Below are 121,896 nucleotides of genomic sequence, written 5' to 3'. Positions count from 1 at the left end.
TTTATTTTTGGTTTTGTTTGCATATGATTCAATACCAGTATTTATGGAAGGGTTTTAAAAATGGGATGAGCTTAAACCATATACCACAGGTTATGTCTGAACTGGAAGAGGTGAAAACTGCTTACATAACTGCTCCTGCATTTTTAGAGGCCCCTGAGCAAACAGTCTCCATCCTCTCAGCATCAGAGGTGGAGCCAACACTTTCCTAGGGAAGACTTAGCAAAAAAGAGTGGAAAGTCGCGCAGATTAGAATCTGGCATGGGAGGGACTGGAGAGCTCTCATGAAGCAAAGCTGCTTGTGGGCAGCAATCCTGGCGAGTAACATTACTCCCTTTCTTGCACCACCTCACTTCTATAAAGTTAGGTGGGTTTAAGAACCCTCTCTTCTTTTGAGACAAAATTCTACCTTTTTGACCTTTACAGTATCCAAAAGAGTGCAGCTGTCTGCTCTGCCATCATGGAGTGTTTCACCCATAGAAGACCATAAAGGAATTGGTTCCTTCTCAACCTCTTTCAGTGTTGGTGCTTTCTGAGGTGCTAGAGATTTCACAATTAAACTGGGGAAAGGAAACTTACCTATGAAGTCCAAGATTGCTGGTGAAAGGGTGCTGAGTGACATTTACTGCAACTATGTTGTTAATGAAGGCATAGCAGAGATGTGTTCTGCTGTTCAGGTACACCATAAGTAAAACTGAAGGAAGTGTGTCAATGACTCCTACGTACATGATGTGCTGAACAAGAAGCATTTATTTATGTGAGCAATACGTTAACAAGTAGCAAAGTTATACACTAAATTTATGTAGAAATATATTTCCCCCACCTCCAGGACACCAGTCAACTGAATCAGGGCAAGACCTCTCCAAATAATTATTAAAACCAGCTATAGCATTCCATGCATTAAAACAAACTTGTTTACTGAACCATTCTGGAGTTTCCTTCACTGGAGATACTCAAGAACCACTATGGCAAACCTGTGCAATGTAGTCTAAGACCCTGCTTAAGCACAGAGGTTGGACCAGAAGACCCCATTCATGGTCCCTTTCAACCTTAACCAATTCTGTGATTCTGTGTTTCATTCATTTACCTTTAGTCTGCTAAAGAACTTTCAGTCTGCAATGTAAACCGGACAATGTTTTTTCTCTCAAGTTGAAGAATTCAATTGCATAGCACCAGCTGTGTCTAATTGCTCAATGAGAGGAGCTCACCAACACTGTGTTCCATTTTCTTAATAAAAATTACTCTCTGTGAAGACTTTGAGCACTCCATCACCAGTCCATCAACTGACACAGAGTATGGTGTGGACCACTTCTGGTGCAGAATTGTTTTGGATTTGTTCTAACCTACAAATTAAAGAAGCTTCTTATGCATGTAGGGAGCTATGATTTATACCACTGTTTACATATATACAAAATAAATTTAACTCTTGTCATTAGGGATTCAGGCCCATCTGAGGATTCTGTAGAACTTGTCCAATTTCCACTAAAGCTTGAAACGCAGTCCTACTACTAGACAAGTCACAGATATCAGGGATATTATTTTCTTTTTAGCAAAAAAGTAGACTAGTAACTGTATAGTAGGTAAAAAGCAGTCCTTAAAAAAAATATACAGAAATTACACAAAAGGCTGTAGTAAAGTGCCTAGCAAGAATATAAAGGACAGGAGAATCAGTGTAAGCAGACAAAATAACATTGCATCCTTGCTCCCCTGACCTCTTCACAAATTCTCCTGTGTGCATTTTAACACTGACAATGCTCAATATGTCATAAAGAGCATTTTCACTTTGTTATAGAAAGTATTAGAGAGCTTAAAGCCAAGAACATAGTCATATCATCAGAAATTACACTTCGGAGCATGATTAGCTCACTTTTGTCCATATCTACACAGACAGGAACCCTCAAAAGCCTGCTGACAGTGCTCTTCATGGAGACAACTCATACCCATCCAGAGAGCAGATATGGCGACAACCCTCTGGCTCAGATCTGCTCAATGTTTACCTCTGAGCTATCATCCTTTCTCTTTCCACTTCTCCTCCCTTCATCAACATCTGTTTCCCATGCCTCCATCAGTTTTCCACTAGGGGGACAGCCTCTGGCTGCATGGAAGCTGCAGATTACTTAGGGCTATTGTGCTTTCCAAGTGTGACTTCTGAGACACGGAGAAGCCAGGCATTTCTTGATCCCTTATCCCTGGTCTTTCTCTACACTGATCCCCAGCCTTACTGAGAGCTCTCAGAGAGACTGACCTCTGTATTAGAGAGATCCATTTCCTTGATGTGTTTTGCTGGGGAAGAAATCTTTCGTCTTTACATAAAAATATGGAGCAAGTTACACTGAAGCTGAATTTCAACTCTTTACTCGGTATTTTTAAATGCATGCTCCGTGACAAACCACCCTGTGACTAACTGCGTAAAAAACAAGACTCTACAGATATAGAGAACCTGAAGTGTTAAAAAATATATTCTCCCTCTTCCCCCTTATCCCTTAACAAGTTCACCTTTAAACAAACATAAATACGAGGTAAGCTGACAGAACAATACTGAATAAATAGCTGCAAAAAATCTTTTGGTTGCTAGACCTCTGCAGGCATCATGTAAACTGTATGCTACCTTCATGCTAGTTCAGAAAAAGTGTTCTACATCAAGGGATCCACATTCTGGCACTTCTGGCAAGAAACAGATGTTTTCAGGCTGGTAAAATATTGAGATTAAAAAAAAAAAAGTAAAATAAATACATTTTTCCTCACTAGAAAAAAAAAGCCACATTTGTGCTCCACTAGCTATCACTACAGTTGTAAACCCAAGAAAGAAAAATTTTAAAGTTACCTGCCTGTAGAAGAGTTAATGATAGTATTCTTTGCTTTAAGAATTATGTCACTTAGTCCTGCTGCCAGTTTTCTAAACAAACAACTGGCATCTTTACACTGTGAACCAACCTGCTAAGAGACTCAGGTTTGACAACAGAAGCACTTTTCTGTTTCAACTGAGCTGAGCTTAGTCTGAGAGGTTTTCACTTTTTTTTTTGAATAGTCCTTTTATCTAGCCACCTAGAAAGCATAACTAAGTTTCTCCTAAAGTTGTTTTCAGAATAACAATTTGCATTTAAATGTAAACACTCATACTATAAATGTAGTGTATACAAAAGGCACAAGACAGTTAGATTTGTGTTGCTGAAACTTCCTTGACTTTGAAAACTGATAATGTGTCTTTTATTACCTGGCCAGTAACCTCTGATGCTAAGAAAGCTGCTAGCTCCTAACTTTATTGAAGGGGATTTCCTACGTGCAGCAGCTTGGCTTTTTGGTATTGCAATCAAAAGTCTGTTGTCCTGTAAATGCAAATATCACAAGTCATTGTGATAAGTCTCCTTGATTGTACATGATATCCATTAAATTATACAGTAAGAAAGGCAGTGTCTTGAAGAAAAAGAAAAAAGAAATCTGACACAAATATCGATAATAAGAAACTAGAAGCTTGAAAGACAGAGGCCCTCAGGAACACAGGTTGGTAAAAAGCCTTTTGAAATAAAGTTCAGTGCCAACATTCACTTCCCAAAGCAGTTAAGAGCTCCAAATGGGACAATAAAATCCCCATTTCATAGCACTATCCTGTGCAGCTCCCATCAAAATCCCCAGCTGGCTAGTTTCATTTATGTACTACCCATCTGAATACAGGCTTTTTATCACAGCACTGAGCAATGACCCACTGTAGCATTCAATTAACAAAGAATTTTTTTCCCCTCTATAACTTCTCAAACTATTGGTAGTGCAGATCTGAGGGGAAACGGAGCTTTTGCAATAATGTTTTCCAAAAAAATGTTCCAAAAATAGACATTTCACTTGGGTCTTCTTATCTTCAAAAACTGCTTATCAAACACTCAAAAGAAAATACAGTCCACCAAGCCACTAAATTATTCATAATCCACACTGGGTGTTCTCCCAATTCATAAGGAATTCATAAGGGCAGTAGTGCAAAAATTTGATTTTAAAGTCAACTACTTACAACAATTTGAATTAAAAAGTGAAACCAAGGCAAGAACATGGACTGATAAGTAAGAAGGTCACATTTTTCTTGTGCTGAATATCAAAGTAAAACCAGCCATTTGTAAACTCAGCCTCCTATTTTTTTCATTTCCTAATATTCACTCATCCTTCACCACTCAAACACAGTAATTTTAAGTTGAAAAATTCTTTGTCTGGTTCAGAAGTAGTATGTCTAGTTTTGTATTTCAAGCACTGACACAGAGACAGTTAATCATCTGTTGGTTTGTTTTCTGAGCACATCCATACAGGAGCAGACAGGAACAGCTGACCAACAGGGCTGAATTTGGAAGAATCCATCTTCCTTCCAATGACGGCTTGTTCTTAAACTGGAACAAAACATTAATTACAAAATACATTATTACAATCAAAGAACACTTAAAAATTAAGTTATTGCTACAGGTATCATCAACTTGAAGGGGAAAGTGACCAACAAGCATGAAAATTATGAAGAGGAACACCGTAAGACTGTTCACAGTTGTGTTACTCATGTTATGTTATTAATCTACTTCAGGATGACAGTGATTAAGTACTGACTACACAGCAAGCAGGCCACCAGTTTATAAAGTGAAGTGAGCTATTTTTACAGTATTTCCAGGTAACAGCATCATTAAAGAACAATTCTCTATTACATTACCGTAAACCACATCTGGCATTCTCAGTAATTAGTCCTCTAATGAACTATGAAGGATTATAGAACACAGGTTATTGAACAAATCCTTAGTTGGGACAGAAATTCTAACTCTAACACACTGGCGGGGCTGTGGGCTGTATTTTTCATGTCAAAGATGAAATTACTTGGTTTTTTGTGGTGACTTCAGCAGCTCTATTCTGTTCACTCACTAGGAACAAATATAACTCAAATACTGACAATAAAGCAATGAAGTTAAATGCAAAGTAGTTAAAAAAATTTGTTATATAAGGGCTCTTATTCCAGCAACTGTAAGTCATATATATATACAAATTGGCTTTTTTATTACTTTTCCATTAAAGTCTTTTAAGTGCCAAATAGAACCAAACCATGCCAAAGAATTAGCAGTCCTTAAGATATTACCCTTCTGAAATGTGCAGGAGCCCCTTTATGTGGTTTTACACTTACTCTTTGGAACATAACCTCCACCAAAAGTGGTACCTCTTTTAAAAGCCTCATTTCATAATGGATGCTCACAAAAAGAAAAAACAAAAAAGCTCCAAACAAACAAACAAAGCCCACAAACCCCAGGAGTGAGTTAATCAGACTGCAAACATATATCTAATGATTACTTTCTCAGACTGGACTAAAAGAAAAAAAACAATTAAAAAAGAGATGAGTTGTTTATCAAGCTGAACAGCAGGGAAAACCCCCCCACTATTAACATCTCCAGAACAGTCACAGACCATGTCTGATATTCAGAATAATCTGAATGACTGAGTTCCAGTAAAATGTACAACTCTTCAAAGAAAGATTAAAGTTTAAAAGCTATAACTTAAGTAAATAAAAGTGTTAGGACTTTAGAAAGTAGAACTCCAACCCAATAAAACTAGTTGCAATTAATGGTATTTCTGTAACATAATCCAAAAATCTGTTTCTTTAAAGTCTGTCTCCAATGTTTTACTCTTGATCAGTGATGACACGTAAGACATCAAACTAACTGAAGTTGAGTAATTTATTCTTTCCCAGTAGCTGCTCTTTTGTTAAAAAAAAAGATGGATTAAACAAGGCAGAAATAAAGCATTTTCCATTTTGAACAAAGGTTTAGAAATTAGGTTTTTATATTCTATTCAAATAACATACACAAAGCAGTCAAAATTGCAGACACCGTCTTAAATTTCCTTTGCTCGTCTCTTTAACTTTGCTCATCTGACACCCACATTTTCAACACTTCTAACACTTCACATCATCATCAAGTTTGCAGATGTACCTATATCTGGAACTGTCTTCATCACTGAACACAAAACCAGAATGTAAGGGTCAAGAATTTTTTTAGTTTCTCTTATGAATCAAACTGAACTTTCTGGTACAAGCTATGGTATGTGCCATATATTGCCATATATGCAATACCATCTATTGGCATGTGCACACCTACCATTTTTATAATCTGCTTTGACAGTGCAATACCATTTCTGATGGATCTAGTAACAATCACTGCAGTTCCCTGATGGCTTTCTATGCCTTCCACTTTCTCCATGAGGTACCATGACAGCATGTCCAGGAGTCATGTCGCACACAAATGCAGCATATCCACTCAAGACACTTTTTCAGGATGACTGGAAAGGTTACTTCCAACAGTAGAGACAGAACTGACCTTGCTGTCATACCAACTATTGCTCCATACCAACTATTTGGTATACAGAAACTCTTAGGGTTAGGGTCAAATTTTTTATACAGTTTTAAATACAAAATAGTTTAATTCTAGAAGCTTTGGTGGACTTAGCAATATTCAAATACCAAACTGAATATGATGATTGATCGTGTTCATTCCCCAAAACCCAATTATTAAGGTCTCCTTATGTACCCAACAGAATCTACTAGCTGCTTCTCAAACCTGCTTTCTGGGAACTCTATGTTGCAAGATATCAATGCAAGAAATCAAAAAAATCTCAGCTGTTTTTGACAATTGCTGATTAAATGTTCAGGAAGTCATACAAACACTTTTTGTCTTCAGTAGGCAGCACATTTTTACTATCAGAAAGGATCCAGCTCAGTACCTGACACAGAACAAGACATGAATAGCTTATATATTAGATTAAATCCTTTTTCCTTCATCATTTGATAGACCTTTACCTGCATTACCATACCAAGCTGTGATCTTGGCATTCATTGTTAAGAACTAACTTAATTTTCAAACTCAGCTTTACAAATATGGGCTGAAAAGTTTGAATAGCCACAATTTCATTGTCTTTCTAAAGAAAGGGAATAATAAGATATTGGAACATTACCTAAAACTAATAGGTATAAAGATTGAACTATTTTGCAAATATGATACACCAAGAAATAGGAGGTTTAGTTTAAAACTATGAATTCATGTGCTACTACTCATGGTAAAAAAATTAATTGAAGAAAAGAAAACATATAGGAATTGTTTTAGTAATTTTCTTTTGTGCGTTCCTCAAGTGACAAGGAATCATGGAATAACATATTAAGTACAGAGAATATTAACATACCTTTTCCTTACATATTCAGATGCTTCTTTTAAGAGAAATTAGGTTTCATTTTCCATGGTTAATGCAGGATTGTTCATACCTTTAAAGACAAAGAATGGTACTTCCACAAGAAAAGGTGTCATGTCTACTTCAGCAAATAATACAACCTTTAATTAACAATCATTTTAATGCCACTACACTATTACCAAGTCTATTCTTGTCCTGTGTCTATCACACAGCTTTTCACTAGTTGCAACTAGGTGTTATCATACTCTTTTATAAGCAATTTCTTGGCAAAAGTACTATCAGGCTTAGCTTAAAAGATAATTAGCACCTGCTGGTGTCAGTGTCCTCAGTACCTCAGTCAGATTTAACTAGGAAGGGCACAGCAGCTTTGACACATGGAACTTCCTATAAGCATGCATTTAGAAGAAGCTTCATGAATTTTGGTTCATGAATACAAATCGAGTGACCTTCCAAAACTAGTTTATACAACACGAATCATTGCAGCATAAATCAATTCCTTACCAACTTTGCCCTTTTCAGCCTTTACACTAGTTTCTGACCAAGAAGGTGTATCCGTAAGTAGGTGGCTCTGGGAATCACGCAGTGGCTTTGCAGGAAACAGATGGTTCTCACTGTAGTGCCAATAAAAAGAGCATTAGTGAACTGCAGTAATTTTTCATTATCTTACCACACATTACAAACACTTCGTCATATGCAGTACTTTTCCTACCTTACCTTGTTGCTTTTCTGATGAATCACTACTCTTTTATCATTACACATATTACAGTGCAGTTGTCACAGATGCAAGTGCAATCTAAAAAGCAACTCCCTAGCACAGAACAGGGAAACATTCTGATTTTTAACTTGACAGCTATTATATATTAATACATGTATGTACTTCAGCTCCAAAGGCACTCTTACCTATAATCTTTCCCACTACAACAAGCTTGACATGATAAATAGTGGAGAGAACATCTCAAAAATCTCTTGCCTAACATAAGCTATGGAATGCTGGGGTAAGATAAAACCTCAGTAAGCAGCTAGCTGAAATATAATATATTTCTACTATGAATAAAAGATTGTCAATATGATTCCATTATAATTTCTTAGCCACGTATTCAAATTTACTATACTTTTCACACTTTTCATTACATAAATGTTGCAAAAAAGATATGAAATACTAAGCTATTATATTTATTTAAAAGAGCATCTGCATACTTTTCACACTTTAAAGATGTCATGTTCATTAAGTTTAAGAATTAATAAAATATGTTCTATTATCAGCAGAAACAACACTTAATATTTAGCTTCCTGTGCTTTGGCACAAGTGCCATAAGGGATTCCCTCATGTGAAGCAGCTTTCACCAGACACGAAAAAGCAGGCCTCCCCCAAAAGCTGTGCAAGGTAATGGATTTGTATCATAGGCAGACCAACTAATCAGCTCACATGTATGCAGAACAGAATGCAGTTGATACTGAATGTCAGGGAGGGGTGGAAAACTCAGGTCCTGGGATTCCACTGAACCAAGACAAAGTACATCGGGGGAAAAAAACCCCACCCCATCTCACTTCCATAATGTAAAAATAAATCTGAGAATTAGCTGGTTTGCTTAGCTGTTTAAAATCTGACTTGGATTTATTAACAGGGTACATAAAAGTGGTAAGCAAATGAAGAGTATCTTATACATGGTTCTGTTTATGTGCGCACAAGAAAAAAAAAAATCAACTATTTAGAATGCGTAACAAAAAGCAGATTACTTTTTGGATGTTGAATTAAGACCACCAGGTGTGGAAGCTTGCTCAGGATCCTGATTAACAAGGCAAGTTGGGAAGGAGCAACCATCCCCTAAACTGAAAAATTCAGAATTAGTGTCATACATACAAAAATCCAACAACTTTGAAGAACTTTTTTATTAAAGTATTACTGCATCTTATTTCAAAAACTAACCACCCCCAAATCCTCTGGATCCTGATTATTCAACAGTTTCAAGAAATGAAGCATTAAGAACAGCATACCTTGAAAACACAGGCAGCAACCAGTATTTCTTCTCATCACCAAACACCTGCCTTAGGTTTTTGCTGAAGCCCAAGCTAAAGCCATTCTTGTCTGTTCTGTGACGAAATATGGGAGCTCTGAATACCTCTTAAAAGAAAATGATTAATTAGATTTCTTCACAAGTTACAATGTTTACGTTTCACACCAGTATATAGGCAATTGCACCAATGAGGAAAGGCTGTACTGCCCAAACGACTGAGAAAGCTGAAGTCAGTCCTGCACACTCGCTGTGTGTGCAGAGGAATGAATTCCAATGGCTCAGGAAGGGTGGAAGTCTCCTTCACTCTCCTCCCTAATCAAGGCAAGGGAGAGTGAGGAACTCACTTTTTAAGAAGGCATGATAGGTTTATATGAAGATTGCAGCATGTGACTGTACCACAGAGAGCGTTCAAGAAAGAAAAACCTAAACGAAGGGTTTAAGACAGAAAGAGCAATGGAAAAGCAGAAAAGCTTAACCTACTTTAGTAGTAAGACTAGCCTTTCACACCCTGGGGTATGAAAATATTGTGTGTTTTTACAGCTGCATAAAGAAACGACTTTGCTCACAGACCCAGATTATTTCCCATGGAAATGCAAACTAAATTTCTGGAGAAGAGAGCTAAATATACTTTAAGTGTTGCAAAGTGCCTGAAGCACAAAATTCATTCACTTTCCACTAAGTAACTGATAGCCATTTAATTCCCTTAATTGGCTATATATAGTAGGCAAACTACATACTGATGACCTGACAGTACAGCTCCCAGAAACCATGTCAGAATCCTGCTGAGACTGTCCTTCTGCAGTAAAACCTTAGCTATGAACTGCTGGAAATGACCCTCCACATGCAGTATGCATTAGTTACCATGGGTTTTAAAGAAAGGGGAAGGGAAAACTGGGACACCCTTTCAGATGCCCATGTTAAGCCAGGAAAACACCTCCTAGGATGATTTAATCACAGTCACACTTAAAGCTATCATGGCTTCATTACCAAATTATTGCATGTTGAGGGTTTCACATATTGAGCAATTTCCCAAAGTAAAGTAGGAAGAAGAGACAAACAGATCCCTTTGAGTAGCCTAAGCATGCACAAACCATGTTAATTACCTGTATTGAATTCTGTTAGTTTTGAAAATGAAAAGTTGAATTCAAAGTGTAATGTATAATGGTTACCTCTGAACAATTTTTTTTGCACTAAAATTGTAAGACCAGTTTATAAATAGAATACTTAATTACTGCCATTCATTTAAGCATCTTTAATAAAACTTTTCTCCTTATAACTAGACTGAACAATTTTTTTCCAATACTAATTTCTAAGTCAATGATTTGTCAGAATATTGGAGAAACCCACAAACACTAGAGAAATCTTGACGTAAACAAGCTGTCTTCCATTGATATAGATATCTATTCTCAAAGTTTTTCATTAGTCACCTACATATTAGTAAATCCAAAGAGAACTGGAAAAAACAGATCAATTCACTGGCTTACTCTAATTCAGCTTGTATCAACAGAAAAGCATTTAAAGACTTAGAACTTTAATGGCTATATTGCAAATTGGCATTATTACAGTCCAGGATATAGCACTGAACAGGCACTCAAATCTTCTGCACCTTCTTTTATTTATTAAGATTTGTAATCAGAAACACATGTATTTAAGTGGAGGAAAATCCTGGTTTAAGGCTGATATTCAGTGCAGTTATATATACTGCCATATGGTAGAGGAACAGGCCATCTTCTTTGAGGTTTTAAAAATTAATTCATAACACAGAGTCCTTTCTATGTATCTATAATTATGTGGCAGACAGCTCTCACAACTGTGAAACTGCCTTTAGGATCTCCATTGTTCACTTACTACTAAATAGAGAAGCACTGCCTGTTCTTCTTTAACAGGTCATTCTCTGACAGAACTTTGGTTCTGCAGGGGGTAAGGGTGGGCATGAAGTGCTGGAGACACTGCCCTTACTGAGACACCATATCAGAGGACTATGACCTTTGGGCTGAGAATGCCAAACAACAACCACATGAGCATGCAGTACTGCATCTAACATTTATCAGAAAATCATCTCAATTTTATTTTCAGTTTTTTAGTTTATTCAGTTTCTGTTAACAAGCTGTGGATGGAAAGTAGTGAGAGGAAGAGCATAAGTTTGTTAATAACTCAGCCCTTTGGGACAAGAAGGAAAGAGAATTTCCAGGGAGCAGCAGAACTGGGGAGTCAGGACTGGACAGTGCCAGATCTGGGCAATTTTAACCAGGGTCCAAGGAACCTGTGTAGAATTGTCCACTTTTTCCATTACACCCATACATATAATATACATTTATTAATTATTTTTTGCTGTCAAACACAGAAGCATTAAATCTACTTACCTAATGTGGATTTATTCTTGCTGACAAGCCAACAGTGATACCCAAAGAGAGAAGACAAACTGACAGAAAACATAGCTGCAGCAAAGAATAAAAACATGATGTGGAACTTGGCTTGAGTATCAGGAAGGCCATTCTAAGAATAAAAAAAATGATGCCATTAGAACTGGGGAAATAGCTGTTTAATTTGATTATTAATAATCCTCTATTCAGCAAAATCAAATTGAGCACAGAGACAAATGTACCACACAAGAATATGAATAAATGAATTATACACCTCCAGTGTACAGACAGCCATGCAACTAGGTTGGTGACAGCACCTAAGTTAAAGAAACAAGCCCTTTCTTGAGAAACTATAAATACTGAGAGCAAGAATCTGAAATTTGGATCTAACTTTGAAGTGTTTTTTAGTGAAGCATAATTTGTCTTTACAAAAATTGTGTTGTTTTATTAGCCTTTTCAAAATACTTATAGCATAAATCAACTTCAAAATAATTAAGAAATGAGTGAAATTTCATGACCTGTGATAAGAGAAAAAAAATGAGGGCTGTGGTTATTAGATCTTTTGTACTTTTGTACATGATATTAAGAGATACTAGATTACAATGTAATGCCTTGGAATCACAGAATGCCTTGGCTTGGAAGGGAAAAATGCCAGCAAAACCTCAACTCCGGACATGAGGAGAGCAGACTTCAGGCTGCTCAGGAAATTAGTTAGTAAGGTACTCTGGGAAAATGTTTTTGCAGATGCTGGGGTCCATCAGTGCTGGTCACTTTTTAAATACCACCTCCTAAGGGCACAGGAGCAGGCAATTTCCAAATGCTGGAAGTAAAGCAGGCAAGGCAGAAGGCTGGCTTGGCTGAACAGGGATCTTCTCTCAGAGACGAGGCAAAAAAGGAAGGTGTCTGCCCAGTGGAAACAAGGTCAAGTAAAATGGGAAGAATTCAGAGATGTTGCTTGCCACTGCAGGGAGAAAATGTGTGTGACCAAAGCTCAGCTGGAGTTGAAGCTGCCAGAAATGTGGGTGACAATAAAAAGAGATTTTTCAAATACATTAATGGCAATAGACAGTACAGAAATATCATCAGCCTGTTACAAGATGGGGATGGTCACTTCACAAACAGGGACAGAGACAAGGCAGGGGTGTTTAATACTTTCTTTGCCTCTGTCTTCAACTCAGATGACGGACCAAGGGGGTCTCAGTGCCCTGAGCTGGAGGACCACGACTGTGAGAATGATCAACTCCCAGTTGACCCTGAAATTGTGTGGGATCTGCTGCTCCAGCTGGATACCTACAAATCTGTGGGGCCTGATGGGATTCATCCCAGAATCCTCAAAGAGCTGGCTGATGTCATCACAAAACCTCTCTCGATTTTTTGAGTGGTCTTGGGAATCTGGAGAGGTCCCAGCCAACTGGAAGCTTGGGCAAACCTTGTCCTGATTTTCAAGAAGGGCAAGAAGGAGGATCCTGGAAACTACAGGCCTCTCAGTCTCGCTTCCGTGCCTGGTAAAGTTATGGAGAAGATTATTCTGGGAGGTATTGAAAAACACCTGAAAGACAACGCAGTCATTGGTCACAGCCAGCACAACTTCATGAGGGGAAAGTCCTGTTTATCAAACCTTATTTCCTTCAATGATAAGGTAACCCACCTAGTTGATCAAGGGAAGCCAGTTGATGTCATCTTTTTGGATTTCACTGAAGCTTTTGATACTGTCTCTCACAGGATCCTTCTGGACAAAATGTCCAACACAGCTGGATAAACACATCATGTGGTGGGTGAGCAATTGGCTCACAGGTCGAGCACAGAGGGTGGTAGTGAATGGGGTAACATCAGACTTGTGACCTGTCACTAGTGGAGTTCCACAGGGCTCCATCTTGGGTCCTGTGCTCTTCAACATCTTCATAAATGACTTGGATGCACGACTGGAAGGGATACTAAGCAAGTTTGCAGATGACACAAAACTGGGAGGAGCTGTTGACTCCTTTGAAGACAGGGAGGCCCTGCAGAGAGACCTCGACAAATTAGAGGGCTGGGCAATCACCAGCCATATGAAGCTCAACAAGGCAAAGTGTCGGATTCTGGACATGGGATGGGGCAACCCTGCATGTACATACAGACCGGGGAATGAGATGCTGGAAAGCAGTGCCACAGAAAGGGACCTGGGGGTCCCAGTCGATGGCAAGCTGAATATGAGTCAGCGGTGCCCCGGCAGCCAGGAGGGCCAACCGTGTCCTGGGGGGCATCAGGCAAAGCATCACCAGCCAGTTGAGGGAGGGGATTGTCCTGCTCTGCTCTGCACTGGGGTGGCCTCACCTTGAATGTTGTGTGCAGTTTTGGGCACCACAATATAGGAAAGATATTAAGCTCTTAGAGAGTGTCCAAAGGAGGGCAACTAAGATGGTGAAGGGCTTTGAGGAGAAGCCATATGAGGAGCAGCTGGTCTGTTCAGCCTGGAGAAGAGGAGACTGAGGGGAGACCTCATTGCAGTTTAGAACTTTCTCGTGAGGGGAAGAGGTGGAGCAGACACTGATCTCTTCTCTGTGGTGAGCAGTGACAGGACCCGATGGAATGGTCTGAAATTGTGTCAGGGAAGGTTTAGGTTGGATAATAGAAAAAGGTTCTTCACCCAGAGGGTGGCTGGGTACTGGAACAGGCTCCCCAGGGAAGTGGTCACATCATCAAGTCTGATACAGTTCAAAAAGCATTTGGATGATAGTCTCAGACACATGGTGTAACTCCTGGGGATGGTCCCATGCAGGGCTAAGGGCTGGACTCGATGATCCTTATAGGTCCCTTCAAACTCAGCATATTCTGTGATTCTGTGATCTAGTTCCAAGCCCCCTGCCATGGATAGGGACAGCTTCCACTAGAGCAGGTTGCTCCAAGCCCCATCTGACCTGGCCTTGAACACTTCCAGAAATGGAGCATCCACAATTTCTCTAGGCAAACTCACCATCCTCACAGTAAAGATTTTTTTCCTAATATCTAATCTTAATCTGTCCTCTTTCAGCTTAAAACCATTACCCCTTGTCCTAACACTACATGCCCTTGTAAGAAAGTCCCCCTCCAGCTTTTTTGTAGGCCCCCTTAGAATCTTATACTTCTGGCACAGCAGTAACTTCATACACTTCAAGACAGTATGTAGATTGGGGTACTTACTGTCCAAAACTTGATAAAGTACTGTAAATCTGTTGCAGCAATGAAAAGGCAATACACTAGCGAGTAAGCCAAGAAGAGAAGAAAAAATTTGTAATTGGAGAATCCTACACAGTTGTTCACCCTGATTAAAAAAAAAGTAGAAGTAAAAATGAAATGTCATGAAAGTTATTTTCTTTTGCTTTCATCCAATTTAAATTATTTACTCTAAAAAAAGTTAATATCAGCATGTAAACCAAGTTTTGCATCCTATCTCTGCTGCCCCAAGCTACTGAAATGGATTAAGTTTCAATTCTCAAATTAATGTAAGTAATTCTAACCCAAAGCAAAATAACACCAACACCAGAAAAAGCCCAAAGAACTTTACCAGGTAACACTGCTTGCAACAGCTTACTGAATTAAATTTCCTCTTATCGTATGAAATCTGTTCCCAGCACATCTGATGTAAATGTGATTGCAGTTAGAGCTACTTTTTTAGTTTGCAGGCAAGTATCCATGTTATACCATTAGGCATACTGCATGTCAGCTGGGACAGTAACAAGCCAAGAATCTGAATCTCGACTGAGTTTTGTGAGAATAAAAGCAGTCTCACTTAATCCACATCCTCCTTCATTCATTACACTACATATTAAAACTTCTTAGTGTTATTCTCAAACTTAGGAGCATTCATAGGTAATTCCTAAAAATATTTACATTTACATAAAAAAATGAGAGAAATACTAGTCTTAAATAGACAGAAAACATTTCATATCAGTGACAACATGACAGGAAATAAAAGACATTAGAAATATGCAAATACACATCCAAATGTTAAAATAAATCTCATTTTATCATTTTTGCTTATGGGATCTAAGTTCACCTGTCTCCCATTTGTGAAGATTTTATAAACAATAATGAGCAACTAGTATACACTATGATGATGAGCTTACATTTAGTACCATGGCAGCTTCCCAAAAGAGACAACATATTAAGTATTATGAATTTCAGAGCTCTATTAAACATGCAATGATATTACATCCACCAAATGAAAAAATATCAGAGTGCTGCCCACAGGCAGCCTATTGGCAAACCACTTCCTCTTTTATTTGGTTGCATTAAGAAGCTGATCGAAGTTATCTTTGTACTAACTTTGACAAAATTCTTCATATGAGTTTAAAAAAATAATTCCATATACCTTAACTAACTGATACTGCTGTCAAAAAGATCGGCTAATTAAGAGAAGATTACACTCACAAGAGCACTTGTATATTGAAAAAGAATTCTCAAAAAAAATGTGTGGCAAGTCTCAACTTCAGCTTCTAGAAGTGCAGGACACGTTATTGTAACTGATCTCTAGGGAGACAGGGATGCTAATGGCAGAATACATGCTAATGAGATAAAGGTAAAATCTTAAAACACCAAATAAATTTACACTGTACACTACTGTTATTCATTCTCAGAGTGGATAGGGAGTTTATTCTAAGTTTTGTTTTGACAAAACGTGCCACGTTGGCTAAACATTACATTTAGCATTATCATTTAAACATGCAGCAATAGCTAAGTATCTGCATTAACTACAATTAAGGACTCAAAACACACTGTTCTAATTAAAAAAAAGAAGATATATTTCTAAGCTCATCATGCAGTGAAGTGGGTTTTTTTCCATTAAATACAGCCATATTGATCAACATAACTGGTCTATTCTGGCCTCCAATTGGGAGGTCTGGAGACAAACCATCTATAACGCTGCTGCTTCCTTTGAGAACGCACGCAGGATCACTCTCGAGGAGAAAAGGCAACACAGAAAGAATCGTGCCTTGCAGAATATACCACCTAAGGAGTCTTTCTGCTGTGTCTTTTGCAAACGGATATGTCTTATCTCGTATTGGCCTTATTAGCCACCAGCGTGCTTGTAACAAATGTGGATAGAGCCTTTCCCAAATCTTCGTTCGCGAAGCCTAGCCATGAAAAACATCAAAGTAGGCAATTCCATGATAAACTGCAACCAATTCAAATTCAAGGTTTCTGTGATAACCCTGTTTTCCTTTCACGATATTTATTTTAGGACTGTTTTTCCTTTGAGGCATTGTTTAGTGTGAGAAAAGAAATATCAAGCGAAATTTTATTCCCCAAAGATGAAGTTTCTTGAATCAAAGACAGATTTCTTTATTGCTGTCCTTTTGCACTATGGCATGCAGTACACACGTCAAAATAAACTTGTATAAATTTTTATGCTCCCTTCAATTCTGGCAAAGCCCCAGACCGTGGAGTTCTTACTGGAAGAGAACACTTTATCAGAAGATTGAAGAGAAAGTAAACACCAGGGGGTTTTGTAATTGTACTGCTTGAGCATGTAGTATCAAATCTTAAACCCCAAGGATTGTGGTTAGATTTGAAGTCTAACATTTCTGAGAAAGATTAAAATTGATAAATATACTGACAAGTGGCTAAATAATGGTATGTTATTGCAGTGAAACATTAACACAGAAGAACAGTACAGAGTAACAATCTGTATTACAGCTAACATTTTAAACACTTCATTTTGAAGTATAAAAAGAAAATACATAATTCCTGTTTTAAGAGTTAGTTTACTGAAAATGCCAGGCAAAGAAATAACTTACAACGCACTAAAGGTGATGCAACTCAGTTAACAAGAAGCATCATAGAATTCAGGAGATGCTAATTTCTTTTGGGATTACTCAGGAGATAAAGGAGAAATGTTTCAAATTATTCCTAAGGTGTTCTTAATGGACCTTGTTAACATTAGTGTTATATACAAACAATATTTTTGGTGATGCCTCAAGCCATTGCATTCCCGCCTGCAGCTCCATCTGTCTATGGTGAGTAGCAGTAGCACTAGAAATCACTAATGCATCACTTAAAACTGTTAGAGTAGTTAGTGGGCAGTTAGCATTAAATATTTCCGTTTATCACAGCACTTCCATTAGCACAAGAATGACAGCCAAAATAAAGCCTCCCTGCCTGAGAGCAGAACACAGGTGACTTGGGGTTAGGACATGACTACCTCTTATTAACTCTGCCTTCCAAATGCTTCATCTTACTCCCTAGGTAATTCTTACCTGTCCTCTCCAGAAATCCTTCTTGTAGCAGAATATTAAGTTAGAGGTAACTCTCATTACTATTTCCCTGCTCTCCCTAAGCATCAAATGAGTTCTTTCCCCCTTCCTTCCCACACAACTTGCTCCCACCAAAAAATCCCAACATGAAAAGCAAAGCAGGACCTAATAATGTTCAGAGAGGCTAAAATCCATCCATTATACTGACTTACACTCTTACTTTTGTTGGCAAGATAGCCATATATTTCCTAAAGAACTTTGAACATGGGTCTTTACAGGAAACTACAAAGCTTGATCAGCGCTGGTGCAGTATTTCAAAACTTTTTTGTCTCTTCCATGTAGTTATTTTTTTCTGGGTGAGCCAGGAACTGTGAACATCCACTCAAATTAGGAAAAATAACACAAGACAATACTTCTTTTTCTATGCTTTTCTGTTACTTGGAATACAAAAGGAACAATTCTCCACCAAGAAGCATTATACATCTTTCAATTATCTTCTCCATTTGTATTTTTATTTTTTGCACCCACTGCTTATTAGATTAAAAACAATGAGCAATGTAAATACTCTCTCAAACTGGGTATGTTTATGTTGTTAGATTAAGAAGACTGCAAACAGGTAAAATAAGCAAATGCTACTGAGAGGAAAATGGAGTTTGTTTTCCTAGAAGTCTCTGCCCTAGTGAAACAACATTTCACTCCCTTTTTACAAAAAATTTAAGTGCTGTTTATGATTTACTATTTGATACAATGGATTTTTATTATGAAATTGAAGTTTACATGAAGGACATTTTCATTTAAATGTCTTAAGATAGAACAACTCAAACAATCTCAAAGAGACCATAAAGCTATAAGAAGTGTTTATAATACTGAACAATAATAGTCATATTGGGACTTTTCACCAATATTTTGTCAGGAACAGCCTGACAGCTGTTTTTCTTATAGCTTTCCCTGTTTTGTTGTGGGGTTTTTTTTGTTCTTGTTGGTTTTTTTAAGAAGCACATTACTAACACTGAGCATCATCACATTTCACATGCTGATATTCCTACAGCAAAAAAACTTGTAGGAAGTAACTCTACCCTATACAGATAACTATTTCTTTCAATTGAATCTACCATGTAGATGCAAAATAAGGGGAGATTCTTGAAATTAAATTGCATTATGTCAGAGGCTGTAGTCAGGACCACAACAAACAGGAAGAGACCAGCACCCCTTCTTCCCTCAGGACAGAGTCTCTCCTCTGCTCCAGAATTAGACTTAAGAAAGTGTCAACACAGGAGAGTCTTCTTTTCTCATAGGTTTCATGCAGTGAAGAACTGCCACATACCACTCAATTATCTCAACTTGGACCTTACCAAACAATTATTTTAATTATTTCTGTGAGACACCTGCCAAACTGACATAAAATTAATTATGTAACCTGCCTACCCACTAGTCCCAAGGGCTGCTAAGAAAACACAGGAGAACAAAACCACTGTGCGGGCTGACATGGCAGCAAAAGAAGGGAGGGTGGGAGGGAGAGGGGAGGAAAAATGAAAGAACACAAAAACCCCGTAAAACTAAAAGAACTAACTTGCTGTTTCCAGCAAGCCCACTCCAGTTGTCCTGGGAGCTTCAGTAAAGGGAGCTTGAAACACTCCTGCCCTTTCATTTTTAACCTAAGGTGGCATTTCATTATTCATTGCAACAAAGGCACAGTAATACTCGAACTATAAAGAAAATAGCAATCCTTAAAAGAAGTTTTTTCACTGGCCAGAAGTCTACCTCATCTTTACTGTAAAAACATAGTTACCCAGCTCAGAGATCTAAGAAAAATTATACATGAACTTCTTTCCATATGTCACAACTAAGAAAAGAGGACATACAGTAAATAACTCCAATGGTTCTGCAAGACCAGTAACTTCACATAAGCATCTAACTCTAGGAATAGTGAAGTATCACCTTCACAAAAGGCCCAGCAAGAGTGTATTTTATCAAATCAGAAAGTAAGAAAAGGAAACCAATAGTACACTCACCAAGGGCAGTGATGATCCATTTTCAAAATGCATCTGAATAACCCCAACAGAATTCCAAGCATTGCAAAAGGCAAAAGAAAAAAAAAATCAGAAGCACAGTTACATGTCAGATTTAAATTACTCACAGACAGATTAAGAATTATCCATATTTATAGTTGTGTACCTAATCTATTTAACAAATATGTGCATTTAAATTCACATAAAACTGTCCACCTGCAAGTGAAGTGCAGATAACCTAAACTCAAAACACCTCATCTGTCACGAGCTTAGTGATTTAAGAAAACGCAATCTAGAGCTTCAACTTCAGGATTTGGTTCTCATTCTGTAGAGGCTTTTCAACTATTCTTTATTCTCTGACAGAGCCTTAGAAACGGGGCTAATTCAATTATTACTAAGTCATTACTAATTACTTAGTCATACAACTAAATATATTTCCAAGAATTATGGTTTGCTTTTATAGAAATATACACATATGCACATGAGGTTTTTAAGAACTTACCTTGCATGAAAAATACCAAACAGTTTTCCAATTAATCACTCTTCATTAACAAAATGTGCACACGAAAATCAGATATAACTGAAGTAAGCAAATTTTGACAAGGTAAGGACAAAATAAAGGTATTCTGCAAAATATATTAACTAATGGCATTCTGCAAATTTCATTCACATTTTATACGATAACAAAAGCCACTCTTTTTCTCTGGTAAAAAGATACATGACTATTTTCCTATCTTACATTTCAACCACCATTCCATACAACACAACCAAGATCCCCTTTCTGCCTCAATTCTGTTATTCTTTCAGTGCCTCTGCTGCTCTGCTGGACAAAATGGAATGTCTTCTCCACCTCACAATCATGTTGGAAGGTTTGATGCTGTATCAGCTGAAGAGTAACTGGAACAGCCTTAAAGCTAAGAATAAATCATCCTTTGAGGAAGTGTCTTCTCTCAAAGATAGAAATTTAAAGCACTGGGGGCAAGAGTGAAGAAACGCACAGACATCCAAGCTTGCTAGAGAAAGGTCAGAGAGAACAAAAGCCAAAAGAAAGATTAAATTAGAAAGCAATCAGACTTCTGGGGACTATGGATGTGAACTTCTTTTTGTGGTAGACAAACAAAATCTTTATTTTATTTCCCAGTTAGAAATGGGAAAATGTTTGGCTGGTTCTTTCTTTAAACAAAAGTAACCTGCAACTTATCCAGTGAAAAACAGGATATTAAGTTTATTACCTTAAGATAAGATGTGACATCATGATTAGATTGAGATGGGTAGTGATGTTTATTCAGATTCTAACAAAAGAAGCAAATTTTTGTTTATCAGCTATTTTTTGTTACATTCTTAAAGAAAATTCATTATTATGTAAAGAATGTAGAAGACCATGTAATCAATGCTGGCATCAAGGAAGCCATCAAATGAACTAGACTAAGTTACAGACTTCCCTAGAAATAAGTAAATGAAAACTAAATCTGAAAAAAAATCTAAGGGAAAAAAGCTTACCTGCCAAAATATTAAACCTGAAAAATCTACTCATAAAAAATAAAAGCTGCTGTGTTAAGGAAAAAATGGATTAATTCAGAAAACCACTTATTTAAAATATTGTCTTACTTGTCGCATACAGAACAGTGATGACAACGATCTGGTTTTACAAGATGGCATCTGTCACAGTATCTGATTGCTAAAGAAAAAACGTTCCAAGATTAGATGTCAATGTACAGTTACACATTTGGATACCTGAAGTCTGTGCAAAAATAAATACTATCAGCTGAGCCCAGAAGAACCCCCCAGGAAAGCATTTCAACATGATCAGAAAGAGTTGCAAATACCAAAGCATTCTTTAACTACTTGCAATGCTGAATCTATCAAAGTGAACCCAAAAAGCTCAATTTTTGCAATCTCTGCTAATCATGCTAATCATGGTTTTTTTCTTCCAAACCCCTCAGCTTTGCAAAACAACCAACAAACTAACAAAACCCACAAAAACCTACCAGACTGGAAAAACTTTAAAGATCATTCAACAATATAGCTATTTTAAGCTATTGTTCTAACAGCTTTCATTTACTGTATGAGATTATCTCTTGGATTTGCTTAGCTAGCCAGCATTCACAAACTGACAATATCGGTAGGGTTAGATTAACTCTTAGTTTGGAAGAACCTTTGTTCTTGCTACTGAACAACCAACAAGTAAAACAGTAACAATTTCTTACTGTGATCTATCTATCTATATATAACATGCAGATACCGATTCTTTTTTTATAACTATTTTTTTAACCTATGAAAAAACAAATCTGTGCAGCTAATGACTGCTACAGCCTCTTCTGCAGCTTGTTAGTTTTACAAGCTACTTGCTAAAATCAATTTGAAAACATCTAAAAAGTGTCAATCCACTTTAAAATCCTAAACTGTATGCCACAATTTACTTTCCAACAATCTTTACGCTGAATAAATGTAGCTGCATAAACTTACATTAAAGTTAAGTTCTTGGACCATTTTGTTATTTTATGAAGTACGAAAAGCACTTTTTCCCTTTGATCCAAACTCTTAAATTTTTTTTAATTAGTTTAGGTAGTACATCAAGATATCTGTCTTCGGTGGCCTCCGGAACACTTATTTACCTCCAGACATTGTCCGTGTATAGATAGGAAGATCCTTGGCTGCCCGTCTTAAGACTTCTTGCTGGGATTCACCTCTAGGCTCTCTCTCTAGGGATTCCTTGTCTGAATATGATAGATGAAACTGGAATAATTTTTAAAATCAAAGAAATGTTAGCAAATTCCAAGTTAAATAAGAAACTGTAGATGTGTAATGAGAAATAAATATTCATTATATGAAGATGGATTAGCAGCAAGTACAAGGAATTACAGCAAATAACCCAGTGTTCCCAAGACAAATAATTCAGTTTATGGCAAAATTAAAAATACTTCTGATTTGGTATCAATGTGGAGATGAATGCTTCCAGAAGTATTAAGCAATTCTCTTCAAGAGGAAGATCAAGAGCTTATCATTCCCCTGAAAGGTCAGCTAATTTACTTCTGTAATACCAAATATTAGCTAGTGAATATAAGCTAGGGATGTCAGTATTTAACTGAAAGAAAATACACTACTAATAACAGCCAAAAAGATAGCTTTATTTCTCTTCTGTCTGGTATTTTTCCTTTTATTCTTTGTCACTAGAGAGTTGCTGTTCTAGTCATGCAGGTGTTAGGATGTGTTTTTACTATAGAGATTGGCTGAGAGAAGGAAGAGATGTGTGTCCTCACCACATCTTGAAAATCTTCCTGAATAAAATGACAACTTCTGTCACTGCTCAAAATGGCAATAACAAATATGGCTCTAGTAAGTGCTGAAAGGGCAAAAATTTCTGAAAGACATGCTCAGTATACATGAAGTAGTACAAATTCCTTATACTCTAAAGTCCTTTGCAACACAGCACCATAGCCTTGTCACTGTAGCTTCTAGAAATAGGCAGATGCCAAAAACTGTGATATCTACATCTCTGATATTCTCCAGAAAGAGGATACAAAATCATCTCTGAAAAGAAGTCCACATTTGGCAGGAAGAGCAGCTGTCTCTAACCTGTGCTAGAAACAGATGCCCACTCCATAGCATTTTATGTTTACAGGAAGGCTAGTTGTTACAATGTTGAATTTTTTCCTAAAAGGAAGTGAGGCAGTAAGTAAAACTAAGGAAGCAGACAGAAACATACAGTTAGGAACCTACTCTCACCACCATAAAGAAGGCACTACTCCACCCTTCCTTGCAAAGCTCACAATCTTCCAGCTGAAGCTGGAGATTCATCATTTAGCCTCAGTTTCTCAAGTCACCATTCATTTTTTTCCCTTCCAAGAACACACTCTTACTAAAATCTGATTTGATTTATATTAATGATACATACAATTTCTCACTGCAGAAACTTGGTTCAGAATACTTTTTTTTAAAATGCTGGTTCGATGTAAACAGAGCTACTACTCCATCATTTTGTATTGGTCCTCAGAGTAGTCCTAAGTTTACAAACACTCCTTCCTGGGAAACCATCTTCTCTCCCACCCCCATGCAGTACTTGCATATAGCTAGTATGCACAGGTACAGAATGGCACACACTACAGCGAAGTCCCTCAAAGTCTACTTTCTATATGTGTTAAAGTTTGAAATAAGCTTAAAAGAAAGCTGTGCAGTTTGCACCAGCTACACTATTCATGAAAACAAAATGCTGAAACTGTTTTTCAGTATTCAAATGAGTTTTTGCTAGATAAGTCAGTTCAGTTCATTTGAAAAGATAATCCTTTAGTATTCACAGACTTCATCCTAGAAAATGGAAGCCAAGCAGTAACTTAACATCACAAAATACTCTAATTAAATTTTGAAAATACTGCTCTAGTAGAACAAGAAAAAGACATGGAACAACAAAGATGTCACTTTCTGCCAGCAACATTGTGTAAATTCAAAGAACACAGAAACATCACATATTGCTTTCTATTACCCAACTTCCATAACCCATCTGAAGTTCTTCAGTAGTATTGTATGATGGCTTTGGAATCCTACTGTAATTAGTAGGATTTGTCAAAATGTTTTGGAAGTCTTTCATTGGCATCAGTCCACCGCTTTGAAAACCCTTCTAATTATTGCTACAGTCACCATATACATGCACACATTTGGCTCTGTAATTACCAAATGAAATAGGCTCCTAATTTATTTTGCTCCTCCCTATCCCAAGCTGTAGTAAAGACTGCAGTGTGAACTTCAATGAAAACCACAATTAGTTTGAATTATCTACTTGTTTCCACAACTACGTATCTTAGTGGTGAATGAAAACTATTCAGAAAAGAACCTCTGCACTACAGACAGCAGAAACCACCAGCTATTTATTTTGTGTTGACATAGTACTTAAAGCAGCTAGACTTACGAGTAAGTAATGGCTTTGTGGGTATTTCAAACTACAGAACAGCCACAGAATGATTCCTCTTGACCTTGGAAGTTGCGTGACACAGCACCTACTGAGGACTAGGGGGTTTCTGAATAAAGAGAGGATGGAAGAGGCCAAAAAGTTGTGTTGGTTGTACTAAGCTGCATGGGGAGCGTTTCCACCAATAACCTTTTTTCCATGTGGCTGTTGTTTACTAGCTCTCTTCCTGCTTAGCCAGCTGTGGCTTCCCAGCATCAACTTACCCAATGTGCACTCCCACTACAACCCACAAATTCCTTTATATCAAAATACATGGGGAAGAATCTTTAATTCAGAGGACAGCAGACAGATGCTGGCAGAAAATATAAGTTTTAAACACGGGGAAATAAAATTTTGCCCACATAAAAGTCTGATATTCCCATGCAAAAATTTAAGCTAGTAGTTCAAATAACTCACATTTTTCAAGTGGACAGGATTTTTTCTTCTTAATGTCATAAGTAGCTCATTTTAAAATATCTATTAAAAACTTTAAAATTTAGAGAAGGTGTTATTTTTTTTTTGTCTTGACATTTTTGTAGTGACATTGATTGCAATCTGACTCACTCCTATTAAGAAGCTGTGTAACTATCTGTGTTTTTCTACACAGTGTAAGACTACATGAGATCAGAGACTAAGTTATTCAAATACTACAGAATCAGGCATTTAACTAGGCTATTTCAAAAACAAAAGTTAAGTTTATCTTACTTCTTTTGAAGGATTCATTGGTAGCGTAAAGATTGTTTTCCAATATGACCAGACGAACAGCATGAAAAATATGTGGTAAGCAACCAGGCACACAACTAAAATTAAAAAGGAACAGAATTAATACAAACAGACCAGTGATACTGTAGTACTTACAAACAGTTCTGCAAAAGCTTTGCAACAAAAATACAGCACTGCAACTTTACATTAGACAAATACACACTCTGTGGGGAAAGTCATGATACAGTCTACATAGATTACAAAAGTTTGAGGGGAATGGGCCTATTAAAGCTCCATAATTATTTAGCAAGCACTCTCTCCTTACACATTTGTTACATCCTAATTAACTGATGCATCTCTGCTGTTTAGCTTTAGAAACCATGCAGGAAGACTGCTAACCATGCAAACACCTCCTCTCCCCCAAACATCCCAGCCCCCTGCCAAAGGAAGTATAGTTATCTAAACAATGACAAGAGTGAGGGGAGTCTTGGGGTGGATACACAAATGATACCTGAGCAGTAACTATAACCAGTTAATTTGTTTTGCTAGATTTTAGGAGGGAGGACAGTTGGGTGGTTTTTAAAAACCTGCAGTTCCTTTAAATTAAAATGTTCATTCACTACTTTTTGTTCTTCACAGCCAGTGATTATTCTTATATTTTTAACAGATGCCAGTGAGCATTTATCGTGCTGAATTGTTTTACTAGAATACAGAAGGCAACATTAACTTTTCCTAAGAGCCTGCCATGGATGGATAGGTATTTCTTCTTAAAATCTCTCACTGTACTAAGAAATTCACTACAGTAAATAGTATATCCAAAACTCATATCCCCTAATTAACTTACTCCAAAGACAGGAAAGAGTATTTTTCTATAAATTCATAAGATAATTAAAAAAACATAAAGGGAAACCTATGTACTTTAACTACACAATCTGAAATATTGCTCTTGTATGGTTAGCTCATGGGGGTTTTTTTGTATGTAACACTATTGAGTGCTGAATAAATTTCTATAACACATGAATGATGGAGTGTATAAATGCAGGAACAATTGCCCAGAATGATCTTATTTTTTGTAATTTTTCCTCAATAGTAACACTGAATAAATATTTCTGGTGTTGAAGTTTGTTTATCTGAAAAACAGAAACATTGTAAATATTTACTCTTATTCGCTAAGCAGTAAAAATAATAAAAAACCCCTAAGAAAATCTAAGGAGCAACTCTGTTCAGAGCTTTAGGGATGACAGGGGAAAAGAGCCATATGCCAAGCCTTTAAACTGAGAGAAAAATCTCATCAGCATAAGTAAGTGATAGAACTGGACTCCACACAAAGAACAATACACTAAAATACCAACTTGCTATCACACAAGCTTCTGGACAGGAACAGTCCACATTTTTATCAGAACATTCCTATCAACTATAAAAAACCCCTGATTTACTCAAACAAAATCAGTATTTTTTTAAACAATAGTATATTCAAGGCATACAGTGAGAGCAAGGTAGGGCAAGTTACCTCAGTTCTGTACACAATACATTTACTAATCTGCATCAGTATTCTACTGTTGTGAGAAAAACAACAATTGTGATTGATAAGAAAATTGTTCATACATGAAAGGAAAAAAAGAAAAGACTACTGAAGGAAGATGAAAGTTTAGCCTAAGGACATTATCCCAGGATTCCCCTTTAAAGACTGCACAAGACTCGAGCTCATCTTGTTTGATCTTGAACCTCAGTTCTCCAACCTGGCCAAGGTCCTTGACTGGTCACTCCTCCCAGGTTATTTACCCACCAGTTTCTCTGCACTGTGATGGAGACCCTGGGCTACCCACGGCTCCACTGGGTCTGTTGAGAGTCCAACATAAAACCTAATTTCCCTTGAGACAGTGAAAGAAGAGCTCTCTGCATCTCCCTGGCAGAAATCCTTCTATTTCACAGTTTTTCTGAACCACCCTCCCAAAAAACCCCAACCCAAATGGTGTATCCCTTGCATGAAGGCAATCCATTTACAAATAGCTAGGATAGCTAGAGTTGTCTGGAGATCTGAGGCAACCTGTAGTAGGGCTGAGCCCCATTTGCCCAGTTTTCACCCCGAAAAAAACTTAGGGTAGAAGTATAAGCCAGGGTAAATTCTCTTGACTGGCTGAACCTGACCAAGGCTTTGAGCGAGAATTTAATGTTCTCCAATGCATTTTGCTGATAATTCTAATGTGTTTTGTGAGCAATGCATAACAACACACTTGTGTCCCCTCGCACACAGTATGGAGCAGCAAGAAACTGGAATTACTTCAACGCAGGTGCTGAAATTTGCAGGTACGCTTATGCACTCATATGCGTGGAAAGATCACTGAACTGAAGGAAGTTTTTCAAGCAAATGTTTCTTAATTGATAAACACTTTCTCTAAGTGAGGGAGTTGCCAATGGCTTGATAAAATACGCTGGAATTACACAAACACAAAAAGCATCAAGTTTATCTCCTAACTCTTAACCCCTTCCTCCAAAAGCTCTTCAGTCCCACACTTTACATTTCCATGCTGTGCCACAGTAGTAAAATAGCATCTGAAAAAGTAATCTAAACATGTTACAGCCTCAGGGTAGGAACTGTAGGAACTGCTAATAAGGCAGTTTTATTATATTCTGAAAAGGCTACATATCCAAAGGATTTTGTTTCTTTAAAGACACTGGCTAAAAAGAAACTACAGTAAAAATTTACCTCCTATTTAAATAGGTTGCATCTGCACCAACACCCTGTTCACAGCTAGAAGTCCTGCTTTTACAAGAGCTTTCTGGGCTATGAACACTTTTTTTTAAATAACAGAATATAAGGATTATTTTAGTTGGCACATCAGAAAGCCAGTAGGAACAGCAAAAATTTTTTCTTATCTTTATTTGTAATGGCTAAAGCAATATTCAGGAATAGCAGGATAATAAAAGGAGTTGAGGAACACAAAAACTATACTTATTTAAAACTAGTTAGATTCATATCTTAATTCTACTAGTAAACTACTATTCTACCCAGATATATGAATTCCACTTATAAACAGATAATAAAAATCTTACCTTTTTCTCCAATATTTGTCATTGTCACTAAAAAAAGATAAAAAAGGAAATAGTAAAAATTATGTTTAAATAGCAAATGATGTAACTGAATATTTAAACTTTTTTTTTCAGTCAAAGAGGGAAGTGTAATCATCAAACAATACATGTATAATATCAGACACTATCAAGATTTTATGCTGTGTACATTCATTATGTGAATAGGTACAGAATACCAACTGCTTATAGTGTTTTTTTGGCTCCTATTCCCAGGCTCATTTCTTGAGAACTAGTACCTCCATCTATCTGAAGCCGCCCAAATTTAATCCAAGAAAAGCCACCCCTGCAGACCAGTTATTTCTTTAACTATGGTTGTATGGGTTTCACTGTTTATTTATGTTTTATTCTTGAACCAGAGGTATCAAGACTCCAGAACTGGTTTTGACAGCAATACTTGGTGATACCTTAGATCTTCAAAGCATAAAAATTTAAAGTACACAAAAGTTGCATTTAGTTTAAGAATTTGCCCCTGGATTACAAGATTTAGGGATAGTAAAAGAATGAGAAAGATACAAGTATGTCAGGCATGGAGTGGAGTACACAGGTATCACACATCAGTCACTGCATTTTCCACTCTTGATCACATTATTTAAAAAACGTAGCCATCCTGCAACAGGTATCTCAGTAACATCAAAAACTCCCAAGTGATCAAAACCTCTTTCCACTCAAACCACTCCACCACACATTTATCCATCCTAGTTAAGCAGTCTAAAAACTAAAGCTAAACAGAGGCTGCATAGCCAGGGCTTGTCAGCCTGGAGAGGGGTTTTGGGAGGGCCCAACAGTACCTCCAGGAAGGCATCGAGGAGGTGGAGCTGGGCTCCTCATACTGGTGCAGTGTGGGAGAACAAAAGCCAGTAGGTGTTAAGTTGAAATGAAAGGATCACATGTGATACAAGGAAAAACTTCTCCACCATGAGAACAACCCATCAGTGCAGAAAGCTGCCCAGATATGTTGTACAGCCTCAATCACTGAAGTTTTTCAAGATTCAAACTGATAAAACCCTGAACAACCTGCAATGACCTCACATCTAACCCTGCTTTGATTAGCAGGTTGGACTAGATAAGCTTAGGTCCTCTCAAACAAGAATTATTCTACAACTCTGTAATTACAAAATAGGTCTATTAAAATGGAGATATGGCTATAGCTCTGCCAAAACAAGCATCTACTTTTACCCGAGGGAAAACAGTAAGCAACCATGTTTATAAAGTTCTTCACAAAAATCAGAAAGACACCATCGAAGTCACATAAGCCACTATAAACTGTATTCTGCTCTCAGCTTTCTGAAATATTTAGAACTTGATAAGCTAAATATGCATCTAGATAACTGCTAGAGAGAAGCTGAGGGAACATGTATACACATTTAACTCTGAGGAACAGAGAAGGTCCACTACAATAATACACAAGAACTGTGAAATTGCAAATAAACAAATAAACAGTAATCCACCAGATGACTGTTTACAAAACAAAAGGCATCCTTAGAGCTGATGTGTAATTTAAAAGTGCTGAAGCTCTCAGATGAGGACAAATTAGCCACTATTCAAATTCTGATTTTCTTTCTCCACTTGGTATGGTCAGCAAAGTATGCAGAAACTTTGAGAGTCTTCTTGGAATAACTACTCTCTGTTAATTAAAAAGCCCTTGCCAAGCATATATTGCAGAATCACCAGTTTCAAAATAAAATCTATTTAACCAACCTTCACAATGACATGTGGCATTCTTCTCTCCTTACAAGGGAATGACCAAGAATATTGTGAAAGCAGTTGTAATCTTTTTTCCACCCCTTATCTTTGGATAAAATGTATTTATCAATGTCTTTGAGGCATCTAAATTTTTCACATGCCTGTAGGTAAAGGGCAGATACAAGTAATAAATCCAAATTTCATAATCTCTACTGGACAGCAAACCTACAGCTTTTCAAAATTTCTGTCCACCTCCAGAAGGAAATGCATACTTCAGAGTCTGCATCTGCTCAGAGGACTGTCTTTTCAGCTTTTGTGGTATCTAGCTTGGAAGCCAAATGTTCCTGACAGTCTGGACCACGAAGGCTAAAACACAAGTGCCCAGAGACGTCCAGCTAATCTCAGCAGGATGAGAACATGGGTTTTTTCGAGAAATCTTGTCATTTTAATCTCTTTTACCACCTGAGTATAAGTCAAGAGCTATTTCATACACTCCTGACTTGCAACTACTTTAAGAGACCAAAGCAGAAGAGGTAAGGCTGAAAAGAGATGCCAGTACCTTCAGTCTTGCTATCTTTTTTCTCTACACATACTGCAACTGGTGTGTACAAGGAGACTGGCTGCACTGCCCAACAAGCATTCTCGCAGATGGTGACAGAGAGGAACATGCAAGATATCCAATAACCTGTATAAGATGAAGTACTATTCCTTCTGCTTATGCCTTTCAATCACCTTTGACGAAAGTTCCCCGAAGGAGGTGGGAAAGGAATGGACAAGCATCTGCAATACCACAGCACCAGAGAGGAAATGAAAGGGGGACTTTTTTTGTTTGGTTTGGTTTTTGGGTTGTTTGGTTTTGGGGTTTGTTGGTTGGTTGTTTTGCACAAATGTGACAGAATTGACTAGCAGGAAGAAAAAAAAAAATTGCTCTTAGAAATCAAACTCTCTCAAATTTCTCTAAAAAATAAATTTTTTCTATTTGTTGAATGAAGGTGATACAAAGAGTTCTTGGGGCAACCACAAGATGTTTATAATTCTAAAATCACACTATTTAAGTGCATGGAAAATAATTTTCTGACATGAAAAATGCCACTCTAATTTTGGTTTGATCAAAGAAATGGTTGTTATTTTCCCCATCCTCTGAACAGCACACATGATGTATTTATTTAAACCAAATTTTTTACTTTTCATTAGATTCAGTGATACAGCTTTACTATATTATTCAACAGTATTTGATCATATAGTCTTCCCTGAATCATTTATATCAGTATTTCCCGCAGTTTTCTCATTTCTCTTCCAAGGGGTTACATTCACTGTCGTAATGCACAGAAAAGTAGGTCAGACTGTGCAACCCATCATTAATAAATATCAGCTGAAATGCTGCAAATGCACTTACTGGTAGTCAAATAGCACAGAAATAATATGGGTAAAAAGCATTTATGTCTACGATGACTAAAATAAACACTAAGGACATGGCAATCCCAACTGCTAAGCAATTTCTGGAAGAAAACAGGGTAAAACCCTTTGGGACCAAAATGGAATGATACTCCTGTATATTCAGAGATGGAAATAATTATAAAACTGTGACTTGTCTTCAAGAGATCATTAAAAAGTTACAGTTTTGTTCGTCTGAGATACTGCAGGGGCCAATTTCATTAAGAATCATCCTTCCCCTGCTAAAGCTAAGGATGCCATTTACAGTTCAGTACTAGCAGACTAGCACATCATTAGAGCCTCTCCAGATAATTACGCAGCTTGCAGATGGTGCTCATCAGAATTAGGGACCAGGCTGGGACAGACGCAGGACTTCAGCCAACGTAGATGCCAACTTCCTGAGCCAGAAACATCGTGCCCTGCTTGTCCTGAGCCACAAGCAGCCAGAAACAGGAACAGCATATTCTGTAGTCAATGCTGCTAAACAGCCTGCGCTTGCAAAAAAACAATTGCAAAGAAAACAAAGCTGTGTTACAACAGATCGGAAAAAGTCCAGGATGGTTTCCATCACCAAATTAGTTTGCTAAGAAGAGAAGTCATACTGCTAGCACCTTGCACTGCATCAGACCTTAATTAAGTGACAGAAATGGATTCTCCATTTCTTGAACTACTGTTCATTTTATCTAGGAATGTTTATTCTCACTCACTTGTGGAAAAATTAAGTAGACATCCATCTCCATACAGCTAGAGACATGGTAAGACACACTGCTACCGAAAAACCCAAAAGAGTTTGGAAGATAAAATTAATGTAAAAAATTTGCATTGGTTTTGTAACACTAAATTTTGCTTGACTTCTAAACCCAAAATCAAAGTTCCTGAACTGTAAATGTAATGGTTAGATTTAAAAAAAAAAAAAAAAAAGGGAGAGAAAGCAATTAATTTTTTAAGCTTTGATAAAAGTGGATATAAAATCGTACTTTCATATTTTATGTACATGTTTAAAATATTTAAAACTTTGGAGTGGGAAAATAACACACACCTGATTCAGAGACTTTGCAGCCACATCTATAAATCGGTTCTTCTCTCAAACTTTTCTGAATTTTAACATCTTGGGTCTGATTAACAAAACTAAGTACATATTTTATCTTTATAGCATGTTTGAAGCTGGAAAACACTGATCTATAGATGCAGCTTAACTCAGCTCTGTGCACGCATAAAAGTGTTTTATAGTTGTGACAAGTGTTCTGTCATTGCCTGCAACAGTCCTTTAGAAAAAATATCACTGCTTGCAATAAAAACCTACCTCTCTGCTAGACAGAGCAGTGATTTGCACTGATTCAGAGTGACAACATGCCACCAGTGCTTTGCTTCAGAACAAAAGTAACAAGTATTTCTGGGATATTTAAGGTTGGTATAAATAGCTATTAATACTTCATCAATAACCCTTATATTTGGATTTGATGGCATTTGTGAACGTTTCACTAAACTCATTTTAACCCTGTGCCCATCAAACTGCATCACCATCTGCCACCCAGCAGCAAGCTGCTATTTGAATAGAACACACTACAAATTGACAATCTTCTTTACAAAGTTCCCATCTATGTTCCAAGTCACAAGGACTGACTGAAGAGCGAAGACTATTTCTAGCAATGTTGTAGAGTCAGATCCTTTTCAGCAAAAACAAAGTACCCCCTGACAAGAGCATCTATTAAAGTATGTATCAAGCAGTGTTAAATCTTTAATTGAAAACAATCTTATCTAATAATTATATCTTCACCATAGACCTTACGTTTTCAATTTCAGGCCATGGTTTAAATTTCAAGGCACAAAGCCTATAGGTAATACACTGGGCACTACATGGAGAAATAATCAGCCATGCTTAACATAGATTTCAATTCCATTTCAGAAGTGGTCAATGGCAGCTGCATGGGAGCACTGCTGGATATACTTCAGAAGCCAATTTACTTCAGCTGCCAGTTTCGAAACTTTTCTCAAAGTACTCAGGGATCACCAAAGAGGAGAAAAAAGCGCGGTATTTGCAAAATATGGAATAAAAATGAAAACTTTCCTTGAACAAAGTCCTTTTCTACCTTAGCAGCCAATGTAAAGATAGGGTATTTAACTGGTATTTGACAACAGCCAACTGCAATGTACTTGTATTTCTATAGCCAAGGTAAGATGTAGATGGTTACAAGACAAAAGCTGCAAGTACCATAAATCCTTTAATTCATCTGAAGAACATACTCAGCAAAGAGCTCAAATCCAGCAGACCAAATTGTGGGTCTGACTTTCCCCTCCACCTTTTTTTTTAACCTCTTATCAGCTTCTATCTCCATATTTTCTACCACTTCTTATTCCCTGATGACCCTATGCCAAGCCCACAGGGCACATATTAATCCTGCCTCTAAACTGTGATGAATTAAGCAGCTTTTTATCCTGTTATAATTCCATTCCACTGATGGTACACTGATGGTCAAAAACCTCAAATCAGCACTAATCAATCTGATCCTCCAGCAAAACCTTTTCATGATCATTAACATCTTCAGCATCTGGATGTCATTCCACATTTTCTGTTCCATTCTGAAGGTAGCTGTGGACAGATACAAGCTACACACTCTACTCCAAAAACAAAGATGTGGCTTATGAGCCCTCCTGACAGTACGGTGAATGTCTTGTTGCATCCCCTCTTCAGCTGTGCTGAAGTCACTCTTTTCCAAATCAGGTAAATCATTCACCAGGTGGCAATACTTCCTCCCTTTGCCTTCAGTGAAGTAGTAAGGAAATTCTTAGTGCTCATTTCTTCCACAGCAAATCTGTTTTCCTTCTTTAAAATTACAAATTCAAGCTACATTTTCAGACAGATTCCCTGAGCAAGAGCATAATCCTTAGAATTAAAAATCAGTGACATGTAAAACACATACATATACATCCATATTCTATTTATAGGATAACCCTTTCATGAGCTCAGTTTATATTTTCACTAAAAACATCTGTCACAGCACTGTCAAATTTTTACATTTTCCTTCTTTATGTGCACGTCCAAATCACAAACTGGCAGGAAAACAAAACCAAACGCAAACAAAACAAATAAACAAAACAACAAAACAAAAAAAGCATCTCAGTATCCAAGTTTGTAACAAACATTTCTGACCAACAACTATCAGAAACTGCAAATAACTACTGGTTCTGCCTTACCTAAAGCATGGAGTGGACAACTACTCCAAGTCTCTTATAGTTCTACAAAACTGAGTGAGAGATGCATCTAAGAAGGAAGATGTAAGAACAATTCTTTTCTTTGCATATGAAACATGCAAAGATTTTAATAAACAATAAATTTTCATATTTGGGTTTTCAGAAACACTGAATCCAATGTGTATTTTCTGAGTATAGACACGTGGACGAGGTGCTGGGGGAAAGAACTCCATCTGAACTTCATGATAGTATTGTTCCATATATATCCTAGGTTGAAATTTCAGTAACTTTAGTTATCAAAGTTCATTGTACTCTTTGCAGGTTGCCTGTATTTCCTCATCTTTTTCAGAGGAAGAACAACAAGTCTGTATCCCTCAGGTTCTCATAAACACATTCAAATTTTTTTTAAGAGAAGGGATACTTATAGGCACATTAATTTTAAACACAAAGGAAGGTATTTGAATGAAAAAAACAACTATTATTGCCAGACAGGTTTTGGGAGATGACAATCCTGACAAAGTTAAGAGAATGGTACTGGAATAGAGAGAAGCAATTTTTAGTCAGGTGTTTTAAGACCAATTAATTTACACATTTAATTCCAGTATTCTATAACAGGAAGAAGAGAAACATTTGCTAGTGTTCAACACCCTTGTCCTTTTCCTTAAAGGTTAAAACAGCATGAGCACTTAACTGAATCCATTAATAAAAGAGACAGATATGGTAATACTACTGTTATAAACAGTGAATTCCTTTTTCTATTTCTAAAACCTTTTTCAATTCCTAAAATGCTTTTCAATGCTGTAACTATTCAGCTTTAGGGATGAAAGGAATCAGATTAATAGATTTCTTTTTTAAAAAAAACATAATGTTCCTCCTACAATGCTCAGATTAAAATTGCAGAAAAACTCCTAATTCAAAATACTACATTTGAAACACTAATAAAAGCTCAAAATAGCTCATTACTAAAAGCTCAAATAAACCACTTAAAACAGAGCAAAGTCCTTGCTAAGTCCTACTGCACAATGGTTAACACTGTTTTCTGTATGTTGTCATTAGCATCAATGACAGTAAGCTGCAGGGGAAAAAAGCAGCTATATACGTCCTCTTTAGCATTCAGTGCTGCAGGAATAAAAGACGCACTGAGCAGACAGGCTGGCTTCAAAGCACTGAAATGCTGACAGTCTATTCCTGCCGTTGGCTTTCGTTCCCAGAGTTGTTAGTTATTCCTTCTGTTGTTTACACTAAATATTCATTAGTAAGACAAGACATAAGTTTATTTTAGCTTAATATGCCAAAAATGAGGGAAAGCATCCAGATACAGATAAAAGATGGAATTAGTGGAAGTTGTAGATGACTATTATGCTGAATTCAAAAACTGGTAAGCCAGGCAGAATGGGAATGGGGTGGTAGTGGGGGAAACTGGAAAAAAAAGAAAAAAAATCACCTTTATCCACAGAAAGGAATTCAGTAAAAGACGTTTAAGTAGAGGCCCAGGATTCTCTCCTCCTCCTCTCCCATCGCAGACTTTATGCTTTGAGGGGTTTTCAAGGCATTAGGGTACCACAGTTTACAGTTTGAAGCAGGTTTCAAGCATGTCATTTCCTTAAGACAAAAGCTTATGCACTTTCAGGTAAGCTAAAACCCAATCTTCCTCTGTTATACAGAATTACGCAGTAGAAAAAATACAGTTGATCACTGAAACAGTAATGCCCAAAACAAACCTCCTGTACCTACGACAGGGCTGCATACCCTAGGACAAATGTTAACTACAGAGCAACTTTCCCCTTAAATATCCTCTCCCTCGTCATGCCGGCTAACAGCTCCTCTCTCCAGGCTCACTCAGTCAACTTCTCCCAGAGCCCTGCAGACAATTCACCTTCTTGCACTGGAGGCAGACACTGCATTCCTCCTCTCGGGAAGGCACAGCAACTCCAGCAGAAGAGTGGTGCTCAGAACTAACAGATTTGACTATTATTAAGGAAAAAAAAAAAGATGCAAAAAGCCCACCTCCAATATAGGAACCACACCAAGTCTTCATACTTCCCTCCAAAACAGAGGCACTAGGCCTGGCAATCATTTTTCGCTTAGTCCCTCAACTGCTCAGCCAAGCATCGATAGGAAAAAAATCCTATCAATCTTCTATATACAATAAAAAAATTAAAATCAAAATTACGTACCAGACTACTGAGATTTTCAAGATGAAAAACCAACCCCAAACCCAGAAACCAAGGGAGCCTGGCAAGCTGGTCGTTTAATAAAGCCCCCTCTCTGGCTTGGCTACTCAAATTTACACAAATACTCGTATCACACCCAGTCTCCAGTATGTGATTAATGATTTGCCTGACGCTGAGGAACAGGTGCCAAGGTGCGTGGTCAGGATGACTTCCGAATGTCATGCAGGCTTCCGATGCCAAAGAAGGGACCAAGTAGTTGTGACAGCCGGGCATTTTCTAGAGGACTGAAGAGTGGCACGGGGCGACTCGCAGATTTCCTCTTACCTGTTCCTGCTTCCACGCCGGCTGACAAACGGCCCTCACACGCTACATGTATGTGTATGTATGTGCACTGTGTGTCTGTGTACAGGCTGTCACGCCGAATGGACACCGAACTCTGCTCAGCCACCCGCATGGTCAGACCCCGCTTCCCATGTCCGGGGTTGAGACCAGTCACCCGCTGCGCACTCCACGGAGGGAAACTCGCGCCCGTGAAAAGCCCCGTGCGACTGGATCCCTCCTCGCGTGGGATAACCAGGCGCTACCAGGTCGCGGAAAGAACCAGGCGGGGTGGATGCCCCTCGTCCGAGCGGCCGGGACGCGAGGGGGTCCAGTCCAGCCCAGCCCAGCCCGGCCCGGCCCGGCTCGTTGCCAGCCCCAGCACCAATCCCAGCCCCTGCCCCGGTCCTGGCCCGGCCCGGCCCGCGGGCGTGGCGGCGGCAGCACCTGGGGGCGGCCCCAGCACCGACACCCCATAGACGCGGCTGCAGCCCGTGTCCGTCCCGCCGGCTGCGCTCCTCCGGCAGGGGCGGCGGCGCCCATCCCCGTCCCGCCGTGCCCCCCGCCCGCCGCGGCACTCACGCAGGCAGAGCTGGGTGACATAGGCGTAGTAGGACCAGCAGAGGATGCTGGAGATGAAGAGCACCGGCACCCAGTAGAGCAGCCGCTGGCAGCGCCGCCGCACGCCGCCCCAAGCGCCCGGCGCCCCAGCTGCCGGCGGCGGCGGCGGGGCCGCCATCTTCCCGCACCGCATCCCGGCCGCTCGCTCCGGGGGCCCGGGCCCCGGCCGAGCTCCCCGCCGGAGCCCGCCCCGGCCCCTCCCTCCCCGCCAGGGCCGCTCCGCCCACCGCCCGCTCGCTCGCCGCTCCCCCCGGCCCGGGCAGGGCGGCAGGAAAGAGCCGCCCGGGAGCCCTCAGCGTCCCGTCGGCGTCTGACTGGTTCCGCCGGGCTGGGGGCACGGCCCAGAAGTTGGGGAGGGCGCAGAGCGGCCCCGCCCGGGCAGAGCGCGGGTCGTGCCCGGAGCGGCCGCCACGTGTAGGGACACTGGGTCGGGTAGTGCCCCGTGCCCGGAGCAGCATCCCCGGGCTTTATCTGCCTCGGAAACAGGGATGGCGACACTTCACCGCGCCATGCAAACGCTTTAAAACACCTGGTTAGGAAAAGCACTGCCTCGTTTGAAATAACGTTTCAAAGTATTGTACAATGAAAAACAAGTGCTGCGGGCTGCGGTGCCATGGCAAGCAACAGGCTGTGCGAGGCCGAGGTGACCAGACCCGCTCTTGGCGGCTGCTTGGCCGAGGGAAGGTAGCGTAGGGTTCTGCTGACTCACTCTGCCCCGAAAAGACTTTACTTTATGGCCATCGTAATGAAGCGCTCGTGAGGTGTCACAACAAACTCAGCCGGCGTTGCAGTATGTGCACCCAAATTGTTGCTGAATTATGATTGCAAATTTGAAAACACCAAGCACGGGCCGTAGTGTTTCTGCAATCTGCTAGAACCATTGGCAGCGCAGTAGGTAGGAAGGAGCGGGTTGATTAAAATGTGTTTTGAAAAAAGGCTTGTCTAGTATCTCACAGGGGAGACTACACATGAAGCTAAGTAATCACAATCTGGAAGGCATTCAACTGCTATTGATTTAGGAACAGGCTACGAGAGAGGAAAATAATATTAGAGAAAATATGACAAACCCAATAGTAGGTGCGCTGTCAGGTTTCGGAGTATGAAATGGAGTAGGTAGAACGTTTGTTGAAGAGGCAGAAGTTGACCGTACGGCTGCAGTTTTTTCATAGGATGAAAAATTATGCACCCCTCATTATTGTAAGATCAAGCAGAGAAATTTCAGCCACAGTGAACTGAATGAATGGCCAATGCAGGATGATGTATCAAGAGGAATAACACATATCCCATGGCAGTAAATTATCTTTGCCTATTCAAGAGAAAGACTTGTATATCATTGTGAAGGGCTCAGTGAAACCATCTCCTCAATGTATGGTTATTACAGTAGAGAAAAGAATGAAATATGCCATCTGGAATATAATAATTTAAGAAAAGATTCTGCATAATGGGAATTACGTATTTTACATTAAAAAGGCAAAGATATAGTGAATGTTGCTAAAAACATACATTTGATATTCCTGCATATTATATTTCACAAAACAAGAGCAAAGGGAGCAAAACCAACATGACATAGACAATAAAAGCACTTTATTTTACTTTAATTAATTATGCAAGTCATCACTTAGGCCAGCATTTTAATAGAGCATTTAAAGTATTTGACTTTACTATGTTTTAATGCAAACATCCATGGTTATTCAAAACAGATTTTAAAAGCATAAGGAATAAGGTTACCAGTGCCTGAAGCACACCCAATGCTTTAATGGCTAAAGTTAAAAGAAATGAAGGCAATTTAATTAATTTGATGGCTTTTTGAACCAATTTGGAAATACATGACAGTGACCTCTCTCAGGTACCAAGGATAATGCATCTACTGTGTTGTGTGTTTGCAGGGAGACGTGGCTGCACCATGAGAAGTTCACAGCTGGATGCTGTATATGTGAAGTAGGTTTTGCGTCGTTCCTGGGGGCTATGAAAGACTTCTTCCTATAAACACTTTTAAAATGCTGTATATGATATGGGGCTTATTAACAACAACACGTGCCAGGGAAACAGTAAAAATTAGAGAAAACTTTATAACTTAATTTATTCATTGAAGTCATAGTTATTATACAAAATTATGCATATAGAAAGGTGGCAGTCTGCCAGAGGTGATGTGTTACAAAGACCTTAAATTATAATTTATCATAAAATTTCTGGTCAGGGGCCTTTTATTACCCCTTCGTGAAAATGGGCTTGTGTAGTCCAGCTTTCTAAATTTTCCATGGCCACTACCACCCTCTGCTCTCTGCTCAGATTTCATGATAATCAGAATTTTCCTATTTACTATGCTATTAATTACATGAATAATAATTATTATAGCATATGCTTTACCAGAGCTCCAAAATCATGGTCATTCTGGTTTAAAATTAGCCCGTCCAGCAAAATAAACAGGCAAACCTCACGTTAATTTAGGTGGGACAAAAAAACCTGCCTTGACTGATAATGCCAATTACTTTGGAGCATCCTTTGGTCAGAGCTGTAAAGAATCGCCTGTGCTTGTGTTTTCATCCCAGGGACGTGGGCTCTCTAGCTCTCCTTCATGGCTACAGTTACTTTCTATTCCCTCCATGACTCTCATCACTCATGGGTGATGGCCATGAGAGACCCTTTCTTCTGTGCCTTTCTTCCTCTTCCTCCCTCTGTGGTATGATCTACAGACATTTTAGGTAGCAGCAGAACAACTCAAGAGCAAGCATATCCAAAGGAGAATTTGTACTATGGCAGAAGTAAATACTGGCGTAATCTAAACCCATTAGGTGTTAATAGACGAGTTTCCCAAATTACTGTACTTGGGCTGCTTCTCTCTATAATGAGAGAGGTTACTTGGGGAACAGTTTATTGCTGCTTGTATGAAAATGTTCACAAGGAAAAGATAGAGGAAATGAAGGTAATTTTCTTGTCAGGAGCTGGGCTGAAGGTAGCTGGTGTTTAAGGAGGCAACTTGAGTGTTTGGCAAATTGAAACAAAACGTTCTTATCACAAGTGGTAGTACCACTCAGCTTTTCTCCTCAGGCAAGGTATATGCTGGTGGATTTTTTGTTTTAAATGTGTCTCTCCTGGAATACATTTGGAAATTTCTAACATTACCATGTCTGACTATTTCCTGTATCCAATTGTGTGACCTTGGTAGCATGAAGGGATGTTAGAGGAAGGGGCTGCCACACACAGCTCTGGGGCTGAGCATCCTCTTCCCTGCTGGAGCCCAGCCCAGGCATCCAGTGTCTCCTCCCTGGTGAAGGTGGCTGCTGCTTTCCTGCCCAATCACCAGCAACTTCAGCAGTGCCTATGCACTGGACTCGCACAAGTGCCAACAGCCAAGTTCCTTTCTCCCCTTTGGCTGTTAGGGCTGAGTTTCACTAGTGAAAGCACACACCCCCCTTGTGCAGCTGATCTTGCTGAAACAAGCAGCTTCCTGCTCCACATACCCTTGTCAATGAGTCTGGCTGACCAGGGCTCTCTGCTGTTTTTTGGGAGTGTTGTTCGGTTGCGTTTGTTCATCTATATGCTTGGCTTCCCCCCTTCTTTGTCTTCTCACTTGACAAGGTCCTTGGTCAGATGACATTAACAAAGCAGGTGCTCTCTCCTTCCATATGTTCTGACAGGTAGATTCCAGCTGGGCTCAGATACAGAAGGGAGGGGTGGGAACTGTGCCTCTTTCTGAAGGAAGGCATCTTGGTACCCTTAGCATGCAGTCCTAATTAGAAACTACTCCTTTGCACGTCTAGGGGGCTCTCTGCTTTGTTGAACCATCTTTAAATAAAGAATTACATTGTTCCGATTGCTGACACTAAAAGTTCTTTGACACTTACAGTCAAGTGATGCTGCATTCCTACACTCCTTACTGTGTATAGATAGTTAAGGGCATTTTGGTGCATTTAAGAAGTAAGAAACTACTAGTAGTAGTTAGTAAGTTGTCTATGTAGAGCAAACAGTAGTAGAAGGTTTGTATATGTCTAATGAAATTACACAGACATCTTGAATGTATTTTATTAAGATGTGATAAACAGTTCCTGACAATCAATCTTATAAAGTAATGGCAGCAAAATGGAAGGAAATTTAAAGGGAGGATATTTAACACATAACAGAGAAAAATTATCTGTTAATGATAATTTAGCACAGTGAGTCTCTTCAGAGCACAGTTTTATGCCTGTTTGAAAGGTTATAAAACTTCAAAACAGTACAAATAAGAAAGTAAAATGAGCCACAAAAGAAATGTGATTATGAAAATTAACAGTCTTCTCCTTAATGTGTACGTGAATTGAATACCACAGTACCACAGTAAGAGAGCATCTGTAGCTGGAAACACCATATGTTTATCTAGCTCATTACATTTTGACTATAAAATTACACTGAATTCTTAAGACTACCATTGCAACAACTGAGTGTGGAAAATAAAGACTTCACATTATTAGATAATTAATTTTAAGATGTCACAGGTTTACTGTGCTAGAACAGTTTGAAAATCACAGAATCACAGAATATTCTGAGTTTGAAGGGACCCACAATGATCATCGAAGTCCAACTCCTGGTCCTGCACAGGACAGCCCCAAGAATCGCACCATGTGCCTGAAAGCATTGTCCAAATGCTTCTGGAACTCTGTCTGTTAGCAATAAAGCATGATTCATTTTATAAACTCATAATAGCTTTTTTTAAGTTCAGTATTTCTTTCATTATTTGGTCTATTTCAAAAATCCCAGACTAAGTATATGCAGAATACAGTGACTGATAAGCACACACAAAAAACTGTTCTTAATTTAAAATGTATTTATCAGACTAGGCACTTATAGTTCATAGAATCTTAACATGTCATCCCCTATGTAAGCAATCTGATATGGTGGAATACTTTCTCCCCCACCACATCCTGTGTACTCAGTGGAGCAGCAAGAGGAGGAGGGACAGTAGGACAGAAGTATACATATTTGCTCCTACACAATACACAGAGCAGCACCTAGAAGCAGGAATACACACAGACGGACACACACGCACAAGGCACTAATTAGGTGAACCAGCAGCTTTACAGGGATGCTCTCTGGCCTTCAAGACAGCGGCTGTTCTGCTTGCTTATCTCAAGAACGTTTGGGTGTTGGACCACACTTACCACAAAAAGGAAAAGAAATCCCTCTGCAACACCTCTGGTATAAGGTGTCTCCTAGAAAATGTATGTTGCATCTCAGCTGGAGTCAGGTACTGTCTGTGTATAGTTTGTGGCTCCTGGCTACATGAAAACAGGCAGCTCAAGTACCCTCCCCAGTGTCAGTCCAGCTGTCAAATGTATTTTAATTGAAGGACTGGCCCAGATGTATTCAACTTCTTGCTCTCCCTTCATCTGAGCTCGGTACTCAATTATTTGCAACTGTTTGGATACCCAAACCTAACTGTTGTCATATGATTTTTTTTTTGTTTGGTGGTGTTATGGTGGTTTGTTTTGTTTGTTTTTTTTTTGTTTTGTTCCAAGTAATGAAGTCCCTCCTCAAATGTCTTGATTGCTGCCTCTGGATTGATACAATACTATATTTGTCAGAGTCTGCCTTCAAGGAAGTTTTTGAAGTCCTGTTTGGGGTTATTACCCACCTACTCTTCTGTCACTTTTAGCAGTAGTGCATTGTTGCAATTTGTGCATTGTTTTTTTCTCAGATGCACCCATCTGTGAATTTTCATTCCCCTGCTGCTTCCCCTTTTGTCACTTAAGGTGGGAAATACAGGATAAAGCTAAACCAGCTCCAATCAGTACTAGTTCTGGTGCAATGGAGATCTGTACAGTCGCCCAAGGAGGTCTCTGCTTAGGCAAAAATCAAAATCCCTGTAGTGGAAAACCCCTCAAGAGCTGTATGTAAGAAACCTTATCCCATGCTGTGTGCACCAATCCAGTGCTTTCTGCCATTTGGAATAGAAGTTAAGTGACTTAATGGTTGACTCCAAAAGTAAACATCTAAATTTAAAACTATCATTCTGACAACCTCCTTTTTTCATTTTAGATAGGCTCATTTAAACCTGCTTCTACAGCTAATGCCCCGAAACGCCATGACAGACCTAAGCCACTCTGTGCCTTGGTCATACATCTAGGTTTGGCCATTCTTCACGGATAAAATTCCTGCCTAAGTTCAAGCTTTCTGTTGCTGGGGATCCTCAGAATATGTCTGCATAAAATGCAGCAACAGCCATAATTTCTTTCTTTCCACTTCCCATGGAAATGTTTTAACTGCCAGCCTGTAAGCCAGTTTTAGTAATTTGTCCACTCTCTTTTTGAAATGATACGGAAAAGGATGCAAGGTTCACAGCACCAGAGAAAGTAAATGCTCCAGCAGCCTCTGAGGGCATCTGACCAAAACACCAGGGACTTTTGGATTCCAGTCCCTGCTCCTTGTACTGGGTTTTGTCGCACAGTTTCCAACTGCAAGGGCATATTCGCTTTACAAGCTGTTTTATTTCTGGCAAGACGTATAATTGGATTGCAACTGCCACATCTCTCTGAATCCTGACTGCCACTATCCTGCCCTTCATCTCTGCTCCAAGCAATGTACCTCTGTCCTCTCTCACATGCTGTCCCCAGCACTCTTGTAACAGGGAGTTGTTCTCATAGGATCATACCTGTGTGTATGTTTGCACGGGTTTTTTTGGCTGTGTCACTTTCTAACTGAGCCCTCTCCCCTCACATGCTAATGGCCACTAAAGAAAGCACATGAGAATGCACAGCTCCCAGGAACAACATCTTACAATGGCTCTGTACTCAGTATTGCCTGGTTAACTAGTTTAGTTTGTGTATTTAAAACAGTTTGAGGTATTTCTGGATCTTGTGCAATTCCCTGCATGCATTTTTTTGGAAAGCCCAGGTGACTAACTTCAGACTCCTTGTTTTACTGCAGAGATTTGAATATCTAAAAGTTTATTTTATAGCACTGCTTTTGAATCTAGGTTGTAGCTTCTGAATCAAGGTTAGAGTTAAAAAAATCCCAGGAGTGATATATTGCTGTTTCTATGAATATTTATATATACAAATTAGGTATTTTAATAAAAAAATTCAAGTGGGTACTAGTATTTTTATGGAATTCTACTAGCTAATAATAATGCTCCTCTGTGGGAGGAATTTATAAGTCAAACTAGTGGTGAAAATTAACATTACCCATTCAAGATTAAAGCACACCTCATGTATTTAATTGTGTGTGTAAGAAAAAGAATGCAATATATGCAAGGGCATTACCTGCTGACGGATTCAGAGTGCCAAATACTTTCATGGATTTTCAGATATAGGGAATACTACTGTACATTAAGACCTCACACATATTAGAAAATATTCATATTAGTTTTGGCTTGATTTTAAGGGGATTTCAGACTTTGTATTGCTAAAAATTAGTTTCAGATTCATTTTTGAATAGTGAGCTCTTAGTCTGATTCCTTTCCTTCTGCAACTATTAGTCTGGAGTTGTTTTGCTAGAAACTGTCTTGAAAATATCCTCAGTGGGACAAGAAAGCAAGACACATCATAAGGTAAAGAATATCACATGATGTCAAATGAAAAAGAAAAATTTCTCTATAATTTTTTCCCCTTTTATTGCAATGCATTTGTATCCTGATATTTAGGTGGAAGAGATCAAATAACTATAGAAACTAGGCAGTATTACCAACAAAATTCTGCCAATTACTGTTCAATAGCGTTTCTTTTCCTTCAGGCTGACAGCTTTCTTTGTCATACAACACGACAATCTGCAGTGGTAGTAGTTTGTATCAACTTACTGCCAAAATGTGCAAGGAGGGAAACTGCCACTGTAATCTTAAATATCAGAAGATTAGCAGGAAGGAGCTTGTAGTACAGGGTATTCTGCCAGGAACTAGGAATTCATCAGACCAAGCAAGAGTTAGTATCACAAAGCTACCCAAAGCTGCAGGTTTACTAGTTCCCATTTTATCCCAGCTGGTCTGGGCATCTGTGGGCAGTTCCTAAAGCATCCTCTAAATATTCACTTACACTATTACAGTTAACTTACGTTGGAGAACAAGAGCTGGTTTTAAAAAAAGCCCTAATTTACACAACTTTTCACATGGTTTCATGGCAGCATACACATTTTCTCTGCTGCCAGGAATTTGGCAGATTTTGAATAATTTATGAACTTATTGAGCACAGTGACTGCAGCCTATCCGAGGGGTGCCTCTATAGCAGATGGCATGTGCCGTTACCCTGCCTTGTTATCACCTGTCCTGGCATTCCAGCCCTTTTATACAGAAATCTGTGGCAGAAAAGCAAAGCTATCACAAGATATGACCAAAAGAAGAAAACAAGTCTATTTTTTTGTGATGGTGAGATGCTCCAATTCAAAGCGCTTACACATTCATGTTGCAAAAAAAAAAGATTATTTTACAACAAAAGAATTTTAATGAAATACACTGCAAAGAAAATTAGTTTCAAGTGCATTTATTTTGAAATATTATACGTATATATTCATATTTATATTAAATAACATTATTAAACATGAGGAAAAATATTCTTAAAAACTAATCTGACACTTTCACATTCTAGTTTATATTACGTGAGTACAATTATGAAATACATAGAAAAATGCCAAAATTGTCTCAAGCCAGCCATAAATGCAAAGTGCACTATTGCTTAGGGCAGTGGAGGATCAAAATGATGATGGTACTGCTGCTTCCTCCAAGGGAAGGATCACTGTGAGTGGGCAGTAGTGAATGAAAAGGAAAAATGGGAGTCCCTTCGATGACTCCCTGTCATTTCTTCCCTTTTTTTTGTCCTTCATCACTGAAGAAGCAAACTGGGTTTTTTACATGCTGACAAGAAGCAGTGAGACAGTTCTGCCTACCAAGACAATACACTGAATACAGGTGATTCCCTACATGATCACACAGGGATTGCAGCTTATCTATGTTCTGCTGTGTCAATTCAAGAACCTTTATCCCAATTTATTTGATTTTTTCTTGCTGTCAGTAGTTTAAAGTCACCAAGGTTGAAATTTTCTAAGTTTTTATCATGAAATATTAACTAAACTATCATCCTTCAATAGTTTTCTAAACTGACTTTTTGTTTTTAGCCAACACCTAGCACACTTTCTTCTAGACTTCCCAGTGTGGAATTTCTTAATAAAAAAACTTACTTCTTATTTTGTTTTGATTTTTTTACCAGAGATGAATCTTGCTATAAATTAAGCATTTCTAAACTTAGGTGCACTTACACAAATGCTACTTATTCACATGTGATATAAGATGGTATTTGAGCAACATGTGTACTGAATAAAATTTTTTAAAGTCTGCTTTCACATATTTGGGGTAACTAGATGTTTAAAACTATTATTTTGGTTCTGTTTTGATTGTCTGACTACCAAATATTTGCCTTTCTGTTAACAATTTATTGACATTTGTTTTAGTGTGTGTGTGTATGTACTCAGCTAGAAGGATTTCGAGGCACAGATTGTTCCAGGACAGATACAGACTTATTCAATGTTCAATGAACCTTTTCAAGAAGGGTATAAAAATACGTGTTCTTCTTTGTTTGAGCTTAATTCATACCACCTGACAATAATCTTGAAAAGCAGTAAGGAAAACTGCTGCTGTTGAATAGAAACCAAGAAATTTACAGAATATGAAAAACAAATATAACAGTGTCCATACCACTGTTTCAGTAACATTTAAACCTAGAGGGCATGACAGGTTGTAGTGGCTACTGATGGCCTGTATTCTCCATAACCTTTATACAGCCTAATTTATGTCTGATGTTTCATGTGTGATATTCAAATAATATTACTTAATGAGTGTTTTTCTGTACTGCTGCATGCATTCATGTTTTGTTTTGCTCTTTTGTTTGACACAAACATGAGTTATTTGTTTTCAGATACTGCATTCCAGAGTAGCAAATTAGACAACCATAATTTCTACTCAGTGCCTCTTCATAAAAAGTGCACTATTCACAAGAAATACAAGAAGTTTAACTCTACTGGAAACATATCAGTGTATGGCAATAAAATTTATAATAAATATTACAAAGTGTGTGTTACTTAACATGAATTTGAACATTTTGACTTTTTTTGACATACTCCTCGTAAGACATCTTAAAATCCCTACTGTTTTTCAAAAGGATAAATTAATAAACATAATAATAAGACTTGGAGAATTTGAACGTTATAGTTCATACAGTACTTTTCCTAGGTAAATACCTATCATTCACATTATAACCATAACAGCTTTACTCTTTTTAAAATTACAGCTTCTAAGAGTTTAATTTGTCCATTCAACTCATACATAATTGTTATGCTACTTAATGCATTCTCATTTTCAGTTTAGCACAAACTTTCAATAGTGCTCTTCTGAAAGCAAATTCACAGTCTAAGCTGATGGAGGGAGTTTCTCTTCATTGCCAAAACATTTTCCTACCCAGGCATAAAACTTTTTTTTTTTAATGACAAACTTATCTCAAAATAATCAAAAAATAATATTCAAAAGATGTTCTTAAAAAAAGACTTCTGCCACTCAGGTAATAGTTCATCATTTAAATAAAATACATACTGAAAAGCAGTTTTAAGAGTTGGTGATCACTACACTAAGTGGAAAAGAAGTCCTGTATTTTCTACTGCAGCTGGAAGATTCACAATTCACCTGGGTTAGTTTGTTCTTCGTTAGGAATTCACAGGAATAAATATTTCTAGCCAGTGCAGATAATTCTTCTTCCTTCCTTTATCTCAGCATATCTTGTCTCCGAAATTGCTTCCACAGATCTCTGAGATGTTCACTGGTTACAGTCATCACACAAGAGTAATATTCCTTCCAACCATACTTTGGAGTCTCCTGTGAAAAGTGAAAAACATACAATTGAAAAAAAGATATCATTCACTAAATTCTTTAATTCTACATTATATTTTACTCAGATTCATACACACTAGATAGATGTTCTAATATTAAAATAATGAAAGATCAAATTTACTTCTGTAAAATGAGGGTTATAAATTCATACACAGGTTCAGTATTCAAAATGCATCCTCACCTCACAGCACACAGCATTCAACAGATAGCCTATTTATATTAAAAGCTGCAGGAAAGGATTTGCTCTTTATTCAGGTATGTCCTGCTCCCTCTCTAGTTTTGTTTCTTGCTTGTGTTGACACTGTACTAAAAAGTTCACTTATGACACCAAACAAAAAGCACAGAAAATTACTAATGTTCATTAAACAGAGGCATCAGGAAAAGCCAAATACAATATAGGCAGATGACATGAAAGCTTCTCTATACTAGGTTACCTTAATCCTAAAGTGCACTGTAGTTCAGCAACATGAATAAGTGCCCATTGAATGGAGAAGAATACTGGCCAAGGGCTGGCCTGGGAGGTTCACTAGACTCTATGCTATCTGTAATTATCACTGGATCTTATTATTTCTTCCACTGTTCCTAACTTCACAAGCCTATTTTGAAAGCAGGTGTAGAAAGATGGAGAGGTACTAAGTATTAGAGCAACTGGGGAAAGAAGCTAAGGGAGAAACAGGAATTATAATTGCTATAGGGAAGTAAAAAACATTTACAAGTAATTTTAATTTCTAAGATGATTTACAATTTAAGTACAGTATCTGGAGGCAAGTGGTTACAGTATCAAGGTGTCATCACAGTTTAACTGGGTAGGCAGCTGAACATCACTCCCCCCACTCTGGAGAGAAAATCAGAAAAAAAAAAAAACAACCCCCTAAAATTCATGGGCTAAGATAAAGACAGTTTAACAGAAAAGGGAAAAAAGAATTCAAATATATGAAACAAGTGATGCACAAAGCAATTGCTCACCACCAACCAATGCCCATCCAGTTCCTGAGCAGCAGCCCCCACCCAGCTTTCCTCCCAGTTTATTTGCTGAGCATGACACCACTTGGTATGGAATATCCCTTAGGCCAGCTGGGGTCAGCTGTTCCAACTCCTTGTGCACCCCCAGCCTCCTCACTGGGGTGAAGAGGACCCCAGGAAAAGCTGAGAAGTCCTTGACTTAGTGTAAGCACTGCTCAGTAGCATCTACATCATCACTGACATTATTCTCATCCTGAATTCAAAACACAGCACAGTACCAGGTACTAAGAAGAAAATTAACTGTCTCATCCAAAACCATGACACAAGATTAGAGATTGTCCAATACCTTGTTTTGGTTGAAACGAGTGAAGCTGTTAAAAATATTGCAACATTGCAGTACATTAAAATCAACCATTAGACAGTGAAGCCTATATCCATTTATTCTTCTCACTCATCTTTTTTAATTAAAAAACATAGAATTTTATAGAGAAGTTGTAAATATTCAGAAAACAATCTAATCCACAGTAGTATATAATCCAGACTTTAAATGAAATATTAGAAACAATACTTACATGAATGCATAATTTATAGTTGAAATTTATAGTCAATCTCATAAAAAAATGCATTACTTTTAAATTGCACTGCATTATTTAACAAAAGCACGTTCAGTTGATTAACTCGTGCTTTAAGGTACACATTTTTTATTTTATGAAACAAGTTCAGAGAAATGTTCATGAAAGTCATTAAAAGAAATGCTGAAATACACTTAGATGAACAGCGTCATTTCTAATGTATGCACTGTTCTTGCATCTACCCTCAGTGTACCAAATCCACAGAAAAACATTTTGTTCACATACTCCGCAGTGCTTTCATATTTCACTGGAACATTCTCCTCCCACTGTATCCAGGTATGTTTTTCTAGTCAGGTTTAGACTCAAAAGCCCAGGTTCTGTAACCTTCAATTACTTTTGTAACATAAGTCAGTAAGCTGTGTCTTAGCACGCGCTTCTCACTTTCTCTACTTTAGAGAAGAGGTAAGCAAAAGTCTCTTCAAGTAGTAAGCAACAACCTCTTTTTTTTTTTTTTAATCTTACAACAGATATATTCAACTGCTATGTACTAGGATAGTATAGAAATTAAAAGCTTTAAAAATATTAGCTACATGACAAATTTAATCTCACTTGACAGAATGAAGTGTTTACAGAAGATAACAATTTATAGTTGAAACATAGCTAGAAATGAGATTCTGAATCCATGCTTCAGTCTTTCGTGGCTTTCTCAAAATGAAATTTCCTTCCTTGGTCAGTCCCAAGGCGCTATTTTCAGCTATTAACTATTACTTCCTAAAAACCTTAATTCAGAAATTTTAAAACCCCACAACATTCAGAACATCTAGAAATCAGTTCTTTTAAAGCAAAATGTCTTAAGATTCTCAGGAAATTACTGGTATTTAGAACTTAATTTCTAGATTTACATCTGTGACACATAATAGTTACTTTCAATACTTTAGAAGTCACTAAAATCAGAATTTGGCTTAAATATCTATCACAGCTACTGACCATGCAAATAGTTTGGCAAACAGTACTTCTGGATGGACTTGAATCCCTTCTTAAAATGGCTTCTAGCATCCCTTTTCAGAAATTAACTTTGAAAGGGCTTTGTTAGAAATTTCCTTTATATCCTTCTATAAGATTTGAAGCAGAGTTCTCCTCTATGCTCTGTTAGGCAGCTCTCTCCTAACATGTTTTTTTCAGTTCTCCCTGCGGTGTATGCAAAGGAGTACCTGCCAATGCTGTGTCAGGCTCTTTGCCCTGCAGGGACCACACACAGCTTGTTACAGGTTTCCCAAGGACAGACTATCATTATTTATTATAAGGGTGCAACATTCTTTACAATGTGGAGTAAATGGCATTAGTGCATTTTAAAGATACGTGATGTGCAGCAGAATGTGGTGTAGAGTTAAAGTAGGGTATAATCTGTAGTGTGTGTGCCAAGTATCTTAATCTCCTTCATCAGAGTTCTACATTTACCATAGGAAGTATATCAAAGCACAATGATCTGTACTTTTATATTTAGAATGAAGTAAAATTAATAGTAGTTGTACTGCATCTAACTTTGGGATGTAGTTGCAGACGATTTTTGTATTTCATGTATATTTATGTGCTTCTTTGTACATCAGACTGAAATTAAATTAACCACTGAAACTGTTCCATTTCAAATCTCCAATGATTCCATCTTTATTATTTATAAAATAAATGGAAAATAATAATTTTTAGAGTTATGTAAATCCACTTTCACTCCACAATGTATGGCAAAGACAGAACTATCTCTGTTCTCCACGGTAACTTTTGCCAAATCGCTTCACATGCTTTGGCTAAGGCTTCCATTTCCATTAACTGGCACTTCCAACAACTTTAGTAAAAGTTTACAAAAAATCTAAAAGAGTTATGGAATGTTTCGCACAAAAAGGAATCTGAACAGCCAACAACTGGTTATGTCACTGTAACGGCTGGACTTGATAATCTGAGGTCTTTTCTGACCTTAACAATTCTGTGATTCTATGATTTTAATTCATGATGAGACAAGAAGCAGTTGCTCAAGTGAAGAGCAGTACCAAACTAATGTGTCAGCAGGAAACAGGGAATTTTATAAATATAAGGCTTACACCGCATTCTTCAGTGCACAGGCAACAAATATTTGATACAGACATTTTCAAGAAAGCTTGGGTACAAGAAGAATTTTTATTAATAGCATCCAGAAGCTCCAGTTGGGAAGAAGAGCAGGGTAAATAACCAGAGGCTTCTACACTATGTCAGTGAGGCTGCCTTTAACCAAGTGCATGCCCTGAGAACTAACTTGGTTTCTCTGTCTCTCAGTGTGTAGTGTAGACATACTATTATTCAACTTTAAATTTTTTCTTGAGAATGACTTTATACAGACTGAACAACATCTCCCTTTCTCCACTGTATATTTTTTCCCCAGTTTACATCATCTCAGCCTATGGATTTATTGCCTGAATTCAGATCTGATAAGGTATTGGTGTATGTAAACTTGATGCTTTTACAACCTTTCAGTCACCAAGATAATTTTATTAGGTTTGATGATTAGGTACTGGATTCCTTTGCGTCACTGCCTTTTTTTCCACTGGGTCACATACCCTTCACTGCTATTATTAGGCATGCATCATGACTGTATAGCATATTGCCAGTTTCCTGTAAGAGCTGTTCCGTATCTTGAAAAGTTTACAGTTTAAACAATCCGTGACATGCAACTGCAATATCGGTTTTGTCAAAAAGACAAAAAGTACTACTAAAACCCATTTTTAAAAATACATGGGAAAAGAAGGAAGGAAGCTTTGAGAGTCAAAAGTTTCAAAGATATGATCTTTAATTTACATAAAATTAATTTAAAGCCATGACCTTCCTCTCATGTGACTAGCAACTTGGATTACTAAAATATTGTTTCAACTATTTCATTAGTCATTTACACTTCCCATTAATGAGGTGGAGAAACCAGATGCTTTTTTTATTAAGATCAAATTTCCTGTTCTGCCCCTCACATATTAGTACAAATGCTTCAGTATTTGGGCTATACTCAAAAGGAAGTATAATTTTAAAAGTGTTAACAGATAATCAAAATAATAATAATAAAATAATTTTATGGATGCTGAATGTTACATGTACAAGAACATATACAAATCAAACAGAACTCATCTTCTTTCTAGGAGGACAAACTGTCTCTGTAAGCCTGGACATCCCCCAAGCCATCTCTACTGCTGAATTTCAGAGAAACGGCCTGTTCAAAAGATGTGACACACGTCACTGAAAAAAAATGGTCTGAAAAGTTCCAAAGAACACGGTTCATGATACATGACATGTCGTGCCACAGGAAAGGTCAATAGTTTAGATATATTTCCTCTCCCTTGTCTATCTCGCACAGGGGTCTACAAAGGAAAAACACTACTGGGACTGGAGAGCTGATGGGCTACCAGTCTGAGTAAACAGACCCCACCCCTCATCCTTAAACACTTAGATTTTACACTGTTGCTGGAAGCCAGCCATCAACCCAGATAAACAGGATTCAAGACTCTTTGCTTTGCTTTCATGACATGCTATCTCAGAGTTAGGGAAGAAAGACGGAAAACAGAGGCCCAGCACACTGAGTGGCATACAAGTGGTCAGAGAGGCATAAGACAGAAAAGGATAGGATTCAGAAGGTCAGAGGCCGATATGATAATATATGGAGCCATCTGAAGATGGTTATTGAACATAAAAGCTTAATATTACACCTCAGAATTAAAAACAGCAGGGGAATGACAGTCAAACCCTCCTGGCTCAGAAGCACACGAGATGTGCTGGCTACTGCACAGGGTCCACTGACACCCGACCACCGACCATGGGGCCTTGTTTGTCACGGTGTACATCTCTTTACTCCTCCCCTCTGTAAAATAATACATCTGAGAACTAACAGCCTTCATAGCAACAACTGCAAACTCTTTAAATGTAAATAGGAAAAAACTTTAAATCACAAAAAAACTTTTGCTTTATGTAAGAAGGGAAATGTCTACTAACACACAGTGTCTGCTGTGTCCACTGCGTGACAAATAGTTTCACGATTTGGCTACAGAATATGCACCCCCCAGTTTTTACACTGAAACCCACAGCACAATCTAACTGTAAGAATGGACATTCATGTAGTGCATACATGGAAACAGTCATGGTGATTGTGTGTGGACACAGTGGTAATTTTTGAAAATTGCTGGTATAGCATTAATCAAGCCAAAAATGATTATTGCTTTCAAAAGTCTAACAGTATAAATTGAAGTAGAACCAAGTTACTAACAGTCAGAAAAATCTACCTCTACAATCTTCATTGGTAAATCCTTATTAACTTTAGGTACCTGGGAAATTACTTGAAAAGAAATAACAGGACAGACAGAAAACAGCAACAGAAACTATGAAAGAATACTCATTTCAAACACAGTACAAAATTGGAGCTGGCTTACAAAACAGTGACAGTGTGAGTCAGTCATTACCAACTCCAGCATAAAATTCTATTGCTTCATTCAAAAACACAACGTAATGCTTTGAGCTACCACACTGCTTGCAGTCAGATAACCTTTTCCTGAGTTTTTGAACAGGAAACAAAGCAGTGACAGCTAAACATTCAGCCATTCTTGCAAGCATGCCAGCACACTCAGATTGGGTGGCTAACACATACCGTCATTTATCTGCTATAGAGTTCCTTCCTCACGCAGGATTTGAAAGTAGTATACCTCTGTATAGGTTTGTAGCCCTGTGGAGCAGAAGATGGAGAAGTGCGCAGATGCAGACAACATGTGAAGGCAGCCAGAGGTAAGCATAAGACAATGGTATCATGAAAATACAAAAAAATGGCTTTAAGTGACAAAGAGCTAGGAAATACAGTACAGTATGTGTTATGCAGAACATTTATCATTTAGTCATTAAGTTCCAAGTCTTTCAGTTTAAAAATGGAATTTATAAAGGAATGGGAATATTCTTATATATTTTTAAATTAATAATAAAAAAAGGAAATAACTAATTTAATTAAATATTAAGCAAAAATAAAGTTTTTCATGTCTGTACATTTTAGTAAGTTTACGGCAGTACTCTGAATGACCACCTGATGGCAGCTTAACATATGAATTGGTTTCAAACTACTAAAACCAAAATGAGGTTTCGGGTTATGCTACTAAATTGCAGAAAGAAAGAAATGTCATTTGATAAACTCTTTAAGACATTTACTTTTCCAAAAACGTATTTAAATTTATATTAAAACGCAAATTTATTATGTTCCTATAAGAAGTAGCACTTGATCCTCCTCAAGTTTGTAGTGTCATGGCTAAGCTTTTAAATACATCAAACTTGGTCGGTTCTGACTGATGTTTCAGAGCTCCACTTTCATTGGACTTGTGTAACTCTTTGCTCTTTAATATGTTTGCTTTAGTCTGACTATATAACCACAAAATGCACTTTTCTAAAATATATGGTCCTGGTACCAAACTCTGTTACAAAATACTGCATAAGCAGAAGCTGTTACGATTTTTTATCTGTATAATGGAACTGACCGAATCTTCATACAGATGGAAAACACAGTTATTGACAAAGAAGAGGTTAGTGATTTATTAGTTTTGATTTAGCACCAAGACAACATTTGTGCCTCCACATTGCAGGAGCAAGAGGACAAATTTTTACTTGTTATGGACACACTAAATACTGTTTCACTTTTAATGTACAAACAACAGGAAGCAATCAATGACCTTCCACCAATTTGTTCTGTGAAAAAGGTTCTTACATGTTTTCTACTTTTCATTGTAAACCAAGACTGGAGTGGGTAGCGGGTGTTTATTAAACTGAAAAAGCGAATTTCTGCAGAATTTTTACTACTACCTACTCTTGGAAAAATCAGGTTTGTGTGACACTTGAGAAAACTTACTGGAAATTGTAATTCCTTGGTTTGGTACTGTAATTGTCTTGGAATACTACTGATTAATGAAGAGAATGCATTTAACAGAATTAGAGGACCAAATCATGACCATCTCCTATGCAATCTGGGAGGTATTTAGTATCTTATTAAAATTAGACATGTAATTTATGAAAGACTGTGTTATTCTTCTGAATGTCCTTGGCTATTCTTTATAGTTCTTTTACAGTCCATGGGAATATTTTATGGAGGTCTAGGGAAAAGAAAGATACATACATGAGACAGAATAGTGCTGGATGATACAGATTTTTTAGGATTATATGTGATTTCTGTCATGCTTTTTGTGAAATAGAAACATGTAATACTAAAATTACTTAGTAAGTAGACCATTTTCTGGTTAAATAACCATACACTGCACACTTACAATTAGTAAACAATTAAAACATATAGCCAAACATCTTAAAACGATTATGAAACAATCATCATTCCCACACCATAATAAAAGGAACTGAGGACCAACAAGGAAATAAGTTTGTTACAAATGCAGTGGTTGTTATCCACATTTTATGTTCGATCATAATATTACAGAAATAACAAGTAAACTATTAAACTCAACACCACTTCACAAAAAGTTCTAACATTATATTTAGGAAGCTAACTAAAATAACTAAAATTACATCACAGAAATAACATACTGAAATGTGAATCTAAGAACCATAATGCAGCTTAAGATTTATGTCTTGAGTGATAAGGTTGTCAGTAAGAACACCATTGTATGTTTAGTTAAAAATGTTAACCCCATCATATATATAAAAAACGGCTTTTGTTGATCATACCCTAATTAAAAAATTTTCTGCTACTATAACATTCCCCTGGCACTATATCGAACCTGAAGAGGGCAGCAAGGCCTACACATTCACCATTGTTCCCTATGAAAATTTTCTGCAAGTAATTTCCTGCCCTCTAGCTTAATATAATTGAATGTATTATATGCAAGGTTTAATTATCAAAAGCAGCTCTGAACTAGAATACAACATTGTTCAGCACCACTTCACTGATTCTTTATTTGAAAATTAAAACTACCTTCTGCTGCAACTCTTTCCAACTGTCATTATCAACACTTGCTATTTTATATGTTTTAGAATAGCCAGTGTTTGACCTTTAACTAAACTGTGTGAGCTTGAGAGAGGCAAATTCTCTTTTCTCTGCAGGCAACCCAGACATAATTGCTACCCTTGTTAAAATTCTTAATGCTAATCTATTGATCACACAATACGGAAGAAATGACAGTATGCAGAGGATTACTCAACTACGATTTGGTTTGGTAAAGGTACATTATGTCCTCTATGTATTGCTTTCTAACAAAAAAAAAAAAAAGAAATCAAGAATTTATGAATTTTGTTTTTATCTTACAGACTGCTTCAGTATTTCTATAAAACATATGTCTTTAAACACATGCACTGCTGGTTTAAAACCTACATGTGCTACAGATGCTAAAGTAGTGGTAAATAGTAAAGTCAACTAAGGTAAATATAAAAATTAGAATCCTTACCCTAAACCCTCGATTGAGTCTGTCTTTCATAATCCCGATAAATTCTTTATAACTCAGCTGGTCATCTCTGTCCACATCAAAAATCTTGAACACTGTGTTCACCAAATGTGGTGAAAGCTTCACACCTGTGGCTACATACACAGCACGTTTGAATTCATCTGTGTAAGGAGAACAACAGAAAAAAATTTAAAAACCCATTAAGTTAATGGTATTTTGTGGACAACATTTTGTGAAATACAAGTAAACTTTTGAGTTCTCACATTTAAACACCAAAAAAACAAGAAAATATGAAAATCGGGATTGAATTTCACAGTTCTAAATCAAGTAGTTCTAAACTGATACAAAATGACATTGCTTAATTGGTATCAACTATTTTACACAAAATATAACAGTTCATGTACTATACTATGTGCAATAACAAAAATAGAAGAGCATATTGTAATTAAATCTATGTCACATATATGGCATTTATTTATTTGACACAAAACAGAACCCAGGGAATACAGAACAGAGAAAATGATATAATCTTTTGGAAAGGACACATGAGGTAGGACTATGCTGGTGTTACTGTGTCAGACTCATGAAGAGGCTACTTGAGGAGAGCACACAAGTCTGACCACATACTGTTCACCTTGCACTCCCCAAGCATCACAACTATTTTATTAAGGAGTTTAGTCAGTACATACATGCCTAGTTCTTTTAGCAACCACTTACTGATTTCTTAAAAAATCTAATCCCTCTTCAGACCTTCTGACACTGTTTCCTTCTGCACCCTTTGTAGAAACCAGATTCCAGATGCTCACTGTGTAAGGAAATGCTTCTGTTTGCTTTAATCTGATCTCTTACTAGTGTCATCAAGTGCCTCAACTCTTGTATTGTAGGATTTGATGAACAAGTATTCTGCATTCAGCTTATCCACCACTTATATGACTTGGCAGAATATCTCTTATGATATGACCGAACCTTCTCCTCTCAAAGCTGGAGTCCTTTTTAGCCTATTACTGGAGACATTAAAAGTACAAACTAAGAACTACAAAACATTTTTGCATTTTTTGTCAACAGTTCTATATTGTTATCAAGAGATTTTTATAAAAATTTAAATAATTACCTTGACCTATGGAACGACTTGCAAAATTATACATTTGCATTGCAATTGTAAAGTCTTCTAGATTGTTCAAGAACTGGAAAAATGATCTAAATTCTTCAAAGGTGATACCCTAAAAAACAGAAGAACAACATGCACCATAAGAATTATCAGTAGTAGAAACAACTGAATAAACAAACCTTGCAGTTATATATGTCTACTTCATTTATGAACAGATATACCTATTAAAAAAAAAAAGAGAGAGATTTCTAGTAAAAGGCAGTGAAGTAAAGAATTGGAGTCTTTCCTCTTTGCAACTGCAATGGACAGCAGTTCTCACCAGAGCAGCTGAAAATACTGTTCCATTGCTTGTGGCAGTTTTTAAGAATTACGGGACTTATTATGACACAACACTTAATACTGACAATAAAGTCTAGGTTTGTATCAATATTGGAGTATGTTTACTACTGAAAACCTGCAAACCACTGTTACATATATGTGAGTGCATGTGCTCACATAAATACACTGAATGAAATCACAAATACATATTATGATCTAACTTAAGTCTGTACTTTAGGGTGAATTTTTTTACAGATCCAGATTTAAACATGCAAGTCTCTTCAGCTGATACTCCAAGAATCAAGTACTGCAGTTTGTTCAGCTTTTTAAAAAAATCCTTTGCATTTTGACCAGACTTCAGAATATGTTCTTTGAAAGTTTCACTGAAAACATTGTTAAAAGAGCTTACTTTATCTTCTTTCCTTATATTTGTTCTGCTCTTCTCTCAGCTACAAATCCAAAGACCCGATACACTATCTCTAAATCAATTTTGAAAGAGATTTTAAAATAAGACTTTGAATTAAGCCTATATCTGAATCCCCTTAGTCTCAGCCATTCTGAACATGGGTTGGCATTCTTTGTCAAACCTTGATCTCCACGGACTCCTTTAACTGTTATTTCTGGCTATTTTTCTGTTTGCTTTTATCCTTTTATCCTATTTAAGTACTTGCCTCTGAAAATAAACCTGAAGGCAACTGAAAGACCTGTGAGCCTTTCTGTTCAAATTAAAATATTGACCTGTGTCTCTCCTCAAATACATACATAGTCATTATGGTATGGTGGAACACAGAAAACATACTAAAGTAGGTTTGTGGCAGAGCAGATGGCAGTGTTTGGGTGTAAACCCATATAAGACAGCAAGTACTGTGGAAAATGTGGATAGCAACATAATATTGTTATAATAAAAGACTTTTATAGGCCTCCACACAGTTGAGATATAAATCCCTGCTTAAGTGATCCTACCTAAATTCCAGTAAAGGTTTATAAACTGTTTGGAGAGCTTGACCCATCTCCACCATGAATTGCTTTTCTCAACAAGCATATTTGTTCTCTGCTTCATCCTTTGCAACTGGGAGGAAACTCTCTTAGACACAAGCAGAACCACCTCCTTATTCTCATTTAAATTTTTATCTTAAAAACTGAATTTACTACTACCAATACTGGTTTTTGTTTCATTGCACTTGACAGTAATAGTTTATGTGTCCAAGTTCCATTTCTTGCACTGAGTTTAGACTAAAACTCTCTGGGACTGGAATACTTTTGTCACGTATTTGTGAAATTCCTAAAAACAAGCCTTTTTGCAGCTTCTGTGTTTCCCCTCGTGGTCAAAACTGCTGCCATGAGTTGACACTGGAGATGGAACAGTGAGATAAAGGAGCCAAACATGCAGTCCATGGCTAACCTGTACATACTCCACAACATTTTAGCAATGAGGAAAATATCTTGCTTCATTTAGGAGTTGTACAAGTTCTGCTGAAATAATCTGCAATCATAAATGCTTACTTCCTCTCAAGGAAAAACAGCAAAGGACACAAGAGAAACAGAAGGTCAGGCAAAATGACACCCAGACAGCTGGGCATGCAGCATTCTACTATCCTTTTCTACTACCCTATTTTGTTCAACTGGTACTTGTAATAACGTTTCATATTTGCCACACATTTTGTATTTTCACACAGGATGTTATCTTTGTGTAAGCGTTCCAGAACTTTCATACTGAAAAATGTTTATTTTCTATGTAAAAATGTGCTGGTTTTGCCTAGGGCTGAGTTAATTTTCTTCACAGCAACTAGAGTGGGGCTGTGTTTTGGATTTGTGCTGAACACTGTGATGATTAATATAGAGATGTTTTTATTACTGCTGAGCAGTGCTTACACAGAGCCAAGGCCTTTTTCACACTGCCACACTGGCGAGGAGGGAAAGTTAGGAGGAGACACAGCTGGGACAAGTGACCCCAACTAACCAAAGGAATATTCCATACCATATGATATCAAGCTCAGTATATAAAGTAGGGGGAAGGAGGAGGAAGTGGGGGACGTTTGCAGTGATGGCATTCGCCTTCCCAAGTAACCGTTAAGTGTGATGGGGCCCTGCTCTCCTGGGGATGGCTGAACACCTGCCTGTGCATGGGAAGCAGTGAATTCCTTGTTTTGCTTTGTTTGCATGCGTGATTTTGCTTTTCCTATTAAACTGTCTCTATCTCAACCCACAAGTTTTCTCGGTTTTACCCTTCCAATTCTCTCCCCGATCGTGCTGGTGGGGGAGTGAGCGAGCGGTTGCGTGGGGTTTGGTTGCTGGCTGGGGTTAAACCATGACAAAAAGGAAGCTAACTTTTTATTTACGTGGACAGATTATATATTACTACAGCAAGGAGAACGCATATTAACACACCAGTGCTGCTAAAAATACATAGCCTTTCTTCAGGAGCTGATATCTGTAGTAATTCAAGATGCCAGTTTAAATTAATCGCTGCTTGGCATCTAGTTAGTAAAAGGAGGAAAGCATCTTGAGAGCAGGCAGCATGCCAGCTGAATATTTTAATGTGTCTACAATATGGCAAATGATCATCATGTTGCTTTAGGAGCTTCATCATACAGGGCCCTGAAAGATTAACATCGCTAACTGAGAGAGTAGCTGCCTATTACTTTACAGACTCAACTAATTTTTCTTCTAAATGGAATCCTCTGGTTAGTATTAGTATTGCAGCATATCACTGTAATAACACAGAGAGCACATTTTATAATTTTTAAATTATAATGTTATTACAAGTATAAGAAAGTACAAACACATGAACAGCGCCTCCATGGCAATAAGAGGCAAAATCCATTCTCAAAATGAGAATGTGGCCAGCATAAGAGATGCCACAGGAATTTACTTTTTTCACTGTACTAACAGCACATTTACTGAGTCAGTGATACAAAGCTATGAAAAACAGCAGTGTCTTGTTTCACCTAATGGAGGTATAGCATATGACATACGGATATATGGCACTGATCTTGTGCCAGGATATTCCCAGAATGCAGCATAAGCAAACCTGTGAATTAATGACACAGCTTTCTACATGGAAGTTTTCCTTAACTGATGGCCCCACCAGAAGTCAAGAAGAGGAAACTACTGTGGAATACTTGCTATCAGAACAGTGACATTGGAAGATTTAGAAAACCTTCAAAGAATACTTCCTTGTGTTCAAAAGAAAGTGTCTGTACTTGTATTTACTAAACTTCACCTTTGCCATTCAAAATATTTCTCTATACCTACAACTGTCATTATTTTTCAGTTTTCCAAGCGATACTTGTATTATTGTTGCTATACAAGCCCCAGAGTGATGTGGTTTTGTTTTTTTTTTCACATTTCTGTCTCTGAACCACACAGAAAAAGCTTTTTAGCAGTTCTGTTGCAGTATCTTGGCTCTGAATACTACCTTTTATGGTAGGTAGAACTGAACGCCTCAGCGGCTAGACCAGGAACTCAGAAAGGGCCACTAAGCAGGAACAGACACCAATCTTACCACTGCATCTTATGCCTAATCTGGTCAAAAGAGACAACCCTGCTTCCCCCTTTCACTCCCCACCTGTATTTATCTCTCAGCGGCCCTAACTGCTGTACAACCACAGGAAGAGTCAGATAATCCAGATATCTGAACAGAAAACTGTTGATTCTTGAGTGTGCTTCTTTCGGGTCAGTTGTCTGTTCTTACTGTGAAGACTGAAATTACAATTTCATTTCTCAAATTGACAAAACCAAAAAAACCTGTCCAAACCTAATTATTACTTTTCCTCATGAGCTCTGCTGTCAATGCCATTAAAGTATATAGCTATTGAAGAGTTAGATTTCTAGGACAGAGGAATCTGATCTCCTTCTGTAAACACAAACAGAATATATTATAAAGGGCCTTATTTTAAGGCCCTTTAAATAAGGACCCAGACAGTCCTTATTTAAAGGGCTACTTTTAACATTATCCTATTGGTTATCACTGATGCAGAGTTACTACTACATTTCTTATCAGATACACTTCTGATGACACATTTGTTGTTAAACAAATGAAGGACTATCTAGCTCGTGTCTTTTACTGTTTATATTATCATTTCTGTCTCTTCAGTCACTAATATAAACCACATATCAACAATAATTATACACAAATGATCCATTATTAAGACTATAAAACAATAGGATAAAAGGTGTCAGTGTTATTTCTGAAGAGGTGCTACTCCAGTGGTAGTGCAAAAAAGAAGTAGTAAGAAAGAAAGGGTTTTTTAAATACTTCATTGCTAGAAAACTGTTCTTTAAAGTTGTATGGTTTTTGTTATTTAAACTATATTTTTATGTAAACTTCAAAAATATTACTAGCTAAATCCTATGGAACACAATTCTATGCTATTTTTATTCATGCTATTTTTTATTCTATGTTATTTTTTATTCAGCACGTAATCTGAAAAACAAGACACACATCTTACAATCAGTATAAAATCCTGGAACTAAGTAATTCAGTGACAGAATCTCATTCAGTCCAACAAGATGTTTTCATCTTAGTAACAATGGGACTGCATGCTGTGGCCCACTGCTAACAATTACCTTTTCTTCAGGAATACTGCAGCGCATGTTTTCCAAGTAACTTGATGTATTTTCCACATTTGTATACCTCAAAAGAATATGGGCAAAGTCTTCCTCACTGATTGTGTTCATCCCATTAGAGTAGGAAAGGAATTCTATCTCTAGAACCTCAGTTTGTAGGTTATCCATAAATCTGAAGCACAAACAAACATGAAGAAAGAGTCATACTTTCTATTTCTATTTTTCATGTTCTTAAAAGACTGGTAGAATATGAACCAAGTAACACTACACAAATTAGTTCTCTTTTTGCAGCACTGATGGTAAATCTCTTATCTATGTCGACGTATTTTCTAGTCAATATGATGATCTTAACGCAATGATGAAATGTTAGTAAGGATTAAAATTAGTTAATACTTACATTTTTAATTTAATTCTAGTTTCTATTTGTCTGATTTTCTTCTTCAGCGGGTCACTGATCTTTATTTGTATATTTTAAAGTCAAAATTCCACCATGGTACTAAATTAATTCCCAACATATATTCCCTGTGTTGTTACTTACAGCTTGCAATTTAACCTTGCCTTTGTCTTTTTAGCAAGCCAAGTATGATGAGATCTTGCAGCCTTTAAATCTAACCTTATTTTATTTGTTTTTATTAAAGACTTTACTATTCTCATGATATTTCTATAAACTCTTCCCAACTTAACAACCTATTTAGTATAATCTGAACACCAAAACTGGATACCAAATATAAAACCAGCTGCCTACAAAAAGGAAATGTAACTTCCCTGATTCTGTCTGATGTCCTAGTCATACAACAAAGGGGGAAATTACCTCTCTGGTCACAGTAGTACACTGGGAGCTCACGTTCATCTGATTGTCAAACAAAACCTGTAGCATTTTAACATTTTAGCCTTTTGAAAAATTACCTTCTTTTCTGCTTTTAATTTTATACTCACATCATGATTTGACTTGATGATACAGTTTTAATATTCTGTGAAATACTGAATACTTTTCATGACTTTTCATTTAAGGTCAAATATTTTGAAAAATAAAAATTGATTGGAATACATAGCTAAGTGATAACTATAAAGACAATAGGTATTGAGAGCATTTACTGAAGGAGCAATAACCAAACACTGTATCTATTTCAATTATCCAGAAGCACACAGTTTTATGGTTCTGTTTTGATGGCACTCTATTTTTAAATTCTACTTTTACTGGCATAATAACTAAGTTAATTGCTTCCACTGTGTTTTCACTTCTACCCAAAGAAGTTTGATCTAAGGTGCCTGCATGGTATCTTCAGAAAATCTTTGCTCAAAAAATAAATCAAAACCAAGAAAAAAAAGTTCCTACATACCCATAAGGACAGGGCTGGGGTATAACCTCTCCACTCCAAACTAATTATGCACACAAGTGTTAACAAAATTTGCAAATATAGCAGCATTAGAAGATGACTTTTTATTGTTTTATTGGGCCAATTATTGTTTTATTTTGCTCTTTTTATATATAACACACACAAAGGGAACATAAACCTTCTAAATGTGCCTGCATAAGCTATGTCTATAGTAATATAACACACATTAATTAGAAGAACAACGCAAATTTTTTTTACAGGGAATTAATAAAGACTCACCTATAAAAATCTTCAAAGTTCAGTTCAGCTTTTCCTTTTTTGCCGAAAAAGTGTACAAGTAGTGTAGTATCTGACAGTGAACTTGAAATATCATCAGCACGCTTAAATATTAGAATAAAAAAAATTAAAGGTCATGATTGGATCAGATACAGAAGTATAATCTGAGAATGCCTATCATCACAATAGACCTTTCTATTGAAAGAGTTTGTATTTTATGTTCATCGTCTTAAAAAAGATTTTAGTACTAAAATCCATTACATTAACTTTGCCATGCAATTTTCACACAAAAGTGGCATTAGCTGTTAATTGCATTTAGTAGAAGATACTTAAATGAACAAATAATATAATGGAAGCTGCAGTGAAGGGGGAAAAAGCATAAAAAATAAAGCCAGAAACTCATGAGGAAAAAAAATTCTTGTCAGCTGAGATAAACCATAAGCATAATTCCCTTTGTACACAGTCTCCTTTCCCTTCTCCTATGCAACTACAAAGAAATTAAAGGATGTTACTTCATATACTCTTATTTTCTATTTCAGTATTAAGTATGGGATTGTGTTCCAAAACCACTCACATCAATTAGGTATACATTATATTACAGTTTAAATTTTATTGCTCAAACATATTTAAAAATCCAGAATCATAAGACATTTTGAAATAATCATAGAATCACAGAATCAGCCGGGTTGGAAAGGACATCTGAGATTATCAAGTCCAACCCTTGATCCAACACTGCCGTGCTTACTAGACCATGGCACTAAGTGCCACATCCAGTCTCATCTTAAAAACCTCTAGGGACGGAGAATCCACCCCTTCCCTGGGCAGCCCATTCCAATGCCTGATTATCCCCTCTGTAAAGAATGTCTTCCTAATATCCAACCTAAACCTTCCCTGGCAGAGCTTAAGACCATGCCCTCTTGTCTGCCTGGGAGAAGAGACCAACCCCCACCTGGCTACAACCTCCTTTCAAATAGTTGTAGAGAGTGATGAGGTCTCCCCTGAGCCTCCTCTTCTTCAGGCTAAACAATAATGAAGTAATATTTTGACTCATTCTCCTAAGAATGTTCCATATTTGCAGACAATGTGCTCTCTGCATAGGACAGGAATTTCTGAACATGTATTAATACTTTTTCCTTAATAAACAACAGAAAACTTTGAAAGCCAGAATTAAAATAGAAAGCCAACTGATTTCGACTATTTGTAATAGCAAGAGTTGTAAACAGAGGGTTACATGAAACAGAAAACTAACAAACAGAACAAAACAAACCGAAGTAACTATCATCTGTGTATAGTGATTGCACAGCATTCCACTTTTTTTACTAAATATTCATTGCCCTTAACTATTGTGTACTGCATTGATTTTACTTCTTTTACATGCATTTTACTTCATTTTACATGCATTGATTTTACTTCTTTTACAAAGAAACTCTTGATATACTGAAGAGCTAGAAGAATAATTCAGTAACAAAAGGCTCTCAAATAAGTCATAGTATTCCAACATGGCAGTGATCTTGTGAAATTAATGGGTATTTGCCAACATTTGAAATATAAAAAGTAATATACTTAGTCACCTTACTGCACCGGTTTAGAGAGAAACTTCTGTCTGAGCTTTCATTTTTCTTATAAAGACAAGATTTTATGAAAAGCAAAGAGTGGGAGACAGTAGTTTCTGCTCTTCCTAGGCAAGCTACCACCGATCAGGAAGTTTTTCTGATGACTCTAGTGTTACAGTACCAAACAGAATGCACAGTACAGGAACACAGTAAGTATTTGGGAGATGTAAAAGTACTATTTTTTTAGTATTTTTAATCACCATAATGAGAGATTATAAATCTATGGGATTTACCATAAGTATAGAAAACTCTTTATAAAGATCTGCATGTATAAACCTGTAAGCTGCACTCAGAGTCCTGTAAGTTTGACTTTATTTCATAACTGAAGAGGCTATAAATTTATAAGATAGAGAAATTCCACTTCCAAGTGAAGAAACCAGGAAGAAATTTTGAACAATATACAATAGTTCAACATCATGAAAAACCATTTTATGATGTACCAAGAAAAACCATTTCATATCTACAGTCTCTGAAATATACTATATTAATTTCAAATTTACATACCGATTTGTAAAAAAAGTAAAATGCAATATCCGTTAAGAGAGTATTTACATATCAACAACAAGGGAAAACATGAGGCAGTAACAACACAAATCCTTTCCTTTCACCATCCAAGATCTAAAGAAATGAGAGAGACTTTTCTGTTCTTTAGTATAATCAGTTTAGTATTCTCAAGATTGTATTTCATGTACCCTACCTTCCTCTTTATTCTCATATTCTTCTCCAGGGAGAAATAAGATGACAGTGTATATAGAGACAGAGATATTTCATGCCCTTCAATTAAGGCAGCTCTGCTCTTCAAGTGAGCAAACTAATTCAGAAAAGTAATCACTATTTGTCTTTTAATACTGTTATCCTCCACTACAGGACACAATATACTGAAATGCAGATACCCTGATTTCTTATGTCTTTTAAGCAATTAAATCCCTAAGCACATTCAAACAATTTCCCTCAAGTACACTGAAAAGATATCAAATGTTAAATTACAGCCTTTCATCTTGCAAAAACATTTCAAAACTTTAGACTTAGGTTGCATTTGCCCATATCTAAAGAACCATTTAAAAAAAAATACAATCTGTAAGTCTTTTCACAATTCCCATTTGCTTGGCCTCGCTAAATGAAAAAACCCCAAACAAAAATGTCGCTGCAGAAACTCAACCCAGTTCTGCTTCTTTGCAGAACTGCAGGCAACTGAAAAGTATTCCTGTGCTCCTTCTGCACTGATAGCATTAAATAAATTCGCTCTCTTACATGGTAAGGATAAAACCAAAAGCCTTAATCATTTAAAGCTATTGTTTACTGTTCATAATAAAACAATTTTTTTACTTTAGATCAGAGAAAATTTAATGACCACGCCTGTTTCCATGTACACAAATATGAGCCTCAATTTTGATCAAATACATTTTGCAGTCATTAAAATGAGAATAAAATCCTGCTGATTTGTTTTTACCTTTACGCTAACCATAATACAAATACAGGTAAAGAGACAAACAGGAGATAAGTGTTTCAATCACATTATTGGCTTGCTGCATAACAGCAACATCTTCTCCATTTCCTAACCTGAAGTGCATTAAATATATTTATTTTATATTCTGAAAAGTTAATTTCAAGCTTGTGATTAAAGAGGGTTGACTAAAAAATAGGTAACACTTTATAAGCATTAATTCCACTTGTAGCAACATATTCTGATAATTATGTATATTATTTATTAAGAGCTTTCTTACTGCAAATTCTTGATTTTTCAATAATGATAAATAATCTACTGATTTTCAGTTTCACTTAGTAATTCAGGAATAAACCCCAAAACTGAATTCAGTGCTAAGTGGCATATTCTAACAGGATGGTGTAGTTACTAAATTAGTAAGAGCAGAAACAGTATTGCACACTGTCCTGGAAAGAAACTAGAAGTGATGAATAACTTTTCTCCCCAAAGAGACATTTCCAGTTGATTCCCACAGCAACAAACCTTATTTACACTCTTTTTCAGCTTACACATCGCCTTCTCAAAAGCCTATCAAACAACACAGACTCTAGTGTTACTGAGCTTTATGCCACTTTCTTACTACAAAAGCTATAGTATTATTCAGATGCAAGAGGACTTGGGAGAGATAAGAATATGGATAAAAGTCAGCTGACTCAAAATTAAACCAAACGAGATAAAGATGAATATAGTGAGAAGTGGGAAATTGTCAGTGGAGAAAATGCAGAATACGGTTTTGCTTCATAAAATGATTTACAAGTGAGCAAACAGGCTTTTTACACACTTTACAGAGAACTGAAATTGATGCTGAGCATAGCAGCTGTTAAGCTTCAATTACATTGTAGTTATAGATATTAGTCGGAGGCATCAGATATTAAAAAACCTCTCTCTCTTCAAATTAAATGTGTGTAGACATTACCAAATGTAAATCCACCTACACTTGGGACTGAATTCATGCCAGCTAACTGCAGATTAAGATGACAGTTCATTCAGAAAACTCAATGCCTCAAACTTTGTAAATGAAAAGAGCAGCCTTCTCTCCCCTCTGTCTCTCTCAGCTGACTGGACAAGAGCACTGATATTCTGGGTTTTAAAATTTGGTGGAATAAATAAAGACTAATAACTGGACTAACAGTTCAGGAGCTCATCAATGTAAAAGCAAGGAAAGGAAGACTGGGTATACTGCTTTATTGCAAGATTACTATGTATGTGTTATTACTATGAATATTCCTATAAATATTGTTATAAAACTCAATTCTGTAAACTACATTTTGTTTTGTTCAAGGGCAAATGAACACAAGAAGAAAGAAATACAGAAAAGGCCTATTTGATACCTGGGAAATGTAGGTTTTACCTTAAGAGAAAAATCAAGTACCTTATTTTGTTTGGCCTATGATAATTAAAACTGAGGGATCTGACTACATTTATAAACACAACTGTGAGTAAGAAGATTAACACTAAAGAAGAAAAAGCCCTGTGAAAATTAAGGAACAACAGACTGGTATAAAGGGCCTATCAGTAAATTAGAAATAAGTCCTTTGAAGTCCTCAGGTTATTCAATAGCTTCAGCAGAGGAACAGCAGGGACAAAACACTAATTACTTTTAATAAGAAACACACATTGCTTACCAACCAAAGAAAAAGACTGTTTTACCCTGGAGATGTTTCAGTTCCTGGTTCTTTTCTCATTATGATCCTGCTTAGGAAACATGGGACTTTGAGATCAGAGTCAGTGGGGAGTTGCTGTATGTCCTTTAATGCCACAACCAGCAAAGCAATCACTCTCACTGCGTGGGGCACAGAAAAGCCTAAATGATCTAGTTTTCTGACTCTCTGAAATGATCGATACAAATAAATGTCTTACCCAAGTATCTGGAAGCAGATCATGAAACATTAATTATTAGAATTTAAATCACTATGGAAAAATATTGACTAATGTTTTGGTTACCTTAAAACATTCCTGGTTTTCTCCAATAATTAAAACAATCTTTGCATGATACTTTTTGTGAAGATAGGCTCAGATAACATATATAAAAAGTGCATTAAGGACATAAAACTTAAAGGGCTGCAAGTCTCATTAAAGTTGTCATATCACTAGACCAAGTCTAAATGGCAAAGTTTCTGAAATTACTTCTCCAACTGTGAAATACCATCACTATTAGTGTTAGAAAATGTTTCTTATAGTGAGGACTGAAGAGGACTTCATCTTCCAACTCTTTCAAAAGGTAACTTTGCTTTTTCTTGGAAATGACAACTTTCAATTATTGAACTGCACAGAATCAAATGCATTTTATCTGAGAACTTTCAGGTTTAAAAAACAAAGTAATTAAAAGGAAGAAAAGAAACAAGGTGCATAAAATAGGAAAATAATCAGAACAGAAATAAATAAAATAGAAGTCTGTTTATGGACCAGAGACAGAGGTTGTCTTATACCTCTGCAAGGTCCGAAAAGAGTGCTTGGCTTGTGCTACGTCTCAAAGTATCCCAATAGCTTCTGGGGACAAGGTCCTCTCCTTCTGTTTTAAGAACCTGCAGTTTCAAGAAGCACAGTTGTTTGAAAAACAAAGAACAACAGAAAAACCACTTATAAACTTTAAAATATTTTCCAATTGATCTTCAAACGCATGGCTTCGTTCTCTTGCTTCTAAACAGAAATTTCAACCCAGTTACATAACAATGAAAGAACACTGGTCTATCACAGCTACTTGTTTATTACTCTTGGTGGTACCAAAAGTATCACCAGACTCCACTTTCCCAAACAAAATAAATTAGAGAAAGTGTAAAGCGAAAATATTTATTAAAATATTTATTAAAAGTACATTTATTAAAAGGAAAATGACCATTTAAACTCAGCGTTTTGCCGTTGTTTTTTCTAATAATTCTGTTTTGCCCAAAATTAATAATTTATAAACTTAAGAAATGTGTTTTGTCCTTGATCAAAATATAAATATCACCATATATAAAAATAATTTCATCCAAAAATCAGGATGACATCCTTGCACTAATAAAGAAAGGCAGTAAGTTCAACTAATAAGTCTAATAAGTTCAACTTCAACAGTAACATACTTATCAGGAAAACACTGCATGTCTGATGATCAAACTTACCTTGTCTTGTGAATGAACAGCAGCTCATTCTTTCATGCATACAATTCTGTAATTATCTATCTTAAGTATTCACTGAATTTGTTCTCTTACTGGAGATTTACTTTAGTCAATGGAATTAGTACTTCTGGGTGTGCACATTTTATTTTCATTACATGCATCTCATCATAATTATCATGTTCTGGTTGGCATTTGGCCAGTGAAAGCACTCATGCAATACATGCTGAAGCGGTCTTAGACGCAAATGCAGTATGCACCAGAACATGGCTGGAAAGAATTTGCAAATGAAAATACTAAAATATTTATCCCATTTAAAACATCATTCGATGCTTTCTATGGTCTACAGACCTCAACACTTTTCAAAAAGATAGCATTGTTTTGTAAGACAAAGTGAGGAGAAGGGCCCAACACAGCATGTTTGGACTAGCCCAGAATTTTAGGGTTGCATCTCCTTGGTCCTGAGCATCTTCAAATCCTTGGGACATCAAGGGAAACTGAAAAGGCTGCTACACTTCTTGTTTCAGTAGGAGAAATAGAACCCCCAAAAATATCAATTTTGGGGGTGGGGGATTTATTGGATACTGTGAATTCCTATATACTTTAGCTTCCTTTGCATGGAGATCTCCATTCAGATAGTAGGAGGGCAAAAAAAAGATGGAGAACACCTGGGCATCATCTTGATAAAGTGTTTGGACATGGCTGGAGTCTAGAAGGAGGATTTTTACTAAAGCTGAAAATTATTGTATGAGTAGAATGCCTAACTAGTTTGGTTTCAGTTTGAAATAGGCAGCAGCACAAGAATATGTTAACTGCTGTACAGAATGTTTCACTGCAGTAAGGCCTAATCTGAAATCCATTGAATCATAAGGCCTTACATATTCTACTACATTTTTCTCACAACATCCTGTCAACTGCATCTTTTAATTCAACAGAATTCATTCCTGCATATTGCCCAAACTGTTTGTTTCGACTTCACAGGAAACGAATCTGCACATTCCTTAGATCTCTCTCTTGCTGATTCTCTCTCCCACCTCTCAGAAATGATTGAAGAGAAGTTTACTGTCACCTACATAATACAGGGACTATTTTCTGTAAAATCCTATTCTAGTTCAACAGTGGAAGTTCTTATGTATTTGTTCTGTAAGCGAAGCACAGCAACAGGAAAGCTCTCTTCAGGTTCCGTTTTTCAGGGAAACAAAGACGTAAAGGATTCATTTGACTAATTATTACTTCACATTATACACAAGTAAACAAGACAGAGCTTAATCAGCTGACTCATGCAGGATGACTTAATTTACATACATTAATTAAAAATAAGTCTATAATTTATTAAAATGTATTTTCAACTTTCCCTTAAAAATATTGTTTCCTTCATATATAAATAAAGAGAACAACCTCTCCTTCTGGTAGGCTTGCCTGTTCAGAACGTGTGCAATGAGCATGCACAATCTTTTACACAGGCAAAGATCCCTCGCATTTTTACAGATTAGCAGAAGTAATTTACTTCATGAAAAAGATAAATACAGTAAATTTTCTTATAGCATATTATCTCACTGGTGAAGACTGCATCAATTGAAAATAATTAGAGTACATACACTGTTAGTAGAAGTATGATATCCATAAAGTTGAAGACGCTGACATACAGCAAAAATGGGCCAAGCCAAGTATCACACGTCAGAATGAAGACAAAAGAAGGGAGAAAAAAAAGACAACAAAATAGGTTAAGACAAGCAAACCTTTACTTTCTATATTACTAGTCTTTTTGGTTTTTTGTTTGCAAAATGACAGTGAAGAAAAAACGGTTTATTTTCAATCTCATTCTTCAAATTTTCAAAAGAGAAGTACAGATTTGTAGAAGTTACTCTCAGGAGAAAAGTGCAATTTTGCAATCTTTATGTTTTCCAAAAGCTCTTCCCTTGTGTGTACCTTTCCTTTTTTCAAAATTAACAGTGTGTGTGAGATTCAACAACTGACCTAGCATTTTGAAAAGCTGAGCAGGAGAGGGTGGGAAGGTTTAAAAAGTATTAATTCTTGAAATTCAAAATTCTTATGATTTCAGGGACAAAGAACTGAGATCAAGCATCTACGGTTGCAAAAGGATAATGGACACCGTGAGAAGTTCCGTGCATGTGTCAAAATGTTTCTTATAGCAAAGAATTTTTTCCATAAATATGCAAATTGCAAATGAACGTGGTTTGTTCTGCTGTGGTCTTGACAGACATTTGTACCCAATTTTTACTTTTCCAGCAGCAAAATAAGTACCTGCTACTGCTGCCATCCTTCAGACAAACCACCACAGACTCATTTATTTCTGACTTACCTTTCTTATGTCCATAAGAAATGCAAATTTGACATCATGTGAGTATCCAATATTCCATAAAAATCTATTCAGATTCATATATATAACTGAAAATATTTTGCATTGGTCATAAGCCTTATTTAGTAAAGACTTAAATTTGGAAATAGAATCTAAGTTCACTTGTAATATTTCATAATCTATTTTAAAACTATTGATAACAAGCATCAAGACCAGTATGTCTACATGAACAGCTTTAGTTAGTTATGAAAGCAAGAGTCTTGGTCTTGTCACCAAGATCTCTCACTGTGTCATTACTATTCACTTTTCCCTAGATTTAAAGACTCCAAATGCAACCAATGGTACTGTCATAACATGTCATAACCATATTTAAACATTTTTTTTTCCTTTATATAATATACTTACTTTTTTTTTAGCAACTGCAGTTTAGGATAAATGCTTTTTTTCTACATATAAGGTTATGCATATTCTTTTAACAATATGAATTTAGTGTTTGAAAAAAAATAGTGATTACTGAAATATATACACACACAATTTTGTCCTACATTGAAGAAAGTAAACCAACTCCCAGTTGCAACTATTCTGATTTTACTTACCAGCATTGCACGTTTTTCTTCATCTCCTCGTTTTTCTCTCTTCTCATTTTTTTTCCTGAAGATCTCTTGGAGCTAAAAACCAAACCATTTTATTCATATTTAGTGTTCAGGCTATTTCACATGTATAACAACCTTTCATCATGAGAAAACTACAAACAGGATTAAAATGTAGCTCTTTACTAAAATAGTGGTGTTTCAATGATCTTTTATTGTTCATAGCATGCCTTTATGTTCTTTCTGTGACTTAAACCATCCCACAGAAAGGAAAAAGGAAATATTTTTTTCCACAAAGGAAGGCTAACAATTCTACTTGGGAGCACAATATTAAGAACATCCTATTTAGCCAATCTGACCTATATAAAAAGGGGGAGTTCCAGCCTTTTTCACCACCTCAAGGCACATTCTTTCTTGTTGGGTACTAATTAGTATCTGTGTAGTTACACCATCAGCTGGATCAATCTTTTTTTCATACTGTTAGTTTCCAACCTGATCAGTTCTTAACTCCTGCTGGCACAAGGGAGGGGTAGAAACACCTGGTGACGGTGAAACATTCCCCTTCAGCAGCAACAGACTACTACTCAAGAGTAATTTATCAAGTACCCTTTTTTTTCAAGTCTGTTCAAAGAATACCTCCAGGTCTTGTAAAATACCCCTTTCACAACTATCTCAACATTAAGAGCTTTAAACTCTTTAAACTCAGAGCTTCTGAGAAAACCTCAAATACAAGATTTCAAACACAGATTCTTGAGCATATTTATTTTTGTAAAGTCTTCAGAGTATGAACTGGTTTGTACTTATCTTTCTTTGTAAGTATCTGTTTTATTTAGATCTTTTTATTTATAGTAATGCCTATTAATATTCCCAAACCATTGGAAAAAAGTGTCACAGTGTTTACTCTTCGTAGCAAGAGAGTGCAGTATTAACTATGATATCACCTAGATCTCTACCAGTAAACTTCAGTTTTTAAAAAACTGCAGGTGAAAATATTGTACTGTCACTTGTAGCATTTGTTAGCCTCTAAGTGGGCTGGAAAAAGAATAAATACTGCAGCTGACAAATTCATCCTATCTGGAATACGGTATTTTCAGAACCAAACACCATGGCATACAGACACAATTGTGGCAGTCCTTTCAAAGACCTGATTTTACCTACCAAGAGTCTGATAAAACCTGATACTGCCATGGCATCCACACAGCTCCCCAGGGATCGGAATGTGAAACATAAAGTGTGTGCGATAAATTTTGCAAGGAAATTTTCCAAACTAAATTTCAGGATATCACTATTTCAGAGAAGGCAGATGACTAAGACAAGGGGATCAGCAAGCTTTACTGCAGGCATATGACAATATTGAAACAAAAGAATACAGCGTTTAGCGATTAAGTAGCAAAACACATTTATAAAAAACATGTTATGAATTACTAAAATTGACTACAGTGTTCTGGAATTTCCTATAAGGCAAATACAGACCAGAATATTTTGTGTGTCACTATACCTATTTTTGAGTATGGATAAACTTACAGATCTTGATATTTTTTTCTAATTTTTTGCAAAGCTTCACGCCCAAATTACTGTAACTTATGCTGACAAGGAAAGAGTCATGACAGGACATCTAGCTGTATGGCCTAGAGTACTACACAGTTTGCAACCCAGAACAATGGAAAGAAAAGAGTTAAATGAAGAGAGAGAAGTAGAAAGAAAGTCCCTTGTGAAAAGTGAAGTGACACGCCATCAAGCAGGAGCGAAGAGTGGCAGTAATTGAAAAACCAAAAAAGACTGGTAAAAAGCAATGCATCCTTGGATATATTTTCCCTGCCACAGAGGCAAAGGGAGTAGGATTCTGTTGCATACATCATTAAAGCACTTGCTAAACTTCTGGAAATGGATCTTTTGTTCAGAAAGGGTGCTATAGGATACCAGTGAGTAAAAAAGTGAATTCAAAGAGGGTCTAGGAGTACTTTCATAGGAACATTGTTTGAAACAGGATAATGGGATTGACTACCGAAGGCAGCAAAAACAGGATCTCCTGTAACAAGGCAACACAATACGTCTGTTCCCTGACCTCAACCCTATTACATAAGCAAAAAGGGAAGCACAAACACCATGGAATTAGTTTACAAAAACACTAAAGCTGCTAACAGAAAAATTATCAAAATTTTAACTCTTCGCTACATGTACTATTTTCCTCAAGAATCACCCAACATGTGATCCCAAAACAAAACTCTTTAAAGCTTCTTTATTTGCAAAACTGAACAGTACTAACTGTACTTCCAATTTTGTGTTGATAGTTGCCTGTAATCTATGGATAAATACTTTGCAAATGCTGGACCAAGTTCAAATGGTATCCTTTGAACAGCCTCCTGCTTCCAGGCAGAGAGGGTATGACGCATCATATTCAAAGTGAGTACAGAAGCCAAATGTATGCTCTGGGGTCAACTCTATCACAGTTGGAGCATCACTGATTCAACTGCTATTTTCAAATTTACTTTTAATTACACAAACATTATCTATCTACCTACCTACTTCAATATTTTTCACTTCAGATCTACCATTCTGACTTACAGGTTTTGAACTAATTTTTAAGTGTCACTGACACTCTAATGAAGCAGAGTTATGCTCAGGTTTAATCTATATGAATTTGTTAAATACAATCATAGGTGAAGGACAGTATATCTAATGTTTGAAAATTAACCTTTCTTTTTTTAATGCACCAAGTCTCCTAAGAGAAAACGTATAAGGAGAATTTTTTGCCAGGGACCATGACAGACAGTAAATACATAGTAGGATGTGAAGGAGACTATAAAAACATAGTTAGAAAGAAAGATGCAATATCCATAGTTAAATGTTGTCCTTACTTCCCACTTCACATGCTTATTTTATTTCATTTTTAGCATTAGTTTCTGAAAGATGAAGCCTCCTGCTTTAATTTTCTCCCATTAGCTATTGTGATGGAAGTCCTTTTTTTAAAACAAAAAAAGTTTTCAGTATTCCACTACATTCTGTGTTATTGAATCATTAGAAGTTTTCTTTTTTTTTCTTCTTCATCTATTTTTCCTTTTGCTAATTAATCCAATGCTTGCTATTTTGTTCCTCCAATTGGAGATGTATATTAGGAATTAGCACATACAAGGATGCGTACATTTAAATTTAGAAGACAAAAAAGTTATCAGCATGCCACAATTTGCAAGTGGTTTCACCTTACAAAATAAATGACACCTGCTCTGCTTAAGCTATGTCACCAGAAAACAAGCCCCCAGACCTCAGATGTAACTTCCTTGGAAAGGAGAACTGAGGGAAGTTCAGTCCTTAAAACTAAGCACAGTTTCTTTCACATTTTTGTTTTCTTTAGGTTAGCACAGTTTATCTGAATCAATTATGAAACTGCACACAGGAAATTAGGGTGTCTTTGTTTTAAATAAAATGGGATCACACACTTAAATACACTCCATGTGTCTGTTTTGTTCTTTATATTTTGTTCCATCTTTTTCAGTGTGGCAGTGGACTTTTTCTCATGTGTATTTACTGTATTTATTTATAAGCTCAACTATATAAAACTCTGTGAAGATAAAATTTATGTCTTCTGCAAATGTCTTTTTTTTACGAGCATCTGATTCGATTCTTGTATATATTTTATTAATCATCTGTACTTGTTCAGTAAAAAACAAAGGCCTTTGTGCAGTTTACATCACTAACCACAAAATTTTAGATGGTAGTTTCTAAAAACCTGAACTAGATATATGTACAATATGTTTTATTTAACTACAAATCTTGTCCAAAACAGGTGATAGTGTCCCATTATGTCAGTCAATATTTTCAGGTTACTTGAAATTATCAGCAGAATGAATGGCAAAGTGAAGTGGTCTCCCAGGAAAAGATTCTTTTGCAAGTCCCTTATGATTATAGCAATTAAGTAACTCTGCTGACAATTGATACAGCTATATTAGTTTAATAGCCTAACTATATGTGAATGTAGAAGCAATTAAAAAGATACAGAATAAAAACTGGAATTAATCTTAAAAAATCATTATATACAACACATCCATGCACTGTAAGAAGGAGCTACTATTTTCAATTAACATTATAATAACCATTTATATTAAATAAGGCAAATAAACAACTGCACTCAGTGAAGAATAGCTTGTATGCTCATAACTATTGACACCATCACATTTGTTTCAAGATTACTTCAAAACCTGAAAATATACGTACCACTAAGAATTCCTTTTTGTCCACCATTTCATTGCCATCCGTATCAAACATGTTGAAAGCAATTCTAAAACCTGCATGTGGCTCTGCCAAAAAAAATCCCATTCAATTATTTATTTACTTGGAAAGAAAGCAAATATAAAACTCTAGGGAATTATTCAATGTCCATTTATAAAAGCCATACCCTCAGCTAATGTACATCAGTACATTTGTGTACATAGTAAATGCAAATCGTACCATCTGTAAAACAGCATTACCCGTGTTATGCCAACAGAAGGCGTGCTCACAAGAGTAGAAACAGAACATGAAATATCCAAGAATAATATCTCACAGTAATGGCTAGTTAGATAGTTAAGACTGTTCATAGGCAGAATCCATTTTATGTTACAAAACCAGATTTGTAGAAAATACATTTTCTATTAAAACACAGTGTTTTAAAAAGACACTTTTAAAGATTTTGCAAAAAAGTTACAGGATCCAACAGCTTCTGATCAAAATAAATGCTATGCAGAAAGACATCCAGCATTTTCTTGTTTACACGCTTAGAGCCATTGAAGTTTGAGACCACGTTAGAATTTTAAATTATTTCTGAAACATGGGGATTCTGAAGGTAACTGGAAGTGAAGCCTTTCGGCAACATTTTGGTGACACTCAGAGATTTGAAATATGGATGAATTATGGCCAAAAGTTAACCCGGGTAACAAAGAAGTGACAGAAGAATATCCATTGAGCTGGAGTTGGAGATGAGTTTAGGGTCAAGTTCCTGCTCTGATTCCTAACAGGAATCCAGATCATGTCTGATGAAAACCCACTATGAATCCAATAGAAATGGTTTAATTACATACAAATGAAAGACAAATAAAACTCTTTGCTCCTTCCCAAAAAACACATCTCAAAATATCAAAACAAAGTCTGTATCAGGCTCAGTTCAGTCTAACTCTATTCTAATTCAGTTTTATGGGTGATAAAAGCAGAATTATTCAATTTTGTTAGTGTTTTCTAACATAAATACTTTATATTTTATTATTGTCTCATTGATGTTACCTATCAGGCACTAATAGGTGAAACAAGTAATAATGGGTATCCTTCTCTTCTCCCTGTATTCAGTGTCCCTTATGAAGGTCAGCAAATTTAGCTTGAAATTTTATAGAAATTTCAAACAAGAAAATAAACTTAAGCTCTTAACTGGGCTTTAGCTGAAGTGTATAGTTTGGCTTCCTCAACATTTCAATAAACGTAACACAATATTCCACTAGGGCAAAAGAGGTTCAAATGAACGTAGAGATGTATGATATAGTTTTTTCAATACTGGAATATGCGGGATAAGGGTAAGAATATTTTAACATACAGCAACACATTCAGAGAGTAGAAATTTGTAATGAATCTTTTAGAGTTTTTTCTCCAAAAATACTTACTTGTTAAAATACATAAGAGGAATAAATATTCTGTGTAAGATATCACACCTGAAGACAAAACAAAAAGTTATGTCATATTAGTTTCACTTTATCTTTATATCCTAAACTTGAAACCATTAATTCTATGTCTAAGGAGAATTTTTGTACGTGTGTATATGCATACTCATACTTGTGTGCATATAACTGTATTCAACCTGTTAAATGAGTTATTTGTCTAAAATATTGAACTGGAGTGTGGGGTTTTTTGTTTGTTTTTTAGTATTTTAGGGGAGGAGTACATTAAATATGGCAAATAAACAACTAGAGTCGGTGGAGAATGGCTCATTAAACAGAAGCTGGATAGATTCCTAAAAGCTAATATAAATGATTTATTAAATTTTCTTTGCAAAAACCCCACCAATAGTTCATGACAACACTCTCTAACAATATGAAAAGACTTACTTGGAGAACATTAATAGTGCTCCCTCCTGATACATCCCATTTGAATACAGTTCTTGACTTCAATATGTGGTTTCTAAGTGCATTATATTAACAGAAAACTTGGTCTCGTATTACTTATGAAAGCGCAGATTCTAGCTTTTAAGTCGACCTTGTATGAACCTTTTCATAATAATTACCAGAAATTTATATTAAAACTCTTAGTAAATATATGTGTAACTTGTTAAATATTTTTAAAGCCTGTTAAAGACATTTGTACTCTTCTTCTACATTCAGAAGACCTGTAAGGAATATGTTCTAGGCTTTTCATCTTTTACAAGATGTCAAAAGGGAATCATAGTGTAGAATGGTACTTCCTTTTCTCTTCAGAAGCGATTAAGGCAAAATTTAAATAAGACCTGAAGTCAATCCCCAAATGCTATGTCTGGTACCATAAGCTGTACTTGTGCTTTTCTAGTTCTGAAGTAAGGGGTAAAAAGAGACAACTTTTCAAAATGCCCACGGCGGCAACAACGAGAAGCATCTTACAGTTCAATAAGAACTGAAAACAATGACGTGCAGCTCCCCCAAAAGCCCTTAGCTCCAGTGATCTTTGAGGCTGAACTAGGAAAACATGTTCCTTATTTCTAACAAATTGATTTTGTCTGCCCTCCAAAACCAGAAGTGTTAAGTCAGTCCACAATATTAGACTATTTCAAAAGAGAAAAAAAAAAAGTATTTAGATGCCTGAGAGTAAAGATGTCTATCAGCTGGGATTTTCAGAAGTTGCTGGTTGTCTCCTTGATTTCAGTCCAAGTCAGGTGCAAAAGTTTTTCCAAAAACAGCCAAATCTTTGGATGTTTAAATATCTTTTAAAATCTGACTTAACTGAGTGTGTGACAAACTATGCAAATAGTCATCTGAACTTTTTTTTACACTGAAAAATCTGTACAATTAAAACTCAAAACATTGTATCATTCATGTGGATTTTACTTCCGTTATACTTCATTTCCCATCTTTTGATCCAAAAGCAAATTTAAGTCTTCACAACCAAGATTTTATTACTACTAGTAGATCTAGTTAGGAAAGTTACTAAGCATTTTTAATACCACCTACTCTTTTCCTCAGTTTACACATAGCTCCACACTGAAGACTAGCAAAGATTAAATAAAGGCATTTAAATAGTACACACTCTTATGCTTTATCTTCTAGATTTTATACAGCAGCTTGCACAAATTAGTTTTCAAGACCTGCTATCAAGAAATCATATACCTCAAAGGTTCTCATTCAGTGATGTAAAACCTCCTTTAATGACCAGTCAATAAATGTAAATATGTATTTTTGGCTTTTTGATGACACCTTCTTTGTTGTAAAACAGAGAAAGAAAATGCAATTGTCAAGTAGTCTATCACAGTATGAAGAGAGCAATACAAAAGTCTTGAAAGTATTCTCTCCTTTTGTTTGTACTGGTGTATTGTAGCTGCAGACAGATAGTTCTGGTTGATTGCTCTGAGTGTTATGGGAGAGAGGCTCTGAAATGATGATTGAAGGGAAGAAAAGCTTACACTATGGTCAGAAAGAAGAGAAGGAGGGCACTCAAGGATAAAACATAATAAAACTTAAGGACAATGGGCATAAATCTGTGTGGCTTATCTGAATTAAATAAATCCAAGGGAAAATAAATGGACATAGGCTTTTGCTACTTGCTTCGTATGTGCATGTTTTAAATAAAATGAGTAAAGTAATAAATAAAAAAAACCAACTAAATTAGAATTAAGGAGAGTTGAATTCTATTCCCATTCCTTTCACTGGCTTACTGAATGACATTATCAATCCTAAGACCCATCATATTTTCTCATATTATGTATAAAACTGGACAACAGAACTCACTTTTTTAGAAAGCATGCTGAAAAAACATCTAACTGCTAAAGTTTATTACTAATTTTACCAGCTTGTTATGACAGTTTTGAGTCCTCCTAATTCCATCAAATTCTGTAGAACTTCTCTGGCAGAAAACTGGAGTAAGATACTGTTGAATCAAGGCTGTGCATATTGCAGACATTTTATTACAGGCTTAACAAGCAACATCCAGACATGTTTTTTTAAAACTGATAATGTATTGATTTAAGAGATTCTGAGGTTGAATTTTTATGCAATTGATATTCCAAAAGTCAACTAGATTATATAGAAAGCATCTTAGAGCAAAGAAATACATGGAAATACAGTGCAAAGATGTGCCAATTTCTGCTTCTCTAGAGTTCTGGCTGCACACTGAGAAAAAAAAAGGGAGTGCCTTCATGCACTAGAGATTCAAGCCTAGGATCCTCCTCTGAGAGTAGGTTTATACTACTTAGTCCTTTAATAAATTTGAGCTGCATTTGATTGGAATTTTGTTGCTGGCATAGTTATTTTAAACATCCATAAATTGTCTTTATTTTATAGCAAGTACTTGTGGCTGCTTTTAAAAATGTTTCAAACGCTCCACCAGACCTTTGCCATTCTGAATATAAGTAAATAAATATGCGGATAATTTATCATAAATAGCTTTTAAATGTCTGTACAAGCCATCATTGTTTTTTACACTCTATATTTTTGGTTTTGAAGTTTTGATAGAGCTTATTAAGAAAGAAAAAACAAGAGGAGACCAGGAGTGACTCTTGGCTCTTCATTTACCAATAGTGTGAGTTTTAAAAGCTATCAAAGCCCTCATCTGCAGAACTTAAAGGGGCGTATAGCATTTCTGAAATTGTCACTTTGTGTTGTGTACAAAATGCTTATTTGGTGATATACAATACCATCTTTGGAAATAAATCATATTATCAAACTTATTAAAAAAAACAGATATTGTGTCTTTATTAAAATACTCTGTCTATATACCATTCATTGCAACAAACTGAACCTGAAACATTCAACATGAGTTTAACAAACTCTAAGACACAAATTCACCTGAAGAGGCTAGCTGTAAGATGGCATCATTAAAACACTGTAGAGATTAAAAGGAATTTTTCCATGCTGTAAAATGGAGAAAGCAAGGATAAACTTTTTATCTTTTTGAAATTGTGATGCATATGAAAGTACAACTTCACTTTAACCACAACAAATTAATACAGTGATAATTTGGTTCAGGAAAATAAGTTTTAATCAATCACCTTTCTCATTAAGGTTACGGAAAAGTTTGGATGATCCTTTCCAAACTGGTGGTGTCTCCATAAGGATCTGATTCAGTTCCTAAAAAATAAGATTTAAAAAATATAAAAGCATATACTTCAATATTTAATGAAGAAGTCAACACATTACGAGTAAATTCTAGGAAATCAATATAAAAGATAAGAAACTGCAAGCAAATTACCAGTTAATTTAACTGCAGTTACCACAATCATTTTGAAAGAACTCAAGCACCATATAAATTTTGCACACACAATTATTGCAAGTATTACTCATCTGCATGAATGCAATGTATTTGTGGCTGGAATTACTCACTACTGATCATATTCAGTGAAGCCAAGGATAAGTTTCCCTGCATTTCAGTAAAGTCTTCATACAAAATCCAAGCAACTGTTCTTTTAAAGCACTCAGCCTGAACTAAAGCAAACTTCACCCATGAATATGAATGTACTTTCCTTAAAATACAGGGAAACAGAGTGCTTCTGCAGTTATAGAAATGTGGGGGGAAAAACAAAAGTAAGAGGCACTTAAACACCACAAAAAGGGAGAGAGTGGCGTAAGTATTTCAGTCAGTTTGGGATATACCTGTTACACCTAGACACTAAGAAATGCAGGCAGATATGGACTGAGGAAGCAACTGCCAAAGGCTAGAGGAATTCAGTAAATAACAGGCACAACTGCTAAAGCATCTCAGAGATTCTGGATTCCACTGACTCTGAAGTGACAACAATGAAGAAATTAAACTCTCCTGTGACTCTGTTTACATACTGAATGAAAGTAACTATCAAAATATATGGTTATAAGACACACAGGAATTAATGCCCACCTGCTTTGAAAGGGATCGCCATTTTTTAGCACCTGCAACAAAAGATAAAGTCATGAGCTCACAGCATTTAGTTTTGCCAATGTGATGTCATAAAAATTAGACTGCATTACACTGTGTTTTCAAGACAAAGAAGTAGTATTTTCCTTACTCCATGAGTATAACCTTTAACCTGCTTCCAAAAAAATTCTCTTTATGTTATTTTAAAAAAATTAGCTTAATACATACCCGAAGTCCTAACTTTAAAGAAACAATTCAGATGTATAGTTTTTAATCCAACTCTGCTTCAGTGAGAGAAAAGACTTTCAACCTCCAAAATACATCCTTAAAACATTTAACAGGAAATGGTTTCCTGTTTTCAGCTTTCAATATTCTGAAATGATTATTTAGTAGCAGTAGTATTACAATGCAGATTGTAGGGAGACCTAAATTCTGGCCCTTGCTTCAGGGACCACTGATACATTTTAAAGCAAACAGAAAAAAAAAGTCCTTAAAACTACACCAGGCACTAAGACCCTCTTCAGCTCTTCCTAGTAACTCAGATTCATGCTTCCTTTTACAGCCTCTGTCAGGTTCAATTCTTTTTAAGTTATAACAGAAGAGCTGAAGAGGGCCTCCAATTCAGAACTGCTCATTAGCACTGAAAACTGGTTATGACTGACCAGATCCTTTCTTCCTAACATCTTAACTCCAGGCACAGAGGAAAATACTCATATTCAACAAGAGTTGTCCATAACCATTCAAGAATTCAAAACTTGAGGTCTATCCCCACCCTCTCAAGACAAATATTTGCACAGATGCAATAAATATTAAGACACGGCTCTGTGAATATCAGAATTCACAAGGGTACAAAAAGTAGCATTGCATGTGATCAAATCCATAAATTTTTGGTGGGTAAAGGCTCCTTTTTGTAGAGCAAAACACACTGTGGTACTAGAAATCCCTTTCCCATGCTCCATTAAATAATTAACACAATACAGAAGCTACTTACTACAGTCTTTTATTAGTTCATAGTTAAAAACTGACTGAAATTAATTTTACATCTTGGTAAAGGTTTGCACCAAGGCAGTCCACAAATCCCACTCTAACTATGGGGGAGTTATATCAAACAACATCATAACACAAGCTAACAGATTTTCATATACTTTTCACCTTATCTTTTAAAATTCAATTATAGTCTTGTCTCAGAAAACTAAATAAACTCCCCCAAAACGACCTCATTTACCATACAAATTCATATATGGATTGGAGAATATATATATCTAATATATATATCTAATATATATAAAACTTATATCTAATATATAATTTTATATCTAATATATATATCTAATTTTCCAATCAGATAATGTTTCAGTCTCATACATTATATACGTATTTTCTTTCTAGACAAGTCAGTGAAGATCTAAGTGTATATTCATACTTCTTACAGCTAAGGCTAAAATTACTGTAGTTAGCACTACAGGGAACAAAATATATTTCCTCTTCTCATAACTGGCTGATACGAATGTATCAAGCTTGACTCTTAAAAATATTATATTTTCCCAAATGAAAGCCTGCACCATAAAGACAGCAGCAAGTTAATTATAGCATTTATTTTCTATTTTCTATAATAAATGCCTGGAGTAAAAAGCTTCACTTTATAAGAGAAAATATACTCTTATAATATTAGTTAGTGTTTAATCAAAAAAGGAAGTGAACACCCTCTTGACTTTTGTAGGGTTTACATGATTTCCAAAGTAAATCAATCACAATAGACGCATTCACTCCATCACGAATCTCATTCAGGTCTAGTATTATTAGCTTTTCTATAAAGGAGACATAAAGAGCTACTATTATTATGCTTCAAAGGAGTTTTGTCAAAAAAGAAAAAATGCCAAGACCTTCCTAGTCTTCATCCATAAAACCTCCCACGTCTATGTTCTTTTTCCTTATGCAAAATATAGATGCTCTAGTATGTCAGCCTGAATGGACCCAATTATTTACAACTTGCAACATATTTATACAATGACCCCAAAAATACAAAATAAGATGTTTAGAATGTATTACTTTATTCTGAAAAACACCTTCCTTAAATGCACTGCCTTCAATAGAGCAAGACAGAAAATTAAGACTTGCTCAAGCAGACAAAGCAGTACTTTGACAATGCTTTGACAGTACTTTGATAATTTTAACAAGGGTTAAAATTATCCCAGTCAGGTATGAGAAGCTGGAAGTGGTAATCTGCGGGTCATCTATTTCACCTATTCCTATTTATCAGCCTTCTGTCCAAATGTCCCAGACAATATGACTTCCACTATAATGAAGTCATCCACTTCTGCTTAGTTACAATCCCTTAAAATAATTGTCAGCCATGTAGTCTCTGATATTAGTCTAAAAATCTAAAGAACATCCAGGTTAGTTTTGCTTTTGGTCTCAGAGGTGAACTGGATGCACAGGAAGGATTTTGATACAAACAAGGTTTGCTACACTGAACTCAGAAGGGTGCCTGACTGTTCAGATCTCAGATCTCTTCTCCTTTGTAATGAGATAAACAGAATGTCCTTGTGAGTTAAATGCTTTTTGGTTTGGTTTTGTTTTTAAAATCTGAATACTTGCTTTGATAGAGGAGAAAGCATAAATTTTGTTAGCATGGGAAAATTTTAACAGCAAACCATACATATAGTGTGGTCAAGCCAGTCAAACTGTCATAAAATGGAGTTAAACCAAATGTTTAACTGATGTCCAGCACATGTAGCACAAGTGCTTCATGACCATACACAGTGAAACCCAACTCCACAGTAACAGAAAAAGGAAGATTTGAAGGTCTGGGCAGAGGAAGTAGATGTAAATCATCGATGTGTATTTGTATTAAATCATGTGATAAGCAATCTGATTCCTCTCTTTTAACTGCAAAGCAAAAAAAAAAAAAAAATAAAATTTTTGCTTTCTGGTAAGAGTTTCAAAGTTTTGCAAGTTTTCCCCATCTAAGCTCTATCCTCTGTCTTCACTGTTATAACAAGATTATATCTTTATTCAAAAGTTACAGAAGTTTTGATGTGCCATGGCTAAATTCTTTCCCTGTTTCATTACTGTTAGGAGAACAAAGGGAAAAAATTCAACATCTGCACAGAGCTTTAAGCTCTCCTCTGACTGTTTTAGTGCTGCTTTTGACTGTTCTCTATACTAGCTCTGTGGTGTAGACTTCATGAAGAAAGACCCAAGGTGAGTGATCACACATGTCACACCTGAGCAAAGATATTCACATTCCCCAGAAGTTGTGTGCTGCTACCAATGCACTGCAAACCTGAGGGGCAGGAAATCAAACTAGAACTGAAAGGGATCACCTTACTAATCAGTCACTCTTTGATACTTAAAGCAGAGATTTTACAATAAATGAACTAAAGTTGATAGTTGATTTTTCATTAATTTAACTAACACATAGTACTAACTCTGGCAATGTTAAAGTGTAGAAAGTGGATCTCCCAGGGGACTGAATCTCTCAGTCAAAGCATGTTATTTAGAACTCTGTGATATAGTCAGAGAACCTTTGTGGGGCAAAACACTCCAACAGGACAGCAGATGAGAATTTAAGATGGCAACATTCGCAAAAAAATGTTATCCTAAGTTATTTAGAGAACTCATATGTTGCCTGTTTATAGAATAACTATAAAGAGAAGGAAGCAAGAGTTTACAGCAATACTGGCCTGCTCTGAAAGGAACTGTGTCCATGGAAATGACACAACTTGCTGTCTTACATGACTATTGAGCTGTTTGTGACCTTTACGAGAAGAAAGTTAAACTAATAGCAGATGTTTGCAATCTAGTAGCAATCAAGCATACTGATTGTATGCACTTGGATACCATTAAAAATAAAAATGTGGAAGATGCAGTATCTCTCTACTACAGTCAGAAACAGAAGTAGGAACCAAAAGCAAATGGAAAAATAACATACACTGCTGACATTTTCCCTAGCAATTTTATCATCATAAAACTCCTGCTTACATTTGGGTTCATCACTTGTAACAGCCTGAATGAAGTCATGTGGAGTCATATATAGCTGTCCTTCAAATTCTAAACTGGCAAACATACGAAACCGTTGCTCCCGAGGAGTTGCATAAAGGTGTAAATCTTCAAGGTCTGATCTGCTTTCTGTAACCTTCAAAGACAGAAGGAAACAATTTTAATGTACGAGAAAAGTTTTGGTTTACAATTGGCATTGCCATTCATCATAAAGGAACTGTAAACACAAAGGTGCATAGAGTGCAGTTGTTGGTATTCCACTGTAAATTCTTCTGTGAATACTGCTATTTCGAGTATCCAATGCAATTAAAGCTACTGTACTTGGGGGAACAGAAGAAGAGAAGAGCACAATTATACCTGCAGAGTTACAAAAGTATAATATGGCATTATGTTCACACATCAGAAGAGTTTATATATGACAAGAGTTTCTGGTACATTTACCAGCCAGCTGATTTACATGTAAACTTGGTAGTACAAAATGTTCTGAATTATTATATCTTTGTGTTACACTGCCAAACCTTTGAACAGAAAATATACTACTGCTATCCGAAAAGTTTTTTTAGCCCATAACGAGGCTGCTCTGTGGAATCAGTATCTTGAAGAAAACATAAGTATCCAATGTTTTTTCAGAGATGAAAACACCAAACCCAAACTGTTTCCTAAAAGGAAGAGCAATGATATAGCTAACTTCTCCCAGAATGCTAAAATAGTAATGCAGCATCTTATCAATGAAATATCCCAAGTTGCTTGTTACTCTTGTCATTTCATGCAGTATCCCTAAAATGTCAAACTAAGGAAATGTAACAAGTAGCACATGATTTAACTAATATTATGCTTTCTTTTAACAACTAAGCAACAGACAAATAAACCTTGTTTTTCACAGAGGCATCTAAACCCAAACAGAAGTTGGAAGATGTCTGCAGTGGCTGTCCACTAAGAGATAACTGACCTCAAATACAAACAGAAATTGGTTTTCCAAAACCCGTCTAAGAATAGACTTCAGATTTCAGCAATTAGAAGCAAAGGCACATTTATACCGGACAGTCAAAGATAGGGGCTCACTTTTCTTCAGCTTTCCAAACAAAGTCCTTAAAAAATAAAGCATTAGTAAGACTACTGCAGTGAAACAAAATTTTATGGCCTCCAGTTATAACTTGGATTAAATTAGATTGTAAAATAGACACACCAAAAATGAATGTGTCTAGAAGAGGTCAAACACTTTCTTTTTGGAAAAAAATTGATTTTATATAGGAGAGTCTTACTACTTCAATACTTTATCTAGGACACTTTCACCAGCCTTGTAGAAGGAAGAAAGACTACTGACTGTCTATTCCTCTTTCTGGACTGTCTCTAGTATTTTTAAAATCATTGCTTTGGGTCTGTATGTGTGAAAATGTTTTGTTTCAATAGAAAAACCTGTCACAGAAAGTGAGAGAAACACTTATACAATAATTTTCACGAGACTGCTCTACAGACAAATATTCTGCACTTCTGCCTGAGAAGCAGCTTTAAACCTGGAGTTTGTGTTTTTTATAATTTTCAAATGATTACCAAATTAAATATGGGGAGAAAAAAAAAATCTAACAGCCAGTTAGATGACTACAAAGTCATCTTTAAATGATAAAAAGAAGCTAAATTCCTTTCTGACATACTCACATGCAAGCCAAAATATTTCTGTCCTATCTCACTGTTTGAATATTTTGGTCTTACTGATCCTTCAGCAGTCCAGTGGCATTCAAGCTATGTCTTCATGTGGGATTTACACAACTCAATTGTTTTGATAGAACTTGTAGTGACACAACTGATTATCCCTGTATTTGAAGTTTAATAATCTATCTTATTTTTGATACCTGTGTTATTTTATCACTATTACAAACATGCTTTTTGAATACATTCAGGTTGTAAGCATGAGTAATAAAGCAATATTTCTGCAAAGTCAATTTTCAGAAAAGAAACTGCTTCAAGGCCATATTACACATGCAGTATGTATAATTGATTGCAATCAGTCCTAATCAATCATACACAACCAAGGGAATCTGTAGATAATGTCTCTCTCAAATATCATCTTAGTTTTGATCACTGTTACCATTTTGAGAACATGTTCAGATTCTTTGCTCTCTCAAGAAATTCTGTCTCAGGTACCACTGCTTAGTATTTTGTTTGAGAGGCTGAGAAAAGCATTTGCTAAATTCTCAGACACATATTTCAACATTATCTTAAGGACTCTATGCTACTACAAGTATAAAATAACATGCTGCAAACATGGAATTTTCAAGACATGCTTAAACTTAATACATGTCAGTACTCAGGTCTGCAAAATCTTAACTTCTGCCTCATATTTCAATCTAGTTTCCCTCTGACTATATAGCAATGCCAATATTTCATGCTCTGGCTCAAAGTCATTGTCACCTGATATGAATACAGCCTGCCACCAAAAAGAGTAGTACCCCCCTAAAGGCCCAATACCCACACGCCATTGCTCTGCCACTTTATGTTCATTTTTCCGAGTGTCAAATTAGATAATGGAGCTGGTCTGACTGAGAACTTTTCTTTTGGTGGTGTTATTTTTTTAGCCAGATAAATGCCTGGATCTACTCCACAAGAACAGTTATTTGTTTCAAAACCTAGGCCACAGGAACTTACAGATTATGGAAAAGAAAATACCACCTGTTCCAGCAGCAAGCTCCACCTACTTCTACTTAAAGTGAAGGGAAAACTGCAAGCTTAAGCATAATTTTATTCCAAGGAATAAAAACACCACTTTATTTTAAACTCTGTGGTTTTATCTGAAAGAACCAAAACAAGTTATTTCTGCTATTGATCCAACATGAATTTAAATAAATATACTCAGGGCTTAACATGTATTGGATGACTGGTCCATATACTAAATGTCCAAATAAAAGCAAGGTTTGGCAGCAGAAGACTCCAGGCACACACCTTAGTAAACTGACAAATAAAACCATCTTTGGAAATAATATTACTTTTTGTCCAAATGTCTTGTTTGGAGCTTTTCTGCTTCTATTACTGTTTAATAGATTAGGAACTATATGATCTTTAAGGTCCCTTCCAAAGCAAAGCACTCTATGATTCTACGAACAAAACACAGAAAGTAGATGTTGGATACCTCTGGGAAGGTACTGCTGGTGAAGGAGTGAACAGCATTCACTAAGATTGCAATTTGTATTCGAAGTTTCAAGAGCTTATCCACACTAAATCTCCCTGTAATTACCAACAATATTCAAACACTTTCATGAAAGTAAATCTCTCTGACAAACAAATGAGGGGAGATTTTTAATGCTTCGTTTACTAACCTGTTGGCAATCCTGCCTACTAATGACTATGATCTTCTATAATGTTATGGTTCTCTGCCTTTTAAAAATGGACACAGCCATTTCCTTCAAGCAGAATGTCACAAATCTCCCAACAGCAGTATCATCGTAATTTTAGATGCAGATCTGCTTTGTAATTAGAAATTTGGGGGGGGGGGGGAAGACCACAACTGAAACCAAGAATCTAGCTGGTAGACAAAATTTTCATCCTTCCAACTTCACAACTCAAGAAGTAAATAAAAAGAGGCAAGACTGAAGTTTATGTGCGCTCGCGAACAATATATTATCTTTTCCCTATTCTCAAAAAATTCTGAGTGTTAATAGTTGTAATCAAACAACTCATGGTTATCATCCTCCCACCCTTCCTCCCTCAAACTCTGGTACCTTGCTGCTCCATATTTCACCGCCCACTCCCTGTCCTCCTGTGCCATACCCTTGCAGAATGACTGAGGATGGAACACAGCACCTTTTTTGGGGTGCTTAAATCAGCTGAAGAGAAAAAATTATCTTGGCCTACTTTCCTGCTGTTCCCTAACACAGAATTGTGCATACATATACCTAACTCCCCCATGGAGAACACATTTCAAAGCACTTTCTAAAATGGATTCAGCACTTATCTGCAAACCACAATCAGGCAAAGAAAACAGAAGGGAACATTTTCCATAAGAAAGTCCATTTCAACATCAGGTTATTGAAACAAGGTAAGTAAAAATTAAATTGAAGACCAAAGAGTAATTTGGCAGGGTACTTCTCTGAGTAAAGAGTATCATTCTTCAATTACGTGCACTTCCGTTTTCTATCTCTGCTACAAACATATTACAAACAGCCTAAAGTACCTGGGAAAGGCTTCAGAAGTTTCAAATTTATTACAGAAATGAAAATATGATAATGCTCTCTAACATGTTTCAATGACTTAATATAGTTACTAAAAACCGTTTTCTGTAAGTCCTCTATTTAGAGAGGGCCACCTAAAGCCCTACTTCTTCTAATAGTACCACCATATGTGTCACAAAGTAGTAGTCCTTTAGAGGCAGATCTTTTTTACAGACACTTGACATTTTTAAGTCAATCAACTTTGAAATCATTCCTTGCAGAACCTCTTCAGAGTGACACCCCTCCATATTTCCTCCCTCTTCATAGAAAAAAATCTGAGTGAAGAAAATCTAGGCTTTCTATCAAACAAATTCAGTGTTCAAAATCCTTTCCCATTTTGGGTTCACCTTTCATGTACTGTGTTTACCAACAGCGACAAGTCAAAATGCCCTGAAAGTCTGGTGCTGTCACCAATGGTGTCCATGTATTACTTGAACCATGGCCTAATCTCCATTTCTGGTCCCATGCTTATCTTACTAGTTTTCTTATCTCAGAGACATGCTCAGCCAGAATTTGGTATAACACAAATTAACCTGTATGGCCTTCCAGTGAATCCATGCAGTAACTTTACATTGACAGCCTAACACATGGCATGAGCCCACAGTGGCATTAAAATAGCTAAAATTTTACAGCAGTTATGACCCCAAACTATCTGAAAATATCAATAAGTATTAATGATGTGGCTCAGATTCACTGTGAGTAAAGTGCAGAAGACAAAATGCTACATAATTACTCTTTCTATTAAAAACCACAAATGTTCTTTGTCAAGTGTGAGTCTTGTACTATATTAGGTCAGTAATTCCAAAGTCTTTATTCTGTGACAAAAAATATAATTTTCCCACAGAAACAAGCTTAAATCCAGATACAGAAATCCTCTCTTGGAAATTTAAAAACTGATGCCTATAAGCTCATAAAGCTCTACAGAAGTAATCTGCAAGTGTCCTTTATCAAAACCCAGAATACTAGTCCAACTCCCAGATTCTGAGAATACCTACAAATAATGCAAAATATTTTACAGAACAAACGGGTAAAAATATACATGCTGTTTGCATGTGAGGCAAAATGCTCCAGCAGTATCACATTAAAAAAAAAATCACAACTTTGCTGTGTTCCAAGTCAATTCAGTATTCTCTTGCTTTTTCCAACTGAGATAAAGGTGAGACTATTTTAGCTAAAGAAGCCAACATTTACTACTAAAAGTACATTTTGCTTGCAGTCAAAATTATGTTTGTTGTAGTAGTTTAATCTTTAATTTATTTCAAGTGAGTAACTTTCTTTGAATTTTTGCTTGCAAAGTAATCTGTCTTCCATCAATGAGAATCTGTGCAAATCATTAAAATAAAAAGGTTTTCAAAGCAATGCTGTTCCTAACTTCCTTCGTTTATATTTGACTTCAGGCTTATTTAATATGCTCCCATGTAGATAAAAGTAGCACAATTCTGTTTTCATGCTGGGTGGCCAAAAGGTTAAACGTCAAGTTCCCAGTGTGGGAAAATCCCAAAGTAGACAAAACTGTTTTGATGCTTACTGAAGTTGTCTTTCTAGCAGACAACTTAGATGTAGTACAGCCAACAATTCTGTTAGTTGATCCCGCTTCACTGAGATACAGACATTATTATATTAAAGTATTTACAAGCACAGGAAGCTAGAGTGTATCTAAAATGCTGTAAAAAGGGCCATGTTCAAGTACAATTGTGTTACAGGAAATCCTTGGGTAACAGTGTTTAACTGTAAGCACAGCTATTCCAGAAATCCTTCGAAGTAAGTATTATGCTAAAATATTCTCCAACAGTCCTTCTTATATTAGTTTCACATGGAAGTTACTTAACCTCTAGCAGCTCAAGAAGCTTTAGTCAGTGTGTATATCCTGCATGTGCTTCACTGCATGCAGCACTAAAACATACAAGTAGCTGCATCCATCTGTCCCAAACATGCATTATCCTTTTTTAACATTAGGAGGAACACAGAATTAGTGATGAAAGGTAAACCTTCCTTTTCCTTCAGCACGGCTCTCACTACAGCTGGCTGGCAAGCTGTATTCTTCTTGGGATGATGCCAGTAAGGAGCTTCATCTGTGATCAGCTGAAGAGCAAACCATCTTCCTACGTTTGGCAATTGACCTACGACATGAAAAAGCATTTGCTACAAGTGGCTTCTGTAAAAATGATGCTCATGCATCTTTTGGAACAGCATCCTCCTTGAGCAGGCAGGAGAGTCTCTTTCCTAGGGAAGTTTGCCTTGCTTTTTGGAGTTAAAAGTTTTGTTCTTCATTTCATGGAGATGGAAATACATGACATAATGCACTTAGAAATGTGCTGCTACAAATAAACTTGACCTTTTGAGTATTTTCACAAAAAGGGAATTTGACAGTACTGTTGAGGTACAAGGAAAAACCCTCTGGAAACCTCCGAAGTATGCAGCTTCCTTCTCCCAGAAATCAATGTGCCTTCAAGAAATGTGATAAAGTACACATTCCATGTCTGTCTCTCCCTGCCTCCCTTTTAATACCTAAATCACCTCTAAAGGAAATGACTCTTAGAGACCAACTCCTAAAAATAAATAGAGGCCTGGAGTTCACTACCTTTATGCAATGACAACATGACTACAAAAAAGATCTCTTAGGAGTGCAAGAGGCATCATGTGTATTGCCAAGACAATTTTAATAAGTTTTACTAATAACACTGGACTTCTGGAGGTAAGAAACTGGACGACAGTATTAACTTCTCTGAGGAACTCTGGTACTGGATTATGTTTTTAGAAAATTGTTATATTTCTTTGAAAGAAACATGATACACAGCTGTTCCAACAAGGTAAATACTTCATATGTTAGATCAGGGTTCTTCTTGGGTCAATATCATTCTCAGTTACCAGTATAGAGAACCTGTATCAAAATAACAGTTCATTCAAAGAGATTCCTGCTCTGCATAAGCATCTCCTAGACTTTAAAGGAGCTGTCAGCCAACAGAGCTCTTCCAGTCTTCACCAAAACCTTCAGACACAAAACCAGCACCTCCCAGTGCAGAATTTTACTTTGATTCTGAGGCAGCAGTCTTGGAATTAAAGCTGCTGCTTTATTACAGTGTACAAGATTTCACTCAAGGTAATCACATATAAAGCTGTCATGACTGGAATTATTCTCAGAAAGCATTTGGGAAAAGGTAATCCCATAGGGAGCTTAGCTTCATGCTGCTTCTGTAACAAATTTTACTCTCCACCAGAACACCTCCAATGATATGCTCGATCAAGCAAGTATACTTTTTCACTGATCACATGATCTTTGTCTGATCAAAATGCCTACCACACCACTGACCCCATATTGGTGATGCATATCATAGCTTACTTGACTTCTAACAAAGAGCATCTTCTCACTCATCTGTACATAAATTCACAAATCCATTGCTCATCAGGTTTCATACTGTAAAAGCCTCATTGAACACGGGGACAGATGTGCAGACCATTTTGACACATTGTTTCTCTACGAGTCTCAAACACATTTTTTTTCCAGTTACTCTCAAATGGTGTGCCTCATTTCTGAACTGGCCAAGAAAGTGTCCCATCAACATCTGTGTAATCATCACTATTACTCTTGGAATCTAAAAGCCCCTTTAAAATTTACTTGTTCCATAAATCCTAGATGACAGCAGTAGGACAAAGCAACTAACTAGCAAGATATATATGATAATCTTATATTAAATATGCCATCACTACTGCCAAGCATTATTTCGACTCAGTAACAGAATCTCATGAAAAGTCAACCGTAGTGATACTAACTGGGACCAGTAAACTCTCAAAATACTTTCACAAGCCATATGAAAACTACCTGGAAGCAGGTGACCTGCCAGAAAAGAAAGTTGTTCTTTGACAGTCAAGATGTAAACTAGGTTAACTGTCATTTTTTAGTATTTGGTGGTATCAGAAAACTGTTCTGCTGTCTGCTGGAGCTGCCTAGATGAAACAAGGCCATTTCACTTATTAAACTTTTACAGAAATTCTTCTGAAGAAACAAGAGAGACACATGGGAATTCAAGACTAGATATTGTACTTAGTTTGGCTTTCTTTACAGTAGTTGGTATGGTGTTATGTTTTGGATTTGTGACCAAAACAGTGTAGATAACATAGAGATATCTCAGCTATTGCTGAGCAGCACTGGCACATTGTCAAGGCTCATTCTGCTTCTCACACTGTCCCACCAGCAAGATAACTGGGGAGGCACAAGAAGCTGGGAGGGGACACAGCTGGGATAGCTGACCCCAACTCACCAAAGAAGGATTCCATACAATATAATTGTGCTCAGTAATAAAAGCTTTGGGGAAGAAAGAGGAAATGGACACACACACATTCGGAGTGATGGCATTTGTCTTCTCAAGTCACCATTATGTGTAATGGAGCCCTGTTTTCCTGGGGATGGCCGAACACCTTCCTGCCCATGGGAAGCAGTGAATGAATTCCTTATTTTGGTTTGCTTGTGTGGCTTTGCTCTGCCTGTTAAATGTCTTTATCTGAACGCATTAGTTTTCTCACTTTTACTCTACCAGCTCTCCCTGCCATCCCACTGTGGGAGGGTCAGCAAGTGGCTGTGTGGTGCCTCCTAGCCAAGGTTAAACCCCAGTGTTATAGATGAAACAGCTGCAGCTATCTTGAATCCTTGCAAACACTCTGAGTATCTAAATATTTTACTTTTTTACTGAATATCACTTTTTGTGATACTGTTTTCAGTTATAAACTTACTTTGTGTTAACCATTAAAAATGAAATTATCCATTCTCAGTTGCTGTTTCAGAACAATTTTTTTTGAATGAACACAAAAAACTGTGGGAGGAGATAGATTCCTTTTTCCCACATTAGAACACTTAAAAATTTTTAAGACTCTCTGACAAGTCTATGTTTATACAAGTCTATACATTATGGCTGTCTATGTTTTAAAGATTTAAAGGATTTCAGGTCTTGCAGGGGCTGGTCACTTTAGTGTCAGGACTGAGGTTTTTTTTTTAGAGGTTATTCTGTCCCCCAGGGGTGATGCAAGAAACCAACAGTGTAACTGCTTTCACCAGCTAGCTGCTGTAGATCTCTCTACCAAGACACTGACAGCAGAGATACCAGCTACTTCTTGCTTCCAGTGGTCTAAGCAAATGCATTTGGGAAAAGCACGCTGCTAGAGGGAAGAATAAGGAAGAAACACACAAGTGGAAATATTAGGATGAAACAGAAAAGTGTGGCTTGGATAGAGGAGAAAAAGAAAAGCTGTTGCATTATTTGCTTTGGTGTAATGAAACGCAGACTGAGATGGGAAATGAGATGGGGGAACTAGGGAAATGGGAAAGTGGGGGAAGGACAAACCTCTAAAGCCCCAGAAAACAGTGTCAGACTTTATGCATCAGGAATAAAGAAGAAACATCCAAAAGCAGCTAGAAAGAATCCCAAGATACTTGACCCTCATCATTCGTTGTTGGTCAGTACTTGACAGAATTGTAAAAATCTCCTAACAAAACATGCACCACAGTTCCATCAAACTCTTCTATACAGAAGCTGCAGATTATCATCCTCTAGCCATTAGTCTAAACACACTCTGCAGTATATCCAAGAGCTCCAGCCTTGATCCTAATAACATTGACACTTTAATGATTTTTCACAACAGAATTTTCTACTTCCAACATTATTATGCTTTTTACACTGTTAAACTCTATTAAGGTTGCAAGCTCAGCCCTTAAAATTAGGAATTAAAAAAGTTATTGTCACTATCATGAATACCATTCAATGCAATTTGAACAGTATTCACATCCTTTTTTCCATCTCTGGAGATGTTTCAGAAATCTGTAGTGAGAGAGTTGGTGCTCATCATAGGTCTAGAAGGCAATTATAAACGGATCACAGACAGAGCTCATGGTCAAACTACTCTTGGTAGTTCACCATCTAGATCTGCTTTCAAACTATGGTCTTTCCCCACTGCCATACAAGCCTTTTGCAGCACGAGAGTCACTAAAAAAAAACCACAGGAACCCACTACCTCAGACCAAAAGTTTCACAGCTGTTTTCCACATAGGACCATGGTGTTTGTCCTTAAAACTGTGTTTGTCTTCAAAAAAATAGCCCATGTATACATAGAAAATACATTTTACATATTTTTTAATTTTACATGAATTAAAATATAACCTTAATTCTAAATTTGCAACCTCAGTCCTTTTACAGTGATGTATCTGAAAATTCATAATTATACATCCGACTAAATGAATTGACTTTTCTAGGGTGCAGGAGCCATATTTCCCCTGAAAAAAGACTGAGAATTAAAAAGTAAAACAGTGTTAAGTTCTGTCAAATCAAAACAGTATGAAAACCTGGAGGAATTTGTCTTCAGTCTTCTATGCCACAGTAACACACTCAAGAAACAAGTACATGAATAATCAAAAACACCTGGCTCAACTTCCCTTCATAAAGGATGCTGCCGACAGAATCTGCATTTCAGCTAATGACACAGGGCAAAAGGGCTGATAACATTCATTCTTAAGACCAAGGCCTCTGCTGCAAAAATGCAGATCCTGCTCCCAAAGACAGTTTAAAATAAACTTGGTATACAGAAAGCAGGCCATTTGCACCACTGATTTCCAGTCTTATCAGATCCCATACTGACAAACTGCCTAATCATAGCTCTCGACATTTTTAAATGAAAAAAAACCCCACCCCTATCATTACCACATGTTACGCATGTCACGGTGCGGAGTATCTCCCTATGACTTCATTTTCCAGGTAAAGTCCAACTGTTTCTTGTCACCCCTGGTTACTCAACCTGTGTTTTCTCTGAACTAGTTCAGCTGAAGCGTTATTTGTCATAGTGTTGTCACTTTGTACGCAGCTCTGCGTAAACCTTTCGCTCTACAGGAAATTTTATACTAAATCGATAACTGTCCTAAGTATAAAGAAGCTGAACTCAGGTTTTGAGCTGCTCTACTTGCAAACCGGCACTCTCTATTAAAGAAAGGTTCGGACAGCACCAGAGACGAGGCGCAGCCAAGGCGCGTCAGTGCCCGCTACCCGCCGCGCTCCGCTGACAGCCCGTGTCTCCCGAGGGGTCACAGCTCCTCCCGGGGCCCTGCCTCGCCTCCTGGCCCCGGGCCGGCCCCACGCAGGGTCACCTCTGCGCCACAGCCCGGGAAGCGCCCCCCCGGCCGGCCGCCCCCGGCAGACACGGTCCCGCTGCGAAAGGACGCGCACACACCTACCGTCTCCTTGGCAGCGGCCGCCACGGGGATAGGGAGCAGCGCCCGGGCCCCTGCCGGCTCCCGGGAGGGCTCCCACCGGCGCTCGGACAGGCGGTACCCCGCGTACCCGGCGAGAGCCGCCCCCGCTGCCGCCAAGCCCAGCTCCCGCCGCCACCGCCGCGGCCCCGCCGGCCCGACCCCGCCGCCGCCCCACAGCCGCCGCGCCGGCGGAGCGCCGGGTGCGGGCCCCAGGCGGCGGCGCCACCGCAGGAGGGAGCGCAGGGCGGCCATGGCCCCCTCCGCCCCAGCGCCGGGCGCTCCGAGCCCCCGGTGCCGGCAGAAGCCTCGCGAGAAGCGGAGAAGGGGAGGGGAACCGAGCGGCCCCGGCAGGCCCCGCCCCGCCCGCGCCACCGGGCGCCCCGCGGGCACCGCGCCGGGATCCGGCTGCCGGCTCCAGGGATAGGCAGCAGTCCGCGGCGGGATGTGCGGTGCCACTGGCGGGCCGCCGCCAAGTTAGTGGAGATACGAGGTGGTCAGACCAAACACGAAGAACGGGCACGACCCTGGATCCGCCCAGTTCAAGCCAAAGTGCCTGGGAAAGGGGATGCGTGGGAACTGCCGCGACTGCGGGCAGAGCTGGCGCGTGTGCCGTGGGTCCCCGGTAACGTGCTCTAGAGCCTGACCGCGTGATTCCAGGGCCGTGCTCCCAAGGGAGTGTGCCGCACGACACAGATGTATCTTTGCCATGTCGGCAGCCTCTCCTCAGGTAGCCTCCTTAGCATTACCAAGCAGTAGATAAAGACCAGTGGTGAAAGATGAGCGTGGTCTTTTGTCCCTACCTGGTGCTGATGGGCGATACACTTCGTCAGGCATTTCATATTAGGCCATTCTTCCATGGTGCAACCTGCATCACCACCTAGGTTTCCTTGAAACTTCATAAACTGCAAACAAACACTTCAAGACACAGCACACTGTATGGCATTTTTTTGCAATGGCCAGGTAGAGCCTCAATCTTTTTCTTTTGTACATAACTTTTTTCCCAAGTTTCAGCCTATTATCCTTCCCCCCCCCCCCCCCCCCTAAATCTTTGATGGCTTTGTATATTGGTATGAAAAGGATTTTGGAAAATACACAAACCATAACTCATTTCAATAGCTTTAAGACACTCTTGTGCATTTTCATATTCTAAAAAACATTTCAGTGACACAGTGATACTGTATCAAGGGAAAAGTGTGGCCGTGTTTGTCAACAGACAGTCTGTCAGATTATGCAACTCTAAGCATGGCCATGGTTGAATTTCCTCAGAGCTACAGCTGGAAAGGCAGGTATCTGGGCTCAATGATAGGTTTACTGCATTTCTTTCAATATTTTAGAATACTGTAAGCAAATTCATCCCTCAAGTAATTATTCCCATCTGTCAAAAACTTTTTTTTAATTTTTTTATCTAAGCTTTATTTTACAGTATGTTGTATGTATGATTCCCAGTCAAAAGTCATCTCCAAATCTGAGTTATATCTGTGTACTAAATGACTAAAAGCCAATATGTAGGTGTCAAGGCAATAATAGTTTCAGATGCTTAATATGACTGAAACTCGAGTACTTTTCCTGCAGTTATATGACTAACCATCTAGTCTGTAAAATTCTGTAGAATGGGTCTTGAATCTTTTCAGTTCTAGCTGCCTCATTAGGAGACATCATTCACCAATACCATTACCTTTTTCAAATAGCCTACTTTTCTGTTTGGCTGGGAAAGAAACCACTTTTGGTCAATGTAGTGTCCCAAAGTAAAGCTATTAGGAGCTCATCAATCATGTAAACTGTGTATGTGAACCATGATTTATCTCCCTGTTCACATTGTTTCCCTGAAATTGGTAAGACACATTTTAATGACTTTTCAATAACACCTTTAGGCTAAATTTTTTTCACTTCAAAAAATCCAATACACATCTGCAGCTACTTACACCTGGATATATTAGTCAGAACTTCCCTGGTGAGCTGTTTGCTCAGGAACAAGAGCAAAATTTATTTGTGCAGCAAGTCAAAAAACATAAGCTGCCTGCACATCTTATATGCACAGATTCAGAAAGCATGTAATTTAAATAAATCAAGGTGGTTTTAATCCAATGATTCACTTAGAGAACTAATAAAAAAGCTGCCAAAGGAGGCATTTGAATGTTGATATATGGAAATGATCTATTCTCACTGGATGTAACCATGTAAATGTGTGCTTGCTGCTTAGCTTCTCCATCGTATTCTGCTTATACAGGAGTTTATTCATGTGTGTCCGTGAAAACATGGACAAAAAAAATCAAGAATCCTAAAAAGCCCTATGAATTTCTGACTTAATGTAAAGAAATAAAAGAAATGAAGGTGTAAGAAATGCAGAACTTGCTTTCCATAGGAAAAGAATTTTTTTCAGCATAGTTTTTCTCTCATTTGAGTTTTTGCGAATAGGTAGATATATATACATGTATGCATACATACCTGCAACTGTATCTGTTCGGAAGAGAAAGTTGTGAATGTTTTTTAAATCTGCGTGTATTGCATTTTAAAAGCTTTTGATCATCAGACTATGACCTGATTTGTACACGGAGCCTTGGAAAAGGTTCTGTTCTTTCTAGTAAATTCTGCACAAAAATACACCTTGTTTCACTCAGACTTGCAGTGCTCAGAAAGGCACTTGCAACTTCTGCATGTTCTGCTTGCCTTGTTGAAAGCAGCCAACCATGTTTTCTTGTCCAAATCAAGGAAGAATCTTGAACTGACCGTGATACCCAGGTATCTGTAGCTGGACATACCCCTTTATGTTATATTTCATGGTTTTTGTTCTGCCAAGTGTTTTCTTTCTCATGTATTCATGAACCCTCCCAGTATTTTATTATGTCATTAAAAATTTACAGCTGGCACAGCAGTGTTGTAAGGGAGTTCTAAAATTAATAAAGGTGCAATAAATTGCAGGACATACAGTTTTATACCAACCAGGATCTTTATAGATACATAGATATCTCTCTCTTTCTATCTATCTATCTATCTATCTATCTATCTATAGACTATCTGTGAAAGATTGCAATCCCTTGCTTTGTCCACTCCCTTTGTAGGCACCAGATTTTGCTTATGACAACATGCTATTCTTGGTAAATATACAGTAATTATATTGTCTTTAGAAGCCAGAACTACTTGCTGTGGAAATAAAAACTCAACCACATATGTATTTGTTCAATGACATTGAAAGTGCCGTCTCTAGGAAGTATATGTAGAATTGATTAGATTGTACTGTATACTTTAAGTTGAATTATGTACTCTTGTAAAAACTCTCTTCCAAATTATTTAACTTCCCATGGTAGAGTCTCAGAAGGTGCAAAAAAAAAATCTTTAGTGTTATCTTTTCCTGTCACATGACTAGTGCAAACACACACAAAAAATCTTATCTTTTTGTTTCTTTTCTGGTACTTTATAGAACAGCATAACCGGTTTAGTGCCCAGACATTAAAGACTCCACTCGGAAAAGATCGATGTTGTGTATTCCACTCTACTTTAAATGTTTCCATTATATAACAGGAAAGATTTAACCATAAGGGTCTTTCAGTGTGTGATGGCTGAAGATTTTTTTTTTTTTTAAAAAAGCCATCCTTCTCTACTGGAGACAGTGGTGCCATCTGACCAGAAAACCCCTATACTATTTGTAGGACTCGAAGGTTCTTCTTGGACCCAGGAACAGTACCTGTACAGGAGCATCTTTAGGCTGAGAAGAATATACCTCCTCCATTCAGCTGTACCATCCTAGTGCATGTGCTGCAACTCAGCAGCTGTGATGAGCAGTTTCATCTTGACCTGCCAGTCATGTCAATAAAAATACTTGATGTGTGTTTCAAACGTTTTAGGTATATTTGAGTAATCAGTGTACAGGCTACTTGAGAAATAGGTGCCATATAGATTATTCAGCTTTGATCTATTTCTTTGATTTAGCACTACAATTAAGTAGATTTGCTTCAAAGAGAAAGCTCATTGGTTGATGTTTTACACTGATGTGATAATGTTTACACAGATGTGCTTTGAAATCTCGATTATGGTGGATTTTTGGGTCCCACCACATGACAGGCTCCTGTTATCTAAAAGGTAAAATAATATAACATCTATCTGTAACTGCCTTCAGAGCAGGTCTGCCTGTGCTCTCTTCTGAGGTGATTTATCTGATCATTGTATTTAGCATTAATTTTTTCAGTTTTAAATCCTTCCACAGTAAATCACTTGCTTTAAAGCAGCCTTTTTATAATTCAGGTGCACACAGGGGCAGTACTTAGGACTGCAGTGATGAAAAGGTGTAGCATTACCTGCTTTAAAGCACCTGCCAATTAATTAGCCCTATACTCTCCGTAGCAAATAAAGGTAAGCAATCAAATCCATTTGATCTCTCAGATTTAGACTGTGACTGAAAAGACCACGAAGCAAGACGGGAGAACTAATCTCTCATGATTCTCTGCAACTTTTTTGTTTAAATGAAACCTTAAACTGCCAAGTGATTCTCTTGAACTTTTGAAAGAATTAACTATGAAAGATCTTTGCATTTTATACTCTAATACCGTGTTTTAACATAGGCAAGGAACTGCATTGCGTTCTTAAATGCTAAGATGGGTCATGTCGTTTCAGCCCTAAAATTCATTAGACCTTACAGAAAAACCAGGAAAGGTAGCAAAAGTTAAGCTCTTAGATTTAATATAACTTTGTTTTACTATTGCTGATAATGAATGAGCATGTGTTCCACCAATGCATTTACATGCATGAACTATTCTGATTTGGGGATGAAAAAAAAGCATATGCTCATCTCGAACAGGACAGCAAAGTGCCAAACTGTTTCAAAAGGCTGTGGAAAGACAGCAGGGAACTTTCAGTAGATGATATTGCTAATTTGTGATGTTCCCAGACTTTGGCCATGGGCCCAATGCAAAACCCCAAAGAAGATGGATTAGATGAGCCACCTCTCAATCTTTCTTTCTTTTTCTCGGCAAGTTTTGAAAATATTTATTGCAAGCAATGAGTTGCCCATTTATGTTTTTAAGACCTCTTGTCAATACCCAAATGCTATAGATCAGTTTCATGTCACATTAATGATAAATGAAATGTGAGGCAGAATTTGCAAAGGGGAAAACACCTTCCTTGACTATGCCAATTTCTTTAGAAATCCCCGTCCTTGTAGTTGAAGTGATAAAAGGGAAGGGTAATGCATGTACATTTTATTAGCGTTTTAGAAACAAGGAGTAAAACTGTCAGATCTTTGTTTTTTTTCTTTCATGTGTGTCTGGGCAGGTCTAACCCTCAGGTAACGCCCTTTCTCCTTCTTCCCTCCTGCCTCTCCTTGCACCTGTCCACGTAATGCTCCGCCAGCTCCCGCCCGGGACCCGCTCCCGCCCGCCCCCCGCTGCCCGCTCCGCGCCGGGGCCGCGCCCGCGCCGCGCGTGTGCGCGCCCGTCAGTGCCCGGCTGCGCGCCGGGGGCGCGCCCGGAGCCCCCTCCCCGCCGTCAGCGCAGATCAGAGGAAGGTGCGAGCGGAGTTGGAGCCGGTTTACAATTTCAAACGCGGCCTCCCCGCAGCGCCTTCATTAGCATATGTCAGGGGACCGCCGTACATATATACACGCGCGCGGGGCGTATGAACAGCACCCCGCTGCCTGGCTCGCACCAGCTCGGCTCAGCTCGGCTTGGCTTAGCTTGGCTCAGCTCAGCACGGCTCGGCTCCGCTCGGCCCTGCCGGCTCCCCATGCTTGGGGCTCCGCGGCGCACCCCCACATGCCCACCGGGAGAGGCCGGCAGCCGCTCTCCGCCGCCGCCGCGCCCTAGCCCGCTCGCCCCGCGCCCCCATGGCTCCGCTGGCCGAGGTGGGCGGCTTCCTGGGCGGCCTGGACGGCCTGGGGCAGCCGGTGGGTGCCCACTTCTTGCTGCCGCCCGCCGGGGAGCGCCCGGCGCTGCTCGGGGACCGGCGCGCCCCGGCGGAGCGGGCGGCCCGCGGCGGCGCGGCAGCGGCGGCGGCGGCGGCGGACCTGGCGCACTTGCAGGGCATCCTGCGGCGGCGGCAGCTGTACTGCCGCACCGGCTTCCACCTGCAGATCCTGCCCGACGGCAGCGTGCGCGGCACCCGCCAGGACCACAGTCTCTTCGGTAGGCGATATGGCCCCCGCGTGTGCGTGTGTGTGCGCGCTACCACGCGCGGGTGCGTGTCTGTGCGGGTGCTGGTTTGTGTGTTTGTGTCTGCGTGTAAATGAGTCTCTGTGTATCTGGACGTGAGCAGTCGTGCTCTTGGGAGAGAGGTGTGATACTGGTGATGCTGAGGCAGGTGGATGAGCCCTCAGTACCGGCTTCACCCTTTGGCATTAGCCCATGGGGTCTGCACAAGGGCAAGGTAGCGAGGGAGGGTTGCACATCCCATGAGAGCCAGGAGATGGGCGTGTATGCTTTGCTCAGCCTATGCTGGGATCTATAAGCACATGCATGTGCTTGCAGGTTTAGTGGAGTGGGAAAAGTCGCGAGTCAGGCCGATCCTTTTTCTATTCGCTATAGGTGTCGAGCTTCTTGAGTCTTTGTAGAATAGTATAGGTCACGGACCTGGGCATGCTGATACTTAGGCTGCATCAGACTGCTCTGCTTCTCAGGACGGAGCGTTGAAGCTGAGGAGCCTAAAATGCCTCTTTGCTCAAATGCTTAAAATGTTTCCCAGTCAGGTTTCTCTGTCAATAAACCCAAAAGAGGTGAAGACAACCCTCAAAAGTAAACGTTTCCTGAGATATGAGAGTAAAACCTAAATATTAGTTGTAGAAGCTGGACATCTGAACAAACCTCCTTTTGTCAACTACACGTGACTTTTGGTGTGTATTGACTTAGCAGTCCTAAAAAGGTGATTAAAGAGTTTCCTATCATCCTCCCCATAGTCAAAACAATCTGCTGAAATGGCTCTTAATTGCTTTTATAACACATCGATTTTCTAAGAAGTAGAAAAACGGTAGTCAAACAGATCTTCTCAGAAGGAAGTTTTCCTACAGCTTGTAAACATGAAGTAAATCTTTGCTTTAAAAGGAAAATCAAGTTAGCCCCAGATCTAACATTTACTGGGCTTTTTAGTATTGTACTACCTTTATTCTACTGCTATTCTCAGTAAGTTTGTCTGATCTGGTTTCTTTGTGGGTTGTATCACCTGCTTATTATAGTTTTGGAAAAGGGTGGCTTTGAAAGTGATATCAGAAAGACAAAATACCTCCACCTCCTTTATGGGACTTCTTGCTTTAGCAAGTGAAAAACTAGGATGATTTATGTGTGATAAGAGTTTTTAATGCTTACTCTTTGCAAAGGATTTATTATTTTCTTGTGTTTTTTAATATAACTAAGAAACCTGCCAAAGTTGAATTAAAATTCAAAACATTTTAAATTATTGCATAGTCTGGACAGTCCATTTGTCTGAGAGTGAAAATTGTCCTGAAATTGTAAATAGTAAGTAGACAAAAAGTCATAATCAAATGCCTTATTTAAAACTACTTACCTTAGATTCAGATCTTTTTTTAATGTTTTGTGGTTTAATTGCTGAACAGCAAAATCTTAGGCATGATTCTAGCACAACTTCTTTTTGAGGCTTTGTTTACATTGTTAACAACTTCCAAAAAGCCAGTTCACACGTTCCCTTTCTTTCATGTTTTGTATATACTGTAATCTGTGCATATCAATTGGTTAAGTATGTTGGCTTACCCTTGCCAAATTCAGGCTTCAAATAGTACCTCATCTCTCAAATACTTTATTTTATTAATATATATTACATTTTTGGGCAAATGTAATATAAATAATGTTGTAATCCAAACAGTAGCAAAAAAAAAGCAGCACATTTCATATACTTAAAAAGCCTGTACTGAAGACAGCAAGTTGTATCAAGAGGTGTGGGCCCATATGCTAGATAAGATGTTTGGCAAATACTTTTTTTTTTTTCTGTGGGTAGATATGAAATTCCCATCTGTACTTTGATTTCCATTCAAATGATCTAATAATGGATGTGTTTTTTTAAGATAACTCTATAGAAGTAAAGTATGATTTCAGGTAATTCAATCCTATCTTCCAGTGTTTGAATAGGCAGTTTAGCAAATAGTGTACAATCATTCTAGATTCCAACAGCAGAGTACTGATGGCTTTAGCCTTGTGCTGAATAAAATCCTTTCATATTCAACATTAAAAAAAGTTTCTAAAATAATGTAGGATTCATGTTCCTAGATGAGGTTTCTCGAACTGCTTTCCTGTGAATGTTGAGTGCATTTCCATATAGTATTTGAAATTTCAGAGAAAGTAGACCACACTTATTATAGTATGTACATTTTCTTGTTTTCAATTGTGTTTTTGGACGGTATGTATGTGTGCTTACGAAATGAATTAAAACAATCCTTTTTTTTTCTTCCAGGTATCCTTGAATTCATCAGTGTGGCAGTGGGACTGGTCAGTATTAGAGGCGTGGACAGTGGCCTTTACCTTGGAATGAATGAGAAAGGAGAACTCTATGGCTCTGTAAGTATCACATCCATGTCAGCTCATACATCTTGAGGTTTTGATTCACTTCTTAACACTATGCAAACTCCTCAAGAAACTAGCATCTCAGCTTTCAAAACACTAACATTTTTTCCTGTTCAAATGTGTAGTATATTTTTGAAGTATACAGTATCTTTGGATACTGAAGATTCGATGGGAAAAGTTTCTCTATCCTAGATGAAGAGAACTGAAAAGAGATATTCCTTTTAAATAATGACAAAAATAGGTAAATTAAATCAGTTATTGGAACAACATTTACATTATGTACTACCTAATTTTATTTTATGAATTCTGTAAATGTATCATAGTGCATACTCTCTCATCAAAAACATAAAATGCAACTGGAAAAAAGTTAGAAGGATAGTTTGAACAAATAAACGACAATTAGTATAATACCTGGCTTACTTTATGTATAGTTTAATGCTCCTTTAAAAATCAGCAGGTGGTGCTTCCAGGTACCAAGTTTATAACATGAAAGCATTGTTGCAAATGCTGGGGAAAAGAGCATAATAGCATATGTCACAAAGAAGTACCACTGTTATTTGAAAAATCTGAATGGTGCAAGAGTACTGGCAGTATCTTAGATCCCAACTGGAATATTTGTGTTTAAGAATGAAAATAAGCTTGTACTCATGACAGTTGATTTGCATCTGTTAAATAACTTCAACAAAGTAGATTTTTACAATACTGTCAGTCCTACTCTATTCCTTTCAGGTTTTAAAACATCTTGAGAGAAAATATTCTATTTCTCCACTTTGGTTGTGGTTATTCCAGTTGAAAATGTGAGAAGTGATGCACACCACAAAGAACATATGGAAATACCTTCCTGATATGTTATAGTGCACCCGAGTCCCTCCACCAAATCTCATTTCTAGAACAGTAGTGAGACAGAACTCTACATAATATAGTTCCTGGAAGTCTGATGAATTTTAATTAAATAATAAATAAGTAATGCTTTCTTAAGTGAGTGTTATCTAACTCATGTTTAAATCTAAAATTGTATACTTACAGGTCTAGGTTTCCAAACTTGATGTCAGGTCCACATAATCTCCTTGCATTTGGTTTGTTGACAGTTAAATGAACAGTAAGGCTACACAAAGCCTTAAACATTTTATTTTTATCATATATTTTTTCATGTCTTCAGATATCTAGTGACAGCTTAACTTATTTTTCTTTGCTCTTTCTTCCTGCAGGAGAAACTAACTTCTGAATGCATCTTCAGGGAACAGTTTGAGGAAAACTGGTACAACACTTACTCATCCAATGTGTACAAACATGAAGATTCAGGGCGGCGATACTTTGTAGCACTTAACAAAGATGGTACTCCCAGAGATGGGACAAGGTCCAAAAGACACCAGAAATTCACACATTTCTTGCCCCGGCCTGTGGATCCTGAAAGAGTTCCAGAACTGTATAAAGATGTGTTAGGATACAGCTGAAGAAGGAAGCAGCTTTGGAAAAGACCCAAACTGGAGCTGCTGCCCCTGCTTTCCTGGCAATGCAAGCATGAGGAACCTGCAGAGGTCTAGGATGTTGGATGCAAAGAAGCTACTTTGTGAAGGCAAGCCTGTGTTCTCTAACCTTTGGATTTAGGAGACAAAACCTTAAAGCTGAGAGTGGACCAACCTCCTTGAAACTTGTGATTTGTTTGGTAGCCAGTAACCAGAGGGAAGTGTGACTTTTTTAAAAATAACAAACTCTTGGAAATTTTGTCTGGATTATCTGTGGTCTGTAGATTAGCAAAGAACTGCCTACATCCTATGAATGACACAACGGCAGGAAGAAACAGAAAGAAATGTACTGTAAAATAGTAATAAATCCTGAGAACTGTATATGAAGTTTTACTGGCTCCGCTTTAGTGATGGACGTTAGATGTCAATACATCGTAGTCAGAGCTGGGACTTTTCTCCAGGATGGACCTATTTATACATCTCCAGATAGCATATATTTATTTTATATATTTATTTATTAAAGAGTTTATTTTTTACTGGGATATGAAGAGAATACAACCCCTAACCCCAACGAGAAATCATTTACAGTGCCAATATTTACTCTGAATAGAGTCATGATACAGAAGTGACATTACATAGAAAAGCATTCAAAATCTGAACATTCATATTTCATTGCTTATCAGTTACAGATAAGTTTATATTTTATGCACGTACCATTGCCTTGTAACTGTTTATTTGGAAAAGAATGTTTAATTTTCTTTACCAATGAAGAGTGCCTTACAGATCTGTATGAAATTCAAATGCACATTTAAAAAGGGAATTAAAAATTATTTCACTTTATTTGGTTTACTGTTATTTTTAAATTGAGAGTCTCTTAGCACACTATGTGTAACATTTCAAACCTGCAAAAATTGTGAAGAATGTATTGCAGTTACCTTGAAAGAAAAAGTAGTATTAGATCTTCAAATCTTGATTCAAATCACAACATTCTTGATAGTTTTTTGCCAAAGGGTTCCTGCTGTTCTCTGTATTACTCAAAATTTTTGTATAGGGTTCTCATCACTATATAAGATGTTTTAATTATATTTCTTATTAATATGCTTAAGGGGAAACAAGTTCAGAGTATGAAGTTTTTGATATTGCTGAATGAAAAGCTTCCGTAAGTGAAGGTTGCTTCTCCACTGAGTACAGAGAAGCATAAGAAGACAACTTCCTTATCTCGATTCCCCATTTAGGGAATACTTTCAGCATAAGTTTTTCTGTGAAAAGTGTCAGGACAAAAATGGGTTGTGTCTCTGTGCTAGTTCCAGGTACACAACAGGTATATTGCACTAATTCAATTCAGAACTGTCAGTTATGAAGCACAAACTCATCTGCATATTAACTGAGGGGAAGGTCTACTCTCTGCAAGAATACTAAGGGTTAATAACAGACCCTATATGATTTAGACCTAAAGCTGCTGAAGCTTGCTCTCAGATGATTGCCACCTGCATGGACAAGGTTGGCCTAGGAGAAGGACTACAGAAAAGGCAATTCAGGAGAGGGCAACAGTATTTGTACTGTACCAGAGGTGGTCTCACATTTCAGAGCCAATGCTCCCAGTGGGCTCCAGCTCAAGATAACTGTTTCATTCAATTTTATGGAATTGTATATGGTTCAAGTACTGCACATGCATCATTTAAATAAAATTAAGGTATTAATGAAAAACATTTTCCAGTGTATAGCACACTTGCTAGAACCATTGCTGTACCAGAACTTCTTCCAATCTGTAGTGAGAAGTGGATGAACATAGATTACTGACGGACTGTGGACAAATTCATTTTACTCTCTGCCAAATAGAAATGCAATGCAGGTCCGCAAAAGCATGTTTCAGTGCTTTGTGGTTAGCAATATGTAACTTACTAAGGTTAAATATTTCATTTAAATGTTCTGAAAAATAGGAAGATCTACAGTGCATCGAAAATGGCTTAGTAAAATAATGTTGTAATGGACTTCAATTTAACTTAATGATTTTATGGGTGACGCTGAGTCCCGTTAGTAATACATCAATAGCTAAAGACAAAAGTATATGCTTTAAATAGAAAAATCTTTCTTCTGTATCTTGAAAAGTAATTTGTTCCATGTAAGTTGGGTAAAAAAGGAGTAGCTGCTGCTCAGGTTATAGTTCCCATGAGTTTCTGGCAAACACTCAGTGTTTAACCATACCAATAAGAGTTATCTTTCTTTGGATCTCCACAATAGTAACTGAGGACAACTTTAAATGGTGAACAATTGGCTGAAACTTCTGGATCCAAACACCTACCCAACATATAGATGAACAAGAGTGATATATGCTTGCCCCATTACCATTTTAGATATATGCAAATAATCCTCAAGCAAATGTAATGGAGCAGGTACTGTGGTGATGAATGACTGTACAAAACCTCCAGACCATTGAAAAGCTGTCACAGCCTCCTTTTTAGTTCTGGTGTATTGCCATTGAAGAAATACCTTGGGTTTTCCTATTTCATTTTACTTGCAGCATTTATTTGCTCTGTTAAATTTTGTCCATCATGATGTTCAGATGCATTTAACATTTTTCTGGTTTGAAAATGGTGGATGCAAAAGCAACACCTAAAACTATCTCTTTTCGCATTTTAATAGACTAATAGCTTTAGTTGTCAGTTGGTTGGGTTTTTTGTGTGTGGTTTTCATTCCCACTGCAGAAAGCCCAACAGGATAGAGGGAGAAGTTTGTTCTGTTTAACCAGTAGAATTAGTGATCTAGTTTAGCACTCATTACATTTTGCATAACTCTATCAATCTGAAAGCTGTGGGCTGCTCTTAATACTGTGAAGAGAGTAATCAGAAGGAGATGACATTATTCAAGGTTCAGAGGAAGTATCTGAAAGCAGAGAAAATGCCACATCTTGAAATAAATCCCTGCATGATTGACTGCCCCATTTCTGCCTTTGCTTTTTTTTTTTTTTCTCCCTAGGGAAGGTGAACCAATCAAGGCAGTTAATACAGTTTGTGTAGCAGTTGCAACCCCACTTTCTGCTTCCCATGGATTCTCCTATTAGCTGTAAAACTTGGCCTTTTGATCTCTGAGTAGGCTGGAAATTGAGTGCTCCATGCCAGTTCTGTATTTCTTCATATATTTTTGGGTTTCATTGTTCTCTTTTCCAAGTTGTGTCAGAAATAATATACTGGCCCTACAGAATATTTTCTGAAATCCACGAGGAACCTTGACTTCTGAGCTTATTTGGAGTGAAATTGTTACTTCTGTTAAAGCAGAAAATAGAATTCTTAACAGTCTTCTGTGGAAATTTTTCAGTCATAATAGTTACTGGATGTCGGAGAACCCAAATCCTTCTGGAAATGGGTATTTTTTTATTAGATGCACTTATATAATCAGGAAGAGTGGACAGCTAGTCTAAAAGGTGCACAGTCCTTTTATTCGTCTGAACCATTTGTGTTTGCCTAGAGCAGTTTGTTCCTGTCCATATCTTTGTGGTTTCTATCATAAGCTTATTGATATTATCTTTCATACTCAGGTGTAACAGCCTCCTTCACTGCTTCTATCTGAAAGTCCAAATCACTGGTGTGGCCATGCATTCTGGTAGCACTCCAGGGTTGGGCAGAATTTACTTTCTGGCATGTAAGGGTCATTTAACATATTCATAACAGCTTTCATTTCCAGCTACTTTAATTTCTTGATGTGCTTTGTTAACTCTTTTTTTCATAGCCATCCATTCTAGCTTCAGGAACTTTGTCAAGTTTACCTGAACACAGGCCTTTAGCAGCAGCTATAAGGGCAATGTTTGTGATTTATTTATTCTTATCTGGTTATGTTATCTTAATAGTACTACTGTGCCATGGCTCTAGTTATACCACTGCAAACCATTAGGTTTGCCTTACTCCTTCTTCCGTACAGCAAAGACCTAAACAGAGGTAAGACAATTTCATATACCATAAATGAATCTTTAGTATTGCCTTAGTGTACTGGACCAAGCCTGTGTCAGGTACCGAGAACACTGTGGTAGGATGCTTAAGTTTTTCTTATCTTGCTATATGGAGATGCTATTGGTAAGAAGATCTTTTGCAGATCTTTACTGTATTTGTTCTTTCACTTTTCATATAAGAAAAATGATTCACTTCATAACTGTTCAAATCTCTGCAATTATTTGGTGTTTTTTTTAGTAATGGATCCATTTGAAGATTCAAGTTATATGGACATAACAACAGCTGCGTGAGATAAGACAGTACCACATTTTCTGTGCATTGGGAGGAGAATAAGACAGATGTATATTCTGGGCATTCTCCTCTGGGCTATTTCCTTTTATGAGGCAGAAAAGAATTATACATTTCACAGTTGAAGAACATGATAGTGGAATTCAGCCATTCCTGGATGTCTACATAAACCTACACTTTATCAGACATTTCTCTCAAAACAATTTCTTTAGCAGTAGTAGTATGTTCACCTTCTGTGGTGGAATTGTTGCTGTTAGGGTACCTAGTGTCAGTGTACATCTGGATGTACATGTGCTTGTCTCAGTACATGGCAATAAATGCATTGCTAGAGAGAGAAGGAGAATGTTCTGAAATTGTTACATACCACGAAATTGGTGATCAGGGACGTTTGGTTTATGGCATTAGTTTTAACTCACTTTTTGAAACAAACTTTTGCAGAAGTTTTGACAATCCTGTATGGGTTCTTAACATTCAGAGATTCATAGGCAGAAAACAGAAAGGTGTAGAAGTTTCTCAGGTGGGACATACTTAACCATGACATCTTTATGAATAAGTTGTGCACAAACAACTTACACAAAAAAATCCACACAGGGAAGAGGTCAAACAGTTACTTCTATTACCAGTTGGAGAGATATTAAGTTTCAAACAGAAAGTGTTTGGCAGGTTGCCAAAATAACTGTTTCATCTGCAACATGATAAGACACTAGAACCATTCTGGAAGTTCAGGAAAAAGAAAAAAATACTGATTTAAAGCAGTGGTGACAGTATCTCTCTGTATTTTAAATATATCAAAAAATGCTATTGGTAATGTTCTCTTATTATAGCAAGTCTCTTGTAAATGCAGTTCCTGGGGAGAGGAGTAAGAGTGTTAGGCAGTCTTTTGACAGTAAACTTAGTAAAAATCTTCCTGTGGTAAAATCCTGGTTTATATATTTTGTCTAGTTATGGGAAAATTGAATCATATTTTATTCCCACTTAAAATACTATAACCCACATATTACTTTCATGGATGTCTTCAAGTCAGAAGTGTTAATTGATTTACGAATATAACCCAAGTTAAGTAACATTTTTCTCTCAAATGTAATCTTTTAAATATATATATATATCCACTGTAGCATATATTTATGAAAGATGCTTTTCAGATTAGTTACAGGAGTTTCCTTTGTTTCTGGCAATAACACTCTCAGTTGTTGACTGTTTCAGGGGACATGTTTGTCTCTTTATTATTCATGCAAGATCTTCCATCCATCTCTAATTCCAGTTGACCTCTATTGTACCGAAGCTTCCGGATAAAAGCATTAAGTAATATTAGCAGCCAATGTTCTGCTAATGCTGATTCTATGTCTTCTAGTTTCCTGGAGTCAGAAAACATAATTTCTTTTTCTAATAGATATGTGGATGGAAGCTTGGTATAAATATGATGGGGGTGAAATTACAGAAGGAGGATATTCTCAGGACTTTTTGCAAACTGAGAAGATTGTCACAATTAGTAAGTCCTCCTTACTAGAGAGCCTACTTATCAGGTGGATTATTAAGTTTTGAACTCCAATCAAAAACTCTTTCTCTTTTCACCTGGACAAAGACTGTGTCTTCATCTCCTAGATTTGGCACTACTTTGACCACCTACTCTTTCTGAAAACTAACATAATCCAGTGACAGCATGAGAAGTCAGAACAGCACTCTGCTCTTTGTTCTGACTTTTCCTCTAGCTATTCAACCTTGGGCCTATCTATTTAATCTTTATATCTTAATTTCATCACCTATAAGGGGACAATATGTCTAATTAATCATTAAGCTAAGCAAATGCAGAACAGTCTTATAAGACATATACCTATGTAAATTTGTTAAGAGTTTTTTTCTGATCCAGAATGGGCCTATTAAAATGATCTATCCCTTTGGTAACTTTTAACATTTATAACCTAGAAACTATAAACACTAAACCCTGTGTGGCATAGTACCCACCCACTCACAATTTCTCCTTTAGGTCATGGTGCCATGGGTACTTTTTCTAAACTCATAAAGTATCCTGAGGTGGGTTTTGGGCTTGTGATTGTTGAATGCTGTAAGGTGAACTATGTAATTGTCTCATACAGTATGAAATTTTCATTTGACTAGAAATGTCCTATGGCTGTATTCAAGTACCATTACAATCACCACATTGCATTTGAGTTATTACTAAAAATTGAGTCTAAGATACCCACATTTGTGCAGTGGTTGTGGTTTTGTGGCTTGTAACCTCAGTTAACTCCTCAAGCTTACTGTAATGAGGAGGTAAATTCTTTTGTCTAGGAACGTGTCTGCTAATCTTAACTATGTAAAGTGTTCTCCATTCTGTGATGGTGCTAGGCAAACAGCAATAAGACATTTCTGTAGTTTTCTTCATAACATATACACCTTGAAAAGCTTAGGGCATCTAATTCTAGGTTATTAGCAGTGTATGTCTTAAGGTGTTCTATCTGCCTTCATGTCCTTTAGGTGACGCTTTAGGATGCATTCCCTATCTCTGAGCATCTCTGAAACAGACTTCTTGCAGCTCAGCAATGCTTTTCCAAAAACTCTCTCAAGAGAGCAAAAATAGGGTACATCTTATAATCAGGTATCATGTATGTTGCCTTGGGCAATTAGTGCATTAAGAATCAAAACCCAAACCTGTCTTGGCTGTGCAATGTAGTGGCCCTTGCTACCTTTGCATATTTAGGCATCCCCTTGACAGTGTTTCAAATGAAAAGGCAACAGATGGTGAACGACATATAGCACTCTCATAAGTTTTCATATTAAAAGAAGAGGTACTATTGTTTCAAAACAGCAAAACTCTTTTATCTCATGAAGAAACTTCAATAGTTCTATGAAAGGTTTGGTTGCTTAAAAAGTTGGTGAGTATGCCCATATGTTTTTGTATGATTCTTCTATGATGCTGGCCAGCAATGATGAAATTAGCATGTTTTGATCTATATACAAGTTGTTCATAAAGAACTTGAAAGAAGTAGTTAGGAAAACCCAAGTGCTGAAACATTTAAGATATACTTTCTGGTCTCACTTTTGTGTGATTGTCAGCCAGGGACTATCATGATCAAGGTAGCTTGCCAATTGCCTGCCATAATAATAATATTTATTGCTGTAGTGGGGATTTCCTATCAGAGATCTGAAGACAGACTTTTATACATTGTTTCTCCTAGGTAACCTATTCAAATCAGCAGAAGAGATCTGATAGTAAGGGAAAAATAATCAAAAGATATCTATTTTTGACCTTCGGGTTTATTCAAACTTCATTTTTTTTGTTTGAGTTTTCCTTCACATAGCTGATAAAAAAGTCAAGGAAATTGGCTGATGTTCTTCTTTTCTATACAAAATTCATAACAGTTTAATAATATTAAAATAAATGTATTTTACTACTGACTTATGAGGTATAACATTTATTTTTTCATACTAACAGAAAGCAGATATATAGAGTTTTGCAGGAAATGAATTTCTTTTAAGTCTGTTGGAAATATATGGGAATACTCACCTAATCAAATCATAATTGGCTAACATTTCTGCTTCTCTTTTCCTAAGACAGAAATAGACTGTGTTCCAAAGCACTGAGAATAACAGGATGGGGTTAACATGTTGTGAATAAAATTCCCAGTCTCATGTCCCTGACTTTTTGCAGAAACTATGCTCTCCATGCAGTTGATTCCCTCCAAAAGTTGATCCATCAGTCATCAGTTCTTCTTCTATGTACATTTCTTCTATGTACTCTTGTCTTCCTTTCACAAACACATTCACCTTCATGAACAAATCAGGTCTTCCTAATTACCCATTTTTACCTATTTTTAGAAACTATAACCTGAGTTCCTTCTTCAACCAGCGTCTCTTTCATTGAAGAGATCTGGACTTTTCTAATGAAGGCTATGCCCCTGTTGTTTAGTGTTTACTGCCAGAGACAGCTCTGGATTTTGAACAGCTGCCCCTGCTTTTACAAAGGAAAGCATTGCCTTGCCTCCCAAGACATGCCGAATCCCTCAGGCAGTGTGGCTACCTTAGCCTCCAGCAGTAACACTGGTGTTTCTGTGCAAAGAGATGCTGCTGAGGCAGATGAAGAAGCAAAGCTACAAAGCACAGAGTGCCTGAGTACCGTCAGTGTGCTGGGGGGTGTGAGTGGCAGCAAAGGTGTGTGCACAGGGAGGGGAGGCCACGGCAGTCAGAGACAAAATTGCTTTGCTGGCATTTAGCCCCTGGTTATAAAGCTGGAAAGAAGGATCAGAAACTGCCTGGTCTGACCCAGATCTCATTGGCTGTCTATGCTTAAACATCAGGTGAATTTTTTTCTTTTAAAAACATTCAGTAGAATGTTCACCTTCCATATTCTCTGAACTACAGCATCCGAAGCCTCTTGTGGTACAGGTTTTCACATCTCTAAAAGTTCTGTATTTTATTTTCCAGGTAAACAGTCACAAAGGTGATTACTGGCAAACAGTGTGGTGTTTTTCTCACACTCTGCAAAATGTATGGGGAACACAAGTTTATTTGATAGGGAATGCTGATCAAACTATAATTTTATAGTATCTTTTCTTTTTTTGTCACCAAAGTCTGATTATTCAAAAACCTAAAGACTTTGGACTATATATTCAGTCACGATCTGGCACATTCACTCATAGATAAAATATTAGAATTATTAATCTCTGTAGTTTTTCATGTCTACAATTTACACTTAAAATTTCCTAAATTCTTAAATTCTGTAGCACATTAATATTTTCCTAGTATTAAAAAAAACCAATCAGAGAGATTATGTTTCAAAAATTATTATTTTATTTTAAAATATTAATATATTAGTAAACAAGAATGGAAAAAAATACAATTCCTAGCCATGTTGATGGGAAGAACCAGGAAAAGCTTGGAAAACAATATTTTTTCATATAATATAATTACTAAGAGAACTATATTCTTTAACTGTGTTCTTCTATTTTTAGTAGTGTTACATCATCTCACCACATTATGTATAGTCTTTCTGCACCCAAAGGGCCAATGATAATGTCAATTTGCTGCTTTATAATTTCCTGGAACTAAGTAACTTGCCAATAAAGTGAAGCAGAAAATCAAATTAAAAGAATCTGATATTTTTACTGAAGTTTGAAAAGTGGTGAGCAAATAATCGTGACATTTAAATACAGTAGAAACCAAGACAAGGCAAAAAAAGAGATATTTCTATCAGAGACAAAAACTTATGGCCAAATCTGCAATATGCTTATACTGGGGCACAACACTGGTAATTTAAAAAAAAAAAAAAAAGAAAACAGCTAATTTCACATAGATGGAAAAATCCAATCAGCTCTGATAGGGTGCAAAAATAACAAGTAGCCTGAGGTAGGGCTTTGCAACACATCTGCTGTAATTTTGAACCCCTCAGAACTCTACTTTTCACAGAAATGCTTTCCCAGCCTTCAGGGTAAATGCCAGAAAAGGACGTGGCATTTTGATAGCATGTGTTTCCAGAGGACTAGGTGGAATTCTAAAGAACTAGAGATTCTTAAAATGCTTGTCACATCAGACATTATTTGAAAACTAGAAATCCCTCAAAGAATATTGTGAGATAAAAGCAGTCCACTTAAGTACACTGACTGAGACTTCTGTACATGAAAAGATAGTACAATATTAAGGAGGGTTCTGTCTCTTATCGGGCACCTGCAGTACTAGTCCTGTAACCTTGAAGAGTACAATCAAAAGGAACAATCCATCAGTAACCCTGTTGGCATCATGTATACTGTAAAGAGAGAGAGAGATAAACCCCATTTCTAAACTGGGAATTATTTTTTTCCCAGTAAAAGTTCTGCTGCTATCAGAACAACTGACAATAAGAAATGCTGACAAAGAACTGGTGTGGTTCTTTTATACAATTTTCCTCCAGCAAGACTGAAACTCTATTGATTCCCAAAAAGTATAAAAGTATAGACCTGCATGGATGGAATGACTCAAAATGCTGAACACACTTTGTAGGTGGAAATTGCATTTGTATGTTTCAGTAGTAGAATTTAGTCCCAGAAAAAAAAAGAAGAAAAAAGGCATCATCTGCAGCATGGGGCACTTGAGAACAATCTGTATGATGGAGAGAAGCATACACATAGCATGAATCATTTTTATTATTAGTTTTCTCTATGGACAGTGATACCTGGTCAGATGAGAGGGTCTGTCAGTCAATCTCAGTATCCTATATAATGGGCAATGCCAGATGTGAAGGACAGAAGACAGGACCAAGACAAACATATAGTGATATTTCTCCAGAACAATTCTTTCATCCTCCAACTGCTTGCTTTATTTCACTATCAGTCATACCAATTACTTTGTTGTTCTTTCTTAGATTTGGTGTTCATTAATGCAGAAGTTCCTTTTTCTCTTTTAATACTCCTTCTTCCTCTTTGATAGATATATCAAGGGAGAAAAGGAGTATAAAGAAATTAGTAAGGGAGAAATGTTCTCAGATGTGTTTTCAGTTCTAGAAAAATAAGATTTTCTTAAAAGTAAGATAGCAGATCTTTGCACTACGGATTCAGATTTTAGTGTAGGAAGGGGGCAGTATAGATACCTGTGATACAAGAGGAATAATTCTCTCATCATTCTTTACAGCATGCTCGTTACAACAACCTATTAAACCAATTTCAAACTTTTATCTGGAGCTGACTTGAATCTTTGTTGGCCTAAGGATCAAAAAGATATATGGATTCTTTAAAACCATAATTCCTCTCATTACATTGATTTCTGCAACACAGGTTTCTTGAATAGATCCTAGGAGTTAAAAATAACAGCAAATAAAATTGTATTTATTAAAGTTATAACTTTTCGGTAAGAAAAATAATATCTTGATTCAGTTATCAACATTAAGCATTTAATTTTAAAATTCACCTCCAGATGTAAGATTTGAACATTCCAAAATGTAAAAATAAATTTGTTTTTGGAAAAAGATTTATTTATCATCTAGCATAAAATCATCTGCTTTTCTTGATGATTATGAAATACATACGTATAAAAGAATAAAACATTTGTTTTGAATGTTACACTGCCATCTAATGAAATAACTGTAAATTACATGAAATATTTCACAGTTTTGCCATCTGGTCTTGGAAGTAGGTGGTATAACACGGGATAAAACTTCATTATTAATAGCAGTTATAATAATAGGAAAACAGTACCTTTATTAATTAATTATTAATATAACAACAAAATTAATAATTTTTAATATTATTAATAATTATTATAATTTTAAATAAGAATTAGCTGATGATATGGCAAGCAGCTGAAAAAACTCATGGTACAGATGATATTTAAATGAAACTGTGAACTAAGTAATTATAGTGAAGAAGGTTTTCTCTGAAGACATGAAGAAAAAACCCAAATTAAGTGAAATTTCATTTTACATATCATAATAGATTTTTTCCTGGGTGTCACATAACCCTAAGCACAGTATTTACAGTGCCAGCAACTAGTGCACATTAGTTCCTAAGTGAGTTTTGGGGATGAAGATACAAGGAGTAGAGGCCATGGGTTCTGTTTCCAGATATGCAATGTAGCTCTTGAATGAACTTGAAAAGTTACTAAGGGAAAACCCTGCCCTACATCTGTCTGCATAAAAGTACTCAAGCACAGCAGCACTGCTATGTGGATGTGAAGCAGGATAAGGGGATCCCCTGAGGGTTCATAGCGCTTCATTTTCTGGGACTGTTGGAGACCAGCTGGGATCCAGCCCTGTTTGGCTTTTCCCTGTACTAGTGATTCCAGGGGTCTTAGAGAGCTGCGGAGTAGCTTGGTGGCAGTGCTGGGTGTAGG

At 37.2% G+C, this 121,896-nt stretch overlaps 3 protein-coding genes across 7 annotated transcripts; 1 reads left to right on the top strand and 2 right to left on the bottom strand.

Moving 5' to 3' along the window:
• Positions 1–729: 729 nt before the first annotated feature.
• On the bottom strand, positions 730–38,429 carry ZDHHC2 (zinc finger DHHC-type palmitoyltransferase 2). Of its 3 annotated transcripts, none has more exons than XM_051790346.1 (13): positions 37,902–38,427; positions 28,483–28,509; positions 25,432–25,526; positions 22,400–22,520; positions 21,393–21,462; positions 19,788–19,820; positions 14,723–14,843; positions 11,564–11,696; positions 9,181–9,307; positions 8,923–9,015; positions 7,687–7,796; positions 7,180–7,258; positions 730–4,364 (listed from the first exon to the last, which is right to left on the bottom strand). In XM_051790346.1, exons 1-12 carry the CDS (start codon positions 38,071–38,073, stop codon positions 7,218–7,220), a joined length of 1,143 nt encoding a protein of 380 aa, XP_051646306.1. In that variant the 5' UTR covers positions 38,074–38,427; the 3' UTR covers positions 730–4,364; positions 7,180–7,217. The 3 variants fall into 3 exon arrangements, with proteins under 3 accessions (XP_051646306.1, XP_051646308.1, XP_051646307.1); XM_051790348.1 differs by lacking the exon at positions 37,902–38,427 and adding an exon at positions 37,005–37,030; XM_051790347.1 differs by lacking the exon at positions 8,923–9,015 and having other exon boundaries at positions 37,902–38,429.
• Positions 38,430–46,368: 7,939 nt separating this feature from the next.
• On the bottom strand, positions 46,369–100,179 carry MICU3 (mitochondrial calcium uptake family member 3). 3 transcript variants are annotated; one of them, XM_051790335.1, is made up of 14 exons: positions 99,889–100,179; positions 88,456–88,609; positions 84,475–84,506; positions 83,633–83,711; positions 80,067–80,114; positions 78,655–78,737; positions 74,449–74,520; positions 70,867–70,962; positions 65,345–65,445; positions 63,729–63,900; positions 58,845–58,953; positions 57,737–57,894; positions 54,961–55,035; positions 46,369–48,762 (listed from the first exon to the last, which is right to left on the bottom strand). In XM_051790335.1, exons 1-13 carry the CDS (start codon positions 100,156–100,158, stop codon positions 54,967–54,969), a joined length of 1,443 nt encoding a protein of 480 aa, XP_051646295.1. In that variant the 5' UTR covers positions 100,159–100,179; the 3' UTR covers positions 46,369–48,762; positions 54,961–54,966. The 3 variants fall into 3 exon arrangements, with proteins under 3 accessions (XP_051646295.1, XP_051646293.1, XP_051646294.1); XM_051790333.1 differs by lacking the exon at positions 54,961–55,035 and adding an exon at positions 73,131–73,169 and having other exon boundaries at positions 99,889–100,158; XM_051790334.1 differs by lacking the exon at positions 54,961–55,035.
• A 5,542-nt stretch (positions 100,180–105,721) lies between these two features.
• FGF20 (fibroblast growth factor 20) lies at positions 105,722–110,645 on the top strand. Its single transcript, XM_051790363.1, has 3 exons — positions 105,722–106,019; positions 108,292–108,395; positions 109,610–110,645. Exons 1-3 carry the CDS (start codon positions 105,722–105,724, stop codon positions 109,853–109,855), a joined length of 648 nt encoding a protein of 215 aa, XP_051646323.1. The 3' UTR covers positions 109,856–110,645.
• The last annotated feature ends 11,251 nt before the right edge of the window (positions 110,646–121,896 follow it).

Source organism: Manacus candei, unplaced genomic scaffold, assembly GCF_025592945.1.
Source record: "Manacus candei isolate 608988 ecotype Guabito, Panama unplaced genomic scaffold, ASM2559294v1 h1tg000028l, whole genome shotgun sequence".
Lineage (NCBI taxonomy): Eukaryota > Metazoa > Chordata > Aves > Passeriformes > Pipridae > Manacus > Manacus candei.
This window is presented reverse-complemented; position numbering and strand designations above follow the sequence as displayed.

Excerpts from the sequence above, each read along its gene's own strand:
- ZDHHC2 (XM_051790346.1), bottom strand. The coding sequence starts at position 38,073 with ATGCGGTGCGGGAAGATGGCGGCCCCGCCGCCGCCGCCGGCAGCTGGG. Across the intron at positions 28,510-37,901 it reads TGTCACCCAGCTCTGCCTGC|TGACAATGACAAATATTGGA; the intron begins GTGAGTGCCGCG and ends ATCTTTTTTTAG. Across the intron at positions 22,521-25,431 it reads CAATGAATCCTTCAAAAGAA|TTTCATCTATCATATTCAGA; the intron begins GTAAGATAAACT and ends AAATTATTCCAG.
- MICU3 (XM_051790333.1), bottom strand. The coding sequence starts at position 100,158 with ATGGCCGCCCTGCGCTCCCTCCTGCGGTGGCGCCGCCGCCTGGGGCCC. Across the intron at positions 74,521-78,654 it reads ACAAAAAGGAATTCTTAGTG|CTCCAAGAGATCTTCAGGAA; the intron begins GTACGTATATTT and ends TTTGGTTTTTAG. Across the intron at positions 57,895-58,844 it reads AAGTCGTTCCATAGGTCAAG|ATGAATTCAAACGTGCTGTG; the intron begins GTAATTATTTAA and ends CTCCTTACACAG.
- FGF20 (XM_051790363.1), top strand. The coding sequence starts at position 105,722 with ATGGCTCCGCTGGCCGAGGTGGGCGGCTTCCTGGGCGGCCTGGACGGC. Across the intron at positions 106,020-108,291 it reads CCAGGACCACAGTCTCTTCG|GTATCCTTGAATTCATCAGT; the intron begins GTAGGCGATATG and ends TTTTTCTTCCAG. Across the intron at positions 108,396-109,609 it reads AAGGAGAACTCTATGGCTCT|GAGAAACTAACTTCTGAATG; the intron begins GTAAGTATCACA and ends TTCTTCCTGCAG.